The sequence below is a fragment of the Tachypleus tridentatus genome, chromosome 10 (genome assembly GCF_004210375.1).
Source record: "Tachypleus tridentatus isolate NWPU-2018 chromosome 10, ASM421037v1, whole genome shotgun sequence".
Classification (NCBI taxonomy): domain Eukaryota; kingdom Metazoa; phylum Arthropoda; class Merostomata; order Xiphosura; family Limulidae; genus Tachypleus; species Tachypleus tridentatus.
In genome coordinates, this window is record NC_134834.1 from 139,277,425 (window position 1) to 139,421,603 (window position 144,179).

The 144,179-nt window shown below is 31.5% G+C and overlaps 2 protein-coding genes across 5 annotated transcripts; one reads left to right on the top strand and one right to left on the bottom strand.

Moving 5' to 3' along the window:
• The first annotated feature begins 14,168 nt into the window (after nt 1-14,168).
• Nucleotides 14,169-68,464, top strand: LOC143230449 (uncharacterized). 4 transcript variants are annotated; one of them, XM_076464025.1, is made up of 24 exons: nt 14,169-14,358; nt 16,862-16,978; nt 22,587-22,669; nt 24,057-24,192; nt 28,728-28,873; nt 32,163-32,268; nt 33,582-33,721; nt 34,490-34,642; nt 36,560-36,680; nt 40,180-40,334; nt 41,544-41,654; nt 42,523-42,612; nt 45,143-45,308; nt 46,535-46,650; nt 46,986-47,049; nt 49,933-50,044; nt 51,637-51,731; nt 55,269-55,384; nt 56,373-56,445; nt 58,144-58,389; nt 59,110-59,364; nt 60,280-60,537; nt 64,070-64,105; nt 66,743-68,464. In XM_076464025.1, the coding sequence occupies exons 1-24, from the start codon at nt 14,184-14,186 to the stop codon at nt 66,838-66,840; spliced, it is 3,168 nt and encodes a 1,055-aa protein (XP_076320140.1). In that variant the 5' UTR covers nt 14,169-14,183; the 3' UTR covers nt 66,841-68,464. The 4 variants fall into 4 exon arrangements, with proteins under 4 accessions (XP_076320140.1, XP_076320141.1, XP_076320142.1 ...); XM_076464026.1 differs by having other exon boundaries at nt 55,269-55,381; XM_076464027.1 differs by having other exon boundaries at nt 45,179-45,308.
• Nucleotides 68,465-71,342: 2,878 nt separating this feature from the next.
• Nucleotides 71,343-108,106, bottom strand: LOC143230450 (uncharacterized). Its single transcript, XM_076464030.1, has 23 exons — nt 108,028-108,106; nt 107,142-107,271; nt 105,227-105,366; nt 101,648-101,747; nt 98,820-98,986; nt 97,278-97,418; nt 96,576-96,663; nt 94,272-94,423; nt 93,286-93,393; nt 92,186-92,275; nt 91,574-91,666; nt 91,158-91,197; nt 89,405-89,520; nt 86,347-86,410; nt 85,915-86,041; nt 80,907-81,010; nt 79,557-79,675; nt 78,860-78,908; nt 77,002-77,265; nt 75,477-75,722; nt 74,920-75,177; nt 73,718-73,801; nt 71,343-71,926 (listed from the first exon to the last, which is right to left on the bottom strand). The coding sequence occupies exons 2-23, from the start codon at nt 107,161-107,163 to the stop codon at nt 71,775-71,777; spliced, it is 2,724 nt and encodes a 907-aa protein (XP_076320145.1). The 5' UTR covers nt 107,164-107,271; nt 108,028-108,106; the 3' UTR covers nt 71,343-71,774.
• Between the last annotated feature and the right edge of the window lie 36,073 nt (nt 108,107-144,179).

Here is a 144,179-nt window from a genome sequence, read left to right on the forward strand (position 1 = left end):
AATTGAGAATTATAGCAAAGATAAGCATGTTTAACTTCATAAATACAGAGCTGATCAGTATGAGCAAGCCATTAAACATGGTACTAGTTACCTATTGACGTGACTTATTCACGTATAGCATCCCATATATACCTTCTTGTACCAGCGATACTTTACAATCTTCCTTATTTTTAAATGAGAATGAGTAAAGTAGGCAGAGCACGAACCATGGAAAGAATAGCTTTCTTGTTTGTAATTAAGCAAAAAGCTACACACGAGTATCGAAACCTGATAAAAAGAAAGAATAGCAGTATTGTTTATAATATTAATATTTTCTCACTCTAAAATCAATTTTCTTCTACACCAGACAAATCTTTCTCAGTCATAGAAAAGGCATTTTGAGTTCACTCGTCAATTTCATTGTTTGGTATTCTAAATAAAACTATTTTCATGTAAGTTTATATTGTATCAGTTTCTTTTCACAGTTCAGTCAAAATCAGGTTTACTCCAATAAGCTCCTTGTGGCACTGTAGTATACCTATGAACCTATACTGCTAAAAAGCCGTTGTGGGCAGAGCATAGATAGTCTTTGTGTAGCTTTGTGCAAAATAACAAACAAATTTTGTAAAACATGCTGTTAAATATGTTCTTAACAATATTTAGTACAGTTTGCGATCAATTATTTCTGATCTTAGCTTCGATCAGTAGTCTAACCTTGTGTTAGCTTAACCTCTTCAGAAAATTAAACTATTTTATAAGATTCCTATGACAGTTTTCCATAATTAGAACAGTACAATGATGGTTTTAATACTCATTTTACTGATTCCAGACTCATATTTAGGCAATCATTTCGAAATTGGGTAAAGTGATTGTAGTCATTTCACAAAATTCATGGAATTAATTTATAATTTATTCAATATACACATATTCATAGACCTCAAGATAGCGTACAATTACACCTAACCCTTTTTAATTTAATAAAAGTAACAGTGAATTTATGTAATTTTAAAACTGTAATGCATTGACAAGACTTTAAGATGAGGGAAACGTTTTTTTATGGTGAATTATATATTTCTCGTTCTATTTCAATTGACTTATGTATTGCGCATGACTTGAGAAAATATTTTAAGCATCGATTTTCAAAGTCCTGGATCACGATAATAAAAGTTTTTTAAAAAATAACAAAGTTTACTTTGTTTTACCATCTTGTTTCACTGACACTGTTAACTTATGTCTTTGTATATGTATTTCTATGTATATATATTTGCCTTTATGTTACTGTTCTCTTGAAAAACATGCTGAAAACACTAATATTTATATACGCAACGCATTTAAAGAACACATATATACAGTAGTGAAATATGTATTCCGTATTAAAATAATTTTGTCCACATTAATATTTAGTGGATATTACAGGCGTTGCTTAGTTTTTCTACACTTTTATAATTGTTTGAATACAATAACCGATTAGTTTGTTATACGCATTAACAACATGTAATATTGTGTAGCTGTTTGACCAATGTAAGCTGATACATTTTGTACAAAAGTAATAGAATTAAGGAAAGCACTTCATTAAAAATATTTATTGATGCGTGCTTTATTCTAACTGTCATATTTGTAACATTTAATGTTTTAAATACTTTGAAACTTGAGTTGCTTGTTTGTTTTGTTTTTTGAATTTCGCACAAAGTTACTCGAGGGCTATCTGTGCTAGCCGTCCCTAATTCAGCAGTGTAAGACTAGAGGGAAGGCAGCTAGTCATCACCACCCACCGCCAACTCTTGGGCTACTCTTTTACCAACGAATAGTGGGATTGACCGTAACATTATAACGCCCCCACGGCTGAAAGGGCGAGCATGTTTGGCGGGACGGGGATGCGAACCTGCGACCCTCAGATTACGAGTCGCATGCCTTAACACGCTTGGCCATGGCGGGCCCTCTTGAGTTGCTCGTGTTTGGGTGACTCTAATACATAGCGACATCTAGTGTTGACTATTCAAATAATATAAAAACATTATCTACTTTCATATTTAATTATATCTGCGAACTGAATAATGTCAAAAGCACCCATTTTAGGTTATTTTAAAGTGTAGGTACACTCATAAGTTATGTAATTCATGTATGTGATTTTAATAAAAACTCAAATCTTGTTGTTTGTTATGAATGCCAAAACACATGTACAGAGCACAGATAGCCCATTGTATAGCTTTGTGTTTACTTCTAAACAACAAACCAACCTTTACCAATAAATGAGAGGATTGAATGCCACATTATAACGTCTCCACGACTAAAAAGACGACCATGTTTGGTGTGAGGAAATTCAAATCCACAAGTCGTAAGCCAAATGTTGGCTGACACATCAGAACATTTTTGGCATAGCTTGGAGAACCTGAATAAGTTTACACTGAATTTGGTTAACTTTAATGTGCATTACACATTATCATTTTCAGTCCGACGTAGTATGGTAAAGAGCTGAATTTGCGTATTGACATCTATGAAAAGGTGTAATGTGGCAAGAAAGAGGTGATGATAAAATACTGAAGGAAAATTATAAGAGTGTGAAGAAAACTTAATGTGGATTTGTTATATGTCAGCAGCATGCATGCAGCTTTTCTTGAGATCTGACGAATTGATTCATAAACATACAAATCACGTTGATCATCTGTGTACACATATTATTGATGAAACGCTAGTGAACTGGCTTGATCGAGGAGAAAAACCAATTGAAAATATCTGACTGTTTATAATCTTTCAAATATTACATCTGGAATGCGCTTAGATATTGGGGTAGGACAGTGATGTAATTCAAAACTCAATGAAGTATAGCATGTAACATTCTTTGCTTCCTAAACTATTGAGTGTGAAGTCCCATACGATGTATAAGCTGAACTTTTTGACGGCCACTGAGTTTATCTTCTATTTGAATTATCTGGTATTATAAAAATGTAATCTGGCATACGACACACATAACTAAAAGCGAGAGTAATGAGTCCCTTTTAGCGTGAAATTTTGTAATGACGTCAGTTGGACCATACTGAGCTCAACATGTGAAGTTATGATTATATGTATTTCTTTGTAATTTCTTGGAACAAATATATTAATTCATCATATAACATATAACCCAAACAGAAACTGTTAGAATAGGCAAACCAATTTGAAACATTTAAAAATTTGATTGTCCAATTTTTGAATTCTTCCCAAAATTTATTATATTTAAAACCGAAAAGCATATCTAATATCATTTTTATAGGTCTTATTAAAAGTAGCAGAAATATTTATGTCATTAAATAAAAGTTGATATATTTTTTAATTAATTTACATAAAGGATTTTACTGCTTTCTATAAATTCAGAATGAAGGCGTGTAATGGATTTACTGTTATACATTTTAATATTTATATTTGTTTCAGTTAATATATATTAAGAAATATATGCAATGTGTATTTCAAAAGTCGCGCCTTTTCTCTAAATTTTTAGAAGATTCTCGAGTGTCATAATCAACAATGTACGGTGTATTTCTGTAAGATACTAGTGGCTTCCAGTACTAATGTCATTTGAATTTTTGAGAATCTTACCTAATGATAATAAAAGGTTGTCATCGCAACAAGCGGGAAGACAGTTTAATATTGTTGGTCTGCTACAGTCGGTATAATATAAACCTCGGATACTATAATTGTGATAAATGCTAATTAATTGGAAAACTACAAATATTTGACCAGGAATAGTTATAGATTTCGAGTAGATAATCCCATGCGGATTTCGAAAATTATAAACCGTTTAACTTCAGATAATTAACTTCGAACGTTAGTATTTCTACGAGGACATAAGATATCTTACTTGGTGAAAAGTGAGCTTAAAAACCGCTTGAGGCCAGCTATGAATAAAGCTAACTAGTTTTTCCGTTTAGAGCAGTGTACGTGTATATCACCACAACGCTACGCTTGTACAGCGGTAAGTCTACTGATTTACAATACTAAAATCAGGGGTTCGATTCTCCTCGCTGGACTCAGTAGATAGCCCCCTGTTGCTTTTCTCTAAGAAAACACATACGGTATGAACGTAGAATTAATTCTCTCATCGTGCAGATTGAGGCACGACTTTATGTAAAATTAAGACAAGACCAATGCACATATTGTTGAGATCTTTTGAGTCGTGATTTGTATTATGTTGTCATAAAAAGATTATACCTTATTTGTTGGTTAAGTTAAGTGCATATGTTAAAACTGAAACGGTAATTGACTTTTGCACAAAGAACGGTGATTTTGAGGTTTCGCAACATTGATTCTAGAACTACATCACAAAATTTTCTTTTTACTGCAAATCAGCTTAGGTAGATTAAAATACATGGTAATTACATGCTAACTTGTTAAAATATAATTATTTGAATATTCTGTTAAAAACACTTGTCATCTACAAACAGATATAAAAATACATTTTTTTCAGGTCAGAAATTTACTTTCTATGTATCTTGCGTTGAGTTTACAGGTAATAATAACTATTTCTACGTCTAGAAAATATTACTTTAATATTTATAAATGATAATAATAAGGTTCCTTTCGCTTCTGTCTCTGAGCAACAAAACTATGACTTGACATTATTGTCTAAATATGTGTATAATACTTCGAACGTTCACAAGAGCTAGCTTGAGCTTCACTATATTTAGATCGTTTTACATTTTAGTTTATGGATATCTTTAGCTTGACATAGACATTTCGACATTCTAGGCAAATTTTAAAAACACGTGACCATAGCACGTGTGTTTTGTTAAGGTTTCGTAATTTGTTTAAAATGTCATTATTGTTTTTCTGGATTAAAGATATTTGTTATTTCTTTCTCCCAAACGTGTTGTCATTAGTCTTAAATAATGATCGTATTTTAAACCAATATTTAGGTTTAAGCTTTGTGATAGAATTTTTAATTATAAATCTTGGTTTAGTGGTTGTAAATATTACATTTTTTTCAACGTTTACATCGTAACTTTTAGGCTATGTGTCATAATTAAACAAATAAATGTGAAACATCGATTAATTTGTAAAAACTTTACACTTACCGCAACTTTGGTAAGAAAACTTCATGAAACAGATAAGTTTGGTATACCTCAACAATTTGTGGTCGGACATTATAGCCCAGGTTTGAATGATAAGATTTTGTTGGTGAGGCCTTATTAAATAGTTTAATACATATAACAGGAAGTTTTAATTTTTTTTTTGTAATGCATTAAAATTGATTATAACATCAAAAATATCAATTTATAAATAATGACATCATTAAAGTATTCGGTGTACCGATAAACGAATGAACCATTAACGTTATTCTTTAAAGGTTTTTTTTAAATATTATGCCTCCAAGTGACTCAGCGGTATGTCTGCGGACTTACAATGCTAAAAACCGGGTTTCGATACCCGTGGTGGGCAGAGCACAGATAGCCCATTGTGTAGCTCTGTACTTAATTCAAAAACAACTAAACGTTATTTTTTGTAGTGCTACAACGGAACTTTGGGAAAACATATCCAAGTACAGGAAAAAATATTTATTACCTCTACATGAAGAACTGGAGCAAATGAGTTTTAAAAAAAACAAAGCTATGTTTTGTTAATGATTTAAACTAAAATTGACATTTCTAGATGGAAGCGACAGGAAGAGCGAAAGAAAGAGCATAAAAACGAAGATGTCAAAACCGAGAGACAACAAAGACTTATCGGTCGCCATGAAAAGGATATTAGGGCATGTAACTATTTTAAGAAAATTCGAAAATGAAAATGAAGAAAATATTTAAGGAAGTTGCAGAAAGTCATGTAAGAAATCGAGCAAATATAAGATACGTACAAAGACAAATTAGTAAAATTGATAACAACACATGTAATGAATTAGCAATAGAACAATACAGTTGTGGTACAGTGAACAGTGTTTTCCAGTTTATGCAATCAATTTGTGTGGAAAATTCTCAAACCGCTGTCACAAGAGAAAAGAAAGACTGTCTCCAAGAAGAAAGTTCTTAATGTTTTAAAAGTATCTAACGAGTAACATAAATAATCTTAACTGTGAGATTAAAAAAAAGAATATTTGATCTATAATGTGTTCTGTCTTTTGATTCAAAGTGGCAAAAATACAAGGGTATGGTTCAATTTGTTTAAGAGTGTATGAACAACTCTATTATAGAACAACAATACATCAAAGTGTACATGAACAGAGACAATTTACTCAACTTTACAAGGCAGATGTTGATGAAGCCAATGAAAATAAGATGAATAAGTGTGCGAATCACCAGTTTAGTGTCGCAGTGATGTAAGAAATCAGTGTGTAAGCTAGAACATTTAGAAGATTAGACGAAGAACATAAAATAATCTTTTGTTGAAAGCTGCGGTATTCCAAATATAAATATACGGTTTAAAAGTAATATAAATCTATATTGCAGATGCTACAATTTACCAGCTGTGGGCGCAATTGCAATAATTTTTAAAACTAATGAAAATCTACCTTTTGAAAGCGATATAAGAGTATATTGAAATGGCTTGAACATTCATTTATAAATTTGAATATTTTAACGCAAAATTTAGACCCAGTGACTTAAATGTCATTTTACCCATGTGGAAAACCAGGATTGTAGCCAAATATGGAGACTGAAGGTTAGAAAAATGCAAGTGTTGCACTACAAAGCTGCTCAAACAGCAATTCCTGAAGATGAATTTAACATAATTTAAATGGAGGAAAGCTATTTCAACAATGGGTTCGTGGTTCACATTTGCATGTTTAAGCAAATAGTTTGAACTTATAAAAACAATGCAGTCGAAGATACGTGTTAGCCAATACAAAAGTAAAATAGATTCTTTAGCTAATGTCGCGAATAATGCTGGAGTACAAGTTGGTCGCACAATAATTCTACCATTTTTTTCTCAAGATTCACCAAAAAATATGAAGGAAAGACACTATGAGGTAATGACTATTGTTTTGACAAGTGGAAGACTCATTCCCTTTGTAACAATGACGTGGAATCCAAGTAAGCCTGAAATTTAAGAAAATCAATCTTCTGGACATAAATCTCCTTATATTCCAGATTTAGTTGCAAGAGCGTTTAAAATTAAGCTTGCTGCGTTGCTGGATGAAATTTGAAGAAATATATATTTTTTTAAAATCAGTAGCTTACGTAGATACACTAGAATCTCAGTAGAGAGGACTGCCACATGTAAACATTTTGAAAGAAGACAACGTGCAAGATGCATAAATGATATGTGCAGGAATTACAGATCCAGAAGTTGAAGCATCTTTACTTGAAATAATAACGAGATGTATAATATATAATGCATAATAGATGTTGAAGAACTTGCTTTCTTTTGTGAATAGACCAGAAGAATCAGGAAAGATTTTTTTGTGTTATTTAATAGAAGGACAAGCTGGTTCACTAGTTGCTACTACCACAATAGCTACAAATTTATCAAACGGAAGAAGAATGTTGCAAAGCAGTGTAAAGCTAGAAACGTCTACATCATATATAAAAGTACCATCAACAGAAGCAAAAAAGAAAAAAGATAAATATTAAGTTTAGATAATGCGTGAACAATATGAGAACAATAGGACAAGAAGATTTTAATGAACGGATTATAAAAACTGGAGATTGAAAAATTACTAACGCTTGAAGGTTAATGAATGATGTTAAAATGTTTGAAAAGATAGTTGAAAAACAATGTATTATTAAATTACTTTACGGAAGCTCTGTCGATATAAGAAGCGAACAAGCATTAGCACAGAAAATCATAATTACTAGAAAGAACAACGACGTATTGATGCTGAACAACGTTAAACTTTATTCTATGTGATGTGAAATTGTATAAAAATGCAGGTTCGACAGTTAGTGATGAGTCTGAAAACTCGAAAAGCTTTTCAGTTGAACTTTTGAATGCACAAAGAACTTATGGAACGCCACCAAACGAATTGATGATGACTGGTTCATTATTTATGTTGAAAACAAATTTAAACCCGAAACGAGAAATGTCTAATGGAACGAAGCTAATTATGAACAGATTATTAGCTAATTATATAATTACATAAATGGGAGTAGCAAATGTGACGAGTTTTTATTCCACGAAATGATCTGGAGCCAAGTGAAACAAATTTGCTTTTTACATTGAATAGACGACAGTTTCCATTAAGCTTTTGTTACAATGGTGAATAAATCATAAGGGCAAACTTTTTTATTGTGCAGAAGCATTTTTACTGAACAACTTAAGTTGTGTTGATGCGAACAATAATAGAAAATAATTCGAAGGTATTTGTTGTTGAGAATAATAACCAAATAAACCTATTAAAATATGAAAATGCATTCACGAGGAATGACATATACTTGAAAATATTTAATCGATTAGTGAGGATCAAAATCAAAAAAGTCAAACAGTAATCTGTCATAAAGTAACAACTTATATGGGTGATGTACTTTGGCCATGTAGCAAAATGGTGTCCGTGGCTGAATTACTTGTATGTATTTTTATTTTTCAATATGTTAATATGACAAACCACCTAATTTCAATTTTGAAGACAAATTGTCAATACCAAAAAATGTTGAAGAGTTTGTTTGTTTGTATTTTGAAATTCGCGCAAAGCTACATGAGGGCTACCTGCGTTAGCTGTCCCTAATTTAGTAGTGTAAGACTAGAAGGAAGGCAGCTAGTCATCACCACCCACCGCCAACTCTTGGACTACTTCTTTACCAACGAATAATGGGATTGACCGTAATATTATAACGCCCTCACGGCTGAAAGAGCGAGCATGTTTAGTGCGACGGGCATTCGAGCCCGCGACCCTCAGATTACGAGTCGAACGCCTTAACCCACTTGGCCATGCCGGGCAAGCGTATCAAGCCTGCTTTACATTTATCTTGTCATAAAATTTTGCTTTAGACATTGCTGCTTATGGTATTTAACAATGATAATCAGTAAGCTTCTTTAATTTCCCTGTTGCTGTTAGATGTAAACTCTATCTCTATACCAGTCAAGTTAATGTCTTAAAGAACACATCCAGGCATGTTAAAGGGTTTGCGACCAAAAGTTCTTTTTTGTGTGTGTTTGCATATGGTTGTTTTGGTTTAATCTACATTTTGGACGCTGCATTTTTTACATTAGATTACACAAATGTTTTTCGTAGAGCAGGTTATGGGTTTAGTGAATCTGAACTGTTCTTTGTCTTCATCCGAAAAATTTCTTCGTTTCCTGAATGAACTTATAGTTATGGCAGAAAGTGTTCGTACCCCTGCGTCATGAGTAGTTTGCTTCCTCATAACTTAAAAACTATCACGATTAGGATAATGAAAGTACGGTGGATTATAACTATTATACTAAAACACATCTACATAAACTTATATGTAAATTGAACGACAAATAAACTGTTTATAAACAAATAACCAAACATAGGAGGGGCAGAAAGTGTTCGTGCGTCTACTTTAATGGTCAGTTGTGTAGCCTGTCAGGTGAATTACTTGGCGCAATCTCTCCTCATAGCCCTCCATGAGCGTTTGACAGTACTCGACTGGTATTTTCTTCCATTCTTCTTTACAGAAGGCCTCCAACTTTTGCAAGTTTTTCGGATGACGCTGATGAACCCTGGTCTTCAACTCATGTCAAACGTTTTCAATTGGGTTGAGATCGGGTGACTACGATGGCTACTCCAGAACGCTTATATAGTTCCTCTGCAACCAGGATTGCACATATTTCGATGTGTGCTTAGGGTCATTGTCGTGCTGGAAGATTAAACGACTTCCAAACCGCAAGTTCCGAGCATCATTCTTGATATAAGTGCCTAATATATCAACGTACTCTTCTTTTTCATGATTCCGTTGACGCGGTGAAGGCTACCTACACCAGAAGAGCTGAAGGAACCCCATAGCATGATCAAGCCACCTCCGTGTTTAACTGTAGAGACGGTGTTCTTTTGAAGACTTCGTTCCCCCTTCTTACGGAAAATACAGCGAACATCATTATGGCCGAAAAGCTCGATTTTAGTCTTGTCTGACCAAAGAATACTCTTGCAATAGGTAAAGGGTTTATCTACATGCTTTCTTGTATACCTCAATCGTGCTTCTAAATGAACAGGCTTTAAATATGGAGTTATACGAGGACGTCATGCTTTGAACCCAGAAGAGCGTAACATGCTCGTAACTGTAGAGGTGCTTACTTCAACCCAGTTTCCCTTACCAGTTTCTGTATGTCATTACGTGTTAAACGAGGGTTCCTACTACCTTTTCTGAGAATCTTCCTCTTGGTTCTCTCTGGACTTTTGGTGGAGCGTATTATAATCAAAATTTTGTCTTGTGATTTGGCTAAATGTGTTGGTTATTCTACTTAAGATTTTAATAGACAGAAACTGATAAACGTAAACTTTGTTAAACAGTCATAACTTTCATTCTCAGTAAAGCATTTATAACCTCAAAATAATTAGTGACGCTGTTGATAAAGTTGTTGTTATAACATGTGAACAGGAATATATATTATTCATGTGTTATTAAAGGTTTACTGTCATCCTAAGATTGTGCATAATGAAAAGAAAACTTAACATTGAAAAAACAAAAAATGAATTGGCCGCCTTAATATTGTATAAGCTAGAAAGATAAGCTAATGACCTGTTTCTCAATCAGTCGGAAATCCGATTTTTGTTTTGTTTTCACAAATCTTGAACTAATATGTTTGATGCTGTAACAGAACAAACCACTTTGTGCATATCATTTTATAAAGAAATTCACTCAAGACTTGACTCAATGAAAGTAAGTGTCTTTATTTTCAACTGAACAAAAAAAATAAATAATTACTTATTGAGTCTGTATAACTAAACAAAATACAGTGACATATACTTTTATTGTTTTTTCCTATACAAGAATGGAAAGAAGATTTGTATTTATACTGAAATACGTATGTAATTTGACATTTTTTCTTCCCACTCAAGACAAGAAATACAAAAGAAATAACTTACAATATGTTTCTCTTTTCGTTCACCAAATAAAATTATTTGCGGAATGGTACACTACTTTTCCTTATCTGAACGAAACGTGTGGTACATGAAGTTTTCTTTGTGCAATATTATTCAAAGCTAATTGTATTGAATCATTTAAATGAGATATTGTGAAAAGGATAACTAATGATTTATATACTTTTATTCATATACTGATTTCTAAATTAAAAATAAATTTCATGGAAACAAAATTATAAGGATAAGTTACATTTTACAATAAAAGTACAGAATACGTTACTTTTTTATTAACATAAATAGTATAATTCAAATCGATGAATCTAATGTTCTGTAACCGGTTTATATTCGCTTACACATTATATTTATAATAATCAAAATATAAGTTGGGTTATACTCTGGAAAACGTTGATCATATTAAGGAAAAGGTGTTGATTAATATGTCTTTTTTAAGACTTTATATTCATATAAAGAAAGAGAGCAGATAATACCTTCCACAATAAATTACTGTTTAGTCATTGTTATCGTATTTTAGTATTGTATGTTTCAAGTTATACTTCTGCAGACCTGTAAAACGTTCTAAGCTATTCAAGGTTACATATTAAAAAAAAAATTATTGTTTTTGTTATTAATTGTCTGTCTAGTATATTTTTTATTGATAAGTGTTGTATAAATATCATTTAGATGAAAGCTTATAAATAACATGAGAAAATGAATGCTTATGAAGTAGTCCCTTGGTGGGACAGCGGTGCGTTTAAGGACTTAAAATGCTATAGACCGGAATTCAAGTTTCAAAGTTGGAAAGAATGAATAACCCAATTTGGCTTTGTTCCTTAAACAAGCAAATTTTGAGAAGTAAGAGCAAAGTACAGAAAACTATGTTTTATAAAAGATAATGGTGTTTTCAAGTGATTACTAAGATACATGAACAAAGTTCATAGGATAAACTAGTTACAGTACAGTGTGAAACAGAAAGCAGTTTGTGTGCTTCAGATAAGTTAGTATTTTATTTTACTGCATCATTATAACTCTTAAAAAATATCATTGAATCGTAATTCTAAGATTTCTGAAAGAAAATTCTTTCATATTGCTTACAAACAAACTCAAAATCATCTTCAGAAGTCAATCTAATAACCACACCAAATTTTCTATTAATCAGCGTTTAGACATGATAACAAAGTTATTTACAGGTGTACATTGCGAAACAATAATGAGTTATAAGCTTCCTGGCACGAATTCGACTTTCACTTTTATCAATGTGCAATGTTTGCTGCTGATCAGCAAATTTTTAAGCTGGTAAGTTAGTTATAAAATAAATGTAGAAAATCACTATTATTTGGCCCAACAACAAAACAAGAAGCACACAAAAATTGTGACATCATTTCCTGAGTGAGCTGAATAGAAATTAGAAATATCGCCAGTAGCTACTGTCTCCTGTGGCCGACGAAGCCAGCGGCAGATGAGGAAGAACTGATATTTTCAAACCAAACTAATCGTTACGCATGCATGAGCTAAGTTGTTAGGCCAGGTATATCCACTACTAGTGAACAGAGGCAGAGACAACAAGTTCATAACATTTTGAGTCGGAAAGCATTTTGTCCGGCTTTAAACTCATTACCGGGTTAACTACCACATTCATTACGAACCCAGATTTGAAAGAAGTGAACGTGTGTTTTGCATTGTGGCGGGAAGCTTGTATTTGCTGTGTGAAGATACAACTAATTATGTAATAACTATCTTATGCATTGACATGTTTGAAGTAAAATTTGGATATGTGTATAATTATCCTCTTTATGCTTATTATAACAAATATAGATATGCAAAAGGATGGGGTGTAGGCTTAAAAATAATTAATGAAATTAGTTACTATGTTACATTCTAAGTAAGTCTAATAAATAGAAGTGATGGCAGTGAAAAGACAATATAGCAACTGTAATATCCAGAATGTTTTGTTTCATGAATTTTTACCTAGAGGAATGTATTATGGTGTAAAGGTTTACACTTTAGAGAGAATTTGCTTATGTATTCTATCACTGATCTGTCCTGTACTGAGTCTGCCACAAACAAAATTACAGCAAATATGAATAATTGGCGTTTGTGCATTGTGTAAAAGTTAAAAATAATTAAAAACAACGAGGAATCATGTAATATAAAAACACAAAGTCTCTGCATTTTATTCATATGTTTACAGAGAATCAACAATAAACATATTGTTTAAGACAAGAATAATTAAGTAATGAATTGTTACTAATTAAACATGTAGTTGTTGAAAGAGAATATGAACCAACTAAGTAGATAGAACATTTAAGAAATTTAACAATGGTTTAATTCTAGCTGAAAGTACTACGTTATGGTATGTTTATGGAAAACCAAACAAAACAGAAACTTTAACTTTACCTTATATTTCAGGATTAAGAATTCAATCATTTAATGTTTCTAAAAACTACGACACCTTTATGGCGTCTTTAAACCTATAAGTAAGATTTCAGAAATGTTGGAGAGTACTGAAGATAAAATAAATTAAAAGATAAAACTGGGATTTACAAGAAAGAATGTGAATGTGGGAGCAGTTATAGTGGTCAAACTAAAAAGAAGTTAAAATACAAATTACATGAACATAAATATTACGTAAGATATAATAAAGTAGAAAAGACTGTTATAGCAGCACATGTAAAAACAAGAAGAACCATCAAGTAAAAACTGATATTTGTCGTGATGTAATATAACGCCCCTACGGCTGATAAGGTGAGTATGTTTGGTACGATAGGGATTCGACGCCGCAACCCTCAGATTACGAGATGAGCGCCTTAACCCACTTGGCCATGGCGGGTCTGATAAGTTGACTGAAAATTACTATTTTACTATAACTATCACAAGTAAGAAAAGAAAAAAATAAAGAGGGTGTAACTATTTTGTAAAAAAAATCACTTGTTATAAATTGTTTTGATCGTAGTACAGTCGGCAATCGCTTACTGTGCAGTAATAAACTATTAAGTATTAAAAAGCGATATCTCATTTGTATGTTAAACTTGCTCATGCATTTTTTTTTGCAAAAGAATGCCTCCTGTAACAGATAAGGTATCTAACGGATAAATCTGAACAGTATTAAACTATGAGACTTTGCCCTCTTTTTTTTTTAACATGAGAATTGTTTTAAATCAATCAGAACTGTAAAATAAATGTGTAAACAAGCTATCAGATAGCTAATCTTTGTCTTTCATTTAAAGAAATCGAACATTAAAGCAGACAAAACCAAAATATGAAAGGTCCCTCCCTTTCGGGTCACGTGACGAGGGGGTGTCACTGTAATTTCGTCTTTTCATTTTTGTGGTTGATATTATTTGGAGAACAGTTACAAAAGGCAGTTAACATTTGGTTAACAAGTCATTCAATTGGTGCTAATTTACAGAACCCTGAAAGATATTCCCAAAAAGGTAAAAAGTTTAATATTAATTCAACAAAAACTATAGTTAGAAATATGTGTTATTAATTATAGCCATTAAATTGTTGCACATATGTAGATTTATGATTTCAGATGAGTTTTTATTTTGAATATGATTTTGTGCAAAATAGATAGATTTTAAGAGTTCGAACTTTTCAAATTAACAAAAAATTCTGTCCTATTGCTGATCGAGTACTCGTTTTAGCACAAAGAAATAAGCTGGGCTATTTGCGTTCTATCCATTATGTGAAACCGAACCAGGATTTTAATATTTAATGCTCATGAGCTTTTCGTTAACCTATCGATGAACTTACGCGTTTGTTGTTGTTGTTATTTGTTACTAAGCACAAAGCAACACAAAGGGTTATCTGTGTTCTGCACACTACGGGTATCGAAACCTGGCTTCCAGCATTATACTATTGGGCCGCTGAGGGGGCTCAAGTGTTTGTATATTTAGCTGAAGATTCTTTGAGGATAGATACTATATATATATACATGAATCATAACATTAACTCAAATATTATAGAAAGTTAATATGTCGTTATATATTTTTAGCAGATAAGAATTCATGATAAATTCCATTGTTCGTTGGTAAGAGAGTAATCCAAGATTTTACTAGTCTATCACTCCTAAATTAGTGACGGCTAGTGCACCTGAGCCTGAGGTAGATTTTCGCGAAATTCAAAACAAAACAAAGAGAAAGATATAGTTGGTTTTCAAACGCGAACTTTATAAATTTAGCTTCCATGTAAACAAAGAAAATAAAAGATAATTTTGAAAGGACATGCTAAAAATTTAAAAAGAATTTATTATAAAAAATTATTTTTAAAATTGAATATTTATTTATAATTAACAAATCGGTTGCTCCTTAGTGTCACAGCAATATGTCTGCAGACTTACACCGCTAAAAACTGAATTTCGATACCGTGGTGGGCAGAGCACAGGTAGCCCATTGTGTAGCTGTGTGCTTAATTCCAAAAACAACAACAACCAAAAAATAAATCGGTTATTAGATTTATACTTAAGTTTCACAACTAATCTCACCAAGAGTTGAAAATATTAATTGTCACCTTTATGAATGAAGCTTATTACACAAAATATATTTGTTTTTAGCAAAGTTATTTTTACTTACTTTTATACCATGGGCGAAAGGCAGCATGCAATATCCGTTACAACTTTCAAAGAGAAGCATAAAAAATAAATGTTTTAAGTGTGCGTGAAAATAATGAAAACAAACTATTTATTTATTTAGAAACAAACATTTTATTAAACTTGGCTGTGATTAGACAATTAGCCACTATACAATTATTTTTGTACTTGTTTACTTGTTTTCATTTTAATGAAAATGAAAATATGAAATATATAACTAGTTACCTTTCCAGTTGCAGATTTGGAACATTTTACAGGAAAATAACCGTTGCTTTGTACAAATTTTGGGAAAATTTACTTAAATTTTAGCTCATATATTAGTCTTATAGTATTCTGCCCAACTGAAGAGAGTTTCGAGATGTATTTTTGTCTGTTTATGGTTGATCATTCAGAGTTTTAAGTGGTGGATTCTGTCAGTCGACAGCTCATGTGATCATTTATCAAAAAAGTCAGTTAACTTCAAATTTATTGCCTAAGTAAAAGGACATAATCGTTACGTATGTTTAAAAATAACATAATGGTCATTTTTCACTCATAAAGTAATGAAACTGTTTTTTGAGTGATAATCTCTGAATTGCCTAATTGTGTTAATACAAGCTGAACCTGTATGAAAAGGCGCTTCTCAATTGGTATTGAGCATGTAATAACCTATTTGTGTGAAAGAGAAAATCCAATGCCTTTAATCTTAATCAAATCACTTTTTTTAAATTTTAGAATTAATTTTTAATAATGGAACATGAATGAAACTTAATATTTCATTGTTCAGTTATTAAAGTTTTACAAAATTGAATTGAATTTAAATGTTAATAGCTTTTCTAAATAAAATAGTTTAACCTAATGTTCGTGTCTTGCCGTATAGTGCCTGGTTGCTAGTTTGTTTTTGTTTTGAATTTCGCACAAAGCTACCGGAGGACAATCTGCGCTTGCCGTCCTTAATTTAGTAGTGTTGTAAGACTAGAAAGAAGGCAGCTAGTCATCACCATCCATCGCCAACTCTTAGGCTACTGTTTTCCCAATGAACAGTTGGATTAACCGAAACAGTATAACGGCCCCACGGCTGGAAGGGCGAGCATGTTTGGTCGAACGATGATTCGAACCTGTGATCCTCAGATTAAGAGTCGAGTATCGGGCCTGCCTGGTGATTAGAGCACTCAACTCGCAATCCCCGTTACCAAACTTGCCGTGGGAGCGTTATATTATGACAGCCAATCTCACTATTCGTTCATATCTCATTAGCTGGTAGTGTTGACTAGGTTTCACTCAAATCTATCATTACTTAGGTAAGAACGGCTGCTCGTATGAGGCTACTTTGTTTGAGATAATTTTCTTTTGTTTTTTTCTTTCAGGAAGAACAGATAACAAAATAACAATGAAACGACTGGGAGCTTTTGCTGCCATTTTTCTGCTAACAGTGTTTTTCAAACAAGTATGTGGCCTTTGTAACGAAAACCCGTCCAATAAGAGTGAGTATGAAGCGATAAAGTTTCAAAACTGATTTTCTTAAGGTCACAGTACGGACCATTGTATAATAGCAATGAAAAAGAATATCTGCACTGGTATTTCTATTTCTTAGTATGAATGTTAGATTGAAACTTATGTGTAACTATTGTAAGTGTTAGCTAATTTTGAAAAAAATCGTTTTAACCTTTTGCTTTATTAAAATTAGTGTTGACTGGCATGCTGGTAAACATGTTGTTAAAAATTCTTAAGTTTATTTCTGAGTTGTTGTTTTTTTTACGAAAAACAAAATTTACATAAATTTGACCTGTAAGTAACTTTTCCTCTGGTTTATTTATATCTTTCTAGCTGTTTTTTATGTAACAAATTGTATGAAAAGTAAAGATTATGTACACTATTTGTTCAAATGTATCATGCAAACAATCCCTCTATTTTTTATGAAATGTGTCAAATCAGATGACATTTAAAATAAGTTTTTGGTTGAAGCTAGTTACTTTGAAGACTATATTTCGAAATATTTTTGTAGATCTCTTAAAGCGAGTGTTTCAATCTTTTTGTATTATAATAGTTTAGATTTTTTTTCATGTTCAGCCTCAAACAGTACTTCAAAGATTTAAACCAACTTCTACTAGATATTTTGAACGTTTTTAGATCTCCAATGAAAACCCATATCTTTGTAAATACATTCATCTTTATCAATTTATGTATCAAAGGAAAATTGTTTTAATCTTACTATACCTTGTGTTAAATCAATTTCTTTTGTTACACCTCATTTAAAATTAAAGAGGATTCATATTTTTCTCCATAATATACTTTGAACGTTCTGTTATTTTGAGAAACCAGTAAAAGCTTGGTATGTAATGGAGTTGGTAAAGATAAGAAAAAGGTTTCACTGCTACCAGAATTTATTTTTACAGATTGTCAAGTTTTTTACTCACAAATATAGTTTTACTTAAAATTTTGTAAACTCGCGTGTTATTGAGTTTAAAGCTTTCTACTTGATAAAATGATATTTTCAATAAGTTGAAGGATTTCTAACTAATAGTTAGTCAATGAAAGCTGTCAGATGTTGAAGAAATCATCTTGCGGATGCCAGGCTATTTTCAATGTCACTTCCGTCTACTACTCATTTCTCATTGTAGACTATAGAATCTAGGACACCTAGATTCGAACTCGCGACTTTCAGATTACGAGTCGAACACCGTAACTACCTGGCCATGCCGGACTTGCCCGGTGGTTAGAGCACTCGACTTGCAATCCTCGTCAGACAGATTCAGTTCTTCTCCTCGAAAGCAACCACAGATTTAGTAGCTATAGATGACTGAGGCTTAATGGAGTGACATATGATTTTGTGATTCAGGGACTGAATAGGATGGCCTATATAGTATTCCAAGGTGTTTGTTGAACAGTGTAATTTGACTCTAGCTTTTGTTGCAACCACCCTATATTATCTGAGATATTCTGGAAATGATGCTCATTCAGCAGAATGAAAGACAGTGAAATGAAACTGATTGGCCAGGAGTATGTGAATGAGAGTTTCATGAGAAAGCACATGAATGAAACTAGACATACCTCAATCCTAATGGTGAAGTAAAATAACGCCTTCAATTGCTTTTACTAAAGTTGATGCACATCTAAAATAAACTGAAAAATGTGACAAAGCGTTTCTGTCAATAGAGTTTAGTTGAAGTTCCATGTTGGGATATCCAGAATGAGATTATAAGATTTCGTTAGATACTGTTTTGTTTGATTCCACTAATAATAATGGAATTAGGCAGTGCAAGAGTGTAATGTGTAATTACTTACACTGATTTCGCATTATTCGCTTCAGAATGCAGAAACAATATGATAAAGAAAGAACTTCTTGCAGTTGTGGTCTTCATCGTACAAAATTGACACTATCTGTGTGATAGAAAGTTCTCCATTCGTGTGGACGATGCATCCCTAAAGTGGCTCAAGAACTTTAAAAAATTAGGAATTATTTATTTTATTGGACTGCCATACCATAGGAGTATGACTTAGCCGTATTGTATCGCTTGAACTCACAAGATAAAAATATCTATCAATAATCTCGATGCATTCCGATACCTTATTTTTACTTAGTGCTCTGATACTGAACGCCATGTAGAAAATAAAGCCATTTTTACCACAGGAAATACAGTAAAAACAGGGCCAGTGAAGGACTCAGGTTCATTAAGGAACATTAAGCATATCTAACACATATTTTGAAGATATTACAGACATACATAACCTGTGTCATTTGTATGGGCAGCCAGGAGTGTAGGATATTGTGCTTTACAATTGTTAACAACAACTATCAATACATGATTCTCAACCAATACCGCAGTTAGTGATTTTTAAAGCTTTTAGGCCGGACATCTTTCATGTTTTCTTCAGCATGAAGACAAAAGGTTGTGAAAATGTTACATTTACTTGCTCTAACATGACGCTGCAATTACAATTATCTAAATTGAAGTTTGTGACATTGAACAATGGTGGCAACATTGTACAATCAATGGTGACCCAGTAGATTCAGTTTCTCGAACGTCAGAAGCTTATACAGCCGATGATTATCACTAGAAGTTTAAAAGTACAGCTGAAAAATTGCTGTAGAATTCACTTTTCCAGTTATGAAGTAATTCTCTGAAACAAGTTCCTCCTCTAGCAGTTTCACAAAATATCCACATTTTATGTAGCCAAATAGAAGTGGAGTTTTTGCAGAACATTGTGAAATACTTGCTAGATATTTGAAGTACACATAGCTCCTTGATGCAAAGTCAAGAAGTTTTTCTAAGCACATAATATGAACAAGGCTGTGTGAATTTCAGTTGATGGGCTTTCTCTCACTTGATTTGACTGTCTTCATTTTTGTCGTAAGTGGACTCACTGTTAAGTAGTGATACTACATATTCATGGATTAGCTAACGGTGATGATGATTATTTAAGACAATAAATGTATTTTAGTGCAGAATAATATATTCAGTCTGTATAGGTTTGAGTATCAATTTCTTCAGTGATTGTTCATTTTCTGATGAAAGATAACATATTGGTGTATTGGTTCATAAATGCAAGCATACAGCACTAAATGTGTCGAAACATAGCAGACAAGCACAAGTAGTCTGTCTAAAACTACTAGTATATCTGGTAATACGAAACATTGATAATACGTACGACATTATAAATCTATATATTTTGCTAACACAAATGAATCAGGAAGAAAAATACCTTGTTGTGTGTTAAATCCAAGGGGTCTTCCTCAGACTTCGACTTGACAGAGCTCATGTAAGACCTTCATATTATTTAGCCAAAGATATTCCTGTACCTAGAGTCCTCTCAGAGACTATCAAAGCTCTAGAGTGCTAACTATGCTAGTGGTTTGAGCAACATCCGCCAAATCACTGAAAGGAAAAACTCTGACAATCTTTGATGACAGTTTGGTGGCATCGAAACCAACTGATGAATTTCACTGCCTGATAAACATTCCCATACCCAATCTTAATGCCTGCCCACAACATCCTGGGTATGTATAAAGCTAAAAAGAGAATTAATTTCTACTCATCGAGAAAATACTGAAGACGAAAGGCGGAAGACTTTCGAAACGTCGTCCTCTACACTTGTGTTTCCACAACAGGCAGTTGCCGTCCATTCTACAAGTTTCATCATGAATACTTTGCCTAAACAATCTATCAAACAAGAAAAATACTATTTTTTATTATTTTTTTACTGTGCAAGTAATTATTTGTCTATAACTTTTGTGAAGGTTTCATTCTATATTTCTGATTTCGACTTTTTTGTATTTGTACGAAGGGTTATTTATTTATATTTTAACTTATTTTCCAATACTTTTTTTCATGAATCGGTATTTTATTTTACATATGGTGCCAACATTTGTCTTGTGTGTTATTTCAATGCATTGTAGCTGCTTATAAAGATAATTTTCCTATCTGATATCCGTGTACGCTTGGTTCAATATAGTTTATTTTGTAATTATAATATAAACTTATTTTTTATATTTTTTTACTTTATGCGAATGACGTATTATATATTTATAATTTCAAGTTGAAGTATTTGTTCCGTATTTATTGTCCAATAATTTATTTTTAGCTTTAATATTTCTTACATCGTGTTACCGTTTTTGAAGATTATAATCTATTTTGTACGTCAGTTAAAATATTCTGTGATATTTACGTATTTATTATATTTCTTTTACGCTCAATGACGAAGGTTAATTACTTGTCATTGTTCATTTTCGAGATATAACCTTGATTTATATTTGTAATCTTTTTGTATACAACTGCACTCCTGGATTTAATTATCTGTAGTTTAGTGTGAGTATTTTATAGAGGGAAAAGTAAATTCTACTGCCATCTTGATCTATGTACAAATTTACGTAATTGAATTTCAAATTTCTAGACTGTAAATAGCCTGACGGTAAAGGGAAAAGGAAGAATGTGGTATTCAGGTATACTAGCTGTTTTCACCAAGTTATTTAACATATTTTGTTAGTTTACATGCACTGTGTCTGTAGTTTTAACACAGAGCGTTGGTGAAAGAAGTAACTAAATTCACTTAATTCTTGTTATATATTGATCTCGCATGTCATGTGTCCCTTCTCTTAGGAAGGATCTTTGTCAAGCAAAGCATACTATAAACATAGAGAACGGTGTTTTCCAATGGTGGATTAGGTAAAAAAGATACTTAAATTATAAAAAAGTTTTTATCATTTAATAAAAAGACAAGATTGGCATAAGAGCCACAAATGCCATTAGAAGAGCAGTATTGCGATAAAAATCAAGTTAAATGCAGATTTGTTTCCACATTTTTTAAATTTGTCTAGTTTGGATTTCGTGTCTTAATACCTTGTCGGTCTTTAGCGTGAAAGGATTAAGAACATTATTATTTCTTCACTATATTGTTGTATTTTCTCTGTCCGAAACAATCCTTCACAGACTTACACTAACTTCAAACCTACAGTAAAGTCGTCGTTCTTAAGGAATACGTTCACTTGTACTTGATTGTAAGCCAAAATAAAGAATGTTTTTACTTCATTTTACAATGCGTTCAGCCTCATTTATTGTGTACAAAGTATGCTTCATCATACATGTTCTGTTGAACTTCATATTATTCTACAGAACCTGCTCAGTTGCCCTTAAGTGAATTAAGCGTAGCAGAGAACAGTAGACAATAATGAATAATTTTTAAAACCAACTAGAATTAAAGCGTAGCATGAACTGAAAGTCACAAAGTACAAATAATATTTTAAGACGTTTAAACTAAACTAAATCTCTAAACTAAATATTTGAAAGATCTGAATATTTGTTATTAAAATTGAATAAGAAACTCAATTTAACACTAGAAGCAAACAAGTTACTCTAATTTTCAAATTCCTTCGAATTATTTATAACATTTTGGTTAAAAACGACTAAAATATCATTTGAACGGTCCTACAATGAATACGTGAAACTGAAATAGTTTTATAACGAAGTACTGGTTTTTAGACCTTATGTTGCTAGCTTAACCTTTATTTTATCGTATCTATAAGTTAAAATATCTTATATAATTTATCAGGATATATTATAATCTGTTTTATTTCATTTTACTTTATTCTTTCAGTGCTCGCATTTCCCGACATATTTGAAGTCGCTGTCAGCAAATTAGGATACCAAGTAACAGTCGAGATCAATGAGAATGAAAAGGTAAAATATCTATTGCTTTTTTGTTGTTTTAGAACTTTATTTGTTGTTTTAAAATTTATACTGTTTTAGAAAGTGTATATTTCTTAATTATGAAAATTCACGTGTACCAAACAATTTTTGTGAGTCTGTACGATAACTGATTTTGATAAGGCGCTTATTTTAATGTACGGAAGAAATGAAAAATAGTCTAATGAAAAAACCTAAAGCCTATGACAAAATACTTTTATTGAGTGTTTGAAAATTTAAATCTAAATAAAATTACTACTTTCCCAACAAGTTATTTGCTTAAATAACATAATTGTGGTAAGTATATTGCTTTATTATATAATTAACAACTCTGCTGCTTATACCTGACTCCAGATGTAATTCATAGTGATAACTTATGTTTATTATAGACTTTTAGCGACAAATGTCTCTCAATTTTTAAACTTGTTAGTACTTCATATTACGTAGAAACAACAAAAAATGAAAAGATGAAAGCCTGACAACTTAATGTCAGAATAAATTAAAAATTATAGATTTTTTTAATGGAACTAAATTCAACTTCCTGTACACCACTGTTTAAAACATCCTTGCAATGACGTATTTAGGAAAAATGTTAAACCAAAACCAAAACCAAATTTATATTTCTTTGTTTGTTTTATGGAGCAAAAGTACATTAACGGGAATCGAACATCAAATTTTATCGTTTTAACTTATTAAACTAAACGTTTACCCATTGTGCAAAATGAGTTTTTTTTTGATAAAATATAGAACCATAGAAATATTCACGGCATATATAATTACTATTAGAAAGTAACAAAAGTTTTTGAATTTTGCACAAAGCTACACGAGGGTCATGTTTACTTAAGTATAGATAATTCATTAAATGTGTGTCAGGATTCACATGACATAAATATTTTTATAGGATTCTTAATAGGAGATATTTAAACATTTCATAAGAATTAAATTATAAGACTCCGTGATGACGAGAAAACCCAATTGTAGAGAAAATTATGTATGTTAAAAACGATTAGTATTGATAGAGAATTTACTATGTAGAGAAGCGAACAAAGTTTTGACCTGACGATGACCAAAGAAAGTTGTAACGTTGGTCGCTCCTCTACATAGTGCTTTCTCTACTCATACCAGCCGTTTTTACATGTATAAAAGATTACTTGGTTATAAATTCAAGCAAAAATATTAGGAGAACAAAATGTTGCCATTTAATGAAATTTTATTAATATTTTTTTACAGGAAGCTGTTCCCTAGTGGGAAAGCGGTAAGTTTAAGGCTTCAAACACAAAATTTGGGGTTTGATTTTTCTACAGTAGATACAACAAAGAGCTGAAAAAATAGAAGCTATGAATAATGAATTTATATTTGTTTATCTGATATTCATTCTTAGAAAGAAAGCTTTTTTACTGAAGAATACTATGACATATTTAACAAGAGAGGGAGGCTTGACATATTGAAGAATGGCACTAGAATGCTGTATGCCTACTACGAAGAAACTGACGAGTTGTTTAACATTGTAGGAAACGGTAAAGTTATTTTTACCAGCTAAATGTTGCATTATTGTTTGCAGTTTGTTAAATCATTGTTAATTAAGGATTATCCACTTCTCTTTCCTTGTTCATCAAATTTATTTCGACTGTAATTATTCCTACCAAGAATTTATTTGATTCAAACTAATGTAAAAATAATGTAAATTGAGGAATAGGGTTTGCTTATTACTGGCTGCATATTAATCTATTCCTTCACTTCTCTTGGCTTATCCATTCGGTCTCACAATTTCTTGTCTTATTTTTCTTTGTCTCCCAGCACAACAACGTTAAGTTTAAGCATTTAAAAGGCTAAAATCCGTAATTCGAATCCCCGCGGTAAACACAGTAAATATTTCATTCAAATCATTTTTTTCAAACACCGCCAAAGTAACTCCGTTATTTTTATCTAGCATCTATTTCTTTTGCATAGAATTGTAGTATTTCATAACTACGTCTTGTAGTCTCATGAAATACTACGTCTTGTAGTCTCCATATCGTGCTCACATCAACCGCTGTAATCCCCCAATTCCTTAAAGACTGGCAAGACTGTCCACTTTCTCATCTATCTCAACTTCAATGGATGTTACCTAAAACTAAATTCGTATATGTAAGTGCAACATTTAAAAAGGTTCACGGTCTTATATTTATATATATATATATAGAGAGAGCCATACCCTTAATCTCATCTGTTCTACCTGTAGCTTTCAGAGCTCGAATCAGTAAGTTCATAAATTCCGACTTTTCAATTAATTTGCATGACCAAGACATTCAGTCACAAAATCAGGTTTAACTCCAGGTGGATGGATCGTAAATGCGTCTACATTTTACTGTCTATTCGCTGTTCTACAAACCACTGTAGAATTAAATTCTTGTTGTAACAGACTCCATACAAGAAGTTTTTTGTTTTTATTCTTCACTTTGTTTCAACCACAAATGCTTTGTCTAAGAGAAATAGTCTCAATTTGTCATATTTACACACTATTACCAAGCATCTTTTTTCAGTGGTGGCTGAGGCTTTCTTGTATTCTAGTAAATTTTGGCTTAAATATGCCACTAGATGTTTTATGCCATTCTCACTAATTTGATTCATCACTATATTGGGCGTATAAGTTAGCAATATTCTTATAATTATGTAAAGTTAATTTTTACGCAGAGCCATTTTCTATAGATATCTTCTAAAAGCCTTCACGGCATAGTTTATTCCTAATTCATAAGTTAGCGCTCTAAGTGGTACTGCTATTTCTGAAAACCCGAAAATAATCTTCCTTTAACACCATATCATTCCAAGATGGTCTGGCATGGCCAGGTGGCTAAGGCACTCGACTCGTAATCTTAGGGTCGCGGGTTCAATTTTCTGTCACATCAAACATGCTCGTTGTGGGGGCGTTATAGAGTGACGGTCAATCTCACTATTCGTTGTTAAAAGAGTAGCTCAAGAGCTGGTGGTGGGTGGTGATGACTAGCTGCCTTCCCTTTAGTCTTACACTGCTAAATTAGGGACGGCTAGCGCAGATAGCCCTCGTGTAGTTTTGCGTAAAATTCAAAACAAACCAAACCACTCCAAGAAAAAGAAATCTAACTACTTTCTTTGTCAATCTCTAATAGCTTTTATCTTAATTCCATTAATCTTTTACCTATCGTGTTACTTAAATACTCCCTGCTGTCTATTCTAAGCTTGCATTTAGATGTCCTTCTTGATTATTAGTGGTATGCCACAGCAATCTATGTAAACTGTGATTGACTCCTATAAGCCACCTGAGATGTTATTCGTTAACGTCTGAAATGCTATTGAATTTTTTTCTACAGGTTTTGAATAAACTAAAATAATCGACAAGAGATGGAAACCACTGTTTTATTTTTATCTTTTCCTTTAAATTTACTTTGAAATATCCTTTCAATAAATCAGTTTTACTAATGTACTTTGCTTGACTTATTTAATTTGGCATACGTTCCGGGTGAGGTAACTGGTAGGAATTAGCAATAGTAGCTCCATTCAACATCCTCAGGTCAACACATAATATTAATCAATCAGTCTTAGGTTACAGCCAATGCATAAGGACCAGAAGTTTCCCTAATTTTTTATCCTTTTAATAATTTATCTATCTCCTGCTTTAGAAGAGCTTCCATCAAATACTATGACACTCTCCGTTTGGATTTTATTTGTACAGAACACCAAAATCCTTTTGATTTGGTGCTATAACCAGTTAGATGTAATTTATCTCCTATCAACTGATTATTCTTTACTATTTATTTTCTTACTAAAGATTTTCATCTATTAATATTTCTTAAACTCTTGCCCATTTATAATAATTTTTTCTAAAAATTTATTTGAAAATTTCTCTCAGTCTTCATCATATTACACTTTCCTCCTATCCACCGTTTTCTTGTTGTATCTGCAGAATTGTACTATATGCACAACTTGATCACATACAAAATATTTTGGTGAAGGTTTGTAATTCCTCTCCTTACTCACAAAATCATTCTACGGATAGCTTCCTCTTACAATTCCCTGGAGCTCTGATTCTGTTTTATTGTAATAAGTTATTGATTTATTGTTATAAGTAGTTTTATTGGCTTGATATTCACTTACTTTGAACCGGTTATATTTCGTTTTTACTACATATTTATCTGCTAACGTCATCGTTTCATGTGCTAGAAACTGTTAAAAATTCCTTTTCCAATATCGAATATACAATTTTGCCAGCGTCTCTAACACATATAAATCCTTCAATATATTTAACTTTGCATCCTTGTTTCATACTCTTTAATTACCTCCTTTGCCATTTTTTCACTCACTAAATTTCTTGAGATAAGTCTCCAAACTTAGTTCGTACATCTCTAAAAGAGCTGATGTTACTACATCATACTTTAATTCCCAGTCTTCTCAGATACTTCTAATAGATAAAGAAGCTTCTTAATAGTATCCTCCTGTGACTGCCTCTTGTCTGCTTTTCTTATTTTATCAAAAACACAGGAGTATACATATATATCACTTTTGCACAATTTACAAATTGGCGATTATTTTATGCATGTTAGCACTATTACCAGAATTACAATTTGTCATCATCTCGAATTCGTTTTGCATATATCTGTTTTCCAACTGTATTTCTGAAACCTTTTTCACAGTTTCTGTTTTTGAGCGTTTACTCGAAGTTTTTCTTCTAAGCTTTTGTTCTCTGCTTCTAAGCATTTCATTCCTAACTCTATCAAAGCTAGAAAGGCGTTAACTCACTCAACTAATTTTCTAATGATATTAAATTGCTCCAATTCCCTAATATTTTAGCAACGTACCAAACGCCAAATGTTATTTCACGTGTTTCAACTACAACTAATCTTTCTTACATCTAACTTTATAACAATGCATTAAAATATTACATTGCAATGCTTTACGTAAGTTGGAAGTGTGTAGATTATATCAGATTTTGACTCTCATTGGTAAATTATATGGCAAAGTGAAATGTCTGCGTACGCACACCGCGAGAAAGCAGGTTTCAATGGGCTTGGTGGACAGAGAACAGATAGCTCATTGTGTAGCTTTGTGCTTATCCTTAAAACAAACAAACGAACACAATGAAACTTTTGACAAACCTTGTTGAGGCAATTCCATCTATAACGTTCAAAGATGATGTGACGGCATTAAAAATATGTTTGACGTTGATAGGATAGTAGTAATGGTACTAGTAGGTTTCGATCAGATCAGAAAATAAAGAACAAGGTCTCCAACCTCAAACAGACAATGAAGAAAAGTCGGTCGAATAATCTAATTTGAGAATAAAAATTGATCTAATGCGTTCGTGTACGATTGTTACTGTTGCGGTTACTTTTAGTGCTCACAACATTAAGAAAACTAATATTTTTGTTATCAAGATGAAGACTGTGAAGTTTAACAAATTATTAGATCACTGAATAAAGAAATATTTGGATTGTAATATCATTTAAAGATTTTTGTTAAATATATGAAGATCTGGTAGCATTAGAATAATGTATGTTCATAGTTAAGCACAACGCTGCTCAGCAAACTATCTGTTTTGTTCTTACAAAGTTATAGGGTCGCAGACATAATTTCGGGCCACCGGAAGGCAGTTTAGTAAGCAATAAGAACATGTTGCTAATAACGATTTAAAAGAGCATTTGATTATTTATGTATATGATGTGTTCAAAATTCTTAACTTTTATTTTCACAGAAAAATATTAATTTTATTAATGAAAGTGTCGATTAAAATTTATTTAAGATATATTTTAAACAATATTTTATAGATACGCAAACGTTTCATTTCTGATATTTAAAGAAGCATTGTTTATTAAATATCTTCTTCTATATCACTTACTTACTTCCTGATTAAGAAAGATTTAGCTTTTTTTTCTAAAATTGTATCCAGAAAGGTACATTTTCCTTATCTGTTTGTTATTGTTAAGTGAGTGAACGAAGGTGCAAACTACGAATAATAACATGAGTTATTTGAAGTCACACACTTATTTTGGTAAAAGTAGCAACAACAAATTGCATAAAGGTTTATTTTACTATTTTTCAGGTCCATGTAAAGTTACTCCAATAACTTCAACTGAAAATCTTTTTGACAAATATTGGACTGACAGAGAAATGGATCGCGTACTTTTAGGTCCATCAGCAATGTTCAGACACGGATATCTAGACTACAAAGAAAATAAGGAACTGGTGGTAAGTACACTTTGGATTGTGCAGTCAATACATCTAAGTATATATGCTGTGATAAAGTCAACCATGTTTCTTTATGTTTTGTTTAATTTAAAAAACGAAAAAAAAGCACAATAATAAACATGAACCTCGAACGTCATATTAAAATTATATTTAAATTTATCAGCATCATTGGTACTTATTCTACATTTAATTTTCACGTGTCTTTCTTTGGTTATTAGTATTAAAAATATATACAAAAAGGTATTGGTATTTCAATCTGAACAGAATCTTGCACGTTCATGAACTAAAAGCCCATGGTCAGAGCCTTCTATAAGTCAAGTGTAGAATTATAAATCAATTAATTCAAGTGTGAATTAAATCAGAACAGGTAATGAGCAGTTTACATCTGAAAAGAAAAAAAAGTTTTATCAAACTTCTGATACCGATACTTGGAATGATTGTGTCTTTTATAATACACCCACAGATAAGCTGAAAACAAAGAGAATGTTTAGTTACATCGTGCGTAAATTGTCACGCGTGCGCTCACACCGAAATAAAAGTCAACCTATGGTATGATAAAAGAAATATGATAAAAATGTCTAGTTTTACTTCAGTTACATGTCAAATAAAAATTCCAAAAAGAAATTATTGAATAATTGCTCGTGACTTGTGAAACGTGAACACTTTGTTAATGTCGCTATATATTACGAAAACTAAGAAGAACATGAGCATAAAGCTACACAATGTACTCTGCCACCTACGGGTATCGAAACCTGGTTTCTAGCGGTGAGAGTCCGCATAAATACTACTGTGCCACTAGGATACTTCGATAAGTAGATACGTTTTATACTGGAAAAGTATAAACTTTTTAAAATCACGTATTGTATAATCAATACTGTGCAATATATGAAAATAATTAAAAGGAATATAAAATTAATGAAAAATCTAGCATGAACTACATTTATAAATACATATATAAATGAAAATCTTAACCTAAAGTAATAACTTTCCTACATTGTGTATGTAATTTGCAGGAAATAAATAGTTGTTTTATAATAAACATTATATTCTTAATCTTTAAAAAGAAATTAAAATACTTTCAATTTCGAGCCTACAAAGAAAACACGTGCCTTCTTGTTTAAAGGCCATTAAATAAAATTTAATTTTTCTGTAATTGATAATTTTTTTTACTTTGCATCTTTTTACATAAGCTTAAATGCATATTATAACATTATTAAAATTACAATTCTATTGATGTCACATGTAAACTGAAAGAACTTTTAAGGAATTCCAAACACCAGTTCACATTAAATTTGTCACTTTCAACTCTAAAAAATCATATAAAATATTCTCCTATTTTTTAGATAATCTTTTCTGTGACTTGGAAGGTAAAGGTATAAATTATAGTGTTCAAAAGACGATCATGAAACATTTTAATTCGGATCGCTTAAGGTTTTCAATTTACTTTCAAGTACAACAAATAAAAAAAAACAGATCAAATTTATCCCAGAAGTGCATCAACGTAAAAATAATCTATGAGGAATGTTTTTTGACAAAATTTTGCTTTCAATTTTCAAGAAAGTGAAGAAACGTCGTAAATGATAGGATTCCTGAGTCTCATTTTTGAAGGATATTTTAAATCTTTCATGAGTTGTATTTTAAGTACTGTAAAATACAATAGAAATTTAATCGAGTAATTTGCAAAAGCAGTTAATAGAGTATTCACGTATTGTGATGTTTTATACTGATTTGTTTGTTTTGGAATTTCGCACAAAGCTACACGAGGGCTATCTGCGCTAGCCATTCCCAACTTAGCAATGTAAGAGTCGAGGAAAGGCAGCTAGTCATCACTACCCACCGCCATCTCTTGGGCTACTCTTTTACCAACAAATAGAAAGATTGACCGTCACATTATAACGCCTTCACAGTTGAAAGGGCAAGCATGTTTGGTATTTGAACACCCGACCCTGAGATTACGAATCGAACGCCTTAACCCACCTAGCCATGCTGGGCCGTGTTTTATACTGGAATTTATAAAATCAGTATAGATTTGGAGATATTAAAATGCTTTAGCAAATTGGGTAAAAATGTTTGCTTTCTATGTTTAAGAATAATCCTGACTTCAATTGTTTAGAAAATGTTCCTTAATAAGTCTTATTTTTATAAATAAACTTATTTTCAACTTTCGGGCCCTGTTAGTACTCCATAAAGAGTCAAATTTATCCTACGTTAATTATGGTTTTTTCCAAATTAAAGATGAAGGAAAATGTTATTTGTGTGATATATGTTTTTTTTTTGTTTATAATAATGTGGTACATAAATTATTATTTTGGTAATGAATTATGTTTTGTAGTTTTGTGATAGAAGCTCATTTTATGAAAATGAGTTATAAATGTAAATGATTTTTTTATTTAATAAGTTCAAAGTCAAAGTTTCATATTTTAGTTAAACACATCAACAAATAAAAATATATTTTATCAAGATGTTAATTTTTAAACTAGTAGTGTGGAGATGTCTTTTTATAACAATTTTTTATAGATTTAATTGTGAGACATAAGCATGAAATTGCATATATTAAACATCAAAAGAATCTTAAGTTACATTGTTCGAAAAACCTTGAGATCGTGGCATAGACATCCATAGTTTAGAGCTACTAACTAGAGGGAGATGAACTTTTACAATATTTTCACTAAGCTGCTCAGCAATCTCACAGGTACCGCGTATCGAAAACAATCAATAGTCCATTCAGATATTAGTTAATTAATAGTTTTGTGTGGAAGATATGGGCCTAGAATTTGAAGCACCAACAGCCACTCAGAGTACTGGACAGTAAATTAGTGATCAATGGAGTTTATTACAATGAAAACTCTGAAGGAAATGTTTGGCGCTTTTCTTAGTAGAATAAAGGGATTGACTTTTATAACCTTTATTCTCCAGAACTGAACCTGTAAAGAATTTTCAGCGACTTATGAATGCTTAACTCTGTGATCTTTAGATCGCCGCCAGGCATGGTAACCATGTTGGGTTTCCAAGAATTATTTTATGTATAAGGCCAATTTGGAAAATATTTAAGTTGAACATATGCAAGGGCACTAATTTATTTATCATTATTAATTTTTTTCAGAAAGAAATTTTATATTTTTCTTTCCAGGATGGAATTAACTCATTTCGACTTAGTGCTTATGATCATTGTTTAATTAACGCATGCCAAGTTCATAAACACAACACAGGTACTATATCTTAAAACTAATCATGATCTAAAAAATGTCTTTGGTATTTAAATTATTTACAATTATTTTTATTTTCTTAGGTTTATATGGGGAAAGAATCATCTCCTGGTGTCAGAGACATGACTGCTAACAGATGGAGACAGTGTCTAGATAACAACCAAATCCAAATCGACTATTATTTTCTTGGTGAGATGTAATGAATTCTAATGTTGTTTTTGTGATATATTGAACACTTTACTTTAATTATTTCATATGGCAATAATAAGATTTTATATTTCAACCATGTTTAGTGGGTATATGAGAAATGTGGATACTTGGGTATAGCTTTTCTGGAATTTTATGTCTGAATTATATTTTGTCATTTAAAAATACCGAAAATTTTGAAACTCTAAATGTTTGAATATTCGAAATTTCGCTCCTAAATTACATTTCATGTTACTATTGTTTTGGGCTTTATGTTGTTTGTAGATATTTGTAATTTTTAAATTTGATTATGCTGTGTTTAAACGCATTCTTTGTCTTTTTAATTCTGATTATTTTATGAACAAAACGAACAAAATGAAAATTCTTTGTTATGAATAGATACTTGTAACACAGCATGCATATTTTTACATGTTGAACTATCCACAAAATCTGTTATAGTACTTATAAAGCATCAAATCCGAGATCCATAATTCTCATGCATAGAAACTCCGATCTGTTACAGTAATTGTACTGAAAGTGGGTAATTTCGGATTTTAATTAGCTTCTGTGTCAATAAGTTAAAATTTAGATTATAAATGAATTTTGTATGAATGTCCAAAGACGTTCTAATAAAACTTTTTCATATGTTTAAATTACTCTTTTTTAATAAACACCAACAGGGCAATCACAATTTTCCGTAATTAAAATTTCTTCAAATAAAGATAACTTTTTATCGTATAATTGCAATCTAAACTGGTTAGGTTTGCTTTTAATTTCACGCAAAGCTACACGAGGGCTATATGCGCCCGCTGTCTCTAATTTAACAGTGTGAGACTAGAGGGAATTCAGCTAGTTATCACCACCCACCGCCAACTCTTGGGCTACTTTTTTATCAACGAATAGTGGAAATGACCGTCACATTATAACGCTCCTACGACTGAAAGGGTGAACGTGTTTAGTGTGACGGGGATTCGAACTCGTGACCCTCGGATTACGAGTCGAGTGCCTTAATCGCCTGGCCATGCCGAGTCTTCTCTCTTCAGATGGCCATTAGTAAGAAAAGTATCATATAAAAATGTCTTGCGATTATTTAGAAGAGTTAACGGTCTTCTGTTGAAACGTTTTCAAGAATTTTAACAAGCATGATTAATTTTTGTCTAAAATAAATGTGTTAGATTTTGGAAGGATGACTCTGTAAATAATAATAGGATGTTAATTAATCTAATAATATAACAATCAAGTTAACGCAATTCAAATAAAATTTATATGATGCTCTTTTGTTTCAGGAAATTCACCTTACAGGTCTTATTTTACAGATTCCACATGGGAAAATTACCTAGGAGATAAAAATCTCCCAGTTCCTCTTAGGATCGTAATTAAGTCTAAAGATATTGAAAGACAGTTTGAGTTTCTAAAGTTTATACCGTTTATTGAAAATCCGAGTAATGTATTTCAGGTAATGTTAGAAAATAATATTGTTAACTAATTCAAATATGTTTATTTTTCTAAGTTTAGAGTAAGTTTTTACTTTATCTTTAACTACATATGTTTTCTTAAGGAATCTCGACACAAACTTTCTTCCAATTTGATTCAGATAAGACTAACTTAGAGAACGTGGCTATTTTTTCCTAACGCAAACAAGAACAAAGTTTGCGTATCTATATTTATATTTCTAACTTTTTGCGTGTAAATATATTCAGAAATACATCATTTAGCTACTATTATTGTCACAGACTTTTTCATACAGCAGTAGAAGTAAAGAATAAGTAACTTACATCAGTAGAAATTCTGTAGTAAAGGAATTTCATGTACACTCTATACGAAGATTTCTTAAGGGAATAATGTTAATCCTATCAGTAATAATTCTGACTAGACAATTCCCCGTAAGTAACATGTTTGAATTTATTAATACCATGCTATTACTTTGTGAATAGTTAAGTAGTCAATAGATGCAAGGTATTAAGGACTGTGTTGTGTAATACAATTTCGAGAAAATTTACTAGTTAATTTGAAGTTTCTTCCAAGAGAAAATTGAAAAGACATTGTTATTTTCAAACAGACAGAAGAGTACTCTTGGCTTAGTGTGAATTTTCGGTGTAACTGTAAGTCTATGTCCTTATTGTGTTTATTGCCAGTATCACTGTTGAATAATCATGAAATTTAAATGGCAAGTAGCTGTAAACAGAAGCATCTGTCTTATCAGAACGTCTCTCTTTATCTATAGATTCCAACAGGGTTGGGATGTGAAAGACTGGCACAAGGCTTGAAGAAACCCGTTGATTTATCTAAAAGCAACTTATTGCTCAATGCTGAATTGATTTATGTACCGAAAGAAGAGGAAACGAACAAGGCGTACAGTTATTCCATAAATTTTAAAGTAAGTTATTCCAGTAAGTATTTTCTATTTAATTATTAAAATGATAATACATATGATAGTTAATGGGATATTGCCTTTCTAAATAGAATAATTTCTCATTTGACGTTAGGGTTGTTTATTAGTTACGTGTCACAGCTTAGATAATAGAATTCCTATGTCTTTCTTCTGTGAATGAGATTATTTTATGATTAATGACATAATTCTTTTAAAATACCTAAGTAAAAGCTTAAAGACAAAATAGTTCAACTATCACTGTTTTTGTAAATACTATTGTGAATATTATTATTGAAAAATTTGAACATATGTGCTGGATTTTAGTGGCTATTTATTTTTCAATATCATATGTCGATTGCTGGTACAAATGTTAACAGTCTGAAAATATATTTGCGTATCCCGCACAACCCTTTCAGCTGGAAATTGAAATAAAGCTAGAAGTTATGTTAGCGTTGAAAATTAAAAAAACAAACTTATATTAGCAGATTAATGTAATGTTACAGTCGACGATTAGTATGTTTAATGCTTAAAATTTATTATATTCTACTACAATTAATGAATAGTAAATATGACAGCGTGGCTACCCCTTTGAAACCGTTAGAAAATCCAAGTACAAATGGTTTGGTATTTTCAGTATAATGTACTATATGAACAAAAGAAGTTGAAAAGCCAAGTCAAAAATCTTAACGTTCGGTAATTATTCATCACTAATTTAAAATTTCTGACTGTTGGTAGAGAAAACAATTAGCAATGCCTTTAAATTAACCGAGCTCTGGGATTGAGTGACTTTTTTATGACGCTCTCAAAATTTGAGACGTGGAACATTTGCTTCAGGATGAACCGAACCTGCGATTTTTTAAACCAAAGCTCGGGATACTATTTGCTAGGCCACACTAACTCCTAATGTATTTATAACAATATAATATTAAGTAATACTTCTGTACCCAAAAACAATTTTTTACGTTTTATTTTACTATATTTATATAAAAGGAGGAAGCGTCACGTCATAAAAGCGAAGTACGTATCATCTTTATATTTTGTTCCCATATAATTCTGAACTATTTTATAGAATAATTCTAGCATGAAAGTGCAGATGAAGGGTCTGTCTCAACTCTTTCTTAGAAAGGATACTGACATAAAAATATGATGAAAAGATGAAAACACTGCTATTTGTAATATTTGAATAGCTCTGCAAGAGAAAAACACAAAATTATAACAAGGATAAGACCACTTACACCACTACCATAATATGAGGATTGGTCATCTAGGAATCTTTCTTCACTCAAAAGTAATTTTAAAAAGTTGTATTTACTCCTATAATTTCTGCACAAAATAATTTGCAAATATTTTGTCCTTGTAAAGAAGTATAAAACAAACTGTTGCAACACTGAACATGAATTGGTGTATTTCAGTGAGTGATATAGGAGAGCTGATATCTTCAAGGAATTGTGAAGAGTTTCCATCACTAGACTATTATATAAACCATATTTTTTATAATGACTTATGATTCCATTGAGGATTTTATGTAATAGAAACCTTAAACTTCACAAATTTCCTATTAAAGTTACTGTCACAAGAACGTACTGCTGTCATTTATGCGCAACAAAATTTATGCACTATATTGCTACAGCGCCTAAAATGTATTCCTGCATCAGGATAGATAATTAAGTCACAGAAATAAGTACACATCTACAACGAATGACAGAAAATGGAAATGGGCTCCCTTCTATCATCTTATTTGACATGCTAGTAAACCCACCTGATTATGCGCTTATGAACTTGTGGTTAACTTAAACTTAGTCATGGAAGTCAACTGAACATACTGTGGAAGGTTAGTGGAGAGATCCTCCATCCATTTCTATAACTTCATCCTTTATTTACTAATATATTTAAAAATATACTATAGTTAAATACCCCCTACAGGTGATCTACAGCCGCGACAGTGAACACTTGGTGCACACCTACAATAAATGGGAGAGAAGCTCGACTGCTGAAGCGGTACCTGTGAGATCAAGTCTTAAGGATGTATATGGTTTTAAAGATAGTAAGTAATTTTCACATTTATCTATATCATGATACTTTTGAAACTACTTTTAATTGCGATTTCTATGCAGACAATATAAAATCTATAATATCACAGTTTTAAATGTTGCTTTCAAGCCAGATTGATAATAAAATAAACTGTTAACCTAAGTATCAGGCAGAAAATTATAAACATAATATAGTCAAGGTTTTAATCAGCAAGCAGCGATGAACATAAGAGTACTATGTTTAGGAAGTATGGTCTAAAAACGCAAAGCTTTAAATAGTTCTAGTATTGTATTTATAAGCAATACTCCGCAAAGTTCGCATTATATTTCTACTTATATCACTGTGATCATTAAAGGACTTCCGCCTAAAATTAAGCTAATATAACTGTTGTAAAGATATTGTAGAGTGCATTAACACCCTCTCTATAGGAATGATACGACGATCGTATTAAAGCAATACAAATATCATCTAGAATTTCTTCTCTACAAATAATCAAAAGCTAGATATGAAAAGTTAACTGGTTTTCTTGTTTTACCTCAGGTGTACATGCCTCTTTTCAACTATCCAGAGCGTTGCAAGTCGAAATCAGACGAGTGGCCAAAATTGAATTTTCTTATTTTTCATTCATCATCATCTTTCTTCAACAAGCCTAACTGCTACCTATCACTAGCAAAACAGTCTTCGCAATCTTTGACTATTAATATTATTATTTTTCTATGTAAAAATAGGAAAAAACATAATTCCAGTGTAAACGATATTGTTGTTTTTTGAAGTTGTTTGTGCTTTTTTAACAGAAGCCTGGTGTTACTTTGTAAAACTTAAGTACAGAGTGAAACAGGAATTGTCAATCATTAATAATTGAAAATTAGATTAGTGTAACATATAGAATACTCCATGCTTTGTGCATTATAAAAATCGATTTCTTTAGGAAGTCAGTTCCTAAATTATACACATGAATGAAGTGAAGGAGTAAAAAATAACAGTACTGATAATCAGAATATAGATATGAAGAGCTACCTGACATAATCGCTCTACCTTTGGTGTTCCCCTGCTGGATTTACAGCTCCAAAATCAGACGTTCGATTCCTCTCACTGGACTCAGCAGATAGTCTGATGTGACTTGCTATAAGAAAACCAAAACACACACCCTACCTTTTATGCTTATACTGCATTATAGTTGTCCAACTCGTCCAAAAGTTGAAAACAGTGACTAGACTAAACCGAGATTTCATATTTTAGTTCATCATAATCTTTCTTCCACAGGTCTAGCGCCTATCTTGTTATAGCAGTAACTATAATTTTATAATCATTTGATAGAGCAAAACAATCTTTACTGTCATTGAATACCTACTTTATTATTATTCTATGAAAAATTTATAAAACTTAAATACACTATATAAACTACTACGCCATCTTATAAATAAAAAACAAACAAACAAGTATTAGGGAAAGTTATCGCTAAATAAACAGAAATCTATGTAGGGCTGGTTGCTGAAATTATGAGAAGAAACCAACCAAAACAGAAATGGAAGTTGTGAATTTACATGGAGGATAAAACACCTACATTACTGGCTTCCTCACTGGCAAAACAAAGAGAACCAGAATTTCCAATTGTAAAACTATATTGTAAAGCAGTCATAAATATGGTGTTCTAAAGTTAACTAAAAGAAATGTATAATGATGAATGCTTAAATTCTATTAAAAATCCATATTTCGATAGACGAAGTGGAGAAACAATAATGTAGGGATTTTATGCTTCGTCTAATGTCCGATCAGCTTAGCCTGCTATGTGATCATTAGGTGGATCAAATGATATATTTACTTCCATTCCCATCTTGTTTGGTTACGTTTTCTCAAGTTCCGTAGCAAGCCCTACGTAGATGTTTTAGTTAGCGACATTTTTTCCTCACACATGTACACATATAAAGTAAGAAATAAACTATAGTATTCGTTTTTCATATTTAATAATAACTGGAAAATTTTCAAACTGAGTTGCGGATTATTTTGATATCTATATATTCATTTCTTAAGCTGAAATATCCTTCCATTGTACAGGAGAAATAAAAACTTGCTTGTAACAAAGGATAAGAAATTATACTTGTATTTTTTCTTAATACAATAAACATTGAAATTACAATAAAATACAAGCCAACTGATATCAAGAATTCTGTTAATATATCACCCTGTATCACTGTGTCAAGCTGTGATGAACTGTTTTTTTTTAATTAAATGAAGGATCGAATCCCACCTCACGATCTTTCTCATATCATTCTGTATCATTGTGTCACGTTTGGTGCTGATTAATCAAGATATGTGGAAACCTATAAGCAACAGATGGTTTAAAGGTGTGACAAACAGACGCTATTTTAGCCTTATATAATGAACGTATGCGATAAAACACAGAAGGGAATGCATTTAGTTTGTTTGTTTTTAATCACAAAGCTGTACATTCGATTATATATGATACGCCTACCGAAAATATAAATTCGTGATTGTTAGTGTTAAAAGCCTTTAAGCCTATCCGCTAAGCCACTATGAGGGTCCTAGAGAGTTTAAGTAAAATATTGCATTAAAATGCTTGGTGACAAGATTTTCTTAGAAAGGTTCCTTCCTGTGTTTTTTTTTTATAGCAAAACCACATGGGGCTATTTGATGTGTCTACCGAGAGGAATCAAACCCCTGATTTTGACTTTATAAAGACGTGGACGTACCGTTCTCCCACCGGGGATCAAATTACTTATTTGTGTTTTGAATTTCGCACGAGAGCTATTTGCGTTAGCCGTCCCTAATTTAGCAGTGTAAGATAATCACCACCCACCGCCAACACTTAGGCTACTCTTTTATCAACGAATAGTGGCATTGACCGTCACATAATAATACTAAAAGAGCAAGCACGTTTGTTGTAACGGGGATCTAAACCCGCGACTCTTAGATTACCAGTCGAGCGTAATAATCACCTGGCCTTGCCGTACCTACCAAATTGCAAGTAGCTATGGCGGCTCGTAAAATTATTGTTTAAAGGGTTTTTTGTACGCATCTTCCGAACCCGTCTTAGCAAACGACATGAATAGTATTTTAAACATTTCGTTTAGGAGCTACAGATAAATTCTGTTTGAGGATCGTTATTGTAACTTAAGTGGATTTTATAACTTGTACACTTGACCAAATAAAATGTTGCAATATTAAAGGAGAATAGACTGTTTTGGAAACTAATGAAACCATCTGACAAAAATATCATTGTAAGTTTCGAAGGCCATATTTTATGTGTTGAATAAAGAATTCTAGCAATATTTGTTCTATGAAAACAAATTAGTGAACTGAAGACTATGGATAAATGTACAGTTCGATTAATCATATAGCATATTTATTTACCATAGTGGGATTTATATTTACGTTTTGATTAAGAATGTTATCAAGCTTTATCACCAGGTAATGAATAATCTTTCTGTGTTTAAACATATAGATTTGTGGCTATTTAATTTTTTGTTAATAATATTTTGTTGTTTTTTTAGGGACATTGTACACCATAAATATGGACTATAAAAATTGTTCTATTTCAAGACCATCTAGCTACAAACCCAAACTTTATCTACCATTCAAAAGAGAGTTACTGCTGACCAATCCTAATATTCTTATTAGCAACGATGGTTTCTACTATATGGGAGAGGTTTGTAGAATACCTAGTTTATCAATGTGGAATACTTCTTGATATTACATGAAGAAGAAATGTCTTCATTCACTCTCTTTTGAAATACAAATAAGGAATACACTCATGAGCTATGAAGAAAGACATATTTTGATTTGTGATCCTTCTTTGTATGATTTACAAGTATTTACAAGTAGCTTATGAAAAGTAATACATTATGATTAAACATGAAAAGCCATGTGCCATTTCAAAATGTTTAAGTTGTGAATATTCATAACTATTCTCATGTAAAACTGTATTCACCTCAACGATATAAATAGTCAATTTGCGTTCCACAAATGAGTAAGTCCAAGACCTCACAAAGACAATGTGAGGTAGCAGGCAATTTCTTTCATAAACGTACAAATGTCTATATAAATGTAACAAGAAAAAGAAGTATTAGAAATTGAACAAATTAAAAGTAAACACCTTGTTAATCCAATGTTCTGAATGTTGTTCATTTATTTAGTTTTAGTCAATTCTAAACCTAAACATGATACAATGTTGTATGTTTTTAATTTCTGATTCTTTACTTTTTATTTTATACAAAATAACGTGAGATGCTTTGATACATTTTTTTTAAATTCAGACACATAAACAAATAATTAAAGCCATATGATAATATTATTTGAAATAAAACATTCGCACACTTTATAGCAGTATTTAGAGGTTGATTTGAGGAATGAAGTTTTATCAAAAATTTTTATTTTAAGCTATTTTTAGTTAAAAACGTTTTTGTCGTCAACAGTTACAAAATATTGTTTTCCACCTTCTTTACCATATGGTATCATTATTCCATTTTATACAATAGTGTTGTTAGTTCCATTGACATTCTTTATTGTATCTTATTCTTTCGTTTTGCATAATACAGTTAACAGTGACCTGCATTTTCTATATTGTATGGTATCATTTGCAAATATTTTAAAGCTATAGCGCTTCCTGCTTGTTTTTCTTATACAAAATAAAAAATGAAACTTAAGGCACATGGATCAGGATGTGAAATACGTTTTCTGGTAGGATAACATATTGGTGACTTGGTGATCAGGATGTGAAATACGTTTTGTGGTAGGATAACATATTGGTGACTTGGTGATCAGGATGTGAAATACGTTTTGTGGTAGGATAACATATTGGTGACTTGGTGATTAATAAATATATAGAGGTTGTTTTAATCCATTTTTGTTAACTTAGAGTGAAGAAAGAAATATACCAGTTTCTGTGTTCGAGAAAAAAGTTAAGATGTTCCCACTTGGACCAAATATTTTGTCAGCTTTCGTAGTGATCACACGTTATTATACGAGCGTGAGTAAATTTTATGAATTAATGCAATTTTCACTTTAGGCTCCAAAGTAAACAACTTTTATATTCTGCATTTATGCTTTTTTTACAGTATTAGTTCTCTTTTGTTACTTTTCATATTCGTCTGCTTTGAAATTAAATTATGTGCACAAGACGGTGAATACATTACAAATTGGAAAGATATATATTTGGACTCTAATGGATGTTTTGAGAGGAGATCTTATGTAACTGTTTTCTTTATTTTCGCGTGTTTACTACTTAAGGATACTTGCAACTTATAAAGATATGTCATTTTAATTAACGACTTAAAGTGGGTTGATGTTACTCATTATTAAACGTGCACTGAATTCATACAAGTCTATTCGAGATTTTATAGTTGATAAGGAGAATGAAGAATGATATGTGAAAGCTAAACATGCTACTCATTTAATTACCAAATCTTATATTGAAGTTTATTTTATTGTATTTAACCACATTCACAATAAGTTAACTTTTACGATAAAGAGCTGACATGACATACTAGAATTTGTACATCCAATTATACGTTATTTGTTTGAACATTTTTAAACAATGGATAGCTTCAGCTGTGTTTCCTTATCCATACGTTTTATATCTAAATAGCAAGATGAAGCTGATTAACTACATTTGGCTAAATCCAAGTTTCTAACAATTTGTTAAAATAAAGTAAAGGTTTTGACAAAAATTGCATCAAATAATGATTTTCCGAAGATTTTTCGAAATAAATATAAGATATTAAGGCATTACCAATAAAGTATACGTGTTGAATTTATCAGATTTTACCTGTATAAGGTATACTATCTATATTGAAGATATTAAGACTAATTACATTTTATTCACCTTTGTTACACAGAACGAGGTTTCGTATGGAAGCGACAGAGTAGAGACACAAGTTCCCATCCGTGTAACACTTCGAGCATATGACGATTTAAAGAAACCAAAAGTATGTATTTAATATTTAAGGTGTCACTTATAGAAAAAAAATAGGTATTTTATATGTATTGTTTTATCTGTTACAAAACAGCAAAATATATTAAATACAATTTGGAAAACAAATTGCAACCCTTTGGTTAAAAATAGTTTATAGATTATCAATGGAGGTGAAGTTACAATGTTTTTATGCGTTTAAAACGATCTATTTTATATAAAAGTTTTAAAGATTTTCATAAATAAATGGAAAAGTATTATTGAACTTTCACTTTTCTGGACAGTTGAGTCTTTTTTTTTTTTTAGAATACAGACATATCTAAGATATCGGACATTTATTTTACAGTATTTCAAGTCCCATGTTGTGTAATTATATACATATACATTTATCTAAAGTGTTTATTGAAGTGTGTACTGTCATTTTATCACACTTTTCTCGTTTTAGGTGGATACACTTTAAAATAATGCTGCCAGGATGTTTTCTGAAAGAAACTTTGTTATTCAGCTTTTGATTATTTTTACGCTTATATTCCATATACAGCCGATAAAAATAAAAGGAAATTCATGTATGCTTACGTATATAACACACAAAAACAAAGCCCGCACTGACATGGCACTAAGTCCACGGACTTAGTACGTTAGAAACCCGGTTCAGATACAGATAGCCCATTGCGTAGCTTTGTGCTTAACTTTAAACAAACAAAGGCACTTTATTTTTCTTTAAACAAGAGTAACGTATATTTCGATTAAAGATCAAATCACAACATAAATTCAAAATTTAAGAGTATGAATTTGATTTTTGGGTTGTGGAAGAGTATTTGTTTTATATTGCCATTAGTAGCTATGGTTAATCACTCAGTACGCACAACTGATCTGTTTTCGAGATTTTATTGAAAAACTTTCGTTTTTGTTTATTTGTGTTTAATTTCGAAGCTGCACAACAATTTGTCTGAATTGAAGTCACAGAGGATGTCTAACCCCATTTTGTTTAGCTTTCTCAAACTTACCGCTGATAGACTAGTGGGCAACGTCCATGTTATACCGTAAAAAGTTATACGTATATAAACAAAAAAACACTCTGCTATTTTACAACACATATTGTGTTGTAGGGATATAAATGCACATTTTGTGTGTTTAAAAATATGTGTGATTTTCCATTTTAGATTTCAGTTTAGTTTAATGTATTGTTGTGTTGCGAGTCATATTATTTGTAAGTAAACTGTATAATATTCAGCCCAAACACTGTAATGTGTTTCCTTACCACACAATAATTTTGTTACAGTTAACGTGAATTTGTATTCCAAGTATTATAAGTTGTGCTGTTTTGGTTAATTGTTTAATTTGTTTGTAATTAAGCACAAAGTTACATATTGAACTATTTGTGTTCTGCCCCACTGGTATCGAAATCTGGATTCTAGCATTGTAAGTCTGCAGATATATCGCTGTACCACTGGGGGACGTGGTGTTTTGATTCAGGTCTTTTATATGTGTGTGTGTATGTATCTTAGTGAACATAATTACATTCTAATGAAGTTAAATAATAAAATTATAAGGAAGGACTGCGTTGAAAACAGAAAATCTCCCCACTGACTAATTATATAATTTGGTATTTTGAGTCAAAAAGAAGCCGAAACAAAAAAAAGGAAACAAAAAACGCTGCATCAATTGAAAAAAAATCTCGGGGTACAAGTTAAAACGTTAAAATGTACCCTAGGTTTTGGATGTGACTGAAAAGATACAGTTGATGCAGCGATTTTTGTTTAATTTGCTTTTGTTTCGGCCAATTTTTCAGTTAAAATAGCAAATTATATAATTTGTCAAAGGTTGGATTTGCTGTTTCTAACGCAGTCCTTCCTTATGATTTTACTGATTCAACTTCATTAAAATGTAATTATTTTTACTAGAATATATTTAATGTATATGAATGATCGCTTACTATTTTGCACTTTCTATTACATTGCTCAATCTTCATGAAGTTAAGTATAATAGCCTTAACTAATGATATATTGTGAAAATATAATTTAGCCTTGCGAACTGATTGTAGAAATTGTAATGATGCATATGTTACAAAATGTAATAGCAAAAGATGTTTCACATGTCCTGCTCTAAATACTTTTCATCATATTACTTCCCCAAATTCATTTTGTAAAATAAAAAAAATAATTTATCTTTTAACATGTACTAAATGTAATATGAAATATGTGGGTCAAACTTCAAACTCGTTACACATGTATAAAAAACTTTAATGGAGCTGAAGTTAAAAACAATTTAATTAATTCTATAGAATTAAAACATTTCAGGATTCACCTCTTTACCTCTGTTAAGATAACTATATTAGAAATAGTTAATAAAGTCACCAATAGACTGCAACGAGAACATTTCTACATTTTGAAACATAGAACGTCATATCCTTTGGATTAAACCAAGATTTTAATAATTCTACTGCTTTGAATTTGAGAAATGATTATTGTGTTGCTAACTTTTCTTTATTTTGTAATTTTTTTGTTTTTGAGTTAAAATAACAAATTATATATATATATATACAGAGCATAAGCAATATCAGCTCATTCTGTTTTTGCCAGCTGACTGATTTGATAACAATAAACGTTGCATATTTTTCAACTGAACCGCATGACATGGAAAATAATTTTGACGTGTCCAGTTGTTTTGTTGACAATTCAATGTCCAGATGGTTTCAGATATCTTTTCCATGTAAGTATTCATATCTTTAACCATCATTATCATGGTTTTTGTTATTTGTATTCAGATTAATTTTTAAAATAAAAGTAGCTGAGGTATTAATGGAACCAGCAAGTCGAAACAGCAAACATCAACATCTTCTATGTATATTTCAAACTGTTGATGTTAAAAAAAAACTGATATGTTTCAAGAAGCCTTTGAGGTATCCAGATGCTAAAAAAATTAAATCAGTTTTAAAAGAATGAAAAGTACTTAAATCATCCTTCTAGGTACATCTAACATGAAAATATATTGTTAAATATCTGAAGTTAACAGTAATCGCATTGCATTCCTTGTTACAAAATTTCATTCAGAATTCCCTAATCATAATATTTACATAGTAATAAGACATGCTTGAAAGAATTAGATAATGAAAGAATTTTATCTGAGATAATGAACTGATACTAAGTATTTTATAATATGCACTAAGCTTAATAAGCTGTTGTTGATTGCGATTAAGTATTCAAATTACCAGTAGACTTAGGTTTATTTCTCACTTTTCAAACTGCTAATAACAATCAGTCTATTAATTACTTTAAATATAATTTTTATGAAACTTAAAAAAAATGTTTATATACAAATATTTTTACATTTTAAAAATCTGTTGTTGTTCTACAAACAATAAAGTGTTTCCTAACTATATTAATTTTGTAAAAAAAATTAAAGCATTTAAGACCTCATCATTAAAGTAAGAAGCATTTGCATTTTGTTTGTTAAACAGTATCGTAGTTGTAATGACCTAATTAGATGAAGTACATTTGAAAGAGTGAAGTATATTTAAAAGACATTTCTTGCCTAACTTGGACAAAAAATATATATATAGAACCCTACTACTTGAATATTCGTGTTTTTCTGACATGATGATTGTTTACCTTAAACTGACATATGGTAACAATGTCAAACAAACAACACAAACAACTTGGGAAAATTTTACTGAGATATTCTGTCCTTTCAATAGAAATAAATAAAAAAGTGATTATATTATTCACATATCTAATTATTTATGTTTCTGTAAGAATGCTTCGGATAAACAAGGAGGAAAATATTTTTGATGATACTCCTGATGATGTTAGACTGCGTTGTCCTGACTGTATTTAGTACATGATGATTTTATATGTACTAGCGAATATTGTCAAATGCTATATATTTCTATAAAACTCGTATTAGCTCAGTGATACTAATTTTTGATTATATTTCAGTAAAAGCATATGATGTACTTAAATCACTTCCAATTGTGGCTGCAATCAAGCAAAATTTCTTGCAGCAAGCGAAATCAACAGCTGACATTTCACCTCTTCGAATACCAAAGGTTATGGTATGTGTTTTAAAAATTGAGTGTTCTAGTTATTAATTATACTGTTGAGTGATAATAACTCCACTTTGGAAGCATAAAATACGAAACATAATTTGAGACATACTATCACTAATACAGCGGAATTGCTTTATATTAGTCAACTTTACTAACAGTATGTTAACATTCATGATAAACCTTACGAAAATGAAATATTTTTAATCTTTTTTATTAGTATTATACTTTCGTCTTCCGTAAAATATTTTGTTTAAAGTTAGTCGTAAGTCAATCAGGCAATGAGTGTACGTTTTCATTTCTCACAGTGTATGCTCACTAATAAAAAACGTGTTATGTTTTAGGTTGACTTTACTACAAAAGAAATGTTTATTACAGCGTTGTTACTAGAAAGGCCTCCGTATTTCTGTAAGTAGACTAACGATCATGTTTATCTATTAAATATTATTTCTTTTATTTGGTAAACAAACTCCATTAAATAATAAATAAAAATTGTAACACTGTTTATTGACTCTTGGTCTTAACACGCTTGAGGAATGTTTATAACAATATCTGCATCTTGTTCTAGAATATTAAGTAACTCGACTCTATGCTAGCTAGATCTTTCTTTAGATAAAAAAAATATAAGCCAAAATTAAGATTCGCAAAAATGGATTATTATGTTAAAGATCGAAAAGTAGCCCTTAAATGACACGTTGTTTACTTTTGCGGCTTAATGATTAGTGAATTAAGTCGCATAATAACAGAGTTCGCTATTACCCATTTGCTAACAGTTGTTTTCGTTTACCTTCTGAAAACTTTTGCCATTCAATCGTTTGTGCATTTTCTTTAATTAGCTCTTTTCAAGACCAATGTCAATTGGTCAATTGACCAAAGATCATCTAAATACTGTAAAAACCTCTAAACGTAAACATTTAGACCTTTACAAGACACTCCGATGTAAACATTCTCTAGTCATTTATAAATTTTTTGTCATAAATATTATCCAATCATTTTCAGGACTTTTGAAATACAAACATTCTCTAGTACTTTTATTTTATAGTTGTTATCAAAAGATGTCTCTTACTAGGTTTACATTCCTGAATACAAAGGTATTTTAGTCTTTTACATTCTACTACTTTTGCTAAATACACTTATGAGTACAGTATCTCATTCTTTAAGTGTCATACCAAGCCATTCTTATTTGAATAATAAATCTAATAAATCCAGCAAAATTCAAAACCATATGCAACCATTTACTTACAATATCTGCCGATGTATCCCCTCTTATAAAGTAGGTCATCTAGCCAGAACTTAGACCAGTGTGTACTCTGAAAGATGCTTATACAAAGTGGCTTTGGTATTTTAAAAACCCAGTTATAATATTTGAGTTCATCATTTTTCCTCACCTGTGTTTCTTTAACTTTTACAAATGGTACGCATTTTACAATTAGCTTTATAACTTTTCTTGTTTACAATCATGTTTTTACATCTTTTTTCTCTTTAAAATGCGTATATCATAATTTATTTTACTTCTTTCTAACGCTTATTTCGAGTTAATAATTATCTGTTAATTAAGGCTCAATATACATCTATTGGATCTTCCTTGTTTTCAAATTACTGTCTTAAATTTAGCCTTTTCTCTTTTTAACTAAAAGATGACTTATCATAGAGCGCAAACATCAGTCAAAAAAGAAAGCAAGAAAGAATTGAAAACATCAGCTTGTAATCCATCGTTTTGTACTTTTTATTTTCATTTCTGTAATATTTAGTTTTCAACATAGAATTTATCTCTCGACCAGAATTAAAGTAATGCTTTTAGATGGTAAATCAAGACAGTATCAATTTTGATAATTATTTATTGGAGGTTTTGCAAACATCTTTGAAAAGTAAGTAATCTGCTGTATCCAAATATGTAATCCATGTGATGGTAACAGTCGGGAGTTGTGAGCAGGATTTCAAAGTAGCCGGACCAGTAAATCAAATTATTCAACCTTTTTTCAATGTATGTTTGAGGCTGGAGACGATGTACATGATTTCCTGATATGGCTGGTAACTGCTAACACTATTATTACTAACCTATCTGCATCAAACATATTTTTGCTGCCACCACATTATATTTGAACTTTATAGATGGATTTGCCTCAACTATATTTGTCCAAATGTTGATTGTGGTCATTTGTTTGAATGGAAGGTATGCACAAATCTTCACAATGGTCTATCTGTGCTCTGCCTACCACGGATCTCGAAACCCGGTTTCTAGCGTTGTAAGTCCGCAGACATACCGCTGTGCCACCGATCGTGGTCTCATCATCAGCGGTTGCACAGTTTGCAAATAGAACATCTTGGAATCTTACATATGCATACAATCGAGAGAATAACGGTGATTGGTGATGAGGTGTGGAAAAGTAGCAAAGTTCCAGCTTTGAAAGTGTCTGCTGAATAATCTATTTGAGAAGATACAAGTGATCGAATAACGTATATGCAGAAGTAACGACGGACAACAAAGAATGCTCACGTATCGGACTCGTCAGTTACACAACAAAAGGTAATGTGTATAAGACTTCTGCTAATTTTGTGTCATTTTTTTTTCTATTTGTAAATTGTAATATTCATATTATATCGTATGTTACAGCATTTTGAAAGTTCATTACAATCGGAAAAATCCCGGATTTTTTTACGTCTAATCCCTGCCACCTTGACTCCTTTGGAAAATGCCCTGTGTTAAATAAAAACACAATGGATATCTGAAGAAACAGACGTTGTTGTTTATCAGAAGTTTAGCTTCTATCCTTATTTGAGAGCATTATATACTAACGGAAACACAAATGGGCGAAGAATATTGTAGAAGATCACATGTTGAGGAAATAAAAATGTTCCTGTATATCGAAATTGTGTTCTAGCTAAACATGAGCTAAACAGTGCAGTTACAAGTTTTAAAAATAACATGCTTACCTCTTGATATTACAGTAGATAAAAAATTGCAACTTCAAATTAGCATGTTAACCACATGTAAACATTTTATTCCAAGTACAGTTAATTTATAACATTAATCAAGTAAATAAATTATTTAAATTAATTCATCAAAAAGTCGTATGTTTAAATTAAAGACAATAATATTTATTTAGGTGATTATAATTCTGTGCTGGTCAGTTATTAGTGCATCATAAGATACTGTTTGAAGTTGCAAGTTTCTGCTTCATGAAGTAGGTCTTATGTTACCTTAACATATGCAAATCTGACTTAAAATAGTACTTAAAAATTGATATGTTACTTTTGCGTTATAATATTCAACATTATATTTGGATTTAGTGGATTTCGACCTCGTAATTAGCAAAGGACTTCGTGAACCATCCGCTACTTTTGGAATAACTACGTCTGAAGACTGCGCTAAGGCTTGCTTAGAAAGCTTCGTGGAATGTCTGTATGTGTGATTTGCAATATCTTTATCAGTATGTGTTAGAGATTTACTCAAGATAAATTTTAAGAAAGCAATGGTATTACGTCATTAAACAAAAAATGTAATATAAATCGAATACTATTTTTATAATGTGAGCGCCTTTTCTAAGCTAACTAAGCAGAATTCTATTTGTCATAAGGGAATAGTATTAGGCCTATTACGTTTTAGCATTACATTCTTTATTCAATCCCTTAAGATTTTTCATGAAAAAATGTGAACATAGTGTGGCCGAAACATTGTTAAAACACTCAGTTACTTAGAGCGATCTGTGAATATAAGAGAATTGCTCTTATTTGATTTAAATATAATCACATCTTTGTCATTTCTAAAAAAATATATAATATTTTTAATTATTCAGAGTTTAGGTTGCTTTACAAAATTTGAAGTTGATTAATGAGTTTAGTGACCTTTGAAAAGAAAGTTTGAAATAGTTTTAAGGTAGGATGTATAGAACGTGAATCTATTGAAAATTTTCAACAGGTGATGCTAGGTAAATCTATCAAAACGTAGAAGTTAAAATAGTAAGTAAAAGAGGTTACAAAACATATTTAATTGATTATTTATAAATAAATAAATAAATAGCATATTAATTTAACAAGTTTTTCTTATCAATCAATCGAGTTATTTTAAACGCCGAAATTTTGAACTAGCATGTGATGTGCTAGCTTCAAAAACACCCTCAAGGCTGTTATATGTATAAAGATGTTCATACTGTAACCGATTTAACACTCAAATGCCAAGTTTTTTATTACGTTTTTGTACTATTTTACATCGTTTAAATGGAAAATATTTCAAAATATTACCAAAGTTAAGGAGAAGCTGTTTCACTCTTCCTTTTGTTCAAATATTAAAATTAATATATATGCTGTGTAACCCTTAAAATACATAAGTATCTATTTATTTACACACACATAAATTTATGTGGATCTAAAATATTATTACTTGTGTAATTACACAACTTCCATAAACATTGTACAACTTGAGATTTATTCTTTCAAAATTATTGTGTGTGTTTATTTTATAGCAAAGTTACGTGCTTATCCCACCTAGGGACATCGAACCTCTTATTTTAGCGTTGTAAATCCATAGACTTACCGTTATACCAGCGGTAAGTCTACAGATTTATGGAGTGTAACTTTTCAAAAAGCAATCACTCACGTACACATATTCTGAATAATATGGTTAATCTCTAGAGAAAATTTAAGTAAAAGATAGAAAAAGAAAGTGGAACAGAGAGCTTACCAAACCAACCATGCAAGTACTCAGATTATTGTTTGACCACAAGCCAATACTATTCATATTAATACGAATATCGTTTGGCCAGAAAGTGACTGTGTTCTTATCTTAGCAGTTATATACTAATTATTTTCGTATATTTGTAATTAAATTGGCAAAATTAAATGGACAGTTTCTAGAAATGTAATATATAATGAATTTTGATAAAAATATTAAAAACAACAAGGAAACAAGTAACGCTTTTTGTGTATTTTTACTCTTAATATAGTAGCACAATGTCCATGGAAAGAAATTATACATCATTTTGAAATGTGTTTCAGAGGATTCGCTTACTGTGGAGCCACATGTTATTTTACCAGCAAAGAATATTCAGAAGACATAACGTACGATGACAATGACTGTGACTTTTATAAAAGTAAGTTAGTATGAGACTAACTTTTCACTAACTAAAAGTTTATTCTTCATCATACGTAACAGTCAAATATAAAAATTAAATACTTTGCTTTCTAAACTTTCTACCAAATGCTTATGTACTAGAACTATGACACGTCACTTTTTCATAAACAGATGTCTTTTAAACTTATTTTATTTGTAGTTTGGTTTGGTTTTTGGAATTTCGCACAAAGCTACTCGAGGGCTATCTGTGCTAGCCGTCCCTAATTTAGCAGTGTAAGACTAGAGGGAAGGCAGCTAGTCATCACCACCCACCGCCAACTCTTGGGCTACTCTTTTACCAACGAATAGTGGGATTGACCGTCACATTATACGCCCCCACGGCTGGGAGGGCGAGCATGTTTAGCGCGAAGCGGGCGCGAACCCGCGACCCTCGGATTACGAGTCGCACGCCTTACGCGCTTGGCCATGCCAAGCCATTTTATTTGTAATTGACTTGATTTTTTTTGCACATTCTACAGTAATGCTAAAGTAGCAAGAGTTCTATTATTTCATAAGTACAGAGTTATCTGTAATTGAAACATAGCTAACGATGTAATTACTTTTACTGATATTCACACTATTACAAAAAATATTATCCAGGAGACAAAGCACACGACTAATGATTTACAAATTCCATTCGAACAAAGATTAGAAGAAAAATGATTCCAATGAAATATTAGACGATGAATATTACTCCTTAAACGATTCTTCTAGCGGAAGACACACGTGACGAAAAATTTGTCAGAATACAAGTTATCAAAAGATGAATAAATATAACAACATTGCGACCCATACACGACTATTATACAAAAAGAAAAGTTTTAAAAATTATATATCACATTAAATCATAGCATGAATATCAACATGTGTAATTCATTCTAGTAAATGTCAATACAAGACAACGAAACAATGTTTTCTAATGACACTTTTAATTAAAAAACAAACAAACGGATAGCCACTCTGTCATTCGACACTTATCACTGTGCTATACCGGTTTCAGTGTAGAACTATTGTGGGAGTAGCAACATTTCAAAATACATGTACACTCCACCACTCATTCTTACGATTTTCCAGGGTTACTGACCTTTCTCTCTCAATAGGTGCTAGGCTTGGCATGGACAAGTGGTTAAGGCGCTCGATTTACAATCTGAGGGTCGCGCGTTTGAATCTGTCACACCAAACATATTGCTCTTTCAGTTGTGGAGGCGTTATTATGTGATTGTCAATCCCACTATTCATTGGTAAAAGAGTAGCTAGCCCAAGAGTTGACGATGGGTGGTGATGACTAGCTGCCTTCCCTCTAGTCTCAAACTGGTAAAATAAAAATAAGTGGCGCAGATAGTCATCGTGTAGCTTTGGGCGAAATTAAAAAACAAACAATCATAGTTCTGCAGAGTTTCATGTCTTATGATCACTCAACACCAACATTTGCTTATGCTGCTGATGTAGTTTAACATTGGTCTTCCTCAATATTTTGTATCAAGTAATCACCATATTTTCAATCTCTTCCTTCTTCGTTATATCTTAGGAAACTTAATTAGATTTCTCTGCTCTTCTCAATACGTCTTCTTAGATTATATAATCTGTACACAGAAATAGTAATATTCTTCTACAAAATCGTATTTCTGTCGCCCCCTGCTCGTACAGTGGTAAGTCTCCGGATTAGCAATGCTAAAATCAGGGGTTCGATTCCCCTTGGTGGGCTCAGCAGATAGCTGGATGTGGCTTTGCTAAAAGAAAAACACAAACACACACACGTATTTCTGTAGTTTCAAGTAGCTTTTCAGTGCTAGGTCATATGAAACGATAGAATACACATGACATCGAAGTGTTGTTTTTGTTGTAGGCGTGGTTAAGCTGTAATGTTTTAGTATTTTTCCCTAACTTTTAAAAAGCTATTTTGACATACCTATACGTATTTTAATTTCTGGCGCACTTCCGTCTGCGGTTCAAATACAACCTACGCCTTTGAACTTTTTCGCCTGTTTCATTAATGTTAATTAAAAGTCCTTGACGGTTGCTTAATTTCATGTAAATTATTTTGTGAGCTTCTAATCAACACTGCAAGTTCAGCTTATATATTTTTGTTATGCAGTCTTCGATGCTGTTTATTTCTCTGAGGATATTATCGCTAGAGTAAACAGCCATGTCTCGTTCTTCTTTTAATTTCTCTTCATTTACTGATTTTATCATTTATTCTGATTGCAGTAGTTTGTTCTCAATAAAAGTTTCTGAACATTCACATATCCTTCCCATAAAGATCTAGGATTTGCAAAATTTCAAAGTGATCTTAATTTTTTTTTGCTTTATCAAAAGCTTTTGTATTTAATTCTTTGTTTTATCATGATTATTATTATTTTTGGCTTGTGCAGGGATGGATTTTTTTCGAAACAGATATTAAATCCATGATAACTGTTGAATCAAATATTCAAATTCATATTTGATTTTCAATATTTCAGCTTGTCTGAATAAACAGTTCCCAACTGTTTGCTCCTTATTAAGTGGAAAGATACTCAATGGACATTATGTACCCAGTACTGGTATCGAAACCTGGTTTTTAGCGGTATAAGCCTTTAGACTTACAGCTCAGACACTTGGGAGGGGAACGAATAAATCACAAGGTTAAATTAGCAGCATTAGTACACTTTTAGAAATTTGCGCAAATTTAGAACTTATAGTTAAAGTTATAGTCAACACCACCACTTTTGGGCAACTCTTTCACTAACGAAAAGTTAGATTGTACCGCAACTGAATGGGTGAACATGTTCGGTGACAGGATCCGAACTTGCAACCCGCATATTATGAGTCTAGTGTCTTAACCACAAGGTCATGCCAAGACAAGGTACTTTTGAAACTCTCAGATAAATATAAAATTACTTTGAATAAAAGAAATTTCGAAACAACATCTTACGTATAATATATTTTTAACTATTTTTTATCGATTCTCTTTTTATCTTACGTTATCTTAAATGATTTGTTAGTTTCCGTATCTTACAGTCTTTCTAAAATAATGTAGATTTTGTGAAAGTTATGTTAAAAGAAAAAGTAAATGTAACATATTTTGAAAAAAAGTCTTGTCGTATAGTGCCTGGTTTGTTTGTTTGATTTGAATTTTGCGCAAAGCTACTCCAGAGCTATCTGTGATAACTGTCTCTAACTTAACAGTGTAAGACTAGAGGAAAGACAGCTAGTCATCACCACAACACCAACTCTTGAGTTACTCTTTTAACAACGAATAGTGGGATTGACTGTAAAATTATAACTATTTCGTGTGATAGGGATTGGAACCTGTAACCCTGAGATTGGGAGTCTAACTCCCTAGCCACCTGGCTTTACTAAGCCAGGTAAAAATAAAACCCTGCGTTAACAACAATTAAATAGCTTATGATTAACGTAATTTTTAATTTTAAAAGCACCTGTGGAAATATTACATTTGAGATTGAAAGTTTTTTTTTTAGAGTAGAACATTTAGAATCAATATTTTAATAATTAATTTCTTTCTCATGGTTGTAATTAGGATTGATAAAAGAAGAAGATGCCACACCAACGATGGATGTAGTCGCCTCAAGACTAAGTGGTTCAGTAAGGAGGGGGGAATTTTATTTTACTATCAGGACAGCTGATGATGAGGTAGTAAGAAATTCAACATTTATTTCTTTAAAAAATATCGTTTGAAAAAGATCTATGTATATGAACACGTAATATTGAAATATTAGAAAAAGAAAAATGTTGAAAGTTTCGGTTTTAAGTAGTATTATCTCACGTAATAAAACAGTTTCTCTTGATATCTACATGAGTTATTTAAGCAGTTGTGGTCAATAAAATTAGAAAAAGGACAGCAAGTTTACTTAATTATTTCATTTTTTACAAATTAAATACTTTAAAATTGTTTTAAAATGTTTTTTACTACTTATTCCTAAAGAGGAATTTGTTGTGTCACCTTTCTTTAAAAAACAAAAATCTGTCAGTTAACTATAAATTATGAAATGTTCACCTAATGTTGCCAGAATATGCGAGCTTTAACTCAGAAGAAAGTTATGTTCCCGGAGAGATTTCGTGAGTCTTTTGTTGTGGGTTGTGGTAACTTCAGGTGCTGCCTCATTGTAAATAAAATAACATTTAAAAGTTGTCTTATTTTTGTGCTATTCGATGTTTTTTGTTGTTGAGCAGAAATCTACTCAAAGGGCTATCTGTGCTCTTCTACCAGGTGTATCGAAACCCGGATTCTAGCAGGCTATTTTTAAGGTTTATGATCTTCAGATACAGCATGATCTGATTTCACGACTTGAGCTGTAGCGACGTGGTTATTTTCATGATATTCAATATAGCGTATTCAACTTTTATACCCATACACAATTAACATAACCATTAAAAGTATACATAACTAAGAAGAGATTATATTTATTTCATTCATTTCGTGCTAGAAATACCTTCAATAAAATATTATGTGAAAAGTATGATATAGATAAAATATTCAGAAAAAAAAATACATTTGACCTTGGATGAATGTGAATATTAATGCCGTGGAAGTTTTATATTTACATTTATGGAACTTTGCTTTATATTTTTTAAGATATGTATGTAAACCGTCTAATAGATTAATTATTTTTAACTTGTGCAGACCACTTATAAAGCACTTGAGTTTTACGATAAACTGGCTTCGGGAATAAACGGCTTCGAACAGCGCCCCTCAGGTGAGTGCAAGCGCGTATCAATGTAAGTGTTCGCTTTAATAGCATATTAGTGTTAGACGATACTATCATCTTTTGCCTATTGAATAATAATAAATCTTTTATCTTCTTCTCTTGATGAAAGAACAAACTGTCGTGGTTTAGATAACATGGCTTGAAGCTTGTGAGAACTTTAAATTAAAATACCATAAAGGACGAAAATTTTTCCAATTTCAAAGAATACATGAAAATTATGTTGACTATTTAAGTGTTCCTAACATAATACACCCTTCTCATATTTCAAATTAACATATCAGGAAATATCATATCTATTGTTTCGGGCCTACTAATAGTTCAACGTTGAGTCTGAAAGCTTATAATGTTAAAAATGGTATTTTGATACCCACAATGAAAAGAGAAAGGATATACAGCATTGCGCTTTAATACCACACAAAACAAACTACCACTTCAGCGCAATAATGTGAAATAAAAATATTAATTATAATATACAACGCTCAGTGTTTGTGGGACAAAAGTAAGTGTAGGGAATTATAACATTAAATCCCGAGTTCGATTCCCATGGTAGAATTATAAAATTATTATGTGATATCGTTCAATTTAATCCAGGTATAATTTTAGTGTCATTAATAGTACCGAATAACGGTTTAATAAAACATTACTTTCATGCTATATGAACTCAAACCACTAGTACTTTAATTTGCAAATCATGTACTGTAGTATGTAAACTTTTAGTCTAGTAATACTTAAGCATTGATATATATGAAGTTAAATTTTAAGATACAGTTTTGGTTGGTTTATTATTAGGCACAAAGTTACACCATGGGCTTTCTGTGGGAGCTATATGACAAATACTAACAAGAATTAGCTAGTTAATTTGTTTGTTTGTGATTAAACAGAAATCTACAGATTGAGGTATTTGTGCTTTGCTACCAGTGGTATCGAAACCCGGTTACTAGCGTTGTACGTCCGCAGGCATGCCACTGTGCCACTGGAGAGCCTAAGTGTTACTAATCATAATAAATACGTGATACTTTTAACCTTAATAAAATAAATTAAGTTCAATGTTCTTGATAAGTTTCAACTTATCCATTTGGATAAATACCACATGTTCATTAACTATTTTTTTTCGCTTAAATGAGAGATCTCGACGAAAACTGACGGCCCTCTATGTTATTAAAAATGTTAACAGTCAAACGAGTTGTTTTAAACTTTAATGTTATTTTGTAATTGCTTAATGTTAGCCAATAATATCGCTCATAATCTTTACTAACAGTTAGAAAGCTCATAAGCTAGTAATTTATCCATTTCTTGAAGTATAAGGGAAACTACATTATTGTCGGACTTTATGATATTTTAATACATGAATTAAATAATTCTTTAAGTCGCAAAATTTTGTAAGTTGTGGAAAACTATTAGTTAGTGTAAGGTTTTGTTCAGTCCATTAATTTCGAAAGTATTTAAATAAACTGTCAAAAAATTAAGTTGTATTAAACAGGGTGAAACTGTTTTGCGCATGCTGTAATACACAATTTGTAAGAGCTTTGCATTTAGATTAATTAACTATAAGAACTTAGTATACAATGAAATTTTACATTATTTCATCACATTAACCTATTATGTTGAAGTAGTCTGAAACTGATTGTACACATGAACTGTGATAATCGCTTGAACTTTAAAATATTAGTATTATTAAATTTTCAGGTTCTATCGACAGTAAATTCACAGTATACAAGTATACAACAAAGTTCTACAAGGATGAAAGTGATGATCTTAAAGGCTTGGGACGAGTGACCTTCGAAACCTGTAAAAGGGCATGTATTGATTTGCCACTTTGTGAGTCTCTGTCCTATTGTAAAATAAATGGTGAATGTTTACTGAGCACGAAACACGGTAGTGTGATTTCAGATAAACATTTGGCGAAGGATACTCAATGTGTTATACTCACCCGTAAGTAAAAATCCTTATCTATATATTTATGTTATCAAACAGGCAATCTATATATTTAGTTAACCATGTGTTTTGTCTTTTCAATATATTATTTCTTTATGCACTTTTTTAATATGTTTATGTTCATTTTCGTCCTTTCTATGCTTTTTCTTTCTTTTTAGATATAATTTTTGTTGTTTTTCAAAGTTTGTAGTTCGTACTAGAGGGATTTACACATTTTGATAAAAGTTGAGTAAAAACGACCTTTACACTTCAGATAAATATAACAGAGTATATTTGTATTTGGTTTAAATAAAAAATTTTCTTTCTTATTTATTTAGAATGTGAACATCGTTTCTTCTTAACTTTCTTCGTGTATATATTTGTCTATAACTTGACACTTTCTAGTTCTTATTGACGCATATGCTATTCAGGTTTAAATTCAGTAATCTTAATTTCTTGGAGTGACCTATGTAAACACAGATCAACGTAGGAAACGTGCGACTGAAATGGAAAGTTTAATATGAAATGAATTTTCTTGCAGTGAATTAGTCTATAAGAATAAATATTAAGACGTTTTAAGATATTTTTTCTTTCTATCATGCAGTATACGTATATATATATGAAAATGTTAGAATTTGTTAATAATATTGTTTTTAGTAAGTTTAGTAAATTATATAAAAAGAGAGGAAGCAATATATTCAAAGTCGATAATAAGTAATGAATCTCTTATTTCTAAAGGGAACTACGTTGATGCCTATGAGAGACTACCGGGTATAACAGTAGGTTCTAAGCCAAAGAAAGCATTTAATATTAGCGACCTCAACGAATGTGCAAAGGCATGCAGTACGGAAGGAAGCTTTCAGTGCAAATCATTTGACCATTGTCCTCAGTCCAAAGACAAGAAATACTCGTGTCTCTTACATGAAATTCATTTTTTAGACGCGAAGGACAAAATTGTTGGTGACAAAGCGAAAGTGTGTGGTCATTACTCTCGTAAGTCAACACAATTCTTTGGTTATAACTCTTCTTAAGTTGATATCAGTTTGTCACATAAAGCGCTAATCATGGTGCAGCTTTAAATTTCGACGTATGAGAAAGTTATTTTGATGATTTTAAATTTTAAATGATCTGTCTTTCTTTTAATAATTGATTAATTAAAGTACTTTCATATATCAATTGAACTTGGATATTTCCCTTCGAATGTAAATTTAGGTTTATGTAAAAAAATTAGAATTATAACAACGAAAACGTAATCAAAATACTCAGTTCACTGATTTTCTAAATGCCTTATACCAAAAACTAAATGATAAAAAATAAACGTTTCTTTCCAATCCATAAATTTGTGAAAAAAGGTCGGAACACGAAAATTTACATTAAAAACGTAAATTTTAACATTAAAGTTGGCTTTTAACACTGGATATACAAATATCTATTAAACTTTGACCTCTTTCTAGTGACTCAGTGACACTTCTGCAAACTTATGATGTCAAAATTTGAGTTTCGACACTCTTGGTAGATAAAACACTACAATTCTGTAGTTTTGTGCTTAACAATAACGAACCAAACCAAAATGTATTGAAATTCAAAATCGATTTGAGGATTTCGATCTACTGGAGTTATTTGAATACAGAGTTTGTATAAGATTTATTATAGCAAGAGAGTGTTTGCTGAGTAAAGCCAACTTTCAAACAAAATACACATTTCATGTCAAACTGTATGCAAAATGTTAGTTTATCATATAATTTATATAATTAAATCATTTGATATTATTGCAATAGAATTATAGGTTAAGTCAATCTCGTCGGTACTCCAAAAACACAATAAAGTTTTATGATTAACAGAAGCTAATTAATGTGATTCATTATACAGTGTAGTTATTATCTTTTATTTTATGTTCCCAAAATTTAGGGGATTACATTTATGATTTTAAACAAACTGATGGCAAGAAGGTAAATGGTGCAAAAGTGGTTGAATTACAGAATGTCACAGCCAAACACTGCGCAAAAAGGTGCGTAGAAAATGCAGAGTTTAGCTGTCAAAGTTTCGACTTTTGTCAAGCCACTACTCTGGACAAAAGTACTTGTTTATTGATCGGGAAAGGAAACTCGAAAATGGACTTCATAGAAGCTCCTGTTTGTGCCCATTACGAATACCTTGGTACAATAGGTGAGTGCTTATCTTTCATTACAATACTTTTCAGATAGTGAAGCAAACTTTATTATTAGACCTTAATTCGTTTATATTTAATATTACTAATCTGGCGTTTATGTTCTGACATTTCGACATATTTTGTGTTTATATAATTATATAACATATTTATATTAAATTAATACAGGTTTCCGTTATAATCCAAAAAATTATTTTGATATCTTAAATTTGATATTCACATGATCTTGAGCTGTAACATCATAGGATTTATAATTAAGTAACGTTACACTCATTGTTCTCTTATGGACTCGGACATCTCAAACGATGTTACATCCTACTAACAACGATGTAATACCCATCAGTATTGCAAATATAATGACTTTGAATCCTTCACGTCATGGAGGTCAGATTTATCTGAATGGGGACTTTCTATGAGAGCAATCATGTTAGATGGTGATAGAAATGTGCTTCTGGAGAAGTCCCCCTCAACTCATAAGTACAAAGTTCATCATAGCTAATACTGGCAGTGCGCATCTTCGATAATGCAACTCTTTTTCATAACTTTTTTCTAGCATTCATATTAATATTTTATGTAATATCTAATTATTAAACATCTATTTAACCACTTGAACTACCAACTATGTTCGATGGACATGAGCTCATAGGCTTCCATGGAGATCGCAGGCCTTCAACAAATGTTCAGTAAAGATATTCTTAGATTTATATAATTCAGTAATTACATAATACACAAATTTCTAAATAATTTCCTGGTTGACTCCCATATGGTAACTTCTTATGGATTTTGGATGACATCATATACGCCCACTATAGGTGCTATCTTCTTGAATGATGCCACATTCGCTCGTTTCATGATACTCAACCCTGGCGTGATTTCTGGTTAACATACACTCATCATCAAATCGTCGTTGAATATTGTAGGAGCAAAGTAACTATGGTCTGGCATGATCAGATGGCTAGGACTTTTGAATTGTAATCTGAGGGTTGCTGGTTTGAGTCCTTGTCACACCAAAGATGTTTGCTCTTTCAGCCGCGAGGATGTTATAAAGTTACAGCCAATTTCACTATTCGTTGGAAAAATAATAGCCCAAGAGTTGGCGATGAGCGATGATAACTAGTTGCCTTTCTCTAGTTTTATACTGCTAAATTAGGGACGAATAGCGCAAACAGCCTTAGTGTAGCTTTGCGCGAAATTTAAAACAAACAAGTAAAACAGCTTCATCTTGACCTTCGAGAGGCTTTAACCACAATTTATATGTGTAAGTGCGCATAAGTTTGCAAGTGTTGTTAACCTATAGAAGCTAGGAATGTTATGATGAAAAAATCAATTTTGATACAGTATGAATTGTTAATGTGTTTTGTTTTATTAAACACTCACAAGCATTCATAGGAGGACATTGCCCTGCTGTAAAGTTGTTACGTATTACGATTTATCTCGAACGAGCCTCCAGTTTATTATATTAAATATTACAATTTAAATTCCTCAGTTGGACATAACTGTGCTAGTTTATCGAAACTATTGCCAACTTGTATACACCATCGATCAAAATAAACCTTTTTTTTGTGGGTAAATTCCATATGTTTAATTATCTCTGTGATAATCTCAAAACTTTTGGAATAAGCCTCTGGTATTAACTCATATGCTTTAACCTTATTATAATTCGTACATTATACAAGAGATAGAAAGGCATAAGCTTCTTGTGCTTTACCAGTTAAAATCTCTGTAATAATAATGCCCATTTTCGGTGGCCATTCCATGGTTTGGGCAACCTTCTCAAACTATTGGAAATATTTATGAACTTAATTTTCATTAATTCTTGGTACTTTAGCATATCGATTAAGTTTAAATATGTCATTTGTCTTGGTAAATCGGAGTTGAGTCTAATTTCCATTTCTATTAGCCTTATTTCATTTTTGTCTTCATTGCAACCTTTTTCCACTTCGAGACGTTTATTTTCTCTTTCAGCTTCTTCAAGCTCAATTTCTTTGAGTTTTAGCTGTATCTGTAGCTTATCTTTATCACTCGACTTCCCCAAATACTTCCTTAGATAACAAATCATCGTCGACTAGTATTTCAATAATATGTTTTTAATTCATTTTATCTAATTAATTTATTAACTTCTAGTTCTAAAATTTTGGCAATTTCAACCATTTCACTTTTGTTACACCTATCTAGTTGTCCGATAGAGGGTGATACCATGAAACCTCGAAAATCAGATGTGATCAAATTTTGTTGGCTTTGATAAATATAAATTGAGTTATGACCTGAATTTTAATTTAGATCTAATTTCGCTTCTGATTCAGATCCCTGACGAGGTCCCAATTTATACATTACATATTACAATTTGAAATAACCTGAAACCATGTTAAATTGTAATTTAGATTTAGAAGTTAATTACATGTCGGTATGAGCTAAATTTATGATATTTGCCAACAAGAATAATATACACGGTTTTCTTTCATTTTTGTTCACATGTATATTTCAATATACAAATAAGTGCCCTCCTTGAAACTCTTGTTAATTTGTTATATCTTTCACTACACAACAGAGAAAGATTTAAAATTATATATTTTAAAAACACACTCGACAAGTATGATCTCAAATCCTAATTTTAACACTAGCTTTCGTAAATGCCTGAAATTTTCATGATTTTAAGTTACATTTTCTCATAAAAAGTGTTGTACAACTGCTGTGGTTTCTTAGACTTCTTATTCCAAGTAGCCTATAAAATCTCAAACAAGGTATGCGAAATTAACAACATTTGCAAGAAAGACCACTTTTTCTGTCCACCCCTTGTGTATAAAATGTATATGTTATAAGAATTTTCAAAATGATATAGTGCGAGTATCAAAACATCACGTATTGTCTTAAAGTACGTTCCATTACAGTCACACGTCCCTTAACACAGCTAAATGCTTGCGTATTTATGACGCTAGAAACCAGGTTTTGATATCTATGGTGGGTATAGCACAGATAGCCCATAGTATGGCTTTGTGCTTAACTTCAAACAAATTAAACGAGGACATTATGATCACTGAAAGTTTATCTATCTTCTATTCTAATTAAATGGATTATTATTATTGTTTTATATTCTGCGATTAACTTTTGTCATATTAAAATATATATTATTTCTGTATTTGCTAAATCTAAAGTTACTTTATATGTTCTCATAAACAACTAAACTGTGACATATCAGGTTATTAATGTAATTGCTCATAATTTCGGGAAACCAATAAAGATAATGATAAGATTTAAGCTCTAAGGTTTAACAGTGTACATGATGCAGACGAAAACACTGCTTGTTATTAACTTTATTTCATCACATATTGTGAGAGATTTTACAAAGTGTAACTCCGTTAATAGTATTCCGTTTTTGTATATAAGCGTATATTTTTAATATAAAGAAATGAAATACGTTCTATATTAAGGTAGATGTTTCTAACAATGTAGACATTTTTATAAAGTTATGTAAATATATATTTCTTGATTTAAAACGTTTAAAACCTTTTATGTATTTTTTTACCTGTATAGAACCATCGTTAGATGAAAGAAGTCGTTATTCCACTGGTGGGTATTGTAGTTATTTCTTGCTTTCTTGAACTTAAGTGTGTGATCTATAAAACATCTTTTAAAGCTTTAAAATGATCTTTTGAATTTGTTTTATTGCAATAAGAGTAAACTATTCTTTACTATCAATTTTCAAACAATTAAAAATTGTAGCCTGGGTTTATGAGAAGATCATCCATCTAGTTTAGAGATCGTTTTTGAAGTTTAAAACAAGAGTTTACATGATAAGTAACTAAAAGTCACTACGAACATTTAGTTACATAGGAAAGTGACGTGTTTCTTACACACTATACTCAGTCAATCAGAGATTAGCTCTGCTATCTGGATTGAGGGTTTAAACTTGTTGCTGTTCACTGGTAGGTTACAGAAAGTTTAGACCGTAAACCCTTCAAATCTCTGTTTGCATCTTAGGCACTTGAATGCACATCATACGAGGAGACTGACCACCTTATCGTTGCCTTTTTATTACTGTAAAGCAAAAACTGTCTTATCTAATCTCAGTTTTTAAATATACGTGATACTTCTATACGTGAATAACATAACTGTCTATAATTTTTCATATTTTATATGTTTCGCATAAATCAAATAATACCAAAATAATATAAGACTAGAGCTATCCTCTTCCTGTGTATATCATACTTAACATCCGTGTTTGAACTTGAATAATTCTATTTTTATAAAATTAAACATGAAAATTTTTAATATTGTCAGATTCTTTATGAAATACATATATATTTACCAATTATGAATGTTTCAGCAAGTTTTGTCTTGAAACTAAACATGAGGTTAACTCAGTCGAGAGGAAACTATTTAAGATAAAGATATTTTGATTTCTTGAAAGCTCTACACATCAAACGTGTGCCAGATGTTCCTTAAATATTGAAGGAATAATTGTAACTTAAATATTAAAAAAAATGTTTTTGTTTTGATATTCAACCTTAAACCTCAATACTTTGATATGTACTATTTAAACAGTTAATAAATAATTCACAGTGTTATGTTAGCATGTTTATAATAACAGGCAATTTTCACGTACAGAAGCCTAAAGTATTTGAAACAGTCCTTTCACTTTCGTTTCTTATATAACAAAGATAAACATTAGTAAGCTCATACGTCACACATGAACATGTAACTAAATGACTGTTATATGTAAAGTGACATAACAAAATATGGAAGTGTTTTGAATACGGCTTTAATGATACTACGTGAACTACTTTATTTTTGCAGTACGCAGAATTTTAGCACAATTCTGTTTTTCTGTTCTTGATAAAATGTGTTTCTGAGTATATTTCAGCCTACTGTTGATATGAAACTGTTTAAAACCACTCCAAACTCAGGCGTTGGGAACTCTTTCAATGATGATAAAAGTAACCTAATGCTGTTGTCTTGCGAGACAAAACCATGTGAATAAAGAGAAAGTAGGCCAAACAATAACTCTTACTTCAAATTACAGAATTTCGTAAGCTTAACTCAACACCTTCAGACCACTTCAATATTGAAAAACTTTGAATTTTCACTGCTACGAGATGTTCTTTATTTGAAATTAACTTTATGATTTTCTTTTAGTTAAAATTAGAATAAAGGTACATAATAAGCAGTTATAACGTTTCCTGAAAGGATTTAATGTTTTCGTAGACTGAACAAAAAACTAAATTTGTTACATTAGCTTAAACCTAATCTGCCATTTTTAAAACTTACTCAGTTTTTAACTACAAATAATAAGTAAAATGTGAAGTTAACTTATTATGTTATTGTTTAATGAAATACATTTAAGATGATGTTTTCATAAAGTGCTAAAGACGAAAACTGAAATAAACATTTCTCAAGTTTGTTTGTTTTGGAATTTCGCACAAAGCTACTTGAGGGCTATCTGTGCTAGCCGTCCCTAATTTAGCAGTATAAGACTAGAGGGAAGACAGCTAGTCATCACCAACCACCGCCAACTCTTGGGCTACTCTTTTACCAACGAAAAGTGGGATTGACCGTCACATTATAACGCCTCCACGGCTGGGAGGGCGAGCATGTTTGGCGCGACTCGGGCGCGAACCCGCGATCCTCAGATTACGAAGCGCACGCCTTAACGCACTAGGCCATGCCGGGCTGATTTCTCAAGTAAACAAATGAAATGTTGTTCCAATATTTTATCACCATTCTATTTAGCTTTATACCTTGTATCACAAACCATTTTCCTATAAGTCCAAGATTCAAGCTTTTAAAAAGGTGTCTAACATATAATATACATCATTTTACAACAAAGTTAAAAAATTATTTTTTAAAATTGAACTAAAACATATGGAAGAATACCTACATTAAAAACATAGAGTTAAATCCGTTTGAATCCTTAGTATATAGTTCATTTGAGGAATAAAATACAAGTGAGTTCCAACTTCACCCGCAGTTTTATACGGGGAAATATATATGCCTTTTTTTTTTTTTAGTTTAGCACCAGTTTTGCATGCATCTGTATCCTTGTAAAGTAACGATGTGTTTCCAGACTTTTAACGCTAAAATCCGGGGGTAGATTTCCTAGACACTAAAACAACCTAACAAATATGAATGCGTTTAATTTTAAGGTGCATAATTACTTGACTTCAATAATTTTGAGGTAAATTAAATAATTTCATGTTTTTTTTCTAGGTCTTGGAATAGGTCTAGCCTTTTTCTTTATTATTCTGGGGATCATATTAGGAGCAGTGGCCCTATTCATATACGGATATAGAAAAGCCAACAAGTGAAGAATTTTCAACAAGTGGTGTTTCATGCCGATATTCGCATAGCTCACTTTTATTGTATTTAATGACTTTCGTCGTTAGTTCTTGAAGTGTGAAGACGAGTGTTTAACAAAATAATTTAAGTTGTATTGTTCTCTATGTTTCATAAAGTACTGGAACGACTTTATTCTTCAAATACATAAACTCAAAACACAATTACTGTCCAAACTATTATGTAGCACACAGTAACCGTAAGATAACATATATTTAAACCGTTGTATAAATTTGGATTAGTTTAATTCACCTTAGCTATACTTCGTTGATCATTATAAATAAAATACAATTAAAGCAAGATTTCTAAAATTAGTTTGAGCAGTGAAAAAGTTCTGAAATATTTTATTAAGATAAAATACAAATACTCATAAAAGAACAATGATCGTTTGTTTTATAACAAGTTGACTTAACATTATCTGCTTTACAAGTTGATTAGAAAAAATTATTTAAAACAAAGTTGATTATGAAGATCGGTAGACATAAAGTTTTATGCAGGGAAATGTTTTGAAAGAATCTTGCGTTAATGAATTAATAATATTTTATTCTAGTATGAGAACTTGTAAATTAATAAAACATTGAAAATTGTATGCAAACTTATGGAAAATTTCGCTATGGAAACTTTAATGAGTTTTTACAAAATTGGAGTTTGAAAAGCAGAAAAAAGATTATTGAATACTTCTTATATGTTCAATTATACACCATCAGATATTGTTAAATAATTTAGTTAAGTGACTCTTAGATCATTTTCTAAAAGCCCTTTTTGGTTGCTTAGTTTCCTTTGATTTCGTTTTAGAAGGAATCCTCAATACTTGAAATTCCTTTAGACATGGTTAGAGTAAATTTGATCTTTTTTTCCCCTTCTTATTGACTATATTTTTGTGGAGCGTGTGAATGAACTTCATCAGGATCTTTACCACCCTACTCTCAAATTGAATTTTTAAGACTAAATTAATCTATGATCATGGTCAGCTATATCTATTAAAAGGATTTGACTTCCTAAGTCCAAAACTGTAAGCAGATCTCAAATCGGTCAAGAAGTGATGAAGCTATGAGCAGAAATGTTTGTACTTCAAAAAACAACACATACAAACAAATAAACACAAACTATTAAGAGCTGTTCTACTAACTGCTCTGCCGCTGCTAAAATGATCATGTACTTAATATTATCCTATTAAACTCAGTCATAAGATGAAGATACAAACACTGTATTGCTAATGTTAGCAGTATGCCTTTCAAATTGATAAATGTTTTATTCTGTGCTTATTATAGAAACCAATTTAAGGCTTTTAGAAAATATGTGTCAGCTTCATTCACAGGTAAATATAGAATTCCAGTTATATGAAAAATGAAGAAAATTCATATATTTGATAATTGCTGTTTGAAAAACATTAAAGAAAAACGAACACTTGAGGTGATTATTATGTGAATAGATAAAAAAATCGATTACAATTATATGAAATTCAAGGCATAGCTTCTCACGCCAGAATTTTTAGGAAGCAAACTGAAAACAGTTTGAAATACACCAGTCTAATGTTTTTTACATAAATAATTTAACTATTTTTGTATTAAAATAATTTCCATTGAAATAAACAAATGCTTTGTATCGAGTGAAGTATTTAGCTGAAACAAAACTGACATAATCCGAAAAATGAATAACGATATTAATAAAGATCTTTCGTTCACTGGTCAACATCCATCATCTTAGTCTAATAATAACCCTCACTCCTACAATTTTGTAAATAAAGAATTTATAACAACAATTATGTTAAAATATAAAGCTTATTAAACAGGTAGATTATGATTCCAGATTTTCTGTAGGTAGTTTCGATTTGAAAAAAACACACTGAAATAAAAGATAACATAAGATAAAAGCACTAAGTATTAATTTTCAGGTTAAAACAACCTACTGGTGGGAATTTCAATATGTTTAAAAAAGCAATAAAAAGGGAAGCAAAATAATTGTTTTTGAAATTTTAGAAATAAGTAATGAAGCTCTGAACAAAATGATCATGAACTACAGACCAGGAGATAGGAAATCTCTAATCACGTGACTTTTAACAAAATTTAAATTCTCTTAAACTACATTGAAAATATTTTGCTCATTATTTAAACGTTGTTGTTTTGTATTAAGCACAAAGTTGCACGTTGAGCTATCTGTGCTCTGCTCACCACCAGTATCGAGACCCGGTTTTTAGTGTTGTAAGTCTACAGATATACCGCTGAGCTACTGGGGGGCTATCTAAACGTACCAATGAATTATCATTTTAAATTCTTACCGTGTTATGTTTTGTTAACATGTCAAATAGTGACGATTTGTATGTTTTTGAATTTCGCACAAAGCTACACGAAAGCTAACTGCGCTAGCCGTCCCTAATTTAGCAGTGTAAGTCTATAGAGAGGGCAGCTAGTCATCACCACCTACTGTCAACTCTTGGGCTACTCTTTTACCAACGAATAGTGGGATTGACCCTAACATTATAACGCTCCCACGGCTGAAAGGGCGAGCATGTTTGGTGCGACGGGGATGCGAACCCGCGACCCTCAGAGTACAAATCGCACGCCTTAACCCACCTGGCCATGCCGGGCCGATAGTGACGATGAAATTGTAAAATATGAAAAAGTAAAAAATTAGCTTTTGTTAATTTTCGGATACTAAAAGTTAATAATACACCAACTTTCTCAAAAAGTCGCGTAGCTAACAACAATTTAGATGTAATTTCAAATGTTATTTTTTTCTCTGATTAATAATTTTATTACAATTTTTACTCACATTATCTAAACTAATAATTTCATTCACAAAAATATTAGCGATTGATCGGTAATTCTGATCCTTAAAAGTCTTAAAACTAAACTAAACACAGAAACTATTATTTATTTTTTTCTTTTGAAAGATTGACAAATCTTCCTTAGACAATCAAGTTTTACATCACATCTTGCCAACAGTTTATAATATACATTTTGAAACAAAGCATAAGAAAAATTATTGTTCACTGTAAAAACCTACCTTATAATATCAAAGAGTTATTCTAAATAGTCTTGAATGATTTTGTATATCAGCAAACATTTGAAAGGTTTGCTTTCTGCTAGAGTTAATAGGAATTATGCAATTTTTTGCTGTCTATTTTGATTAAACTTTCAGGAATTTCCATTTAATTCGACATTCCAAAATTATTTTTTTCTGCTACGTCAAAGAACTAAAATATGAAATACATCCTTCAAATACAATTGTTATTATTTTTAAGAACAAACAGACAGAATTAACCGAGACCCTTTCAATTCATGTTTCTGTTACATTTGTCGAACAGAATGTTCATAAGTGTATAAATTTATAACTTTTCTGACAAAAATTATCTAATTTCATCTAAAAAAAATTAATTCAACTTTACATATATACATATACTTTTATCAGTTATTAATATTTATAAATATTGTTTAGAATGAAATGAAATGTGGTGTACTATTCTCACCTTGCTACAACCATTTACAGTCTAGCAGTATATAATATCAAAACGTTAATATATTTTATTAATGTAAGTATAATAATATAATAAAATTAGATGAAAGAGATTTACAAGAATAGTTTAAGTGTGAAGAAAATAAGATATTTATATAGAAATACGATATGAGAGAGTACGTATGAAACAAAGAGATCTTAACTTTAATGTAATTAACAATATATATTATTAATACTAAATATGACAAAGTAATTAATTAGAATGTTTTACTTAAAAGGTTACAACTTCAAATGTAAAATATTAATTTCTAGTACTATCGCAGTGTACGTTATTAATCATGTTGGTCTAATGAATTTAGGTAGGAAAGGAACATGTGCTACCCTCAGCATGTTTGCAGAAAGTATTAATGGTTGTTCCGTTTCTTCGTCTGATTGCTTACCTATTTAAATTAAGGTCCATTCAAGTTCATCTGCCTCGTTTACATTTATCTGTGTATCTTTCATCATTATTAAAAACTTGTTAGATTCAAGCTCCAAATATACTAAATTATATTTTAAACCCGCGACTGACTTACATTGTTAAAAAGAGGGTTTTAATATTCGTGGGGGACATAAGCACAGATGGCTCATTGTGGAACTATGCGTTTAACAAGAAACAAACAAAAACATATATTCAACGTATTTTAATATTTTATTGTTGTGCGTTTAGTTACTACAGTGTGTAGTCGCTTAACGGAAAATCTTACAATACAAAATTTGTATTGAAAAAAATGGTTGCTTATTCTTGGGAACTTCATGCTTGAACATCAAATTTATGTTTTAGAAGGAGAAAATTACGTCGTTAAAAACATAATTACTTCACGAGTATATATTCATTGAAGTAATCTTAGGTAAAATCAATTTTTCAAGTAAAACGTAGAATTAGAAATTATTAAGTGAAAACAGAAATAAAAAAAATTATAATATTTTAATTTCAGCTCTCTATTGTTGTAAACTTTAATGAATAAATAAATAGCAATAGAAATGAAAATATTATTTTATTATTATATCCCCAAACATTGTTAACATTATTCATTACAACAACAATTTTCCAGTTATAGATGAAAACAGACATGAGATGCATTTTTAATTTTTTGAAATACAATAATTGGAAAAATGGAATTTTCTGTAGTTAATAACCGGTAATAACCAAGAAAATATTCTATTCTTGTGTTTTTGTTTTATCTCGAATTTAATGTCAAATTCTTATGTATATTAATTTGCTATTTCTTACAAAAGAGTTACTTTTTTTTACTGAAAAAAGTAATTTTACAAAAAAAATTATTCTGAGGGGAAGAAAAGGAGTGAAATTTGACTTTTAACGTTCGTTTAAACCGCAAAATAAAACTTAATGTTATATAATAAAGTAGGAAGGAATGTCGTGAAATGAGAACGCTGTGAATGTAAATTTTCATGTTTCTGTTTCACTACTATTGTTCACAAATTTAGTTTTTAGTCCTCCTTGGGCTTTGCGAGACTTATAATATGAAAATAGGAGAAATGCAAATGCTCCAATAAAAGCTCCAAGAATCAGCATTCCAATCAGTAGTCCTGCAAGTCCTCCTGTTTCATATAAATCCAGGTATCAAAAGATATTTTTTAAGAAAAATAAATGTTGCACATTATTTTTTACGAAATGGAAAACGTTATTTAATAAATAAGGACAAAATACGTTTCTATTAATTTTAGAAATTGAAAAATATATAAAAAAATTTTGTATTACGAAAAACACTATTCTGTTTTCACTCAACCATTTTTTAATGTTACTATATAACACAAGAAATAGAAACTACAGTTCTTTATTATTTAACAAGGACTATAGTTTTGGATAAATTAGAGCCATTTAAAATAATATTTGTGTATAAACCATTTTAATCGGGTTACATTAAACATAAGATTAAAAACTTGATAATTCGAAATGTTTCTCTTCAATGGTTAACTTAGGTGGAGTTTCTCGGCATACCAATTTGTTTTATTTTCTTCGTTCTTACTATGGACATATTTGTCCTCCGCTGGTATAGCGATAAGTCTTACGGATCCACAACGCTAAAATCAGGGGTTCAATTCCCCTTGGTGAACTCAGCAGATAGCCGAATGTGGCTTTGTTATAAGAAACCACACACACACAGATGGACACATTATTGTCTTCGTTCTTATAATAATTAATTAAAAAGTAAATATTAAGTTATTATTTACATATATCACAGATGTATCACATAATATGAACAAGATATACAAACATACGTAAATTCATCAAGGTTTCCCTGTACAGACTGTCAATTAGATTTATATTTTTCTTGTAAAAGAGTTTCATATTTAAGCATGTAATTTATTTTCAACGGGTTCTTTGTTAATATTAAAGATCAGATATCAATTTTTCTTCATGGTTTGTAGCCGATACAATTACTAGTTACTAACTCGCTACAATTACAAATACAGAAACTATTTTTTTCTCGGGACTTTACAGAGGACGGCAGCAGCTACACAGTCTTAACGTAAAAAAGGTTTGGTTGGTTTTGGTTTTGAATTTCGCATAAAGCTACTCGAGGACTATCTGTGCGAGCCGTCCCTAATTTAGCAGTATAAGACTAGAGGGAAGGCAGTTAGTCATCACCACCCACCGCCAACTCTTGGGCTACTCTTTTACTAACGAATAGTGGTATTAACTGTAACATTATAACCCCTCAAGGCTGAAAGGGCGAGCATGTTTGGCACAACGGGGATGCGAATCCGCATTACGATTACGAGTCGCACGCCTTAACACGCTTGGCCCACGTAGAAAAGAGGTTAAAGTAATTATTACCTAATTTATATATGTATACGTATAGTAGATACTAATGAGTAAATAAATTTAGGTGATCAGATATGCTACTAACATTCACAACATTATGTTACTAATCCGGGAGTTTTCTAAGCATATTAATTCCTGCAAACTTCAGGCAAAGAATCCTATAATCAACATAACTAATGAGTTTTAACTATATATTGATTTTCTTTCGAAATATCGAAAGAAACATTCTGAACATGAAGTAAATCCATCATTTTAGTAGAAAAACAAAACACTTTACAATTAATGCTAAAAAATGCAATAAATATTTATAACTGTCGCAATTTGATAAATACTTATGTTTTAAGTTGAAATTAAAATGTTTCCTTTCAAAAACAATAAGACATTTTAGGATAACTAGAAAATATCAATGATTATCTGTATTTGGTTTTAAGGCAGCAACAATATACAGATATTATTCGTTCCAGAACCCGCGCAATCGGCTATAATGTCCTTTAATCTTTTTCGCATACAGAAGGAAAAATGATAGTATTACATTTGTTCTAGATATGGAAGGGAGTATATACCTTTAGTATATCCTGAACCAGCTTTATTCTGCGTCTCTGGTAGCTTTTTATTTTTATAACCCCAGTCATTTACAGCATCTTTCCCTAAAACGAATAAGTACAATTAATTTACGAAGCTTAAAATTACTATTATACATACATGTGTATAATATTAGATATAATATGTAAATGGCAAATAAACAGGTTTAAAAGGAAAATACATTAAGCTGACCACTCTTGTTTCGTATTTGAATGAAATGGAACAGAGTATAATTGCGTAGTGATAATTCACAGTATGATTGGTTGCAATATAATCAATCAAAATATTGGCTGCTCGTGAATTCTATGTTTCAAAAGTAACTGTGTTCAAGACATTGAAATGAAATATGGAACTGGCACTTTTAACCATATAAGTGACGAATTATTTGTTTGAAATAACCATAAGTTCTTTGTGCGTTTATTGTTTTAAAAGAAATATTTCATCAATTTGTATTGTCCTTCTGCGTCCTTATTCGACCTTCAACAATATTTGAAGTGATTGAGGTAAGAATCGCAATTCTACAAAAATGATGTTAATCATCTCAGGGTATGTTTGTTTTGAGAGAAATGACTCGATGTTGCTGTAAATGAATGTGTGAATGTCATCTTTAGAACAGTAAGATATGTATTGGCACAAATTAGTTTCGATGGACATATCACTTTTCGAAAATTTTTGCTGAGCACAAGTTTTTCAACTAAAAGGTTAAAATGGGAATCACGTTATATTATGAAAAAATTATTATATAGACCATCATAAATAATAAATAAATATACGTTAGACGACAGAGTAGAGAACGGTATATTAGTCAATGTGTCCTAGTAAAATAAAACATGATGGGGAATCAGTAGAAGTGTGAGGAATCTCTGACATTAGTGATGACAATCTATGAAAAACTCTTGTCTAACGACAGCTATAATAACGTTATCTATCATGTGACATTTCACATGACAAAGATTCTAAGCATACAATAAATGTGGCGAAACAGTATCTTAGCCCATTGAACACTCAAAATCGTCAAGTGGTATGGGTTTATGCAGAAACTGTGCATAGTGTACATAAATCACTATTTGTCCACCAAGATATAATGTAAATTTAGTTCTTATATAAAGAAATGAACTAGATTACGAGAAAGTATAGACAAATTACAAGTAGTTAACGTTAGGTATTTTGTAAAAACACTTACTAGCGTAGTGCTGGCAGGTGATGCTATCCTTTGTTTTAACGCCTGATGTCGTTAGAGTTTTTGAAGATAAATAACAAAAGGCATTTGTATGATCTTTGAGAGAATCTGAAGGGCAGTAATTAAAGGAGTTGCAACTGTATTCAGACTGTTCAGAGCATACACGTGCACATTCTTCGAGCGTTAGGGATTTTATCTCCAAACTATCTTCATCGTCTACCAAAGTGTGTCCCATGTTCAGGAAGTCAGCTATGTATTTTACTATAAAGAAAAGAAAACAACACGTTTGTGGTTAAAACATACTAGCACTGTTATTAGATCACAACTAAAAGCATCGTTCGTTAGGATAATAAAATGTGTTTATACATCATCGTAATAAAAAGCAAACAAAGCTATAAAATTACAAACTGAATAATTCCTAAAAATCTACATGAGTATTAAATGTACAGATACGATTATTATAAAATCACCTGAAAGCAAAAGATTATAATATTTGTAATAGGATATAACTTTTGCAATGCAATCCAGCAAAATATTACAAAATTACGTTATTTACTTACTGGCATAATGAGAACAAGTAGCCTTCGCTGTCACCATGTTTGATGGTTTCATGTCTAGAACGTGCTTTTTGTGCAGAACACAACTTCTTTTATCTTCACAATATTCAAATCCTCGACAGACAAAATCTGTTTCCAGTCGGCATTTCATAGCACACTCTTCAGGAGAAGTCAAGCCGTCAAGAGACTTGTCTCCGCCAGTTAGAAACACCTTGCCACGATACTTGTGGAAGAAAAAAAGATAGTCTCCTACAAGTAAGAACAGAGAGAAAATAAGCTTCTAAATTTTCTTTATGGACACTAAGGTTGCCTGTGTTTTAGTCATTTGAGTTTTGAATACGTCCATTGCTGGGAGAGTAGGAGCTAGTACTCGAGATCAGACTATGATCATTCTAATTTATAAATAATCATTTTGATTGTACTGTAATATTAAAAACTACCAATACCAATTATCATATTTCAATAACTATTACTCTCCTTTGGCTCAGCGGTACATCTCTGGACTTTTGATACCCTTGATGAACAACAAAGGTAGAAAGAAATAATAAAAAAATCATTAAAGAAACCTTGCTTTGAAAGATATATGGGCGCAATAGTTATGCCTTTAGTTCTTGTCTCATTGTGCAGATACTTTCATTCAGTTACGTTTATCTCTCTGCCTAAGGGTTTTCAAAATACCTCGTTACTACATAAATATTTAAAATTTTACGTATTAATCGCTGTAACTTATTGATATTAGTGACAAGCTATGAAAATTTTGACTTGTTAAATAAGACTTTCTGTACAATAAATATTTCTCGACTACAGGCTTCATATTAATTTTTCATAACAGCTTCTCATCGTGATATCTGATGGGCTTTGTTCTTTTATAATTTTGACGTGGCAGGTATTCAAATACAACTTTTTAATATTTACACATCCTACTAATGTATTTTCATAGGTATTTGATGGGAATAATAGAGTAAAATATTTATTTTCCTCATTCATAACGAATATACTTGTTCGAATAACTTACTTTCAGAGTTAGAGCTTCTGAGATTCTTGGTGCACGTCTTTGTGTTTACTTTTCAAATGAAACCATTTCAGTACAATTAATATATTTAACGTCGAAACACGTACAAAATACCACTTCCAAGTAGCATGGCGAAAATGACTCAATCTGAATAACCAGAATTTACTTTGGGACAAAAATACTTTGTTGTAAGTAATTTTTCAACATTACCAAAAGGCCCGAAGTATAAAAGTGTCAAGTACAAGACAAAATAAGAAATTAAGTAACGAAAACTTAAGTTGATCAAATAATCCTTTTGTATAGAGCAACTAGCATGCCGTCTTAGTTTTATTAAAAGGAAACAAAAATTGGAGGTGGTCAAAGGTCATCAAGGGTAAAAGTAAATGAATGAAGTTTACCAGTGTCAATATTTAAGTAAAATGACTTTTAACACATCTAACAAGTTTATTTAGTGCGTGTTAGATATATTATAGTAAATTTTGTAAAAGATAATAGTTGACGAAAAATGCTACATACTTGTGTATACATTACACTGTGTATTTGGCTCCAGTTCGTTCCTATCCATTTTGTTTTCTTTACGAATAAGAACAGATGAAATTCGACAAGCTCTGTTTGTGGCTTTATTACAGTAAGAGAAACTACTGCATATGATGGATTCAGCATCTCGACATTTCTTAAAACAGTCCGTTTTAGTGCCGACATCTCCTATATCTTTAGTGGTCTGAGAATATTTGTCTAGTTGGAAATGTTCAGCTACAATGTCATAGGCCTCATTTTCGACTGTAAAGAATGAGTAAAAAGACATACAGGAAAATGATTAAATATTCCAGTTGCTTACTTCAGAAGTTATTGTCATATCTATTAATTTAGGATAAGATGTATTTAATGGTTAACAGCTAGGCAATCTGCAATTTGCTACTCTTAAAATGGTATGTTCCTTCCATCTGAGTACAGGTGGATTTTACAAAAAGTTTCGAGTTAATCATAACTTTCATTAAAACATCTTTACATATAAGTTTTAATTACATTTTACTACATATAATTAATTAGTTTGCTCATTAAACCAAATAATATATTTACCATCCTTCAAATTATAAAAACAAAAAAAAACGTTGTTAAGGTAAATGAATGCAAATAACGTTGGATACTTGTTAAAAGGTACAATGTAAAGGGACCCAAAATGCATTTTCGCCTATCAATAAATTAATAAAGACACACCACCATATAATAAGAATTAAAAAGAAGCATAACTGTGGTTAAGTTCACTTTCTTTACACAATCAACTATACATAATATGTATTCAGTTCTATCTATTTCTCTCTGTTCAGTTATCCATTCTTCCATCTGTCTACATATTTAGCTTTCTAATAGTGTCAGTTAATAATACCAGTCATAAGAGATTTATTAAAATGTTCTCGACTGAAATGTGCAGAATATGGAACTTTTATTTGTCGCTTTTATTGCAATCTTACAAAAAATAAAAAGTCACCATTTTACATCTAGTGACAAATAACGTTAAACTTGTACTGTGAACAAATGTGGAGATAAAAAAAATAAAGTAAGAAAAACGAAGCCAAATGAGTTCATGACATGCATTTTACCTAAGATCAACATAGATCAAATAACCATTTTAACAATATATTGATTTGGAAGAAAACAGGTAATGTTCTTTACTACTGGAATTTAAACTAGTTTCAATTATTTTCTTTTTCAAGCGATATTCACTGACCTAAATACATTAGACTTAGTTCTCTTTTTCATATGTGCCCATTATTAGTTACTGAGTTTTATTTATCTTTCTGAAAGTGGTCTGTTCTTCAAAGCAAGCATTTTCCTCTAAGAGTTGCAGATGATGAGCAATAGTTTTAATTATTCTTGCGTCATGGAGTTCAACATCCATATCAGACCTAATTTTATAATTATGTCCATTAGTTCCATTACATGTAAGAAGCGTAAGGATAGAAATTAATATGATAAAAATTGTGTAATAATTCTTAGTTTGATTGTAATTCTGCAGCTATCACATTAACTACGATATAATCATTATTTACATACTGACATTTGTAGCTAAGTTTGATTTATTTGTTCTTCGTGTATTTATTTTGAGTGTAGTTTTAATACAGTAAAAATAAACTTCAAATTTTAATTACTTCTGTGTGGACTTATTCTCGTGTATTTTTAAGTTTATTAAATTTAACATTGGTTTTATAGTTCTAACAGTTTTTACACAATTCTGCAGGGGTTTATTTTGGAATAATTGTTGATTTAACTAATTTAATATTACAATATGCAAAATTAATAAATTAATTACATATATATTCTTCAATATGTTCTAACATCAAATATTCAGAAAATACTAATACATAATACTTACGGTTATTTATTTGAACGTTCTTTATTACAGATGTTGCAATGAAGTGGACCTAAAAGTTTTAGAGAATTAAGAAAATATATGAATTACTAAGTTGTTTGAAAAGAGGAATACACGAAGAGTAATCACCCACGACTCTATGAAATTGTATAAGGATGTGCTCATATAAAATTTCATTTTATAACTTACTGCATGTAGTTCATAAATGAGTTCCTACGAATCAAAATATTCTAGTACTAAATTATATAGAATATAAAATATTTACCACTTATCTTTAAGAGTAAGAGATTAATACTGAATTAATTGGAGAATGAAGTGATAATCAAAATATTACGTTGAACCATTACCCAATAGGTTAACAATAGATATACAGTATACAAGTTGGCATATCATACTTTTCTTTACAGGAAAGTTTTGTAACTAAGAGTAGTTTAAAATCATAATGTACTTGGTTAATCTCTGAGTGCAGGGTTTTTGTCCACGAAAATTGTTTTAAAATCTTAAACGAGGCCGAATGATGAACAGTGCCTGCTTATAAAACAATAATTATTCATACATAAATTGAGACCACAGATTAATTCAGCACATTTTGTTAACATGATCTTTATAGATATTTACATAAGATACAAATATTCTATTTTACATTTTACTACTTCAGCACTCTTCAGTATATGTACATCTGGAAATAACATTTTATTACCTCACTATCGGACGTGGGTGGTGTAATTGACACGACGAAACCTTTGTTAACTTTTTCCTCCAGGTTTTTCAAAGCTCTTTCATTTTCCACATCAAATTCAGAATTGTCTGCTACGGATCCTAGGAAATTTCAAGGCGGAAACAGAAAGTCACGAGAAAAATAAAAACTTTATCCTTTTAAAATAGCCTTACCCAAATGTTTTCACATTTTTCTTGTTTTTTTTAATTGTTTAAGAGATTGCGCATTTTGGAAGTATCAGGACTAGTGTAAAATATATTTAATAAACCACCCGTTAAAAACGTACTTCAGCGGATGATCAACAAATACTTGGCAAATACGAAGATGTTCTCTGAGTAAGAAAACCAAAACTGATGTAATTGATAAAAAGGTGTCAAAGTTTGTTTTCATTTTAATATTTAGTTGTGTCCCATTTACACTTGGTAACTGTTTGACATCTCTGTGACATAGAGTGCACGAGGGACTGGAAGTAAGCAGCGGTGAGCTCATGATGTCACACGCGGGTTTCTTACAGTTTCAAGATATTTACCAGTTTCTTCTCATGTACTTTGTTACAGTTTTCGATAGTGATGAGATCTGGGCATTTTCCTGTCCAACATACTTTGTATCAGACAGGGTTTCAGTAAGAAACACAATTTATAGCCAAATAACATCTGATGCAATACACAGATAACCTGTAAAGCTACTGGTGTAATAATTTGACAGTATTTCATCATTCATGAAAGACATTTTCACTTACATGCTCAAGGGTCTCAACACAAAAGATAATTTTGAATAAAAATGTGAAAAAATCGAGTGGTGTTATAAATTTTTTCACCATTGAATGCTTACATTATATTTATTTTACTAGTGAGTTTAAACAGAAGTCAGAAGTAAACGACTTTATTCTAATAAGTTTATAAAACTTATAATACGGTTGTTTTTAGTTTTCTAAAATGTAAGAATAATTATTGATTTGTCTTGTAAGTTTGAATTACAGGCAATGAAAATACAACATATTTCATATTATTTATAAAAAAGGTTAGGAAAAAGTTAATTTTTAGGTATTAATTATATAAGATAGTAATATTTATATCATTCAAAATAAGGTTTCAAATCATAAGGTATATATTAAAGTTCTAAATGACATTTCAGAACAATAAAATATAAAAAAATATCGAAATTAGGCATATTTTATAAAAGTATTCGTAATACAACGAGTTCTTATTTTAATGTGCGTAAATTAGTTTATGATTTAGTAGCGACAATAACTCTAATATTCCCCTTGAGGAAAGTAAAGTTGTAGTGTTTATTACATAGTATACACTGTAAACAGATCCATTATTTTCTTACTCATGTAGAAATCACAGTTCTTGTAGTTAAGAAGTCGATTTCCCCAGCTTTCACTTAAGTCCTTCGTGTTGATAAAGCAAGTATGTTCACAATAATGAATGGATCTATGAAAACATAACACAAAAATGTCGAAAATGTAATGTAAAAAGGTTAATGCAGTTCTTAAAAACATAGTAACATTCGGATTTAAGTAGATATTACTGCTGACATTAATTAATTAATATAAATACATTTTCAAAAGGCCCGTAAAATGACTCAAAATTGTCTGAAAGCTCCCAGTGATTTTTGTTTGTAATTAAGCATAAAGCTACACAATGGATTATCTGTGCTCTGCCCACCACGGGTATCGAAACCCGATTTCTAGCAGTGTTAGTCCGCAGATATCCTGCTGTGCCACTAAAAGACGCTGCCATCGACAGAAATATGGTACCCAGATTTATCTAAAGTCAGAATATCCGTAATGATCGAAACGTTATCTCTAGAAGTATCGAAGGGTATAAGAGTCTGGAAAAGATCTAGACGTTTTTGCTAAGTTTGTACATCGGGAGCATTGCATACAAATTTACATTCTCTAGCGTTGGTCAAAGAAAGAATGAATCGTAAATGACTCAAAAATACAACAAATACAACCCAAAGAGCTATCATAACTCATACACTTTTAGTATATTAAAAATACAAATTATAGGTAATTTCGTATTCTTTCCGTCATATTTACTTAAATACGTCATCAATGAAAGTTAAAAATTGAATATTTTACTCTTTATTAACACTGTTCATATACTCAAATGTCGTATAAATAACGCATATAGCTGAGATAATATATCGTATAAATAACGCATATAGCTGAGATAATATATCGTATAAATAACGCATATAGCTGAGATAATATATCGTATAAATAATGCATATAGTAAGATAATTTCACAAATCTGATGAATCCTCAATAAAAAACAACTTAATTTTCTAATCTCAATTTAAAGAAGAAGTATATAAATTAAAACAAGTAAGAATAATGTTATTTTGCTTATTTAGATAAAAAATATTTTTAGTTAAGTTGATAATAAAGTACTTCTAAAAATTATTTCTTCTGTTGTTGTAAAATAAACTTTAATTTGAACGGAGAAAACAATGAGAAACCACGTTTACTTAATAAGGAAAAACGAAACGTGTGTTGTTGTACGCAAAATATGATAATACGATAACGTTTACAGTGTAGACTATAATAATAAGGTTTGAAGACAATTTTAATGGGTAAAGAATAAATCTTATTGCGGGTTTAATATAATACATTGCCGTAGGAAGCTGAAGAGCGAGCTACTGGCATGCAAAGTGTGCCATTTGTAGGGACACGAGAATATTTGAAAATTAAAGCTACGAGGTTGAATCTTGAGCTACTTTTACTAAACACACTGCATACACGTAACGCATTAAACGAAGTAAATTTTAATACATAAGTTGTAGCTATACCTGCCTTTAAAATTGGCCAGGCCGTGGTCTGACTGCCCTTACCGCTTACATAAATTGTTCAAGCCGTTTTCAAACCTAAGTAGGTTTTTCATCGTTGGCCCGGCATGGCCAAGCGTGTTAAGGCGTGCGACTCGTAATCTGAGGGTCGCGGGTTCGCATCTCCGTCGCGCCAAACATGCTCGCCCTCTCAGCTGTGGGGGCGTTATAATATGACGGTTAATCCCACTATTAGTTGGTAAAAGAGTAGCCCCAGAGTTGGCGGTGGGTGGTGATGACTAGCTGCCTTCTCTCTAGTCTTACACTGCTAAATTAGGGACGGCTAGCACAGATAGCCCTCGAGGAGCTTTGTGCGAAATTCAAAAAACAAACAAACAATTCTCATCGTCAAATATAATGAAGATGCTCTAGCACACGCCAAAGATTACTTCAGGTAATCATGTAAAACAATTGATATACACTTTAGAATACAATAAAAATAATTAGATTTAATAACATTGTAGCTAAATGAAGATAAATTTACTTTAATAAAATAATAATAACCAGTCTCCTCAGGCCAATGTTAGTGTTATGCCACACAGGCATTTGCAAATGATTCAAGTGAAGTACAAGTGATTGGTTATTCAATGTACAAGTAGTTTATAAAACGTGTATTAATTTGGCTTTGAAATTAGTCACCATATTTAGTGTTAAAACCTTTAGTCCGTGATGACGAGAAAAACCACTTGTAGAGAAAAATATATATGTAAAAACGGCTGGTAAGGGTAGAGAAAACTCTATGTAAAGGAGCGAACAACATTTTGACCTTCGATGAACCTGACGATGACTGAAGAAGATCGAAACGTTGTTTGTTCCTCTACACAGAGCTTTCTCTACCCATACCAGCCGTTTTTACATATATATGTTAAAACCCTTCATGAACCAAAGAGAGACTTTAAAAGTATATATGGATATTTCACCCACGTGGATAGCTAATGAACGAATGGAAACAGGTTAGTTACAACAAGCTATTTGCCAATTAACCAAAATTCTCAAAGTATCGTTTGAAGAATGTGGACCTGCTTCTAAGTAAATGGTGCAATTGTTAAAGAACTTTAACAAATCAAATTATGAGCCATTACATAAGTTATTTGTTATTAAACCCAAAGCTACGTAATGCTCAGCCCATAAGATATAATAATTTTATTTGTTTGCTGTTAAACATGGAACTACACAATGGCCTATCTGTTTTGTGTCAACAACGGATGTCGAAAGCGTATTTTAGTATTTTAAGCCTGCAGATTTACCACTGATCCGCTGTTGACCATAACACAAACAGATATTGCTACCTGCGATTAAGGCTCACGACAGTAGTAATACGCTAGTACTAAATCCAAATCAAATATTCGCGTCACCACTAGATACTTTATGAGTGTATAGACGACTAAAATACAATTAAGACTAGTCAATTTGTCAAATGATCCGTGAAGTGAATTCCTCCTACAGAAGTGCACAAAGCGTATAACTTGCAATAGAGTCAAAAGGATACTCATATAGTACTATGACAAATGGAGCAACATTCTTTGTGTAGATTAATCGCTCTTCAATCAGATAGCAGGAGTACATATACAAATTTGGAAAAATTCTATAACCATATCCATTCATGTGTCAGTCGATGGGACAACGGTAAGTCTAAGGACTTATAATGATGTTTTATTCCTCTCGATAAACATAACAGATAGCCCAATATGAGTTATTTCTATAATAAAGAAACAAACAATCCATCCCGCTAGCATATAAAGACGTAATATGTTTAATATAATGGTGTATTAAAATACAGTACTGGCGGTAATAATCACAGTAAACAAACTGTCTTCTACACCCGATGGAATGCCACAATTAATGTTACATATTTGGGCTACATATTATCACCCTTTGTGCTGTTTATTATTGTGTAATTGACCCTCTATCTTCAACTTTATGAATTACAACATCTTCCCTCATCGTGTTAAAGCTAGTTTTCACATTTCATGAAGAAATTCATATATATATGAAATGTTCTTGGAAAACGCATGACATTCAGCCAATGATTCCAGACATTAAAGTATTTTAGAAACATCTCTTTCAAAGTAATAGTAGATGATAACTGAGGACCTTGTCAGCACTCTGATATTAAGTATAAAATATAGTCGGCTATTGCTGTTCATGGTATTTGTAATACATAATGGTATAATATGTCATAAATTGTACAGAAGTAAAGCTCAGTTAAGACCAATCATTTATTCTCTAGATTACATGATAAATACACTAGTGTCCAAAAGTTAAGAAACAAAGTTGTCGTTGAACATTAACGATTTATTCCTTAAATTTGTGAAAGTAGTTTAGTTAATTTGCATTATAATGAATTGTGCAGAGTGATTGTCATTATTTTATAGCAACGTATTTTACCTTTCTGTTTCTCGAAATAGAATTATGTTTTATGAATATTTTATTTTTTACGTAATACTTAAAGTAAATTAAACACTTTTTATTTCAGTTGCGATTTTTTTTGTTTTAGCTCATAAAAGTATTTACAAGTTGTCTGATTTCGGGATACTGAGTATCCTTAAGCTGAAACTTAAAACGAGTAAATAAGTTAAAAATGAAGTACAACCTCTAAAGGTTATTAATTTTTACATAGAAAATAGGTTAATCTCTAAATTTTATTATTCAGGTCACAAAAGCAAAGTTTGAAGGGAATAATGGCCATTTTCTGTACTTTTACAACACAAGCAATTAAGAAATAACACATACTATCCAGGAACAAATTTATGTTACATAGTGTTATTGGTATTCATAATTTTGTTCCTGAATAGTATGTGTTATTTTTTAATTGCTTATGCTGTAAAAGCACAAAAAATGGCCATTATTCCCTTCAAACTTTGCTTTTGTGACCTGAATAATGAAATTTAGAAATTAACCTATTTTCTTCGTAAAAACGGGCAAATTTGCACATTTTCATTTACATAAGATCTGAATAAAACAACATATGAATCAAGATATACATGTATTTATAATAAAGTTATACAAAATTGTTTAGAAGTGAGTAGTTTTGCGAAATTTGCGATTGTAATGTAAATCACTTTCACGTATCAGTCCCCAAATATAGTCTCCCATCATGTTTTCGTTATACGCTCCCAGGTCACAAAAGAAAAGTTTGAAGAGAAAGATAAGTCTCTTTCATTTACTTTAGGCATAAGCAATTGAGAATTAACACTTTCTGTCCAGGAACAAGAAAAGGTTAAAATTTTGTTACATAGTGCAGTATAAGCCAACATGTGGCTCAGCGATAAACTGAAGAGTTTATAAACGCTAATTATCGGATTTCGATCCTAGCGATTGACAGAGTAGAGTAGTCTTTTGTGAATTTTGAGTTTGCAAAGTGAAACTTATTTTGGAAATGTGTCTATGTTTGTCAAAAATCTAACAAAATGTTTTTTATTCCATAAATTTAATATTAGGTCTGTGGTATGATTGATTGACTATTTTATCAACAAAGACAAGAAAAAATAAAAGTTATACTAACTTGCATTTTGGGTTTGTTGTTGATAAGCATTTAACTGCACATTCATTTTTATCTTCTACTCTCCCTACATTTTTTTCATCGCTACCAGGGATATTGAATTCATCAACATTCAAGTAGTAAAATCCGGCTGCATAAAATCAGAATTTAATTATTTGTGACATGTATACATTTAATAGGTAGAGAGAAATATTTCTTAGAAAGAATTAGTAAAAACTATAGCAGAGATAACACGTTCTTGTATATGATAACAATACACTTTCTGTAGTCTTCCTTATTTCTTTTCAATCAGTTGTTTGAATTTCCGCTGTAAGCGAAATGCTTAATATGAATAACTTAATTTTATTATACTAAACACGGTGATGCAATTTAAAATAGTTTTCTATTAAACATGAGACCAGTATCACATTTTTTCACACATGTTGCTTTACTTACTAATTTCTGGTGGTTTATCAAGCAGCGTAGCTGTCACCAGTATCGATGATTCAGAATAATCAGCCTTAAAAAGAAACTCAGAGTTTGAACATGAACATAAAACCATAACATGCAAATCTACGTAGGATTGATTATTCATATAAAATGAAAACACATGGTACTATAAATATAATGATAAGGATGATAGGTAAATAATCCATAGCAATATTTATTCATGTATGACAATATTGTAAAACATAACATATCGTCAAGTTACATAATAAATGTTTTATTTGAAACGGTTTTTACTTTTTAAGGTAAGCTTCTGTATCGTCTTACAATAGCCTTGATTTATTTGTTCAAGAACAAATAAAATCTATCAGTTGAAAACATTTAATCTTATGTGTGCAGATAAAAGAAGATACGTTTATGATTTATTTATGTGTAACTTAAGTGTAAATCCTAATCTACTTACAGATACTTCATATTCTATGACCGAGTTCACACTGAATCTCAAGTTTCAATCACAATCTTAAGTAAGCGCATTTTGTGTGTGTTTATTATTTTCTTGACAATCTTTTCATTTTCGTTGTTCCTTAGATATATCTTGTAGTTTATTATAAGGATTTTTTCAAACTATAAAGTATTACGCATTGTAAAGAAATAGCTAAGGTTTCGAACTACTTGAAACTTCCACACAATACGTCACAGTTCCAAGTACGAAGAGAACCCGCCTTAACCAGGTTTTTACTTTCAGAAAAGACCATGTTACCGACGAGTATCGAATATCTTCTAACAACCTACTTCTAGTGATGGAATAACAAAACGATTTCCGAAAAAAATGGCTTTTTAAAAGAATTTATTTAGTAAACAGAACAATGTGTATCAGTCATTCCATGCACATATGCATGTTCGCTCACCTGGAAATCCACCATTTCTACAATATTACATTTACATTTTAAGAACGCAAAAGTGAATGATGTTAAACGTGCATTATTTAATACAAGAACAAAACTACGACGTTTATAGAATTAGTTTGAAAGACAATTACTTGAGCGATGTAATTAAACCTGCAAGGGAATACAAGTTAATCCGTTACTTTTGCGTGGGGATCATAAATAACGGAACACGATTACAGCTCAATATAAATTCCTACAGGCATGTTAAAAAGCAACAGTCAAGACTGAAGTCTAAACACACTTCTTACATGAAGTATAAGTTTACTCGCTGTACAATCTACAGTAGTTATCCTTAATAGTCAAACTCATAATTTCGTTCCTTTACGGTGCGTTACAGTTATTGTGCAAGAGAAAATAAATACAGGTTTCAAATGATCTACAAGAGTAATTTAGACTGATATGTATACAAGAACTTAACAAAAAACATGACAATTGATTTTTGCTTGATAACATAATTTTTAAAAATCACTATTTTACAGTTAAACTATTTTATAACGTCGCTTTATCAACAGCTCGATTAAGAAAACATCTTAACACGTTAGTGAAAATGACGATTTTCCTAAAGAACAAGGTGTTTGTAGAAATGTGGTGTACATAGATATACTTTGCTTATACTTTTCCGTTATTTTACACTTCTTTACTTCAAATCTGAATATAACTGCATATTATACTTAGTCAGTTTTGTCATTCATATCCCACAGCATTATACAACAAAAGCATTATTTGAGGATTTATCTATTTGAAATGGACACCTTTTCATGTATGTAATGTTCAACTTAATAACGCTGCATGTGACTTTGATTTGTCCCATATAGCATAGCACACGCTTTGTATGAGGGTTGACAAAGATTCAGCCCTGTCTATATCCAGTTTTTAAATTCGTTTTAATAAACAGTATTTCAGTGGTAGTAGTAAAATAATTTTGGCTTTCATCGTACACAAATTATGAGTTTATTTACTAATGTAAAAAAACACATCGCACATCTGTCTACAGCTTGTTCACTTATAATATACAATACGTAAATTTTTGCTCAAATTAGAGAGTAACTACCTTTTTTGTAACTGATACTGTTCAATTTAACTTTGTAAAATAAGTATGATAACTCTGTTTAGATATTCTAACTTTAAAGATAAAGTATGTTAAAAAAATTTAAAATAGTAATTCGTAACAAAATGAATTGACCTATGTACTTCCTAATGTTTGAGTTATAAATTTAGTCCACTGACTGAAAATGTTTGAATGTAAATATTCAAATGGTGCAACACAGAAGAAAAATAGCAGCTTAAAACGGTGAAAGACAAGCAATAGTAGGTAAAAGTGGTAAACGATAAAGTTTCTTCCCCGGGCCCGGCATGGCCAAGCGTGTTAAGGCGTGCGAGGCGTAATCTGAGAGTCGCGGGTTCGCATCCCGGTCGCGCCAAACATGCTCGCCCTTTCAGCCCTGGAGGCGTTATAATGTGACGGTCAATCCCACTATTCGTTGGTAAAAGAGTAGCTCAAGAGTTGGCGGTGGGTGGTGATGACTAGCTGCCTTCCCTCTAGTCTTATACTGCTAAATTAGGGACGGCTAGCACAGATAGCCCTCCAGTAGCTTTGTGCGAAATTCCAAAAAACAAACAAAGTTTTTTCCCTCTATCGACTATTTTCCGTTTGTTTTATTCTAGATGGTACTTCATTTTTTTTCATCGTTTAGTTTAAGGATCATTACATACAATACGGACGTCTTTTTGTAACCTTACAATTAATAAAATCCTTTATTTCTCATTGTCGCATTATTTAACTTAAATTAAAGTTATGTTAGGTTACGTAATTTGAAATAAACTAAAATTAATGTGTTTTCAATAAATTATTAAAACTTACTGGCGCTTCAAAAATGCTCGAAGCCTTAAATATCATTACTATTTTATAATTTATTTTTCGCAAGGAAGAGATAAGTTTCGAACTATTTAGAATGTCCACGTATATGTCACATTTATAACTTATGTAATAGTTTCTAATAAATTGTCAACTAAGTCGTATAATTAAAATTATCATTAAATTTACTAACTTTTTATCGTATTTATAAATTTAAATATAAAGCTGTACGAATAGGTTTATCTGTTAATAAGCCTTAACTTACCCGGATAAATGGAAGTCGGATGGGTGATACCGTCATCTCTGATGCAAGTAGGATTAACATGTAGGTACGAAATAGATTATCATTCATCTCTGCAATCACAGCTTGAGTTCTGTTCACTGTTTCAATGTTTCAAAATAAATGTGTTACCCCATCTCTCGGAAATACTATATACGATTAGAGACTATTATTGATGTTACGATACTTTATCTGATTGTCGTTATACACTGAACAATACACAGAATATCTTATTAAGGAGTCCTTTGTAGCATTTTTTTCTACTCTAGATAGCATTGTGCCGTCTACATTTTCAAATCACCAGCCACAAGGAGAAAGCTGATCGCCAGTAACGTGTTAACAGTTAAACATTAGGCCTACTAATTTATTACTTATTACCCGATAATATAGAAAATACCTGTTGTTTATTATATGTTATGTTTTAGCAACAGCTCAAATTAGGAAAATCTATTCAAGTTGACAACCATAATCCGAAAATGATGAGAAGTTAAATAAAATATCCAAAAAAAATTAGAAACGGTACGATGTGGATAGTAATTAAAAATAAGATTGCTAGAAATTACTTTTCAATCGTCTCTATTCCCCAGCGTCGTCTCTAACGTTCCTGTGTTTCTAATAGGAATATAACTCTATTTACTGAAGCAACTACATGTTAGGGGTTCCGATGCAAATTCGTTTATATATATTTTATTTTTCTTATTTGGGAGTGTTTCTTCTATCAAACATGAACCAATTTTAAAACTTGATGCAATAATTTACTAAAGTTTATTTTTAACTTTGTTCCGAAGTAAATAAGCAAGAAAATCAGTTTACAAAAGGTATATATTTATATTAATTTAATTCAATAGATAAAATTATCTACAATATGTCCTAAGCCTTATTGAATTACAATTAATTTTACTTTTCAATCCCTTGGTACCCTTGTAAAATCGACGATATATGTGAGGAAAAGCAGATGTTTCATCAAAGTTATAAATACAACTGGTTTACTAAAGAATATGTAGAAAAAGAGTTATGAAAAAGCAAATTCAGTTAAGAGAAAACCAAAGTTTGTTTGAGGACAAAGAAAATATATGGACAAGATTTCTAAACTGGCTATGATAACATCTTGCAGGGAAGTTTTTAAAATTATTTTATATCGTTTGAGTCTCAAAATATTCAACGTGGAAATAAAATAAAACTTAACAAGATGTTTAAAAATATATTAGAATTGTCATAGGTATTGTAGAATGATAGAAATATTTTTCTTTCAAACTTCATACAGTTCGAAGTATAACTGGAAAGAAAAGACATTGAAAAAACTCTACTATTGTTATATTCTATGCAGTTGTCAATCAGTTTATCTATAGTTAAAATAAATATGTTAACAGTTTAGTACTAGCCTTTTGGCGTTGCTAGCTGAGTTCGACCTTAAGTAAATCTACCCGATAAATCACTACCTTTTCAAATAAAACTCATGTATATATATATAATTTGTAACATTCAAATGCCTATCTAGATGGAAGTTTTGTACTTAAATTGTATATATTATAATAACATTGATATGTTGGAAAAAAAGACTTAAGGAATTGAAATTTCCAAATCAAAATATTATATTACTGTCTTTCACCATTTGGGTCACAGGCAAGCTTATATGCTAAATAAAAATTAGGTTTTGATACTCCCTTTAAGTGCACTTCATATAATCCATTGCATAGTCTTGTTTTTAACAACGAACGGACAAAAGCGTACTACCTACCGTTAAACACAACTTGAAAATATTCCTTTCCATCCAAAAAGCTGACCACATGTTTGAAAGGGGTTGTGTAACTGTGTGTCGAAATGTAGAGGGCGGTATTAGATGTTTGAATATATAATATTTATTATATTAATATAGGTATAAAGGCGTTCCTTTATATTGGTTTATTTTGGGTTTAAGTTGTTGTATAAGTTAAGCTTCTTTAATTTTACGTTTGTTTATGTTTGTTTCTTTATTTAGTATTTGAGTGTTTTCTATGGTTATGTTGTGTTTATTTGACTTGCAGTGTTCGAAAACGTGTGAAGGTGACTTTTATGTTCTTTGAATCTGGTTTCCATTTTCTACTTGTTTCTCAATATAGAAGTCGTGGCAGTTATCACATTGTATTTTATAAATAATGTTGGTGTGGTGTTTGTCTCGCAGTCTTCAATACTAAATTTTTTGAATAAGTCCATGTCGATACCAGTATCTCGGAATCCATACATATTGAACTGTTTCTTTAAAGTTGGCTAATGTGAATTAAATAAATATATTTTATAATGGTCCAAAGCGTACCATTTCTCAACTGACTACATGAGTGATAAAAATAAAAAAGGAAACAGAACACAGTCGAATGAAAACTGTTAGAATTTTAATGTGCTTTATAAATATAAGTTCTTAATATTTTATTATGTATATTACTCGTTGTTTAGAGATATTATTACATTTGGATTAAAATATCAGCATTTCACATCATTACTTTTAAATAATTTTGAAACATTTTTGTAGTAATAGTTGCAGGTGTAATATCTACTATTCAAAGCAGTTTGAAGTAGCGAAGAATACAACTTTACAAGTTGTCCGCAGTTCTACAATGAAGTTGTAGAGAGACACTCTCATTCAAGTCTCCCGCTGGTATAGCGGTAAGTCTACGGATTTACAATGTTAAAATCATGGCTTCGATTTTCCTCGGGGAATTCAGCAGATAGCCCAATATGGCTTTGCTATAAGAAAACACACACACACTATTATTGAAACCCAATACTCACAGGTTCTCCTATTTTCTCATATCCTGTTATAGTGAAACGAACTGGCCTTTGCTCTTCTGTAACACCATCTACTATTGCTTCCCACCATTGCTGTTCAACACAGTAATAACGACAATAACAAAATCTAATATAAATATACACTTTTAAAGTATCTACTTAGTCTCAATAAGCTGAAGTATACAGAGATTAACGTATTAAGATACTGCAAAACAAAACATGAAGTTTATATTTTTAAAAATTCAGATTTGTTGAATAAGTTCAAGTTTTAATGATTTAATTTTTTTGTGATATTGTCTTAGCAAGGAAAATTGTAATGTCTTGATGAAAAACAATTTTGTTACATATGAATATTAGAAACACTACCTTTAATTATGAAAAACTAAATTAACATATGTCAATATATATTTTTACTGCAAAATATAATATTAAAAAAAATGAATGAGTAGCGAATAAAACTGCATTACAAATTTTGAACAAAAACAAATGTGAAACACTTCTATAAGGTTTTGTCATCATCAGGTCGGGTCATTGTTTATATGATGCTGTGTTAAACTTATGACAAAATTTTCTTCGTCACTCGTTCAAGCCTTCTCTAAACTTTATCATCTTTCAAGCGCGTTCCTCCTTATCAAATCTTTATCATTTATGTTAGAAACTATGTAATCAAACTCTGAGTGAGAAATACGACTTTATATCTTTAATTAATAAGTATAAACAACTCTGACGTATAGTTTATATGTTAGAAACTAAGCTATTAAATCTTGAATGAGAAATGCGACTCACGGTTATTATGTAATTAGTATAGATATCTCTAATGCAAAATTTATATTTTAGAAACTAAGTTATCAAATTTGGTAGCCTCCCGCTAGTACAGCGGTATGTCTTTGAATTTACAACGCTAATATCAGGGATTCGATTACCCTCGGTGGGCTCAGCAGATAGCCCGATGTGGCTTTGCTATATGAAAACACACACACACGTTATCAAATTTGGCTTGAAAAATGCGCTTTATGTCATGAATTAGTAAATATAAGCAGCTTTAATGTAACTTATTTCTTAGATAGTAAATATTTAAATCCTGAATAATAAGTGCGACTTACCGTCATAAAGTAGTAAGTATAGACAACTCTAACGTAGAACTGATCACCCATTGTTACATTGGTTATTATATTTTCCCAGACGTCACACCTTATCCCTCGTATGGTGTCCTGGAATTTACGTAGCTCCATAAATATTAAGCGATGATCGTTCAGAAAATTGATGATGTTTAAATGACTACTTCTAGAGAAAACTTAAAATACAATTCAGCAACTTTATCATATTGAAATTACTACTTTTATAGAAATCTTTGAATGTAATACCAGCAAACTTTTGTTGTTTAAGATGACCTTGGTATTGGAATTAAGTAAGAACGTTTATGATATCAATAAGAAAGAAGAAAAGTCACTTTCTTCAAAAAAAAAATGTCTTGAATATTATTGCATGAGTGCTGGACCATTGTTAAATGATGAAATGATTAAAGATTTAAGCATGGTATAAAAGTCAACCAAGGGTGAAATTACATTTCAAAATATCTATGTAAAAACATCGAAATAATTTTAAGAAGAAAACGTAGTATGCTTTACTTTAATTGTTCTTAGTAAAATTCAAAACAACTGACTAATGAAGTGATAGTTTTGTAAATTAAATAACTGGTTTTTCTTTATCTTCTACATTATATAATCGAAATGGCACATCGGTATGTATGTCTTCGTAATTCTAATCTGTGGTGTGTAAGGCACATATAACCCATTGTGTAGCTTTGTTCTTAATTCCAAACAAAAAATATTTTGTGAGCATAATTAATATTATATATATATTTTTTAGAAATATATACGTTCTTATATACGTTTCTTATACGTTCAAAATTAATATGATGATAATTTCTGTGAATAACCATGTTTATTTTCCTGATATGTAAATGGTAAATACGATAATTTCCCTTATCTTAAAAATAAGAACATTTTTAGAAATGATAATGAAGTTCTATTAACCTTTTATGTGTACAGAGTGCTTAACAATTGGGATTTTTTGTTGTATTACTTACATAGCCAACATAATAGTAATCTCCTTTTAAAGACAAAAATTCTTCAGTAGTTTTCAGAGTTCCAACAAAACCCCATCCTAATTTCTCAGCAGGTGACCCTCTGATTGGTCCACGGTTACACCGTTTCTCATTGTCTATACTGTAGGCGATTCCTAAGCGTTAAAACAATAAAAATGACTATTAAATCTGATTTTCTATTTTTTCACTGTAACATGATTATTTCTCAGTTAACTCCAAATAAAAAGAAAATTACAAATAGTTTTAAATGTCTGTGACATTAAACCTTTGTGAACAGCATATCTCCCTTTAAATGATATTCAGATAAAAATCTTACTCGTGTTAAATTTTAATGTTTTCCGAAAGTTAATTCTGTTTTTAGACAATATACGTATACCTTTTCCAACATCTGATGCGTTCTATAAAAGTAGAATATTCAAATAAATTAAATTACTTTCAAGATAAACTTGCTTGCATTATATTTATCATTCAGGACTCATTTGCACAATCATTTCTCGTATTTTACCTGTTTATATGAAACAAACAATAATCATTGTTAAAACAAAGAGACTATTATGACTTGCGCTTATTAAGTGCTTTATCTGTTGAACTTTGTATAAAACTATTCGATGGTTAGCTCTTTAACAACGCCACTACGGTTAAAGTGTAAACATAATCGCTGACGAGTCTCAATCCAGCAACCACGAGTCGAGCGCCCCCAACCACTAAACGATGCCAGAGATTTCAGTAAACACGGACTATAAAAGTTACTTCTGGTTGGAAAACAAATTATGCTAACCGAATAAAAACTTTCATATTAACAATTAACACAAATTAACTGTTTAAATGTGTTATTAGTGTTCAGAAAGAAAAGGGATTTTGCTTACTGTAGGCCAGTCGTGTTAGGTAATAATAATCAAATAATACATCAGTAATGCTGAGCTTATTTCCCTATAAGTACGATGTACTTCCTTTACTTCCATGACCTTCATCAAACAAGTTTGATAAAATGCAGATGCTAACAACATATTTACATAGGGTGTTTTATTAAGATTCTGTTAAGAGTAGGTGTTATGAACCAGACCACACTTTAAGATTATCTGTTGAGTGTAGGTGTTATCCCCCTGACCGTTTTTTAAGATTATCTGTTGAGTGTAGGTGTTACCCCCCTGACCGTTCTTTAAGATTATCTCTTGAGTGTAGGTGTTATCCCGCAAAACGTTTTTTTGTTGTTGTTGGATGTAGATCGTTTTCGAGAAAAGGCAAAAAGATGGATTGCACAAGAAGCTAAGTGAGAACTACATATCAAGACTGCAGTTAAACATCACATTGTCTAAATTGGTTTGGTGACAACTGGGCGATAGCCAAATCGGTTACAGAACACTTCGGCGACAGTAAATTATGTGGAAAGATAATCGACTGGACAAGTTGTCGAAATACAACTAGTCGAAAAATAAACTTTTCGACAGCAAATTGCAGACAATTTTGTCACAAGATGAATTTGTTATTATATTTACGTTTACTTAAGGGAATGCATGCATGTTTACATGAACATGAATCAGGTTTACAACATATATGAGTAATTCGTTTCAGTAGGTACAAAATTCAGTCATGATGATAATTCGAAAAATAAATTTTTACTTAGTTAAATCTTGTAAAAATAGATAAAATAATGGAGAAGTATTGAATTTATATCCTGAAAATGAACCAAATAAGAAAAGAATATTAAAAAAAATTAAATTTAATATATTGTAGATGCCTTATAACAAAAACTAAAAATGACCTAATATTGAATTCTACAGTAAAAAAAAACTACAGTCTTAACAAAAAGTTAAGCTAATTATTTTACTTCAATAGCCATACGCTTTCACCAAGCCTACTGTCTGCAATACTACCGGTATATTCGAAATATTGGTATGTCAACGAGTCTGTCAGCAAGTGATAATATCATTAGCAAAAAATGATGTCACTGAGTTGTCTGTCGACTAGCAATATTGTCGACGAATTTAATGTCACCCAGTAAATACTTCCTATAGCCCCTGAACCCAAATTGGTTAATATAACACCATATAGTGTGAAACACTTCGCACACGATACTGTTCAAAGCAACACATAACGATCTTTTAATAAATCTTTTCGTAAAATGGTACTTACAACTATTTCAAAACCCGTGGCTTATATATGTATTGAAACATCTTTGTTTCTATCATCTTTTTCAAAGCAACTATTCATTTTTCTTGAGAAAACACATATTCATATTCGATGACTACTTTAAACACATGTACGAATATGAAAAATTTTGCTCACCCGTATTAAAATCTTGTATTTCAATGTTCAAACCTTTTTCTTCCCAAGAATCAAAGCGAACTAGTTTGAACAAACTGTCAAAGTATATCTAAAATGAAATGGTATTTTAAATACATTTTATGAACGATTGAATTAGCTTTCAACGAAATGTGCATGCAATATTTTTATAGTTGTTAGATATTTGACTTAATGAGATATAGAAAACATTGTAGATACAGAAACATTGAAGAATTAACAGATTTAAATATTTTAAAAACTTCTTTAATAAACAAATGTTCCAGCCATAGATAAGATAAACATAGTGTTACACTAATTTATATTGATAATAGTGCTTTATTTTATTTACATCATTAAGATTTTAACATTCTGCCACATTCAAAACTTTTGTAGATCTTTATATAGAACAGTTTTCATAGCCATAGTTTTCTTTAAGCCAAGAAAGTATTTGGTTAACTCAAACTATTTCTATTTGAAATACTCTTCATCCGTGATGACGAGAAAACCCATTTGTAGAGACTATGACCGAAGAAGGTCGAAAAGTTGTTCGCTCCTCTACATAGAATTTTCTCAACCCACACCAGCCGTTTTTACATATATATGACTTCATATTTTAAACAAAAGCACAAAAACTTAGTACTTCTTCAAAGTAATGGTAATCTATGAAACATAAACAGCGTGTATATATATATATGTATGAATTACCTTGTAGAGATGAATGGATGACTTTATGTGGTCTTCTTTTTCTTTCAAGTTGTACTCCTCCCCTAGGTAAAAAATTTTTGACCCAATTTTTGGAACAGGCTTTATATTTTTGCGTGACATACAACCAATCCCGACGGAAGGCTGGAATATTTAACAAAATTATTAGCATGCTTGTTTCATAAGTTTATCAAAATTAACGTATTTAATTTGGTGTTGTTTGAAGTTAAACACAAAGCTACACCACTGGTATCGAAACCTGGTTTCTAGCACTCTAAGTCAGCAGAATACCGCTGTACCATTGAAGGAGGGCATGAATTTAAGATATATTTTTAATTAAAACAACAACAACAGAATTCATCAACTAACAAAATTCTTACCTTAGGCTAGAATATGGTATTAAAATTAGATTTTGATAATTATGTGATAATTAAACTTTGTACTTTTTACTTCCCAATAATAATTAAGAATTACGAAAGATCTTTAAAGCTCTCTTTTCCCAATGTTTTAAAATTACTCTATACGTTTAATTTTCCCTAAAATCTGCATTAACCTGATATTCGCCAGTGTTATTTTACAGTACTTGAAAGGGATATTTTTCCTTAGTCAACTTTACATCACATCTTTCAATTTGTTTTCTTTTCTGATATTTCCAAAATCTTGTAAAAGATCCTTCTATGTACTCTTATAGTTACAATGTTTTACTTGTTATACGCCTCATAAATGAGTACTATTTTCAATCTTCCTTACTTCTAAAAAATATCTTTAAAAATGATCCTTTTTATCTATTTTATATTTTATTTAAGATGCTTGCAGGAAGGTTTCCTTTTTCCATTTGCATGTAAATAGATCATATGTGCACTTTTTAGTCTCAATGCATGAAATAAAAATAATATTAAGTTAATATTTTCAACATATATGCATATGATAATTCTACGAGATTTAAAGTAATAATTTCACATTCTTCAATACGATATTTATGCCATTTTGCCTAGTTTTCTTCATAACAGAAACAAGAATGCCTTTTACTGTATATATTTGATGAACTTCTTGTATATAAAGATTTTAGAGAAAACTTGATATTTATGTACTTTCAGTGAAATATCTAAGTCCTCTTTCAAGCTACATACAATGACGGAGAATAGCTAAAAAACCAAAAGAAAAACGTTTTCTACTACCAAGAAGATACATTCCTTTAAATATTCTTTAAAAATGTAATTCAGACTAATAAAAGTATAATTCTCATTTAAGTTTGTTATTAGTAACTTTTAGATGAACGAAGATATACACACCAAATTAAATAATGCTTAACACGAACCAAAGAACAATGTTAGCTATGAAAATTAAAATGTCCACAGCAAATATTTAAACAAAAAATACCATATTTTCGAAATACATTAAGAAAGAAATAGTTAGTTGATTTAAGTTCTCTGTAATGTATCGCCAAAAAAACAAATAAAATTCGTTACTACCAAGAGACTCTTGTTATGTTTACAAAATTGATAAAGGAGAGGTATTTTTGAAGTAGATAATATAAATAAATACCTGAAAAGCAGTATTATAGCGAACGTATGGAGAATACGCAACAAAGTCGAAAACTTGATCAAATTTAATTTTTTTCCCGTCAGACAATGAAGTAATGGCATTACCATAAACAGAAACTCTTACAGGTATAACTTTGTTTAAACCATTTGCATTTGTCCAGGATGGTTCTGAAAATCAATTGAAGATAAAGAAACAAATAAAAATGGCGCCTTCCATTAACTTATAATACAAATAAATTATTAGAAAGTACTGATAATAATTATGAAAATAGTGAATAACGTGTAAAAATATAAATATTAAGATATTTTCGCCCTCTTTTGTATAAAAGTGTGTACTAATAATTTACACAGCAACTGCTTATCAGACACTCAGATCGTACATACAAACACAATGCTTATAAAGGTACATACAGTCATACTATTTCCCTTGGCGGACTCAGCAGATAGCCCGTTGTGGCTTTGCTATAAAAAAAAAACAACATACACATACAGTCATACTATTCTTAGTAATAAATCAAAACTTGTGACTTAAGGATTTGCTAAAATAACAAATGTTGGAAGTTTTGAAATTTTGAAAGCAATTCAATAAATATAGTAGTAGGAAATATATAATTGGAAACCGTTAACCAAATCAGGACGCTATATAAAACGCGTGATGTCAACAAGCGAACAAGATAACGAGTCAGCTAGAAGCACATTCCACAGTACAACATAAGAAGTAGCAACTGGTGGTTCGTAAGAAAGAAAGCACATTATGCCGATATATCAATAGATAAACACACAAAGGTTTATGAGTATAAGGAAAATTTTTATTCGTTGTAGATTTGTTTGTTTGTTTTTGAATTTCGCGCAAAGCTACACGAAGGTTATCTGAGTTAGCTCCTTAATTTTGCAGTGTAAGACCAGAGGAAAGGCAGTTAGTCATTGCCACCCACCGCCAACTCTTGGGCTACTCTTTTACCAACAAATAGTGGGATTGATCGTCACATTATAATGTCTTCACGGCTAAAAGGGTGAGCATATTTCGTATGACGGGGATTCGAACTCACGACCTTCGGATTACGAGTCGAACACCTTAACCCACCTGACCATGCCGGGCTTCATGTTCGAAGAAAATTGCAGATATCTGGCCTTGCAAATCATCAATATAAAATAGGTTATAAAATACTGTGGAATGAAATTCTCCTACAACCCAAAATTAAAAAAAGAAGGTTGTTTAGAAATCATAGAAATCTCTAAAGGTAAAGAGCCGGCCAGGTAGTTAAGGCACTGGACTCGTAATCTGAGGGTCGCGGATTCGAATCCCCGTCACACCAAACATGCTTGCCTTTTCAGCCGTGGGGCGTTATAATGTGATGGAAAATCCCACCATTCGTAGGTAAAAGAGTAGCGCAAGAGTTAGCGGTGCGTGGTGACTAGCTACTTTTTCTCTAATCTTACACTACTAAATTAGGGACGGCTAGCACAGATAGCCCTCGTGTAGTTTTGCGCGAAATTGAAAACAAACAAACTCTAAAGGCAATCATTCCTCACAAAACCGTGATAATGGTCCCAGTAATATAAATTATATTCAGCAAGCTTTATTCACTGGTCATACAATTCACCAGGTTTGATTTTTAACTATGTCTGGTCACCTGCTGACATTATTTCTATCTTACTTAATCCTTTTATCTTTACTATGTTATATAAACTATGTATAGCTTAGTGCTGATCATGCCTGAGAAAGACAGACCACCTTGTAGTATGTTCCGTCACGAATAAAATGTTACTTATGCTTATAAATCGTTGTGTGCCTACCTGTTGAAGTGGTTCTGCTTATTAACACCGAATAGAACTTGGAGTGAAAGCAACAAGTGGAAAAATATGTGTCAAGAGACCGACATTAATCAATTTGTATTCATACATTTCTAATTAGTGACTTTAAATATCTACGACAATTGCCGTGAAACAATTGCATACAAATAGTTATTGGTTTGGTTTGATAGAAGACCGCAAAAGTACCAATCAGATTAAAGGAGTCATGTGCAGAGTTTTGTGCAAGCTGAACTCCATTATCAATCATAATTGTACTAAGTAGTACAAAACACCGTGATTTTGGTTATGGAAGCAACTCCTTGCCAGTTCAGGACTTGTAAAGATATCCTTTAGCTCACCAACTAATCCAGAACTGCTCAGGATCTCTGCTGCACCTCTAGTTTCAGAATGGTTACACTACAGTTTTATAAATATTTGATGCACCAACTTCTTGTATGTAGGTAAAGCTATATTTTATCCAGTCTAATAACATGTGTAGGGAAAAACGTATAATTTTAGAATGAAGAAAAGTACATAAAATTACCTTGATATTAATAAACGTATTGGGAGAACTTTTATGTCTGAAATAATATCTTCGAATAAATGTTGATAACTGGCTTATTATAGTTCCAATGTTAATGAATATCATGGAAGGTGGAATTAATGAACATATTGCCATTCAGAATGAACAGTTTAATAATTTTTTATATCGACCTTCTCAAGATAGTTTCAGAAATTTTGATGTAGACGAGTATATGAATAATTTTATTAAAATCATGTTATGTTTGTATTAAACAAAGCTGGGTGAAACAGAATCTGGGAGATATGTTAACCTGAAATTAATACTTACTTAGATTACCAAATATGAACAAAAGATCTTGCAATTATTTATAACATTGGTAGATTGAAGACGATCATAAGAGATCTTGCAAAGTAAAGTGAAAAGAAAAACTGTACAGTGTCTGTAGACTAGAAAGGAGAGTAAGAACACTTATAAAACTAAATAATATAAATTGTTTAAGGAAGATTACTCACCAGTGAAGTAATACTCTATGATCACTTCTTTATTTTCCGGGTCTTGGTGTGACCACATGTTACACTTAATTCCTCGTATATAAGCATTACTTAAATATTCCTAAAAATCCATAACACAGAATTCAAATCAATTTCAAGTTCTATACATGTACTCATTAATTATTTTGATACAATTCCATAAAACAAAAAGTAAGTAATTTAAAAATGTACAGAAATTATTATGTCATTAACATACTGGATAAAGTCGAAAGGCGAACGTATCAATAGACAGGTGTGACTCTCATCGAAAAACATTATCACATCGATAATGTTAATCAATTTAAACTAGGTTTTCATTTTTGTGATGGCTACAATCTTAGGCTGTTGCACAAATAAATATCACAAAGGGTCTAATGTTTCATTAGTGAAAGTTTTGTTATCTTTATTTAATTAAAGTGTTTAATATTTCTTACCTAAATAATTTCGGTAAACAAAGTTATATAGCTAATATATACATATGTAAGTCTACATTTAACTAAATTTAATCACATTTATGAAGAACATGCATGCTTTCCAGTGTTACAATGTTATGTCTTCGGACTTAAAACGTTAAAAATCGGTTTTTGATACCCGTGGTGGGAAGAGCACAGCTAACCCATTATATATTTTTGTGCTTAATTTAAACCGACAACAACAACAAGAACATACATAAAACTCAAATAACATTTTTAAGGTCTCACAACTAATGCAGGTCATAAACCTTATTACTTTTTTGATGATGAAAGTTAGTCACCCACTTCAACTGCTTACAGTGATTGGCTGTTTAAGACGTATAAGCGAGAAAAGAGCCTGAGGCTAGAAGATCATGTAATGTCAACGTTCTATGAAGTGGAACCAGAGGACACGTTATTAGGGACGCGTTGCCAGGAGCGTGAGTAAATGGAGGACAGTTAGTGACGTTAATATTTCGAAATTATGCTACCAAATTGTGTTACAGGAAACATTAGTACCATAACATAGGATGATGAAGTCATCTGTAATAATTGAGCTGTTACATAGTTTGTGGATGTTGTAGATCAATAAATATTAAAGTGTTCCAAAAAGTGATTACGTCATTAACTTATAGTTTTCGCTTCAATAATTAGTCTCAAAAACAATGTTTCCTGTAATTGGAATAACATTTTTTCTACAATAATACAAGTTTATCTTAAACATGCATAATTTTAAAAGGACTATTTTGTATTATTTGATAAGTAAATTATATATAAATTATTCAAATATAATGTTTCTGTTTAGCTAATTACAATGTACGACAGTTTGCCTTTTTCGGATTACATATATTTTTGTGTTATCGCTCTACATATGTAGTAATATAGTTCTGTTTTACATTCGTATGTCTAATTTTACCCATAATTTATTGAACATTATGACACATATTAAAGTTCAATGTAATTAGATCTTTACAAATATAAAGTTAACCTATACTGGAGAGGGACACATTGTGTGTATGTGTTATTGTAAAGCCACGTTGAGTTATTTGCTATGTTCATCGTGGAGAATATAACCTAGGGTTATAGCAATGCAGGTTCGTAGACTTACCATTGTCGTACAGAGAACAGGGACAGAAGAATTACACTTCTAAAAAACTGAGTAACGTTTCTCATAATTACAGGAAAATTATTTGTGTATACTTGTCTTATAATTGCAATATTCAAGTGAGAGTAAAAGAATTTACTGAGAATTAGATAATATATATATTCTTGTTTAGAATAAATACAGTAGTTTATATGTGTAACAATTTGAGAAAACAAATGTTGAACTTATCACGAGTCAGTTACATTATAATACAGAACATATGTCACTATATATGAAAATACGCTTTACAAAACTGTTTTCCGCATTAACATTCAGTAGCTAGATATAAATCTCGTTCTATTCATATACACATACTTAACATCTACTTAATCAAGAAACTAAACGTTTTCTCACTTCAATATAAAATGTTCAAACTCTACATAAATATTATACGACATTAACTGTAATGCTGTATAACTTGATTTTATAGTTTACACAAATTAACTGATCTTAGAATTATTTAAATGACTGTTTTAACCTAAAGTATTGAAATTGTACGTTTAAATCATATGATCTAAAAGAAAGACTCTTTGTAGAACAAACTCCAGTCACTAAGATAAACCTTGCTATTATAAAAACTCAACAAAGTAGCTACACTTACCATTTTAGTTACTACAATTTTCTTTTTTAAAGTACAAAACACTAGATCGCTGAGGTAAGTGGTATATATATATGTATATTTGTCTGACGTAATTTCTTTATGGATAGTTGAAAGAGGAAACTTATGGAATAGAACTTTTAAAATACTTTAAGCTAATTTGTATCAGTTTTCTCATCCACATAATGAAGGCTATGACTATGAAATATAACGTTCTTACCAAAAAGTTATTGCAATGAAGCTCTACAAAACTGCTTGTATCATTAATAAGCTAATAAACAATATCTGTCATGCCCAAAATTCTCAAGTTATAGACACAACTCAAAATCAACGATTGTTTTTGCGACAAAAATTATTGAGGTAATTAAAATAAAAGTAATTGCTTTTACACATATTTATCAAATTCCTGTTCTAGTTGCAACATACTTTTTACGGCTCTGGTCTGCTTAAATGGTTTTGAAAGACGCCTTCCTATTAATGTGAAGGTCTTTTTCAATTTTGTCAAGTTGCTTGTACTAATATTGACTTTGATAACTTTTGTAGAATAGTATTACAATGAAAATACAGAATCAAATACTAGTGTGTAATTATTGCACGAGGATGAGCAAAATGGACGTTGGAAAATGCGTTGTAAGACGACCTGAAACATCATTTTTATAAAATTTGATTAATTGTAGTATATTTATAATAAGTATAGTATATGTAATCAACCAAAATGGCATTGCTAGCAAAAGAAATATTCACTATAATAATGTGAAGCTAATAATACAAAATAAAAAGGGAAAATACTTCACATGAGAAATTCTTACATGCATACCTATGTAGCAACCTACCTGACAAAACGTTTGAGATAAAATATACTGCAGAGTTTAACTTCCAAATTTTAACCTCAACTGAAGGAAAACAAGGAAAGAGGGTGGATAAAATAAATTAACAACGATGTGACGCACCTTATTTGCTAGATCACATAAAAAAATATGTAAATACTAAAATATTTCACTAGATGCTGAACGTGTTCACTAAGTAAAGCGCAATTGTAGTTATGATCAGAATCAACTCTAATGAGAATGATATTTATGATTAATTATCTCAACCCACACTGTCATTTTGCATATCTGGATAGAAAATTCATCAATATAAAAATAGTTTGAAATTTCATGAAAATGGTGTTGAATGTTCTCCTATCTAGGTTAAAAAATAACAGACAAATTATTTTATTCCAGATATTACACATGTGACAAATGAAACTGATTTTCTTAATAATATAACTTTTTAATTGACACAGAAACTTAAAAATTACAGGTTTAAATTCATTATGTATCACAAACGTAGTTGCTTACTACTAGTTTTAGCTACAATAAGCTTACCGGTTTACTATCCAGTGCCTTACGAAGTATTGCTGATGGTCCAATCAGCACGTGACCAGGTCTGTGATCTAGCCATCCCCAAAAAATACTGTCGGAGTTAATGAGAGCACTCGTGATGTTTACAACTGTGCAGGTATTCTCTGTCAATTGGTAGATATTAGAGAAAAACAATTTTGGTTTCCAATTAAAACGTAAATCATTATTTTATGTTTAGACATTTTTATATCATAAATTAATATACTAAGACAATCGCACATCAAGCTCGTTTAATAGTAATGACACAAAAATGATTGAAAATATGCGTTTCATGTTTTTCAACCTTGTTTAAGTATGAAATTGTGGAATTATGATTATTCATTACAAGTTATTGGTCCTTAGAGCTGTATTTATATATATTAAACATAAAGCTTGATTCTAATAAATCTCAACTTGATATGGTCAGGTGGTTGAAGCGCTCATTTGTGATCTGCGAGTCGGGGTCTAAATCCCTGTCATCAAACATGCTCGCTTTGACAACTGTCGGAACATTATAAAGTGTTAGTCAATCCCATTATTAGTTGGTAAAATAGTAGCTCACGTAGTTTTGCGCGAAATTAAAAAACAAACAAACAAGCACAGATAACTATGCAGCTTTGTGCGAAATTCAAAGTAATAAATCTCATGTTTTTTTACACTAAACAAAAGGGTAAAATAAAGTTAGAAAAACTGAATCCTGAAATTATTAATATTTTTTTATAATAGTTAAGAAAATTCAGTATTTTATTGAAGTTAATTTTAAGTTACTTCTGAATGATATTTTTATGAAAATTGCAAAATAGTTACATAAAAATATCAAATTAGTGTTAAAGAAGAAATATATACTTGAATGATTCAAATCCATTAATACTCTTATCATTCTGTGCAATTGATTACATTTTCAGTTTAACCATATTGTCCTTCCTTGTTACAGATATAGATATTCTCATGTATCAAAGTTTAATTACAATTTTGTATAGAGCAGTGGTTCTCAAAGTGATCATCAAACCTCTCGTTTGCAGACTGATCCAAAGTACAAGTTACATCAAAAGCAGCGCCATTCTTTCCTTTAATTCTGTTGTTTTATTGTTTGTTTTTGCAGGGGCAAGAGAAAGCGGTTAATTGGTACATGGGGGTTTTCGCTACATTAAAGTAGTCCCCGGACGAAATGGTTTGAGATCTACAGGTACAGAGGGTGGTTATAAATTCTCAATGAGTTGAGTGAATCTTGTAAGATTTGTTTTTAGATTTTTTTCTCTCAAAGCTACACAGTTACATGTGTTTCTAGTTTGTAACTTATAAACCAAAAGGAAAGCTACTTGTCAACAACACTCACCGGCAACTCGTTGACTACTCTCTTATGATTAATTAATATAATTTGACTACTTTGAAAATAAAAATTTGAAACACATTAAACATGTTATTTCTCATGTTAGAAAGTCAATCTTTTGGATTTTTGTCTACTTTTATTCAACACATTTGTACTCCTTCGTTCCAGAATGAAACTAGAAATATAACTAAAATAATAAAAAATGAATGAATGAAACTAGCATTGATATAAATCAATCTAGAGTAAAGTAAAAAGCACTGTACCATAGTTGCAGGACATACTTTAAACAATGTGCATAAACAGCAATTCTTAATTTTTAAGCTTACAATACACTGTAGGTTATTTCTATTGTGCTCACTGTACAGATTTTAGTATTATAAGCTTTCATATTCGATTCTGCGTACCTGGAAGAACATAAAAATATTTAAAAATGCTAAAATTTAATTAATTAAACAGTGTATTATTTCATTTTCTGTTTTGATTTATCAGAAATCAAGCAGAGGTATCCTACACAGTGTAAAATTAACTACATGTTTTATTAGAACTTTGACGATACATAATTAAACTTACCCAACACAATTACCATCTGCATAGTTCCTTTGTCGTACAGTAATGTTGTACGCTTTCCATCATTCAAAAGATCCAGTCTTCCTCGTTCTGCAACTTCGTCATAATACTCGGTGACATACACGGAAGTGTTCTAGCAATATTAACATAGAGAACTTGTTAATCTGCTTATTGATATCGTCAAGTCTGATTTCAACTTACGCACTTTGTTCAACTTATAAATTTATAGGTTTATTCTTATAGTATTTCGGGGAGTGAGCTTTAATAAAATACAATTTATCTAATGAATTACTAGTAGGAATACATACGCGAAGATCTAATGGAAATATGTTATACAATATAACTTTCACCTATGTTGCTTTAGGAATATATATGGATTGTTGAGAAGAAGAGCGTATTTTAACATATGTGACAATCAGAGTAGATAGTTTTAGCATTTACTTACACCAAACTTATAAATAGATTTGGACTAGCACAAGGTAAATATGTTTTTTCTCAGAATTTCTAAGTTACAACATATTATTGTGAACACGATAAACCACACTCTTCATTATTGTCAAATAGTTAACACTCAATGACGTTGTTTTAAATAAACATAGTGAGCGTATTAAGCTTGCTTTACATTTATCTTGTCATAAAATTTTGCTTTAGACATTGCTGCTTACAGGTGATGGAAAAAAGATTCGTGTTTAATACAAAACTATTGTAGCAAGTGACCCGTGTCATGAGAAGAAATAAATCACAGCTTTAACCTGCTTCTTAACATTCTAAGAAGTAAGACATAAAATAAATGTTTAATCACTTTTGTGAAATAAAAGAATTATAGTAAACTAATATTATAAGTTACTCTTTGCATCATTGTATTTAAACAAACTATTTATATCCTTACCTCAGGGCTTAAGGAGACTTCTACAGTCGACTGGTATGAGCCATAAGTTATACCTTTAATATCGGGAAATTGTGGATCAGTTTTTCAGCTGATGAAAATAGATAAATATACATCAGTATAAGACAAAAGTGAATGATTTATCATATAAGTTTTTATTGCGAAATATCCATAAGACGCTTAGTTTACTGTATAATATTTAAATAAACATCAAATTGTCTACACATCTGTATTACAGATCAAAGTTATCAGTTTATAAAACTAACGTAAAGACAAGTAATTATAATGTCTCGCCAATAAATTATTCTTAATGTTAAAATCGAGTATGATTTCCAGGAACTACTTCTGTGAAGCAGAACAATTTCTGTATACATGAATTAAATTACTAAGGCTATCTCTGAATCACAATAGACATCCTTGGAAGCACTTTCTACATTGTTATAGAAACCACTGAATGTTAATTAAAGTAGTTGAAATGCATATTTTTCTCTTGTAGATTTTAAGACAGGAGTGTGTAGAGATGGCATTATCTTCTGCTTCACTTCTGAGAATGTCCTTCGTTCTATACCAGAACTAAGCTGAAGAATAAAAGTAATGTTTACCGTTTTTATCTGAATGTTAGGTTAATTTATTCCAATGCTTCATTAGATTTCGGATAATCTTAACTCATATCTAGCTTATATTTCATTACCTCTCTATTATTTATAATGGCGACTTTTTAATAATTTATTTTATTTATTTTGCATTTATTTCTGTCTTTTTCTTAATGAAAACTTTTTCACTTACCTATAATTTGTTCTACACCTAACAAACACGTGACAAGAAGTAACAGTCTCATGGGCCTGGCCAAAAGCATTTCAAAGGATTCTAGGTGGTTAAAGAGAGAATTATTGAGAACTTACGAAACGTAGAGTAAAAAATAATAACTTCTTAATATATATGTTCTTCTCTTAGTACATCAGTATAAGGTACTTTAAACACAAATATTTATTGAAGTTACATATACACTACATAGCTTCTTATCAAGTTGAATAGGAAAGTAGAAATCTCTTTCTTAATATTCCTTTTTTATTTTAATGATGAAAAATATTGCTTAAGAAATTGCTATCATTATTATTTAAGCTAGAATGTATTTTCACTAAGACATAGTAGTTAGTCAGTAAGTTTTTTTTTTTTTTTCTCATTTGCTAGTGAATTAGCTTGACTCCGCTTACGAAATCGGTACTGGAATTAATTTATTTGAGATTAACTAAGAATAATCGTTTACATAAACTATATTTGCAAGAAATATATTAGAGTCAGAATCATTATTATAGATGGTGGCTTCTGTGATTTACTTTATCGTGAATCTGCTCATCTTAAATGTATATTGTAATGTTCAGAAAACTGATCAGTAAAAAAAATTGTTCTAAAGCTTCCTATGTTAACATATAACTTCTATATTAGTTCTTAAACTTTTCTCAGAGAGAAAGGTTTATGAGAAAAATCATCAAAATATGTTGCAATATTTTTAATTTCATCAATTCTTGCGATAGACTATGAAATTATTATATTTAATACCTGAATTGTATGCTTCGCATAGAAGTAATTGTGATAGTGAATCTAATTCTATAAAATTATAATAAGATAGTTGTTGGAGATATTTGGTTAAATGTTAATTCTGATATGTTGTCAAAACTTCGTGAAGGAAGTAATTAGTCTATCTAATTATTCTAAAATATTTTCACGTCGTTTACTAAAAAGAAATTATAAAATGTTTCGAATTATTTTAAAATATTATATAATTATCAGTGTTTAAGTAATATATTAGTAATTACCTATCGTATCCAGAGAGAATGTAAAATAGTTACTAAAGAACAGTTTCAGCTTTTATTCTAATCTAAATGGCAATACAAACTCACTTTCTTTGTAATTACAATAATAGCTATTTCAAATACGAGTTACTTTGTCTGTGATGAAAGATTTAGTATCATTTTTTAAAAAAGTATAACCAACTTACATTCAAGTTTGTTTTTAGCACCATCCAATCACACATGAAAAATGAATGTCTGTAGGAATTCCTAAGCAAACGCTAATTCTATCTATACAGTACACAAAAAAGAGTAATTTTAAGTTTCTTAGATTTACACAAAAATTTTTGTTGCACAATCTCCGTTTGGAGTCTGAGGAAGACGAACCACCTGAACAGATAGACCTGCGATATACTGAAAGTACTCCCACCACGAACTTTGGACACTACATCAACAAAAGATAACGCTGATTGCTAAACAAATATATAAAAGCAATAAATTTCTATATATGATCTGCCCACTATGGGTATCGAAACCCGGTTTCTAGCAGTTTGAGTCCGCATACACACCGCTGTGACACTGGAAGCAAAATTCCTGTTTGTTTGAAGATAAGTACAAATCTACACATGCTAGAAACCGTCTTTTATACATTTAATGCTAACAATAGAATTTTTATGGCTTTTAAAATTTAATAAATGTAATATTGTAAGTTTTTATATCTTTGAAAATTTGTTTTAAATAGTGTTTCATACAATAAATTTCTGTGTGGCACGCACACAATTGTTTTTTAATACTTTGTCTTTGACGAGTTTGTTCCTTGAGATTATGGGTTATTAATTTTATTAAAATCATAAAAACTAAACGCTAGTGATGTTTTAACTTATAATCTTTCAACAAAAAGACTAATGTGTACGTTTTTGAAAGATCTTTAAACATTTAATGTTTGACTACAGGATTTATTTCACAATCGTTTTTGCTTTTAAAACTATTAATATAATTAAAATAATAATAAAATCTGTGATCTTCTACATGTATTAATAAAGCTTAAATTTCATGTTTTTCAATTATGGTGTTTCACATGCTATCCTTGTTCCACATAAATCAGTAAAATACAAGGTATTATATTACCGTAGTATCATTGAATAAAATAGTATTTTTGCGCAGTTTGTACTTGAGATTATCGTACTCTAAAGCGCTTCAAATAATAGCAGTGAAATTGGTAGCTGGCAGTTCTTAGTGTTTATTAAGTTTTAATTGGTGTAATTAGGTATAAAAAGCACTTGTTTATTATCCTTGACACTGATATTATTTTATAATTTATTTACTTTGGTCATAGAAAAGCTCTTGTGTCAGGAAATGTTTAATAATCCTCAAGTTACGTTAAACAGTTATTTGTGATAACTTAAAGAAAAAAGATTTGCGATTAATTCAGAACTTAACTGACTTGGGAGAATATACAATTCTAATTTTGTACACTAATCATTACGGACAAATATTCTCGGCGGATCAGGTAGCTTACAAAAACGTTTCATTAACCAATCTAAATATTTATATTTAACAATGATATATATATATATATATGTGTAAGTTGAAAAAAACATGTTGCATTTTCTCTATTAACCTGAAAAGTATAGAAAAATCCCAAATCTCTGACTGAACTTCTTGGACTCAACGTTAAGTATGAGAGATTATCACGTTAAAAATCGATTTTCATTACCCACTGTCGGAACTGCAATGATAGCCTATTTGTGTAGTTCTTTATTTATCAACAAACAAAATTTAATAAACTAAATAAAAAACATTCCACATGTTTTTACTAGGCCCTACAAAGTTTTGCATTTCAAAACATTGAAATATTGGATTAAATTTGTATTTTGTATTCCATGCTTGAGATAAAGACGTTAATATAAGTGGTATCCAAATTGATTTTAAGACGCGATAAAACAATAATTAATTCAATGAGTGAAAGCAGTATATTAATATTTTATATTGACTGAATAGTTAGTGAAATAGTTAAAGAGTATATAAACATTAATTTAATATGAAGTCTAGAAGTAATTTTGACGAGCTAAAGATATTTTAGATATATAATATATATATATTATATACTATATATTATATATATCACTTTAGATATATAATAGATGAATAGTATTTTTTTTTAATTTCGCGCAAAGCTACTCGAGGGCTATCTGTGCTAGCCGTCCCTAATTTAGCAGTGAAAGACTAGAGGGAAGGGCAGCTAGTCATCACCACCCACCGCCAACTCTTGGGCTACTCTTTTATTAACGAATAATGGGATTGACCGTCACATTATAACGTCCTCACTGCTGAAAAAGCGAGTATATTTGGTGTGACGGGGATGCGAACCCGCGTCCTCAGATTACGAGTCGCACGCCTTAACCCACCTGGCCATGCTGGGCCGACATATTAATTTAATACATTTTGATATCATGTAAATATTAAGTGTAGTTATTTTGGATGAGGCTAAAACAAAAGAAGAAAGTAGAAATACTGAAATAAATACGATTAGAAAAGAAAAAAAAATGTTTTACGAATTTTACTTCAGAGTACATGATAGGTACCGATTAAATATTTAAATTAAACATAGAAAACATAATTCGGAAAAGTTAATGGTGGTAGATTGCATAAATATTTAGTTCAATGTTCGATTGTAAAAATGTAAGAAGTTCTATTGGTATGGATACACCTCTTTACTTTATAATATATTATGTGAAAACTAGAACATTCCAAGTGATTTAAAGAGAAATTCTCAAATAAATTTAAAATAATGGAAAAACATTCTTACGTAATCAAAGCGTCAACGCCCCCTGTTACAGTTTTGTGTGTCTCTTAATGATATCCCTTTTAGATAACAAAGAAAATATCTTCTAAGACTTGTATGAACTGATAATGAAACAATCATGTTTCTAAACTTTGTGATAAGGACATTGAGTCGAGAACTGATGAACAAATAAATGTTTTTACGTATGTATGTTTTAGATAACAAGCTATGACCAACAACTATGTTAAGAGGATATTTACAAGCATACGTTGTTGTTATTAAGTACAATGCTACACAAAGGGCTCTCTATGTTCTGCCCACCACGGGTATCAAAACCCAGTTTCTAGCAGTATAAGTCAGCAGATATACCACTGTGCAACTGGGGGTATACAATAATACCGAGTGCAGAGAAGTGTTATTGCGTACAGAGAAAAACAAATGACCGCTACAACGAGGCCATTCGACTCGCAATCTTAGAGTCGTGGATTCGAATCCCCGTCACAAAATATATGCTCGCCCTTTCAACCGTGGAGGCGATATAATATGTCGGTCAATCACATTATATGTTGCTGAAAGAGTAACCCAATAGTTAGCGGTGGGTGGCGATAACTAACTACCTTCCCTTTAGTCTTACACTGCTCAATTAGGGATGGCTAGCGCAGATAGCCCTTGAGTAGCTTTGCGCGACATTCAAACTAAATCAACAACAAACCACAGAAAGTAAGAAGGTGACACTCGATCCTAAGAATCGCAACCTATTATTCAGTAAAGACCCATATTTTAAAGAATCGACCAAATTTTTTAAAAATATGTGATATTTTGTTTATTCTATAGAACAACATTAATAAATTCTTTCAGAGTAACGCCGTGGAAACTATAATAACAGTATTTTGTAATCACCCGCATGAACTCAGTACTGGCGTATAAAACATCATTTTTTTACACTAATTGCTTAAAATAATATCACGTGATGCTAAATGTTCTTTAATTAGGAAAATGTCATAAATTTTTTCAAACGTGTGCCTAAAAGTTGACAATAACTAATAACCGTTCACCGGTATGATTCTTTTGAAAACTTGATCACTAAAAACTACTTATGTAGTTTGCTTGGCCTAAACTATATTAGGTTTATGTTCGTAGTTTTACTGCTGTAAATCAGTCGTCTTCAATCCAAATAACAAGTACTAAAAAAAACTTTCCATTCTTACTCTTAAGTGAAGCTGTAGTAAAAATTGCTCATGTGAATTTTTGTGCAGACATCTTACGATCTTCATCTCTGTAGTAGAGGTCATTGCAACATTCAAGATTCAAACACTGTCTATATTAACCTTTTGGGGGATAATAATACTTATAGTTTATTTTTTTTTTTTTCAAGAAGACTAGTATTATATAATTTAATAAATTAACTTGTTCAAGCATTATCTCTTTATTATGAATGTTTAATTAATAACTTATTTTGAAATAGAAAAATGCACATAGACTTAACTTTAAATAAGAATGACTTCTATACAGTGATCTTTTCAAAGCTTCACTAAAGCATGGTAATTAATCTACTTGCATTCTCTTGTATTCTCAGGCACCAATGGATAGCCATATGCCAGCCTTTTCTGCCATGCGACAGGAGGGAATCAAGATGACACATTTGATGACGAATATGGCTTAATTATAACAGAACACTCCACACCAGAGAAAGTTCAACGTGCAACGAGCGTTTAAAGAACAGGGAAATGTTGGTACGATGTTGCTATGACTGCTATGTACGTATGTGTGTGTGTAAAATATATTATCAAGAAACAACGTTAAAAATAAAAAAGATTAAAATAAAAGACTAACAAATAATATTAGAATACAAGATACTCTGTTAGAATAATAAAATGCACATTACAAAGATACGGTCTTTATAATGGCTGTGTACTTATATATATGTATAAATAGTATAGAAAAGCTTAAGACGTAAGAATTACAAGTTACTACAATTAAACGTTCTTATTTCTAATACTTGTCTCTTTAATAGCCATATCATTAACCTGTACAATAGACCCTGCATTAACTCAGTATATAAACAATGATATCAAAGAATACAATTTTTAAAGACAATATATTTTATTTCTCACAGTTTATTTCCAACAATTTCAGCTGATACCACAATCTGTTATTCGGCTTGGTGAGAGTTAGATCAGGAATTCGAACTCTACTAGTCATACTGACGACAAACTCAATACAGTAGGCATTTCTTCATTCGATGTCAGTATTCAAGAGTAGTTTAAACAAATCATGGTGTTCACTCGTACATAAACTTGTTAACAAGACCTACGTATCTTTCAAGTGCAGAAACACCTCAATTTTTAAAGCATATTTACAACCAGCACGAATTTATCGCAATGAGAAAGAGAGGTTAATAGCACGATTATTTACGTGATTTAAACAACAAAACATAAGTTTAAGCTATCTTTATATATATATTTCCAACTAAATTTCAAACATTATAGAAAATTAGTACCATGAAAATTTAGAGTTTAATGTAAAATACGTTATGAGTTTCTTGCATGTGTCGCAGCTGTGACCTTTTGGATTATTAATTAAAAGTTACAAACGTTTTTAATTTTAGTACTAACAACTTCAATCCAAAAGCATTTAGTAATTTTCAAACATGAGGATTGTTTGTTTGTTTGTTTTGGAATTTTGCACAAAGCTATTCGAGGGCTATCTGTGCTAGCCGTCCTTAATTTAGCAGTGTAAGACTAGAGGGAAGGCAGCTAGTCATCACCACCCACCGCCAACTCTTGGGCTACTCTTTTACCAACGAAAAGTGGGATTGACCGTCACATTATAACGCCCCCTCGGCTGGGAGGGCGAGCATGTTTGGCGCGACGCGGGCGCGAACCCCGGATTACGAGTCGCGCGCCTTCGCGCTTGGCCATGCCGGGCCTCAAACATGAGGATCTTGTACAGTTCTTGTGAGAGACGTGTTAGTTAATTGCAATGCTTGTATATTTTGTTATATTGTCTTTTCTCTTTATTATGAAACTGGTGACGTTTATGAAAATAACCAACTCTTAATTCACTTCTAAGAACAGTTATAACATTGAAGAATAAAACGTCATGTTATCTTGAATAAATTTCTATTATTTTATATGCAATATTATATATTATACTATTTATATAACACACGTAGACGCTTGACAGTTCAAAACAGTTTTATATTTTAAGTTAATTAGTGCATTTGATAAACCTTTTCTCGACTGATGATTCATGTATAAAATAAGCATAGCAAGTGATCTAGCGAAAAAATTCACTTATTACATTGCATTAAATACGTTAAGTTCTAAGGTTTAGACACATGTTTTGATCGTAATTTATCTTATTATTGGAATAATCTTTCGGAAAAGTAGCCTATATTTTAAATTGTCAACTACTTATAAATAAAGCAGTTAAAGAAAACTTCGTATATTGTTTTGTAATATTTACCCGAGAAAATATGTTTAATAAAATAAGTTAATATTCTTTGAAAGAATGCAATCGAATATATTCTTTTTTTCACGTGTCTTTTGCAGAGTTGTTAATGGAAGGGAAATGTTTCTCAAGCAATAGAGTGGTAGGAAAAGATAGTAGAAGCCACAGAAACAATATTACATAAGTAATATTACATAAGCTACGCGACGAATATTTGGTGATGAGTCTCGTGCCTCAGGTGGAATAAAGTAAGTAAAATAGTGTAACTGGTGTGATGAAGATCACAATTTTATTACACTATATGCTATTTATTATTTTGACATTAAACATGTCCAAAAAACAACTCGCCTATTTCACTAGCTGTCGTAAACTATTGTACCAATCTCCCTTTTTGAAAAGTCATTTACTAACATAAAGTATCATACAGTCTTATGAGAATATCTATAAGTCCTACACTTGTTCAATATTGTACCCGCTCTCTCTTTCGAAAAGTCTTTAACTAATATAAATTAGCGTACAACATTATGAGCACAACCATAGCTCCTACAGTTATTAAAGGTGTTTAAGTATGCAGTATTGTTACTCATGATTAGTTTTAGTTTCTGTATAATATAAGGAATATATGTTTTAAATTACCTTTATAGAGCTAGTATTATAACTGTACAAATAAAAGAAAATACAATCTCCTAACAGGGCAGTAGAAGGAGTAGGAAGCTCATTGAAACAGATATAGGTGTTTAAAAACAAAATTCTTGTTCAACAAAAAGAAAGTTGTATTAAACCTTGTTGATAGCAAAAGAAAGTCAACAATGATAAAAAGTTGTATTAAACCTTGTTGATGGCAAAGAAAGTCAACAATGATAAAATTTCAAGAAGTAAAGTCTACAAAACCTGCAGAAATGTGGCCTATGGTGAAGACAAGTAGTGATAAAGCTTGCGAAATAACATGTATTATGGTTTTTGCAACATTGTCACAAAGCACTTTACACAGACATGCTTAAATTTGAAATGTCTTGTTCCAATCAGAGTTTGTATACTAGCTGAATAGTAAACGATAAGATGCTAAAGGAGTGCCTCATGCTAATCGTAAAACATACAGGAACTCTGTGGTCGTACTCTATGGAGCATCATTTAGTAGACACAAAAGTAGTTTAGTTTACCATATTATATCTTGTGAAAAGAAGCTGATTCGACAGAATTTATTATTTCGAAAAGAGATTGAGCTCAAACACACTTTCAAGAAATATTCATCTTATTTATAAAGGAGGAAAAGTATATTTCAGGAAATATATAAAGAACGATCTCAATAAAACAATTCTGTGATTTATTTGACACCATGCTTGACATAATTTTACAACAAAAATCACTCAGCTCCAAAAAAATGGAATAAAATTACATAAGAGATTTGAGAAAATACATAGATACAAAGCCAAAATGATGGTTGTGGTTTATGAATAAATTTTTGTACTGCTGTATATTAACATAACTAGTTCAATATTTGAAACATTTGATGTAATTTTTCCGTTTTAAATTTAGAGTATTTCTCTGGTATAAGCAGAGTATGAACAATTTGATAGAAAGATGATAGTGTGAATTGTCCCATGTAGATATGTCTTCAACTACAGTTCAAAAGTGTCATCATAATTATATCAATTTTAAAAATTTTGGACGCAAAAAAGTATGACCCACGTAGCATATTAAACTAAGTTTACTTCCCATTACATATTCTTAGTCATCTTTACAACATTTATTAAGGCTACAAACAAGAAACAGGTAACTCTTCTTTCAACAAAAGTATTAGTTAATAGGCACTAAGTTATAAGCAGGTTTTATAACAGTGTCCATAAAAATCTGTATCAAATTCAAGTTCTAAACGTCTGGTAGAGATGATTTTCCATTTTTTGATACTATACATAACTGGTCTGATGATAAAATTTATTGATACCTAAACAATATATCAACTACAGTTCTATATTTCTGTTTGTAATTATGTATAGGTTGTTCCTAACTGACCAGAGTCTTATAATTGAAACTGCAAAATTTAAGATGCATAAAATGGTACAAATGAAAATTGATAATTTGTTAAATGTTTCTTTTTAAAGGTAAGAAATTAAAATTTAAAAAATATAAACAACTTGAATTATAAGGTATGTTTTGATGTCAATTTTCTTATCATACCTTGATAATAAATTGAAGCAGTATCAAACACGAAGATAAAACTAAATAGGTTTTTGTAATATTTATATTTGGATATTTGTTAAGACTTTTGGAATGATTGTATTTAACAACAGAGTACAATTTGTACGTGTACACTTAAGTAAAGTGACAAATCTCAAGAAGATATATATAGAATACTAAATCAGTTACAAATGGTGTAAACCTTTTAAAATATTCATTAAATTTTTTCAACTGCTTAATCTTGAAATCGTTTTTTCCCTTCCATTAAAGTTGGTATAATAGCAGTATCCATAAAAATCTATATATAATTCAAGTTATAAAAGTTGTGTGAAGATGTGTTTTCCGTCTACACGGATGGAAACATAATTGATACTGTAAATTTTGAAATTATATTGATTTTTCTCCAAGTTTTATTAAAGACATCATTATTCACTTTCTAATCACAAGATACGTTGTACTTGCCTCAATAATGTATTAGGAATAAAAGTTTGTAACATTACCTGATGTATTGAAAAACTGTATATTCTATTTATTTCAAGAGAAATTTAGCTGTGCCTTTCTTAAGATCATTATGACCCAGAACGATTGAAGGATTAATTTTCACTATTTGAATAAAAATAAATCTCTTTCGAAAATTAATTTTTAACCCTGTTTATCACTATTCATTATAAAATACGTCTTTACTTCATATAAGTCACATTTTACAGGCGAAACGTATTCTGCAAAAATATGTCTGAATCTAATTTATCAGTTATATCAAGACACTTGCACTTCTTTTGTATTTTTAAAATTATTTCGGTGTTTTTCTCTATAGTTACATCCATATATTTTTCCAACAAGAAAGCTACTAAATGACTTTGCTTGCTTCACCCTTATCAATCAGTTGTGTTTCTGTGTAGTTTTTATGTTTATACATATTATTTGATGATGCCATTTGTTTTGTTCTGGTGAATGTTTACTCGAAGGAACAGAGAATAAAGAAACAAAGTGAGAAGAACTGCTTCATTTTTGTTTTATCCGCTTTAACGATATTTGCCACATAAAAATAAATTTAGGTGGGATCCAAATGCTCCTTCCATGATTTCAAGATATTTTCCTCTAACAGCTTTCAATTTGCTATAAAGATTTGAGTTATTTGTATAGCCACTTGTTTTCCTGCTTCTTTTCCTTGGATTTCATCAGAAACTAAATTTGTAACAGTCTAAACTGCTAATTCTCCAACAACATTTGTTCGTTGTTTCAGAAACATTTGTTACTGAAAACAGCACTCAAGGTACGACCTTGGTAAAGTGGAGTAGTGCATATTCCATTTCTTGTGTTTAGAAGCTTTCAGATTTCTCATGATAACAAATTCCTTTTCATGACGAAAACGAACTTTCGAGACCATACTTCATAATCTAAATGGTGATGATCTATGTTATCTTTTATGTCAATTTTTAGAGATCCATTTTATATAAATATTGAGGAATCGTGTAAAATGCGATAATGCCTATTAAATATTTCTTCTTAATATTTCAGTAAGTATGACTGCATTTCTGCCTTAAAAATTAAATTGTTTCTAATAATGTTTCACTGACATCACCGAAAACACTAGGTTTTACAGCATTACTACACACATAAAGTGAATGAAATCTACTCTGCAGACTTACAACGGGTTCAATAGCATAAAGATGATTATCAAAACATAACGACTCAGCAAACACTGGATTAAACAGTAAAGTGGCTCAATCTTTTATATATAAACTAACTTCTCTAGTAACTGAGTGAAATTTAAATGTTATGTTTTTACCTTATTTGAATTATTTTTTGCAATCTCTTTTAAGATATAAATAATTTCTTTAGGTTGATTGTGATAACTAGATCCAATGTAATTGATTATGGTATTTGATTGTGGTCTTACTTATATATAAAACCATCCCATACCATCAGATACATTATACAAGCTAGGCAGGTACTAAGTTTGGCTAATCGCATTTTACACGATCCCTCAATATTTATATAAATTGGATGACATTTGATAAAATTTATTAAAGTATTTCAAAAGTTAAATGAGCTTTTACAAGGAATTGCTCTACAGCTGATCCTCATTGAATAATGAAATATATTTCTTCTTATATATTGTTTAATCCAGTTGTTAAATTTATAGTGGAAGTCTTTCTATTTCACAACTGTTTTTGCCTTTAACTTTCTCTTTGAACATTTCTTTCTTAAAATAAATGTATCTGAATAACCTTTCGGTTTGCACACAGGTGTATTTCGTACTAATCAATCCATTCATGCAGGTAGCATTTTGAATTTGCTAGTATTTTCATTTTATATCAATCAAATACTTGGTTATAAGCCTTAACCATTATCAGTAATGAAATTAAATAACGATATCTACCATGTTGAATAAAATAACTCATGTGTCATAAATAAATTACTGTTTTGTTCTTTGACATAACATTAAAACTGAGATTGGCAACCACTGTATCTCATCTGTCTGAGCTTATATGGTTTTCGATTATTATTTAAAAACTTCTAAAACTTTTTCGAGTGACACACCTATTTATCTTTGAGCAGAATGATATCGACAGAAGTGAGTAAATATTTATATTAGTTACTGTACTTACTGAGGTTTAAGTCATCCACCAAATTAGCTTACCCTTCTTCATCTATTGCTTTCACAATAACCATGCTTCTGAAAAAAAATATAAATAGGTAATTAAATTAAAGAATGTTAGGTATCTTAGAGTGGCTAAAAATTGTTCTGCTCATAGCCAGAGAATTACATTACCCTCTAGATTTAGAAGTAAAATTGAAATTACGTTAAATATAGGAATACCTGATTGGCAAGAGCTATTGACTATAAAAGAGTCACAGTTAATTCATCATATAAATGTAGATTTAAATCTTAAAGGACTGTTAAAGATCTCAGACGAAATCCGACACTTGCCCTGTTCAAGAGCAGGGTTAAATAACAAGGAATTTCAACAGCATGTACACCACTTGAGAGCTACAGCAGAAGAAAGTAGGTTAGTTAAGTGGAAGCTGACAAATTATTTGATGATAACATTATGCTTGACGATGATACTTGTAAGTATAGTGTGATACACAGTATGTGAAAGATTGACTTAAATGATATTTTAAAAGCTAGGTAGGCTGTGTAAATTCAAAACAGCATACCTTTACCACTTCATTAGAAATCAGGTTTAGGTTTAACTTTATCTCGAAAAAGCAAAATGTTTCTTCTTAGGAGAAATATAAAGCATACTCTTATGTAAAAATATAGATTTGCTTTAATTATTCATGGGCATGAATCAAGGCCGAACAACAATAGAGAGTTGTCTTGTTCAGAGGCTACTGAGGTGATTGAATTAACTAATGATGATCAACCTATTTAGGATGTAGACTGATTTATAATAGTTTGATGTGAAATTAGTCTACCTAATTAGCGAGGCTAGCTAATCATAAAATAAACATATACATCAAAATTAACAGAAAAATTGATATGATTAAAGAAAGAATGTTCGAGAAATGAAGAGTTTAAGAAGCAATGTCCAAAAACAAGATTAATTACCTTCAAGAGAAGTGATGAAATATTACCATAAAATGACAAATAAAAATAAAAATGACATTACAACATTTCGACAGTGTGATTTAAGTGGAATACAACATGAAGGAAGAAGTATTAAGCGATAAAAATAAATTGAAGAGCATGTAAAATAGTGAAGTGCGCGAGTGATTACAACGTCTTAAGTCCGAGATGAAATCTGAGTGACTTAAAAACGTAGTAAAGACCGCATTACAGAACATTGTAGGTTAAGTAAAGTTACCAAGTTACCTAACCAAGTGTTCTGTTTATAGGACAAGATAAATTAAGACTGATATAGTAAAGATAGAAGAATTCCGAGTGGAAAATAAGTATTTCCTTGAGGAATTAACTATTGTGGACTATTCCACTAGTTAAATTGATAACTATTGTTATAAAGCTACAATTCCGAAATAACTATTAAATCAGGAAGATCAAAAACATGTAGATTGGTGTACCATTTATCTTCATGGACTGACCTGGGAGGAAGGTAAACACGAATTTCCTCATCTATTAGTTACATGTAAGGACGTGTGTCAAACTTATGATAAAGTGTATACAAAGGGTTTAGAAAAGAAGAAACCGATCACTAAAGTAATGGGAATAACGAGGATAAATTTGGAGAACTTTGGGTATCCAGCATATAAGAGGTTGAGTATCAACGACTCGGTAACGTGTATTTACCATGCGTATTCACATGAACATTGTGTAAAATGGAAAAATCGACGGCCTTATATGAGTGGAGTGTTAATAGCTACGAAGCAATATTTCAACATTTCCGACAAGAATTTCAAGGAAGGTTAAAGAAGAACATACTAATATAAGAAAAAAGAAAATGTCAAAACATCATTATTGGTTAAAACTGAAGCTAGTGTAATAATGATGTTTTGACATTTTCTTTCTTCTCATATTAGTATGTTCTTCTTTTCTATTTTTGTTCTATTTTTTATGATCTTGTTTTGTTTTATTATGAAATAGTAAATAGCTAAATGGTACAGCTGAGAAATATTGTGTGTGTAATTTTTTGTATGTTGCCAATAATCAATATCACTATGAATACATCAGATATTAAATGATGTGTAAATAATAATAATAGAAGAATAGTAAATTGTGACTGATGTACAAATAGAAAAATGGAAAACAAAGAGTTAGGCGATGAAAATATTATCAGAGATACATATTTAGGAGGGAAGAATGAAACACAATTGTAATAATAAATAGAAAACAGTGAAATATAAGAAAACATGCGAAAAGCAATTATGTTTATAGAATAATGACACCTCAAGTAAAGACGCTAAGCTCATCTCACAGAAGAAAGAGAAAAATTGTCTCTTACCGTTAGTAGAAACGTCATTTCTCGCCCAAGCTCTTTGTAAGTATTTTTAATGCCATTCTTTTTCAAACATTAGTTAATAAAGCTAAGATAATTGCCATTGATAAACATGAATATACATAAATTATATATATATATATATATATTTATGTAAATATTAAGTGTTTGATTACTTAAATAAAAAAGTATTTTTGGAAGTTCATTCTTAACTTCTCAAGTCGCTTTGTTTTAAATATAGACCCTCGAGTTAATGCCCGTGTGCTCCATTTGCTCACTACATCTTCACTTCAAATAAATATTCCATGTAACAGCAGGTAGTATTAGAATAACTCCTACGGCTACACCGAGAGAATCCACTCGGCCTACCTGCGAGTCAGTCACGACCATGTTACAAACGATATTATAAATGAAGTTATGATTTACATAATTTTTCATAATAATAATGCAGAAATAAAGTCGTAAGGACTGTGCTTGAAGTTTTACAATCCAGTTCAGAATAATATGATTTTGTAACTATAGGTTGGGGCACACATATGTGGATCAATTTAAACTTCTTGAGCATCTTTTAACGGTTTATGTGGAACAACACATGAACTCCCATATCACAATAAGTCGTTGATCTTCACCAGCTGATGACTCTCCGCTATGGTGGCTCTTCGATGTGATTATTGCTCTATTACTACTTACGTTTTATTGTGGTGCTACATATTAAAACAATTATTATTTTGTAAATTACTGATATAAATAATGTTTAAATTAAGGCTTTGTGCGTTGCCATCCCGGCTGCCTGGTGTAAAATATTTGTTTTAGGAAAGGCAAACAATGAACAGCACTCACTGCCAACTTTTTTTTTTGACTGCATAAAGAAACTTGACCATTCTTCTTATTGATTAGTTATTATGACTAGTGTTATTGTACCAACGAGCTGCAAACTATCAGTCTTCGAATTCACAACATGAGATCTCACCACTAAATCATCTACGACCGATACACATAGTGGGAGCTTGAAATATTACATATATGTTTGTTGTTGAAAACCTTTATCTTGTCAGTAAGGGGAACTTTAATAACAATTAGATCTTATTGTATCAAAGTACTATAGACGTATAGGAGTTGCTCATTGGGGATCTTAGCTTATGATGTATATACAATAGTTTCATGATGTGACTTATGTTATTAAAGCTTGGCTAATTACACAATGTATAACATTTATTTTCATAACTGAGTAACTGAAACGGAGTGACACTTATAATAATAAATTAACAATTAAAACAATGTAACATACTAAACCTTTTGGTAAGATGCCCTGCAGAGGAATTGCGTACATATAAAATTTCACTTGTACAACGATACATACAATACAACAATACGTACAGGGACTCTGAAGTTTTTAAAGTATCTTTGCAAAAGCTGGTAATATTTTGTTAAAGATTATAAGTATCTTGAACACAAAATATATTAAAGTATATTACTTATCAATTGTAGTTATTTGCTCTCAAACTTTTAATAGTTCCAATGTAAAGTGATTTTCATTTTAAGTTTTACAATAAATATTAATAAATAGGTAATAATGAAAAACGTGTTTTATACAAACGTTTCGGAATTTCCTTAAATTCTATCCTCAGCTTTGAACTCTCAGAAAAGTTAGTTCATAATATTCAAACTACAAAAAACAACATTAGCTACTGAGCGAGTTTTCGTATTGAATGGGAAGTTTAGGAAAAATAGGTGTAAAGTGTATGTTAAGAGAAACTATTACAAAGAAATGCTTAAATGTAAGTATGAACTTTATATCTTTAAAATAATAATAAATATCAAATAAAACACTGAGAATCCGGAACTGATTACATTAATGACAACAGGTAGAAACTGATGTTATTATTTAGTGTTAGATGATCATTGAAAACGGAAAATCTTCCTTTAATAAAGATCACGTAATGTGTAGTTACGAAGTAGAAAAAATAAAGTGTTTAGTAGTACGGGGAACTGTTATTTTCACTATCTAATCAGGTGGATTAGTTAGCTTGATGAAATTCCTATCTGCTTACGAATGTATCTATATAAATATAACAGTACTGTCTGTTGTATGTTAATATGACTACTTTGGAGATTGTGGAATGGATCTTCACAAAAATTGATACAGAGGATTATAAGGTTCGTAGAAGTGTACATATAATTTTCTTTTAGCCTTTTACAATTTTAGCTATTGCCTCTCCACCTATACATGGATAGACACCAAATTCGATATGGGGTTTCATTAGGTCATGAGAAAATAAAAAAAATTTCGGTTTTGCATTTTTCAGTTTTTATGGAAGTTTCTTGCTATTACTTTGTCCTGTGTTGATGGATTGTCTCATTTAATTTGACATGACGGTTTTTTGTATATTTGTGGTTTCGAGTTTTGTTATATTATTGGTCTTTGTTTTTGTTTTTTTCATTACGTATAAGGAAAGTAAATCTTAATGTCCTATTGATCATAAATTTACATAACTTTCATCTAGTTTGTACACATTAATTTCAATTATGTGAAGTATTTTATTAAGGTTCAATTCGCTTTCTTAGAGGATGATTTGAACAATTAGTGGTAGTGGTAAGTTCGATCAAAAAATGCAATTCAGATATAATGAAATAATAGCAGAGACGGACAAAACGTTTGCGATCAAATTAGCATCTTTATTGCAACGTTATTCTTTAAATACAGAATCGTAGGCTAAAAACATGATCGTTTATGTTATATTATTATATTTTCAGGTAAGTAGTTTAACAGGAACCAAACGAATGCTAAGAATTAAGCTGATGTATCAGAACTTTCAATTTCAAAAAATATAAAATAATTTCTAATTGCAGACATCAAAATCTATGATACCACTTTCCCTAGGCTTCGTATGAGCTAAGCCTCTATTGATTACGCGTTATGTTCGATAAAGAAATAAATTACTATCGTAACTTTTGTATGTTCTTTACTCTAGTTTATTTCGGTCTAAACTTTACCGTACTTAATACTATCAATAAATAAACTTACAATGTTTATTGTAAGTTAGCCTAACGTTAGACCTTTTAAATGCATAATTTAAATATTGTGCTGAAGAGACAGCGGAGACTCCAAAATTATTTTTACGACTCTCCAATCCTTTTTTTTGTTGACGTGTCGAGTAAAGTTAGTTATCACTTAAACCATAAGAATAAGTTACAGAATTCGCCATGGTTTTATATTTTTTTATTTTAAGAGGATGACGTTTCAAGCTAGGGCACTTCTTCAGATCATATTGTTTACAACAAAAAACACTAACACGAAAAATCCTCCTTTTAAAGTAAAAATGAGAACAAACTTTGCCAATTTTTAAAAGTGTTAGTTTACTTTGTTGCCTATGCGGTTAACTACATATATATTTATTTTTCACATAAACCATAGCTAATAGCAATCTAAGCAACAGCAATTATGACTGGCCAAAATATAATTTTAAAAATTATTTTTCAACCAATCCTAATAAACCAATTTACTCATGGAGGAACGAAGTACAAAAATAACAAATATATTTTTTTTAGTTTCTCTGTTTAGACATTTCATTTTACAGTTTCAGTACATAGTTCATAACAATATTAGCAGCATAATGTAAAATAAATTTTGATTTTTTTATATTGTTGTGTGCGTGTGTTGGAATATTCAAATATGAAATCCAATAATCAATACATTTATTATTACAATCAACAACGATCTAAGTTATGACTAAAATATGCTTTCCCCACGTGGTTAACACTTGCGCTAACACTACACGTCCGGGAAATGCATCCGATTCGTCTAGTTATCCGAGCGCAAATCGAGTACAAATGGAAAGCAACTACATTAGGCGCGAGCGAGACTATCTCTTTTCCAGAGAGATGTACCAGGTCGAGTTTATCTGAAGGCGGGAGTTCCTTGTGCAAGGAAGGCTGCAGGTGGTATTTGTGGAGAGAAGTTGATCATTCCTCAAGGTGATCGAGGAAGGATTTAGGGACTCACATAAAACAATACATACACGGGGGGGGGGGATGAAGACGGCACGGTCCACTTCTTAGCGGCAGCCGAAGGTAGGGATAACACTATAAACCCAAAGGGGGGGGAGAAATCACACACAGCAATATTTTGTCGCACATTGGAGAACTACATATGACGTTTACATATAACCGAAACTTGTACTGACATTGCACAACTGCCATGCAACCGCGCAGATGACGGAAAGAAGAAATCCAGGTAAATATTAATCGTTTATGTATTATTTTCCTAAACTATGTTTCAATAAAACAATATAAGAATACGAATGTTTAACGTTCTGGATTAACTGAAGTGAATTCATCCGTATTTTTTTGTACAACTCGTTATGTGTAAACAAGGATGGTTGCCCGTTATATTGTGTAAGTCTGTACTACTGTAGTCTAGTAGTAGTGGAGTAGGAATATTTATATTTAGATAATGCTTTGAAGCAATTATGAAATCGAAAACATTCCCCAGTCTTGACATCACAAATGTACATATTTGGAATCTTGAATGCATATCAAAAGCTCGCAACGATCCATGTTCCTGTTCTGTTAAATTTAACGCCAACTACACCACTACTAAAAATATACTCTTCAACAAAAAAAAAAAAACACGCAAAAGGTAAAATTTGAGACCGATTGTTAACAAGTTTATTCCGGGTAGTTCTGTATGGCATGTGTGAAACTTTGCACATTTACTGCTGAACATCCAAAGTCTGCAAAGGCGAAATCCACGCTCACTAGTTGAAGTTTAACGTCACTCAACGTCAATAACGAGTATGCCCCCCCGTGAGTATCAATAACTGCTTGGCATCTCTTGCCCATGGAAGCGATGAGATGACGAATCACATCCTATGGAATGGCTGTCCACTCAGCCTGCAAAGCTGCTGCAAGCTGAGGTAGAGTCTGCAGTTAAGGTTGTCGCCGTCGCAGACGCCGGTCCAACTCGTCCCAAAGATGTTCGATGGGATTTAAATCTGGTAAGCTGGAGGGCCAGGGAAGAACGTTGATGTTGTGGTGTCTCAAGAAGACAGTGGTGAGTCGGGCTGTGTGAGGACGGGCGTTGTCATGTTGAAAAACGTCGAGACGTTCACCATGATGAGTTGCACATGGGGCCTAAGAATCTCGTCGACGGTTGCGTACGGTCTGATCGGAAATCCTACGCAGCCCTGGTATGGTTGAGGCAGTAGACGTCGCAGTGGTGGTCCTATCCCGAAGGTGACGTAACCGGATGTTGCGATCTTGTGTGGGCGTGGTCACATGAGGTCTGCCAGATCGTGGACGGTCACAAGTTACTCCATGTTGTTGGTGACGTTTCCATAGCCTTGTGATGGTGCTTGGGTGGACATTCACATCTCTGGCAACATCTGATCGAGTTTCGCCTGCTTCCAAGCGACCAATGGCGTTGTTGCGTTGTGCTTCAGTCAGTCTTGGCGTAACTGTATTGCATGTCGGTGGCTTAACAGTGAGCTATGGAAAACGATAACCCGTCACTTTTATAGGGATTTTGCACATGTTGCACTTGCAGAACATGCAGATCTCTCAAACAAATTTATTGGACACGAATGCGTTTTGGGAAAAATCCGATGTTTTCCTCCGTTTTCAAAGTGCAATACTTTTATTGTCATTTTAATCTGACAATCAGTGCCTTAACACATGTAACATCACATACTCTGAGCTTGTAACGTTATTACGTATATTTCTCTTTAAAATAACAAAAATTTCCTTTTGCGTTTCTTTTTTGAAGAGTATATTTAATTACGTCCACCGCTACAAAGATGAAAGTTGTATACTCATTAAAAGGGATCTCGTCTCTTATTATTTTATAGACCTTTGATAATGAAAGATAACATACGATAATACGTAAATAATAAATCCTTATTTTTAATAAATTAGCAGAGCTACAAACGCTAAAGCGTACACACTTTATGCGACGTGAGTATCATGGCGGGATCCACTGACACAGCCAACAATGGAGTTAAAATGGAAGTGGCAAGACAAATCATTTGAAAACAGCAAAAAAGTGAACCATATATTGTGTTTAATGTGTGTTTCTTTTAATTTAATATTACAAAACTGCCAAAAATCTCTTTAGGTACAAAATGTATTTACATTTTAAACTCTATACTTTGAAATCGAATAGTACGAGATAGGAGCCAGCGCCAGGCCGTACACTATGAATAGAAGGCCTGTGATCTTGCAAAATATTCCCCCAACCCCTCTCCCTTCTTTGCTCCCAGGGAACTTTCTCAGACTTTGGGTCCTCCCATAATCCATACCACATCCATACCGGTGAGAGAAATGTAGGATCCGAGGAATCCGATGCATCGAGTCATGAGCAACCGAGTTGTGTAGTTAAAATAATAAAAATTGCATATCCTTACGAAAATCGGGGGATGCTATGGATCACGCATCAACATGCATATGCGTCTGCAGAGAGTTCCTTGTGTTCACTCTACAGTCCATAACTCCTTTCGGATTTCTGTCCAATTTGGTGAATATGTCAGTTAGGTTGATATCTGGCCAATGAATATTTTTGGCCACCCTCGAGGAGTTGTGGCAAGAATTTGCATTTTGAAGTACGTTTTTATTCGCTGGATTAAGGACAAGTCCAAGGATACACCGTCGGTCCGCGGGTGACCGATATTTGTTAGTTGTTATTGTTGAAATTTATCATTAAATTTAGTTAAATAAATGATACATTTTACGTTCCAGAATGAAAACCCGTGACATTTGGATGCATGTCTTGCATGATATTTATTAATAGACACTGTGACGTTTGGTAAACTTTGGAGTTAAACATGGTAGAACAGTCGAAAGTTTTCAATATTTTCCCTTGCATTCAATGTAATTATAAGGTTAGGCATTTTAGCAAGCTTCTTCCACATTTTTCTTTGGTTCATGAGCATGAGCCTGGATTTGTTGTTCCATGTAAGGTTAGTGGATGTGAAAGACCATTCAAAAGCATGAGATGTTTGAAAAGACATATAAATAAAATCATGGATGATTTGATACTATCAGTATGCATAATAATGAAGCTGGTGGTGAATGTGCCGAATACTTTATGGAAAAGAGGTGTAAAAACTCTGACAGTGATGAGGCAGTTGATGGTAATAAGGAGGTGGTTGTCACAGACAAGCGAAGAACCTAAGTTAAAACAATTCTGCAGATGCGTGAAAATGAAAAAAAATTACTTACAAAGCTATAAGTAATTTTTTAAAAATTTGTCCTGTTATATTATAGCTGCCAAATCTAACACTCCAAGGTGTTCGTGTAAGTAGTATCCACATGTGCATTACGTTATGTTTCTTGTGAAATATATTTTCATCACAAATGTATTTTTTATCTATGCATTTGACTTTATGAGCCCAAAAGCCAATGAGCCTTATATAAAATTCGTCCTAAGGTGCATAAGAGGAATGACCATATCACAACTTGTAAGGGTGTAAATGTATTCTGCAAGAAATATGTTCATTAGATACAAAATAACTTAAATGGCATTTTTTGTGTTGCATAATATTAGTGAAGAAACAAATGAAATTTTTTGGGGAAGTTATATTTTTCAAAATACACACAAGTACATATATCTACCAAGGAGGGGCTGTGAAATATACTGTTTTGATACTTTGAAATATTAGTTTTGTTTGTATATGATGTAACATGACTTAACTAATGGAACTCAACTAATTTGACGCTAAAGAGAATACATTGTCAAGATGAACTCGTACAACTGATTTATTAACCAGTATGTTTATGACTTTCAGTTTCTCAGATTAAATCTGAAAAATGCCAAAAGTGGTTTAAAAGAAATACTGTTTAAAATAATTACAGTTATACCAGGGCAATTTTGATATTCATTCTCAATACAACTATGTCTGTCAATTCTAATTGCAGGAGCTGTGGAGAATGAGGCTTCGTCAGAAATTCCAGAATAATAGAAAGCGGAAGGATTCATCATTGCCAATAGTCCAAGAAAGAAAGAAAGAAAGAAAAAGACGAAAACTGCAAAGATGAAACCTCATTTCCAAGCCACATCTCAGAACAGAGGCTATATGGATTAAAGCAATGCTTGTATGAAAAGCCAGTTGGGGAGAATGAAACTTCCACCGACAAACACAAGGAATGGATGAAAACTCATCTGCTTTGCAGAAAAAAAGGGTGATTTTTGTAAAGTGAACTTTCTTATGGACGAAACTCTGCATGATCGTAGGAAACTGGTCATGGACAACACTCCTGTGAATGAACTTATAGAGCATTATTCTTTCCTTGTGGCACCACCAGCACAGCTATTGAATGAATTTAAGCTGCTAGAAAATGATGCAGAAAAAGGAGTATCCAACTTTCTCTCTCAATATAAGGACTCAGTAAATCCTCACCTGCAGGACAGAAACGTATCACCAGGAAATAATCCATTGCTAGCATTTTTTTTATAAAATAGTCCTCACATATGCCTGATGTTACATCTAGTATTGTCATTCTTGGTATCCCTTTTCTTCTAAAAGGAAGTGAAAGTATCATGGTGGGTACTGAAGTTAGGGAACCTGCTGAGAGTGGTATGTACATTCAAAGTATTTCAGTTTCTCAGTTTTGTGATCAGGAATTCAAAGTATATGTTGATGGCTTTGATATTTGTGCCACTGAAATTTTTGTGGAAGCATTCACTATGTATATAGGGAGTTTTTATATCTTAAACTTTGCATTTCCAACAAAACTCAAGAAAAATTTCAACTTTGTTGAAAGAGTTGCTCTGTAGTTCTATGATGAGTCCAGGAAAATGACCAAATCTGAAAAAGATGCAGACAGATGTGTTCTTCAGTTGTTTGATCTCTTGAATGTCAAAAAGCATAGCAGCGGGAAATATGTCAAAACGTCCAAAGGTAAAGGAAGGGGAAAGTGTTCAAAGCCATAAGGTTATATTAGACCTGGTAATAGTAACTTGTCATGTGTATTTGATCAAGGGCGAATTTTCAAAAACCAAGTGTAAAGTTCAGTTGTTTATTTTCAAATTGTTGCTGCATTTTGAATTTTATTTTGGTACGTGTATATTGATGTACAATTGTGTTCGGTTTGGAATAAAAATGGTGCTGCTAAAATGCATTTTATATTTTTCAGAATGATGGCAGGTTACTGGGACTTAGGTTGAATCATAAGATGGCTGCGGGGTTGACTGCTCAGTGATGATTCTGCTGACCACAACTGACTGAAGATGGTCTCTTTGCCTAACAGTGACATTGCAGAGGTGGTCCTGACCGGGTCAACATGACTTATCTTCCATGGTGGTTGGACCATTATGACAACCGCTTTTTGGACGAATAGGGTCCCACTGACAATGTCATGATTACTCTGTAGTGGTTTGCAGGTAGGCAATGAGACTATTGTCAGGTGGTCAGCATTAGTCAGAATGGCTATCTAATGAAAGTCGTAACGCCTATCATAGAGCAGTCAAATTTACTACCTGCCAGGTATCACTGCCACCATCACTGACAATTTTCAGACTACACAATAGTACAAACGACTTATATTTAATGGTCATATTAGGTAGTCATCGATTTTAGCGACTACTTGGAGAGTCTTTTTTGGTACCACTTGACTACCTGATTTACTATTCAAAAGTAGTCGCCTTGACTAGTTCTTATTTTGAGTGTATCTTTTATTTATCACGAAATTTAGAAACATCATGCTGTAAACAAGCAGTTGGCATTCATTTAACTAAATTTTATCATCAATACTCGGCCTAAAGAATCTATCATATAATTTTGTGTTGTTGTTCATTTCAATTTTAATGATAGAGGTGAAAGCCAGAAAGTAAAATATTGTTTTAAATTCGTATCTTTTATGAATATAACATGATGTACAATCCTTCTGTGAAATCTAGCAAGATTCGTTACAATCTTGAATCCTTTTTAAAGTCCTTTTATATAATATACGGAATTTACATTAACAAAATCTTTTAATTAAAGTTTCTATTTACGGAATGGCTGAGAGAATCTTATGATGAGGTGTCTCAGGGTATATTTTTCAGAAGAATGTTCAATGACGATTTGTTATCCTAACACATTATCCATAATTTGTGAACTGGTTAGTTTAAATATCTTTAATACTTTAAGTACAATAAAGCATTTAAAAGTCATTTTTATATGAAGATCCACGTGTTGATTGTTTTCTAATTATTTTCACTGTAACCTGTCTCTTTGTAAAATTAGATAACCTTTATCCCTATAGATAATAGAGAAATATAGAATTAATTTGATAATCAAGTGCAGGATAAGCTCAAAATTAGTTGTTTTATCGTTATTTTTCTCAATAACAACAGTATATAATGTTTTTCATAGAGCTTTAAATATATTATTGTACTCATGTGCCAAGCCACGATGTCTTCACGCTTTAATAACCTTATTATAATGTAATTTAAAACCTGTTGTAATACTGAATGAAGTACAATTAGTGAAATACGTTTTGTACAATTTGCAATTCTTGAACACATTTGCTAACGAAAAGATTTCAAACTCTCATCTGGATGATGAGATTACTTTGTGGAATTTTCTGGGCTGCAACGTATCAAGAAATGTGATTATACTGCAATTCTTCTGTTTATCACTCAACATGGTGGAATCCTGCCTGCCACATGGCACGGAAGGCTCAAAAACGGGCCTGGAATATTTTCCGTAAATATCCCACACTTTCAAACTGCATCGCTTTCCAGCAGGCCCGTGCACATACTAGGTGGGTAAGCCGTCAAAGCCAGAAGGAGTTTTGGATTAAGTTCACAACTGGCATATCTTCTACCACCAGTTCCAAGGTCATATGGGACAGGGTTCGAAAGGTCAATGGGCACTATTATTCTGCCCCTCTCGATCTTACTCTCTGATGGCGAAGAAGTAGCTGATGACCGGAGCATCGCCGATACTCTAGGTGAAAGCTTTTGCCACGTATCTAGCACTTCTGCTTGTTCCTCCACCTTCATGGCCATCAAGACTCGGGCAGAGCGTTCACCTCTTTTCTTTCGAACTGACTATCTCTTTGACTATAATATTCCCTTCACACTGGTGGAACTGAAGCCCTTCATCAGTCTGGTAGTACATCTGTTGGACCAGATGATGTACACTATGACATGCTGCCCCATCTATCTCCTGCTTCTCTTGATATTCTTCTAATTGTTTTTAAACAGATCTGGCAGGAGAATGATTTTCCTGATGCCTGGTGCCAGGCTATTATCTTACCTTTCTCTAAGGCTGGGAAAGATCCCAAGATTTCTTCAAACTACCACCCGATTGTTTTTACTAGTTGTCTCTGTAAGACCTTAAAGAGGATGGTTAATGCTCGTCTTATTTGGTTTCTCAAATCAAACAACCTCCTCTCGCCCACTTCGTGTGGGTTCCGACAACAGCACTCCACCACGGACCACCTAATTCGACTTGAAATATCAATCAAAGAAGCCTTTCTCAAACGCCAACATTTTGTATCAATATTCTTTGACCTTGAGAAGGCTTATGAAACAACAATGAGATATGGCATTTTGCAAGACCTCCATATATATGGGTTACGTGGCCATTTACCTATGTTTATTAAAATTTTTTGATGGACAGAAGATTCCAAGTCTTGTGGGTTCGACACTTTCCCGTTCTTTTGTACAGGAACTTGGGGTCCCTCTGGGCTGTGTCTTGAATGTCACACTTTTCAGTATAAAGATAAATGCCATCACTGAACAACTCCCTCTCACTGTTGCAAACGGGCTCTATGTCGACGACTTCACATCTCGTGTCAGTCGTCGAACATGAGATATATTGAGCGGCAACTACAAACTGCCCTCAATTGTGTGCTGAAGTGGACTATGGCAAACGGCTTTAATTTTTCTCTCTCTATAACCGTTTGCATGCACTTTTGCCGCTAACGGGGTATTCACCCTGATCCTGAACTCCGTATCGGTGAAGTTTCACTGCCAGTGGTCCCTGAAACCAAGTTTTGGGGCTTATCTTTGACCGTAAACTGATCTTTATACCACACTTAAAGCAGCTACGGGTCAAATGCACAAGAGCACTGAACATCCTCCATGTCCTCTCTATCACCAGTTGGGGGAGCGGATCAAGGTTTTATGTTAAAGATATATCTACTCTTATTCGATCGAAACTCGACTATGGATCACTGGTCTATGGCTCTGCCAGACCCTCGGCCTTAAAGGTGCTAGACCCTATTCATCATCAAGGACTTTGACTCTGCACTGGGGCTTTCCACATCTCCCAAGTTCAGATATTATACGTAGAATCTCATGAATCTTCACTGCACCTTCGCCGTTTGTAACTGTCTTTACTATATTCTTCGAAACTTCGTTCCTTACCAAAGCATCCCACCTCGGGATGTGTTTTCCTTTCTTGGTGGGCCATACTTCTTCAGAACGGACGATCTGCCATTGCTCCTTTTGGCCTTCGCGTCCACGCGAATTGGATGAATTGGGTCTGTCCTTGGATAACATTGCAGAATCCTCTGATCAGCCTACCCCACCATGGCTTATTACAGTCCCCAAATGTGACCTTTCTTTAAGTCATCTGAGAAAGGCGGTTACTCCCGATTGGAAGTACCGTTATTTGTTTACTGAACATCTTTCGAACAATCTTTCCATTCCAATTTATACGGATGGTTCCAAATCAGGTTACTCTGTGGACTCTGCCATAGTTTGTTGCGGTTCGGTGGTTGCGCGCAGAATTTCCTATACAGCTTCTGTGTTCACTGCTGAACTGTACGCCATTTCTCTTGCCCTGGATCATATTGAAGCTAAGCAGTACTCCAACTGCACTATTTATACTGGCTCGCTTAGTTCTCTACTGGTCCAGGAATCGCTTCACGTTGGTTCACACCCTGTTCTCACTGATATTCAAAACCGACTGGCCCATTTCTCATTAACATCTACTTCTATCCAGTTTTTCTGGATACCAGGCCACGTTGGTATTTGTGGGAACATGCTTACAGACACGGCAGCTAAATCTATTTGCTCTGGCATTAACACCGTTGAGCTATTCCATACATGGACTACGGTTCTGTATTCAAGGCTCGACTTCGTGCCAGCTGGCAATCGACTTGGAGTGAGCAACGCGACATCAAGCTTTTCCAAATAAATCCCTGTATTGGACTTTGGCCGTCTACCTTCCATAATGTTCGGAAGGAGGAAGTTGTTCTAGCTACACTACGCATTGGTCACAGTTTTTAACTCATCGTTTTCTTTTATCTGGAACTTGGAGACAAAGTTCTCGCACAAAGCTACTCCGAGGGCTATCTGTGCTAGCCGTCCATAATTTAGCAGTGTAAGACTAGAGGGAAGGCAGCTAGTCATCATCACCCACCGCCAACTCTTGGGCTACCTTTTACTAACGAATAGTGGGATTGACCGAACGTTATAACGCCCCCAAGGCTGAAAGGGAGAGCATGTTCGGCGCGACAAGGATGCGAACCCGCGACCCTCAGATTACGAGTCGCACGCTTGGCCATGCCGGGCTAGTTTCAAATAAGAGAAGAGATTAAAAACATAATCTCCTTACCATGCATTATATTATAGAACATATTTTCAAACAAGACAGTCAAAAAATGTAGAGCACAAGAATCAGTGTAATAAAACAAAGGTCCAAAATAACAATGTGAGTGGGATGGAATGTACCAAAATAACACTGCACAAGAAAATTTTTGCTTCTTGAACACTCTTGTGTGTTCCTCATAGATTTTTGGCTGCTGATCACGAAAAGCACATCCATATTAGCCCATGACGAAATCTTCAGTTTTGTCATGTTTTTCTTATATTTGTGTCCAAAAATTTTCGTTTATTTAAGAAACCTATGAACAATGTTTTGTGCAGTCTGGGCATGTCCAGGCATGAAATAAGGTCAGGTTGGAAGCTGTTCTGTGGAAGTATGCAGCCCGGGCATACCTGGGCAGGCCGGAGCCAGCTTGACAATGTCTCAGCAGGCTATAAAAGTGGCTTGCATACACAGATGCTGCTCATTGGATTAATATAGACCTTAGAGTGTGTACGTATTGATTCAGGATATAGCATTGCCTCAGTGGCACTGTAACAAGTAAGTTAGATGTTATAAACGTTTTACAGGACGATTGGTGTCGGTCAGTATGTCTCACCAATGTCGTAACAGCCGCGATACATTCTGCTATATTTGTGGCGAGTATACGCTTGTTCATCAGAGACACTCAATGACTGCTCTTTTGAAGAAAGCATATTATCTGTACTTTGGCTGTAAAATTGGTGATCAAGACCAGGAATGGGCGCCTCACATTTGTTGTGCGACATGTGCTGTCTGTCTGAGAGTTGGCTCAAAGGAACTTGAAAGACAATGCTGTTTGCTGTCTCGATAATATGGCGAGAACAGAAAGACCATGTGCCGAACTGTTACTTCTGTTTGACTAATGTGTCTGGTTTCCCTGCCAAAAACAAGAAGTCAGTTGAATACCCTAACCTGCCTTCATCAATGAGACCCGTGCCACATGACGACAGTCTTCCAATTCTGAAACCACCTGAGGAATGGACCTTAGACGAACCAAATGAAGAAACTGCAATGCATAAAACTGACAGTGACATTGATCCGGATTTGGAACCGTGCTCCTCAGGCGATCCACATCTCATAACACAGTCAGAATTAAGGATCTACTCAGAGATTTGGGTCTGTGAAAAGCAAAAGCCGAATTGCTGGGTTAAAGAATGCAGGAATGGTGTTTGCTGTCACCAAGTACGAAATGTCTCTTTTTCGAAACCGCCAAGCTGATATAACCAAATTCTTTGCACAAGTTGACAGTCTCTGTTTCTGTGTTGACATCGAAGGACCTCAAAGCTGTTCTGTTACATAATGACAACGTTCACCCTTCAATATCTGTTGGCTATGCAGCACACATGAAAGAAACCTACGAGAACATGAAAATGTTGCTGAAGCACATCCAGTATAGCAAGTACAATTGGAATATCTGTGGAGATCTGAATGTCGTTGCTCTGTTACTGGGACTGCAGCTCGGCTATACAAAGTACTGTTGTTTCATTTGTGAATGGGACAGTCGTGTCAAAGAGTCACATTATTCTGACAGAGCTGGCCACTACGTAAAACGTTAGTTCCAGGACAGAAAAATGCGGCGCATGAACCGCTTGTCGACCTGGCAAAGATTTTTTGCCTTCTTTTCACATAAAATTGGGACTTATGAAGAATTTCCTGAAAGCAATGAACAAAGAAAGCGAAGGTTTTAGTTATTTAAGACAAATGTTCCCAAAATAACTGAGGCCAAGATCAAAGAGGGCATTTTTGTTGGCCCTCAGATCAAACATGTTATGAGTGACAAGCGGTTCGAAGATCTGTTAGTTGGGCCAGAAAAGACTGCCTGAAAAGCCTTCAAAGACGTTGTTGACAATTTTCTTGGCAATGACAGAGCCCCACATTACATTCAGCTGGTAGACAAACTTCTCAAAGCATACAAAACAATAAAGTGCAACATGTCACTCAAGATTCATTCCCTCCACTCACACTTGGACTTCTTCCCCGCAAATCTTAATGCTGTCAGTGACGAACACGGTTAAAGGTTTCACCAAGACATTACTACAATGGAAAAACGATATAAGGGCGACTGGAATTCGTCAATGCTCATACATCAGTAGAATTACATTGTCTATTAGATTTAACTTTTACTTGCAAACGTTATGTTTGATACATTTTTATACATATATTACCAGATAAGGGAGCTCAAGTCCAAAATTTCCTACATTCAAAACCATCTAGTAAAATATTTATGCAGTTTTCAATAAATCTGTCCTCATAATATTAGGTTGACCAGAAATAAATGTCGGAATTCTTACGATGACATTTAGAAGCTGAATATTGACTAACTTATCGTTGTATGGTTAGTTTAATCCAATGTTTGTTGCTTACAAAGTTTCTTAATTGTCTGTTGTTTCAATTCTACTCAGAATAAGTTTCGGAATTCCAAGACAGCATGGACAAGAAGGACTTTCGTCTAATTCTCTTCTATGATTTCAAACTTGGACAAAATCTACCAAAGATACACGGAACAACAACCAGGCATTCGGCCATGGATCCGTTCCACAAGTCTAGACATGGAGATGAAATTCTTGAAGGCCACGAAGGTCGTGGGAGGAAGCAATCTTTAGATGAATACACATTAAGGGAAGTAGTTGAGACAGACCCTCGAACAACAGTACGTGAGCTTGCAAAAAAGCAAGGTACAAGCAAATCAAGCATTGCCAGTGAACCCGAGTGCGATTGGAAAGACGGAAATGTTGGATAAGTGGGTTCCACACGAGCTAACTGAAGATCAACAAAATCAGCGTTATGGGACCTATCAAGGATAACACTCTAAAAATTGAACGAATTGGGAATCGAGGTTCTGCTTCATCCACCTTATTCCCCAGACCGTTCGCCTACAGATGTTAATTTTTTTCAAACACTGAAACTTTTTGAACAATAAATGCTTTCAAAACCAAGCAGCTACAGAAAAAGCTTTTAGGGTGTTCACTATCTGATTTCTACGGCATAGGAATAAATAGCATCGTTGAAGTAAATGATGCTAACTTTGATTAAAGCAAGTTTTACAACACTGGTTTATACTTTTCCAAACTTCGGAGTTCATAAACGACACTTATTTCTGGACAACCTAATAGTAAAGATATAAATTTGCTATACAAGTAGAATAGTTAGCTCCCATTGGAACTCCTTTTACTTGTTTAAAAACCTGGTTATTGAAAAATATATAATAATTTTAAATACAGAATCTTAATATATCTTTTATGTTTTCGGAACTAAATTTTATTTCTTCCAGTTCTATAAAAAGATAACAAAACTGTTCTGTTAATGAATTTAAAACAAAGATCAAATCTTTCAATCGATTTGTGGTGTACAATGTGGTGAAATGAAATGTTTGAATATTATTTATTTGTTCACAGTTTTTTAGATATTTTAAAATAGGCTGAAGTATGTTTTTATTATTAACACTTACACGTTTAATTTTATTAAGTAAAACATTAAGTAATTTATTTAATAATATACTTGGTTGCTTGAAATTGCTCTTATTGAATTAGAAATAAATCTAAATTTAATTGGAGATGTATGGAGTTTGGGAATAACTTAAAGAAAAAGTAAACTTACATCAGTATTTTGTTTAAAATAAAGCTTACTTTCAGCTTTAATGAAATTATTAATTATCGTATATTTGGTTTTGTTAATAAGTTTAAATATTTGTGTACTATTGATTTCTAGTATCATAATTAATGAGTAATTTTTTTAAAAAAAATGACAGTGATATTACAGTTACCTTATCAATGGAAATTATAACATATTTCTCTTGTAATTCTTGAATCTTATTTATTAACTGATGAAATGATAAATCTGTATGGTATTTCTTTAATTTTATGTGGGATAATTTAATTTTTATTGTTTTAAGTACATATAGCTTCCATTCCAGAAACCATCTAGGTGGATAAGATGTAATATAGTTAGGATTTAAATATATTCATCACTATTGTTTTCAATAGATTTTAGAATATTATTCTTATTACATTTTATAGCTATTCTCTGTTTATATCCTGTTTTAAGTATTTCACATAATATTTTATCTTTTCAAGCTACCAATAACAATATGTTTATGAAAAATGTCAATAAATAAACTATTTCATAGGAAAGTTATGAACTTCATCTACATTTAGATAAGTTTAAAAACTTTTATAATTATACAGGAAGAGACCAGTTTCTTATAGATTGACGAATGATTTTAGAAATCTGCAAATTATTGAATATTTTATGTCTCAAATTAATTACCAAACATGAAAGTTTGATTTGTAGTTTCGCTTTTCCAAAACTTGATAAATCATTGACTTTTAATTGAAATTGTATAATATCTACAAGTAAGTGTGTTGCATGATTGTTTCGAAAATCAAAATTTTTATTACATTAATTAATGGTCTTATTTTGGGAAGATTAAGACGATAAATATTTTGAAAAATAATTTATCTAAGCTAATGCTAGAAAAAAATTATCAAAATGACTACAAAATTCTGAAAAATTTACTTATTTTTGTTTATTAATTACTTTACCTCTATAGCTTGTACTCTAAGATATTTTTAATTAGTGCATCGTTTTTTGTCTATAATTGATTGGATGACCAACAAAATATAATTGTCAAGTATGTAACTGTGGTCTGATGTGGTTCATTTTTACAAGATAAGGTAACAGAATTCTCAGAGTTTCTTAACTACCTTTAATGCTATATAATCTTAAAATAGCGCGTGTAAGAAAAGAGAAACGATTAAAAAATGTTATATCATGTTGAGTTTGACATAGTTCTTTATGTATTCAATGTATATGGTTACATGAAAAACACTGTATGCCAACAACAATACAGAATGGTTTTTGTTTGTACCAGTTGTCAATTAACTCTCCAGAAAAGAATACAAATTGTGTTTTATTATTTAAATTTTGAATATTAAAATTCTAATAAACATGCAATAACAGATATACATGTATACTCTAAGAAGATATGTTGGGCATGCAGTGTTTATTTAAATGCGTGATGGATTGTTTTTTTACCTTTCTACTTTCGACATTTTTGTAATTCCATAGTTATCTATTGTTTCCCTTCTAGGTGTTTAAGAACTTAATGAAACAACTTACCTGATGCAGCATGAGTCCAGGGCTTACAACGACAGGGATGAGAACTGACATAACTTTTGATGTCAAAAGATTAACAGTAAGTCCGTAACGCTTGTCCCTAAAACATGAAATACTATCTGTAATATATTATATTTTTGGTGATGTAATACATGCTGTTTTAGTATTCACGGTGAAATTTTCTTTATCCCTATGAAACTAACATATCACATTTTTGTGCTCTTTGGAGATCAGGGCACATATGTTATAGTTATCGTGAATGCGCAAAAAAAAAATTGTCTATCCTCCTCTCCTCCGTTGCTATGTTACTTATATTTATGCTTAAAAGCAAATAAACACACCATTCTATCCGTGATGTATACATCTGAATATAAAATGTGCAATTTATTAACACAGAATTTTGCGTGAGAATGCTCGTACACTAAGGCATAGTTTAGCACATACGTACAATTGTTTCCATATGCTAGAATGATGATACTGCAAAATAAGATAAAATTTCTATTAGATCAATTAGAGATCTGCAATGAGTGTAATATATAAAACACTATCGCTCTTATTAGTTCCATGTTATTTACGTAAGTGTTGCTGAAACTGCAACATTATTTCATACATTATTACCTCCCAAAACAATAATTAGTGAATACATATATATTACTATGACAATAACCACGTGCATCTTACTTAGATGTACATTCCAAACACTTTGAATAAATCGTACGCTTATACCAAATATACTGTTATCGTTTGCTATTAATATTTAGACATGAATGTGATATAAAAGTAGTAGAGCGGTATGTCTGTGGACTAACAATACTAGAAACAGAATTTCGATAACATTGGTCGACAGAGTACAGATAGCCTATTGTGTAGCTTAATTACAAACAACAAAAGACATTAAATACGATATATTGTAGTTGATGTGTAAGCTATTAAGAAATAAACATTTCCTGCTATAAATTCCTGTACGATAATAACGTTATTTGTAAACTGTCAATATGGGAAACCTTGTTAATGCAGATTTTTTGGAGAGAAAAAGTTTATGAGTAAAAATGACTTATTTATAGTAATTACAGAAGAATAGTTTGCAAAATACATATTTTCTATGACAGCTCTAATGTAATTGTGTGGGTACTTCAATTGAAAACAGAGCAGGCTACAGGAAACTTTTATAGATGAATGAGTTTTAGTTATATAAAATGCTTTCTTTTTTTCAATAAAGGTGTACTTTTTGTGATGGGTTAGATGTAAGAAGCTATGATAAATGATGATACTTACTCGTACAAGTGATATAGGATCAGGGATTCTTACTTAAGTCATGACTGATGGCATCACTTATATTGCACCAGAAGAAAGTGGAGGGGTAAATTTCCACACATATTCATACAAAAGACTGTAGGACCATGGGTCGGGAATACTTCCTGAATCTATGATGGTGATATCACTTGCGAATACACAGAAAATCAAAGAAGAGAAGTAGAAGTCCGTACATGCTTGTACAAAGGTTGCTGTGAAACTTTCCATCAGAGTGATTAGATCATTCTTCTTTGTTTACATGTTTCTGGAGGTACATTTCACTATAATCCTGAAAGTATGTGAAAATGTGTTCTTGTTTGTAGTATACTACATCATATAACATTTGAACCGGAAACTAGCATATCAGCTAACATCATGAACGTTAGGTATTCAAGTCCTGAGACTGCCAATCCAAAAGCCTCCAGAAACTATGGTATTCAAAGTAGATTATAAGTAATATGATGACTTTAAAATTTATGCTAAAGTTTTTAGTGTAATGAAGTAGTGTAAAATTATCGAGAAAAACGCGATTTTCTAGTTAGTTATTTTTTACAGAGACAACGTTTAAACATAGAAAGTTTCAAAAATATGTATTTATCAAATTTTAGTTTTAATATCTAAGGAAGTACACTTATGGTTTCACTAATGTTTTCCAAAATATTGTAAATTTGTGTCATTTGAGTTACTGTGTCTTCTACAGAATTAAAAACACAATTCTGTTTTCTTTAGAACACCATTTGAGAGAACCACAGGGAGCAGATGGTGCTGGTGTCTCCAATGAACATGCAGGCAGTGATAGGAGTCAGTTTTATATATAAACGCAAAAATATTTAAAATATTTATTGCTAACTACTTGTTCTAATACAGTTTAAAATAATTTAAGAAGCCTCATGTAATTTTAGTTCAAGGGTTAACTAAAATCTATAATTAGCAACACAACAGAGCTTGTGTGTGGATCCCGATCTTAAAGTGCTTAGAGAAGAGTTCACTAAAAATACTTTAAGAAGTTGTGTATCAAATACACATGATTAGTTGCTTACCATTTCCTACGGAAATGATTACTGAGAAAACAGTGTTGTCC

Bases quoted from the DNA above. Each gene is read 5' to 3' on its own strand.
- LOC143230450 (XM_076464030.1), bottom strand. From the start codon at position 107,163: ATGCAGATGGTAATTGTGTTGG. The intron at 92,276-93,285 runs GTAAGTCGCACT...TGTGTTGAACAG, and splicing joins ATACTTACTACTTTATGACG to CAATGGTGGGAAGCAATAGT. The intron at 86,042-86,346 runs GTAAGTAAAGCA...GATTTTATGCAG, and splicing joins TGATAAACCACCAGAAATTA to CCGGATTTTACTACTTGAAT.
- LOC143230449 (XM_076464025.1), top strand. From the start codon at position 14,184: ATGAAAGGTCCCTCCCTTTCGGGTCACGTGACGAGGGGGTGTCACTGT. The intron at 14,359-16,861 runs GTAAAAAGTTTA...TTTTTCTTTCAG, and splicing joins TGAAAGATATTCCCAAAAAG to GAAGAACAGATAACAAAATA. The intron at 41,655-42,522 runs GTGAGTAAATTT...TTTGTTACACAG, and splicing joins TCACACGTTATTATACGAGC to AACGAGGTTTCGTATGGAAG.